The 111,453-nt window shown below is 42.2% G+C and overlaps 1 protein-coding gene across 2 annotated transcripts; it reads left to right on the top strand.

The window, feature by feature from the left end:
* Positions 1 to 48,957: 48,957 nt before the first annotated feature.
* On the top strand, positions 48,958 to 104,344 carry LOC140730357 (dnaJ homolog subfamily C member 5-like). 2 transcript variants are annotated; one of them, XM_073050695.1, is made up of 5 exons: positions 48,958 to 49,099; positions 87,285 to 87,419; positions 94,621 to 94,834; positions 97,442 to 97,616; positions 103,327 to 104,344. In XM_073050695.1, the coding sequence occupies exons 2-5, from the start codon at positions 87,313 to 87,315 to the stop codon at positions 103,419 to 103,421; spliced, it is 591 nt and encodes a 196-aa protein (XP_072906796.1). In that variant the 5' UTR covers positions 48,958 to 49,099; positions 87,285 to 87,312; the 3' UTR covers positions 103,422 to 104,344. The 2 variants fall into 2 exon arrangements, with proteins under 2 accessions (XP_072906796.1, XP_072906876.1); XM_073050775.1 differs by lacking the exon at positions 48,958 to 49,099 and adding an exon at positions 83,806 to 83,871.
* The last annotated feature ends 7,109 nt before the right edge of the window (positions 104,345 to 111,453 follow it).

The raw sequence follows: 111,453 nt of genomic DNA, 5'->3' as shown, positions 1-111,453 counted from the left end.
CTGTTTATTCCAATGAACATTTGGGATCATTTTGTTTATCCCGTCAGAAGCAATTTGTGTTTTTTAGCTATCACCAGGGATGCCTCAACATGGATTAAGGGTGAAAGATGAAAAGTTTAAGGGGAACATGAGGGGAAACGTCTTCACTCAGAGGGTCATGAGAGTGTGAAACGAGCTTCCAGCACAAGTGGTGCATACGAGCTGAGTTTCAAAGCTTAAGAGAAGTTTAGATAGGTACATGGATGGTAGGGGTATGGAGGGCTCTGGTCCTGGAGCAGGTTGTTGGGAGTGGGCAGTTTAAATGGTTCTGCACTGGCTAGATGGGTCAAATAGCCTGTTTCTGTGCTGTACATTCCTATGACTTGTAACACTTGTTAAACTTGAGAAATTACTTCACTACCATCAATGGCTTTCAATCAGCATGTTCCCATAGCATTACAGCCAAAGCCACTAGAGTTTGCTTAATCGCAGTTGATGGTGTCTGATCCTGTAACTATAGCCCTTGCTTTGAATTTACAAACAATGTGATCTGAGGGCAGCCTCACTGGGAATAAGTTTAACTCATTTAAAAGGATTAGTAAAAGACCCAGAGGGCGACGGGGGAAAGCCATTCTACTTAGTATGTTTTGGTCAGTGCAGATTCAGTTATGCTTTCGAAAGGTAACTGGATAAATATTTAAAGATGGAGAATTTACAAGGCAATTTGCAGAAGAAAGGAACAGGTCTTATTGAATCATTCTTCAAAGAGGCAGCTTGGTCTTGCCAGGCAGAATCATCACTACTGTTATATTTCTATACTTCAGTTAAATTCAGATAGGTTTCAGAATCAGAATCAGAACCAGAAACAGGTTTAGTATCACCGGCATATACCGTGAAGTTGTTAACTTTGCGGCAGCAGTACAATGCAATATATGATCAATATAGAAAAAGAAATAAAGAAATGAATGACATGTAACTGTAGATATGTATATTAAATAGATAAACATAGTGCAAAAACAGAAATAATAAAAAAGTAAGGTTGTGTTTATGGGTTCAATGTCCATTTAGGAATTGGATGGCAGAGGGGAAGAAGCTGTTCATGAATCATTGAATGTGTGCCTTCAGGCTTCTGTATCTTCTACCTGATGGTAACAATGAGAAGAGAGCACGTCTCAGCTGATGGGGGTCCTTAATAATGAATATTGCCTTTCTGAGGCACTACTCCTTGAACATGTCTTGGATACCATGGAGTAAAAAGTAGAAGTGAAATGACATAATGAAATTTATTCCACAAGGTCCAGATGTTATGAATTCTAAATGACCAATTGCGGCACAAATAATTAAGAGGAGTACTGATGCATGCAGGACTGAAAGAGCATTTCTTAAAGGACCTTAAGCTTAACCTGTACCATGATTTCGCTTTTAATGAAGAAAGAAAATTCACACGAAGAAGGCAATGATGTACTGCTGAGGCTTTATAAGCCATTCATCAAACCGCATTTGGAATATTGTGAGCTACTTTGAGTCCCGTGTCTACAAAAGCGTGTGCTGGCCCTGGAGAAGATCCAGAGAAGTTTCTCAAGAATGATCCTGAGAACCATTGGGTTCTGTAAGGCCCGATAGAGAAAATTTTTCCATTAGTAGGGGAATCTAGGATCCAAGGTGACAGCCGTAGAATAAAAGAATATCCTAAACTAAGAGGAGGAAAAATTTCCATATTTCCATCAGGAAAATGCCATATTTAATTTTGCTGACAACACCATTGTTGTTGACCGAATCACAGCTGGTGACAAATCAGCATATAGGAGAAAAACTTAAAATCTGGTTGAATGGTGCCTCAACAAAAACCTCTCACTTATGTTAGTAAAACCAAAGAGCTGATTATTGATTACAGGAGGAAATACCAGGGATCAATAAGCCAGTCCGTGTTAGGGAATTGGAGGTGGAAAGTGTTAGTAACTTTAAATTCTTTGGCAATATTAAATCGGAGGATCTGTCCTGGGACCAGTACCTAACATTACAAAAAAGACACAGCAGTGCCTGTAAATTCTTGGAAGTCTGCACAAATTCAGCTTGTCACTGAAAACTTTGACAATAGCTGGGCACTGGAGAATATCCTGACCGGTTGTATCACAGCCTGGTATGGAAACGCCAACGTCCAAGAACAGAAAAGCCAAAAAAAAAAGTGGTGGATACAGCCAAGTCCTTCAGAGGAAAATCCCTCTCCACCATTGAGCACACTTACAAGGAGCACTGCAACATCGAAGCAGCATCCATCTTCAAGGACCCCCACCATCCAAGCCATGCTCTCTTCTCGTTGCTGCAATTGGGAAGGAAGCACAGGAGCCATTCCCAAAGTTCAGGAACAAGTATTGCCCTTAAACCATCAGGCTCTTGAACCAGTATGAATAATCTCACTCACCTCAAAACTGAACTGATTCCACAACCGATGGACTCATTTATAAGGACTCTATAACTCCCATTCTCAGTTTTATTGATTTATTTAATGGTTTATTTATTTAGTACATGCACAGTTTGTCTTCTTTTGCACACTGGTTTTCAGTCTTTGTGTGTAGTTTTTCATTGATTCCATTGTATTTCTCTGTTCTACTCTGAATACCTACAGGATAATGAATCTTGGTAGTATATGGTGACATATTCATACTTTATAAATTCACTTTGCACTATGAAGTTTGACATTTCTTTAGCAAGAGGGTGGAAAATCTGTGGAATATGGTGGCACAGAAGGCCACATTATATGTTGTATTTAAGACAGAGAATGATAGGATCTTGATTAAGTAGGGTAAGAGTTACAGGGAGAAGATGAGAGAAAAGGATTGAAAACAATCAGCCATCGTTCACTGGTGGAGGAAACTTGATGGACTGAATGGCTTAAATGTTTCTTTTATAGTCTGATTGTTCAGCTCATTGGCATTGTGTGAAAGGAGTGAATGGCAAGTACTGGTTCTTTCTTGTACTGTCAAATGCTCTTTCTGCTCACCAGTGAGTATCTTCGCTATCCATTCTAGTCAATTAAAGTCCTAAAGCTGCATTTGGATACATCTATCCCTGAATTTCATTGATCCGCAATTCAATATTCCAGATCATGTGCACTCACCTCAGCTGTTACAGAAGATTCTCCAAAGCCTGTACGAAGATGGACAAAGGGCATCAGGTGTGAGGGACGCATACCAGCTGCAGGTTCCTCTCCATATCACCCAAGATCCGACTTAGAATTACATTGCCATTTTATCATTGCTAGATCCAAATTCAGGAACTCACTCCACAACAGCACCATGGGAGAATTCACCTGTAGACTGTAGCAGTTCAAACTAGAATTTCCTCATCATTTTCCAAAGGGCACTGAGGGATTACCCAATGTCATAGATATTGTTGGTGTTGCCTTGATCCCAAGAAATGAATGACTCTGTCGTAGAGATAGCTAGAGCAGAAGTATTTACAATATGTTGTTGTGGCTGCACAGCTAAATGATCATCAGGGTAACCAACAAAACTTACCCATCCATCTTATAACATAGTCCATCCTGGTTTAAATCTTCCTCCTAACCTCTTACAAGCCACTTTTGGAAAAGAAATTTTACAAATACTGCAGGAATATCAGGATGCTGTTCTGATAGCAATGCACACTGAATTGCAGATTTCAAAATTCTAGCACAGGCACAGTATCAATTACACGAGCATGATGTGAAATTAAAGAGAAGCACATGCTCATTTTCCATGCAATGTGGATTGTCACAGTTTATGAATGCATGCACCTCATTTACAGTCTATGAAAGGTGCATACTGTTATAAAGGCTCTGAAAACTGGGAAAGCACATGAATGGAGGTCATTCTCAGCAATGAAATTACATTATGCACATCTTCTACTGGATTCATCATCAGAGCTCATAATTGTTCAGTAGTTATTGATGAAAGATATGTGGACTTGAAGCAAAGAGCAGCAGCTTGCTTGCCGTATGCATCGGGTATACAATCAGTGGCTGCTTTATTTGATACACCTGTACACTTGCCATTAATGCAAATATCAAATCAGCCAATTACGTGGCAGCACCCCAATGCATAAAAGCATGCAGATGTGGTCAAGAGGTTCAGTTGTTGTTCAGACCAAACATCAAAATGAGGAAGAAATGTGATCAAGGTGGTTCAAGTATATTAGAAACTGCAGATCACCTGGGATTTTCACACACAAGAGCATCTAGTTTAAAGAGAATAGTAAAAAAATAGAATAACAACAAAGACCTAGTAGTAGCAGTTCTATGGGCAAAAATGCCCCATCAAGAGTAATAGGACATGTTAATTATAAACAAGTCCTATTATTTGTTTACAAACTATATATAAAATTGTAACATCGTGCATCTCTCAACTAATCACCACTCACTTAGATAACCACAATATACTTACAGAAGAGTAGGAAGGATGCTGTAAGGGTATGAAAGGATGTAAAGAACAATTGATAATAGATTCTGTAATTCTAAATCAAGCCCGGTGGAAAAGTAGAAATCTTTTATGTTTTATATATTAACTACCAAAAAGCATTTGATTGAGTCCCACACTCATGGTTAATAGAAGCTCTGAATATAGATAAAGTACACCCAATACTTGTGAAATTCCTACAGCATCTGATGAAGCATTGGCGTATTATAATCACCCTATCTATTAACAACCAATAAGGAATAACCACCGTTATTAAAATAAACGGAGCCATTTTCCAAGGTGACTCTCTGAGCCCGCTATGGTTTTGTCTACCATTAAACCCACTCTCTAACTTACTAAATCGAACAAAAATAGGGTATCAATCAGAAACAACCAAGTGAATTATACTTGACACACCTTATATACATGGATGATTTGAGATTACACAGTCCTTCATCAGTAAAGCTAAAGCAGTAGAACTATTTTCTAAAGATATAAACATGAACTTTGGACTAGATAAGTGCAGAGCATTAATAAATGAGCAAAAGAGCTAGAAAAATATTAAACAGAACAACAGGTTATAATACAACTGGTGGATGAATATGAAACATAAATACCTAGGATATCAACAAGCAAAGAAAATAAATCATAATGCAATAAAGGGAAAGCTTTTGACAGAATTTACCTCAAAGCTTAAGAAAATCTCCCAACAGAGCTCAATAATAAAAATATAACAAAGGCAATAAACACTTTTGCTATACTTATATTAAAGTATTCTTTTGGCATAATATCTTGGTCAGAAACCAATTTGGAAAACTTTCAAAGAAAAATAGGAACTGAAATGGCAAATTTTAGAAAACACTATGGACACTCGAACACACTTAGGTTAACACTACCTAGGACAGAAGGAGGAAGAGGAATAACAGACATTAAAATGTTACACAACAATCAAATAAAACTTATAAGGATATATTTTCATCAATGAAAACAGGATTCAGCACTCCACATCAGCAAATGCAATTTCAATAACAAGTACACACCATTAAACTTAAATGAAAGCACAGCCCAGTAAATTATCAGTGCAGATAAAAAAGTGAAAAAGTGACCCTCCATGGAAGACATCCTCATGATCTGAGAAGACTAGATGTTGACAAGGAAGTGTTGAATTGGAGTTGGAGACCTCTTCCCAGAAACAGAGGGGTTCCTTGTGGCAATACAGTTAACACAAAAAAATTATCAGAATTACATAATAAGAGAGCAAGAAATTCAAGATGAGAAATGCTGAAGAAATCAAGAGAACCAGAAACAATCCAACACACTACAGGATCCTGCAGCACTTTAACTCAATCTGATTACTTACACAGGCACAATCAAGTGGCAAACATCATTCACCAAAAATCTTGCTTTAAAGTACAAACTCATAAAATACACCAGACAATTACAAGCCTGATTAAGATTTAGTGTCAGAATCCCACAAAGTATATTACGACTGATTCATCATTACAGATAGGACAATCCACAATAACCATCTGGGTATAATAATACGGGATAAACAAACAAGAACTTATATAATAGATAGAGTCATTCCAAACACACAAAACTTACAGAAATCAATAAGTGTAAAACACCAGAAGTATGCTGAATTAATAGAGGAAATTGAAAGACTATGGAAAATTCTGCTAAGGGACATTCAAGTCTGGTGACCAAGAAAGTTACAAGAGGTTCAGGTATGATCTCCGGAAAGCAAGCTCACAGGCAAATTATCATGTAGTCATAGAGTCACAGAAAAGAACAGCATGGAAACAGGCCATTTACCCCTTCTATTTCATGCTGAAACCATTTAAACTGCCTTCTCCCATCAACCTGCACCGGGATCATAGGCCTCCATATCCCTACTATAAATGTACCTATCCAAACTTCACATAAACATTGAAATCGAGATTGCATGCGCCTGTCGCTAAGGATGATTTGAGTAACTCTGCTAATTGTGTCAATTCCAGACTAAACTTAAATCAACAAGGGATGCTTGAAATTCGTGGCTGGGCTCGAATACTATGACCTCTTATAAAGTAAAATCAAGCAACATAGGCAACAACAGGGCTTCACTTCTAGATGTGCTCAATGCCTTTTATGCTCACTTTGACATTCGAACATGAAAGACGGGGTACCTGGTCAAGTATTAAAGACTTGTACTGATCAACTGGCTGGAATGTTCACTGAGGTCTTTAACCTCGCACCCTGGGAGTTGGAGTTACCCAGCTGCTTTAAACAGACTTCAATTATACCAGTGCCCAAGAAGAACATGGTAACCTGCCTCAATGACTATCACCCAGTAGCACTTAAGTACACAGTGATGAAGTGTTTTGGGAGGTCGGTAATCAAACATATCAATTCTTGCCTGAGAAGTGACTTGGATCTGCTCCAATTTGCCTACCGGAGATATAAATCTAGAGTAGATGCCATCTCATTGGCTCTTCTCTCAACCCTGGAATATCTGGACAACAAAGGTGCATACATAGGATGCTCTTTTTCAACCACAGTTCAACATTCAATACCATTATCCCCTCAAAACTGATCAATAAACTTCAAGACCTTGGACTCAATCCCTCCATGTGCAATTGGATCCCCAATGCCTCACTTGCAGACCTCAGTCAGTTTGGATTGGCAACAACATCTCCTCCATGATCTCCATCTGCACAGGTGAAGCAAAAGGCTGTTTGACTAGCCCCCTGCTCTACTCACTTTATATCTATGGCTGGTGGCTAAGCATAGCTCCAATGCCATATTCAAATTTGCTGATGACACCACTGTTCCAGGCCAAAATAAAGCTAGTGATGGATTAGCATGTAGGAGGGAGATTGAAAATCTGGCTGAGTGGTGTCATAACATAACCTCTTACTCAATGTCAGCAAGACCGAGAGCTGATGATAGGCTTCAGGAGGATGAAACCAGTGGTCCATGAGCCAGTCTTAATCGGAGGATCAGAGGTACAGAGGGTCAGCAACTCGAAATTCCTCAGTGGTATCATTACGGAAGATCTGTTCTGGGCCCAGCATGTAAGTGCAATTATGAAGGAAGCTCGAAGGAAGCTCTGCTTTCTTAGTATTTTGCGCAGATTTGGCATGATATCTAAAACTGTGACAAATTTCTATAGATGTATCATAGAGGATATATCCCCTGGTATGGAAACACTAAAGCTGTTAAGCAGAAAGTCCTACAGGCTATCACAGGTAAAGCCCTCCCCACCACTGAGTGCATCTACATGAAACACTGTCACAGGAAAGCAACATCTGTCATCAGGGACCCCCACACCCAGAACATGCTCTCTTCTCACTGCTGCCATCAGGAAGGAGGTACAGGAGCCTCGGGAGTCACACCTCCAGGCTCAGTGACAGTTATTACCTCTCAACCAGATAACTTCACTCAGATGCCCCATCATTGAGAATTTCCCTCAACCTATGGACTCACTTTCAGAGATTCTTCATCTTGTGTTCTTGATATTTATTGTTTATATATTTTTAATTATCATTTCCTTTTGCATTTGCACAGTTTGTTGTCTTTTGTACACTGGTTGAACACCCAAGTTGGTGTGGTCTTTCATTGATTCTATTATGGCTATTATTCTATCATGGATTTATTGAGTAGGTCCACAAGAAATTGAATCTCAGGGTTGTATATATGTGAATATATGTACTTTAATAATAAATTTACTTTGAACGTTGAACTAACTAATATCATCCTAAATTCACTACACAAAAGTAATAAACAATTACTGTATCTGACATCTGATATTTATGTAAATCTCCAGAAGGGCACTATATTAACCACTAGAATAGTCCAATAGTTCCTAGCATTTGAGAAATGAATGCAATACACACGAAATGCTGGAGGAACTCAGCAGGCCAGGCAGCATCTATGGAAAAGAGTAGAACAGTCAACAATTTGGGCCAAGATCCTCATGAGTCCTGAAGAAGGGTCTCAGCCTGAAACCTCGACTCTACTCTTTCACAGAGACGATGCCTGGCCTGCTGAGTTCCTCCAGTGTTTTGCATGTGTTACTTTGATTTCCAGCATCAGCAGATTTTCTCTTCTTTTCATACAGATGATGTAGTTCAAAGTACTTTACAATGGCATAAAGTATTTACACATGGAACATACCATGAAGGCATTTGGTCACATTTTTTATATTGCTCAGTCTTAAACTGAGGGGTAAAGGTCAGCTGTATAGTCCTAAATAACACCCATAAAATCAAGTTTATAGTTTAGAAGTCAAGTGTTCATCTGAATTGTGTTAACAAACCATTATTTGTCTTTGATAGATAATGTAATATGTTAGCACTGTTATAAATGTACCACAGCTCTGAGGGGCCGAAGGGTGCGGGGGTAGCCCCCTCCTTTGTGAGAATCGCAAGATCACTATTGAGTCAGTTCAGGAGACACAGGAAATGAGAGAAAGACATGCAGAATCCACAAAAGGGTTAGAATGTGTCCTGGCCTCCGAAAGGCAGACCCATTGATACCGGCTATTGTCTCTTGGAGACGGACTTGTGGATTGCATCCTGGACGATGCAATCAAAGCCCCAGGCAATGAACCAAGGAGGAGGTTGGTGGAGGGATTGTATCATCCCAACCTGATTGACACCTGAGACCCTGTGAGTCAGGATAAAAAGAGGGTCTGTGGAAACAGCCCCTCAGACGCACCAGAAGAAACGCTAGCGATCCCGTAATAGCGAAAGCCGGTGGAAGGCCACGTGCATCCACTTCCATTTGCCCGGAATTGGTGACCTTTGCCACGGAAAAACGGTTTTTAGCTAACAACGGGGAACTCAACTCTCAACGACTCTCGAAGGATTGACATCATAAACAGAATGGGCAAGTTTTAACCCGGCTCTCTCTCTCTCCAACAATTGCCACACAGGGTCCCCAACGGCTGCAGCCTGTATGAACTGAACGAACTATATATTTCCATCGGACAATTCATTATCCCCTAGACAACGATACAGCTTATTTCTTATTGATTATTATTATACCCGCGCTTTTAGATTTAGTATTGACGACGTATATTATCTGTGTGTTTGCATTGATATTATTTTTGTGTATTTCTATCAATAAATACTGTTAAAAATAGTACCATCAGACTTCAACGGACCTCTCTATCTTTGCTGGTAAGTGACCCAGTTACGGGGTACGTAACAGCACCATTAAGAAAAGACTTTACATTACAAGAACATAAACTCCAACAGTCAAAAATGCAATGAACTGGACCCTGTCGCCAAACATTTCAGCAACAGCCGTAACCAGAGCTAACGAAGGGCAAAATACAAGGTTAACAATTGTCACCTTAACTCATGGAAATCTCGCTTCCTGCTTAGGGGTATTGACTCTGATTAGTGCAATAATTTGTCCTCTAAAGCAAAAATAAACATTTGTGGTGTGCATGACGTTCTTAAGTTAACAAGCAATCCTCTTGGCTTTGGTCCAGAACCAAAACAAACAAAGCATAATCTCCCTCATATAAAATGCGCTTTGACTGGGTATTTGATTATGCCACACTTTCAAACCATGCTTTGTTTTAAACATTTTAACTGACTCTTCTGACACATTTTTTTTCGTCAATGTTCTGTTGGCCCAATGTTTGGATGTTCTGGGGCTAGTTCTGTGCAGTAGACTCATTTATTGTGGACTCCTGAAAACAATGGTAGCTCTCCAATCCACTGGTGCAAACTGTTACACAAAGTTGTACTCAATCATTTCCTTATTTGACTTGAACGATAATCTTCTAACTCAAATCTAATGAGAAGGGATTTGGTCCCATTTAACATGTCCTTTAAAGGACAAAAACAAATCAGAAGATTATTTGTTACAAAGTAACTAAGTTAACCCTTCATAGAATGGAGCTTACTTGAACCCGGTTAAAGTCACAAAATAAATATAGATGGCGTTATGTGCAATGCCTAAAAGTGGAAATCCAAAGACTCGTGTAGGTTATGTACTGAATTTGTATCCAAATTAGATATCTGGATTCATAATCCAGAGAAGTAAATTCAAATCTCTCACTAAACAGAAATGAATTTGGAATTAAGTAACTAAATACATCCGGTGTTTGTGTTCATTTTGGAATTGGAATTCATAGACACAGGAGATTCTGCAGATGCTGGAAATCTCAGGCAACACACAGAAAATGCTCGAGGAACTCAGCAATTCAGGCAGCATCTATGGAGGGGAATAAACAGCCAATGTTTCGAACCCTGATGCAGTGTCTCAGCCCAAAGAGTTGACTGTGTATTGGCCTCTATGGATGGTCCCTGATTTGCTGAATTCCTCCAGAATTTTGTGTGTGTTGCTTGGGATTTATGTACCAAGATACAGTGAAAAGTTCGTCTAACAGAATGTTCATATGGATCAAATTATTACGCAGTGCATTGCGGTAGAAGGTAAAACGATAACAGAATGCAAATAAAGTTTAACAGCTGCAGAAAAAGTGCAATGCCACCTTTCTGAGGCATTACTCCACGAAGATGTCCTGGATATGATGGAGGCTGGTGCCCATGATGGACTGATAAGGTTTACAACTCTCTGCAGCTTATTTTGATCCTATGCAGTAGCCCCACCCCCCTCGGCTCACTGTACCTGACAGTGATGCAGCCAGTTCAAATGCTCTCCGCTGTACATCTGTAGAGATTTGCGAGTGTCTTTGGTGATTTAACAAATCTCCTCAAGTTCCTAATGGAGTACCACAGCTGTCATGCTTTTTTGTATGTTGGGCCCAGGATAGATCCTCGGATATTGACATTTAGGAACTTGAAATTGCTCATTCTTTCCACTTTTGATCCCACTGTGAGGACTGGTGTGTGTTCCCTCATCTTATCCTTTCTAAAGTCCACAATCAGTTCTGTGGTCTTACTGACTGATGCACCATCAATAACTCACTCTGAGACGTAAGGCGAGATATCGGCTTTTATTGACTGGAAGAAGGAACAAGCAGTGGTTGACCACCATACTACATCCTGGAGACTGAGATGCCGGGCCCAGGCCTCAATTGCCTTTATACCGGGGTCTGTGGGAGGAGCCACAGGAGCAGTCAGCAGGGGGCATGTCCAGACAGGTATATGTAGTTCACCACACTGACACTGAGTACAAGGTTGTTGCTGTAACACCACTCAACTAGCTGATCTATCTTGCTCCTGTATGCCGTATTCACATGAAAACACCATTCAATAGTCTCATAACAGTGGGGTAACAGCTGTCCTCGAGCCTGGTGGCTTTTTTACCATCTGCCTGATGGGAGGGGGGACAAGAGAGAATGTTTGGCGAGGGTGGTGTGTTTGATTATGCTGCCTGCTTTACTGGCAGCGAGAAGTGTAGACAATTGCATGGAGTGGACACTGACCCTTAACTTTCTGTAAGGTCTTGCACTCACAGGCAGGGTAGTTGCTATGTTAAGCCATGATGCTTTCTATGGTGCATTGATAAAAATTGGTAAGGGTTTGAGAACATGCCAAATTTCTTTAGCCTCCTAAGAAAGTAGAGGTGTTGGTGAGCTGTCTTGGCCATGGTTGAACCAGTTGAGGTAATTGGTAAAATTCACTCCTCAGAACTTGAAATTCTCAACCCTCTTAACCTCAACACTGTTGATGTACCCTGCACCCCCCGTCCTGCTCCCCACCCCCCACCATACCAGAAGCTGGTACTACTGGAAATTCAAGGCCAGCAGGAATACCAGCTCCCTCCAAATGAGTATTTTCCTGACATGGAATATGTCACCATTGGCCAGCATCATTATTTTAAACATCTGACAATGGCTACCTGGTTAAAGTACCATATGTTCACTTACAAAATGCATTTCTTCAAGGTTGTAGCCCTTTGGAATTAAAAAGCAGTTTAAAAAAAAGGGCCCCTTGGTAATAATTTCTGTTATGTTTTGTATCTCTAAAACATAAAATTAATTTGAAGAAAATGACAGGAGCCCAAGAAAACTTTTACTTTAGCAATATGTGCACGGATTATGTGGTAATGTCGTGACATTGGCAATTAATGTATTCTTTCATATAACCTGAAATGAATCATTTAAATGAACAAGAATGCTTAATCAAACAATGTTTTTATAATATTACTCAAATAATACTGAAATATTAAACACACACCAACTTCTATAACCCGAATAACCTAGGAAAACTGCTTTAGGCATCCTGTTTACAGTCGGGCAGTGGCTTGGCAGCCTGCCTTCCTAAAGATTTATATTGATCCTTTTAACTTCAAAGTTCAGATACTCTATCACGTCTTCTCTGGTCTCATTCCCCATTTGCTTCAGCTTCTTTGTTCTCTTGAAGTTTTGGGTACACCTTGAGAAATGAATTGTTAATTGATTGGGAAGAAGGAGAGATATATTAATGACTTTGATGAAAGAATAAAGAGTAATAGATCTGTATTTATGTGGTCACGCGGCTACAAGATTGGATAAGAGGCTGAATATTCTGCAGCAAATAGACCACTCCCTTAAGCCTAAGGGAGGCTCCACCATTTATAAGACACAATCAGGAAAGTGATGGAATACACTCCAATTGTCTAAATGAGTGCAATGCCCACAACAGTCATGGAGCTTGATACCAGGGTAAAGCAGGTCACTGACTGGCACCACCCTTAACTTTCACTCCCTCCACTACTGGTACTCAGTGTGCACCAATAACAAAATTGACCTGCTGAGGCTGCACTGAAGGCACCTCCCAAACCCTCAATCTACCATCAAGGAGGAAAGGGATAGCAGGTACTGGCAAACACAGTAGCTGCAGCTTCCCCTCCAAGATGCACATCATCCTAAATTGGAAATATATTGCCACTTTTCCACTGTTATCAGGTCCCGGTCCTGCAACTTCCTGCCATACAGAACTGTGGGAGTACCTTCAGCAAAAGGACTGTAGTGGATTAAGAAGGGGTCTTCTCAAGAGCCATTAGAATGGCCAAAACTGCTTGCCTTGCCAGCAACACCCAAATCCCAGAATTTTAAAAAAACACAAAAAGACCCTGTATGTAACACCATCTTCAAGACAGGATTGAAGTGAATTTGATCTGCAGTCGTGATGCCTGAAGTCCTCACAGCAAACAACTATTCTGATCTACGCTGGTTTTCTTCAGTGATATAAAATGAGCTGCTTATTTACTACAAGTTATTCTCGCACAGATCAATTTAACCTGAAGAAATTTGGTTTGACGGGAGCAGTGAGAGCTAAAAGAACAGAGGCTTTGAAAGTGAATGTGGATACAGATTAGAGACCATGATCCCATGGACAATACCTCTCCCAGCATGGTAGCCTAGTGGTTTGCGCATTGTTTAACAGTGCCAGCAGCTATAGTCCAATTCCTGCCGCTGTCTGTAATGAGTTGTACGTTCTCCCTGTGACCATGGGGGTTTCCTCATGGTGCTCTGGTTTCCTCCCACAATCCTAAGCCATGTGGGTTAGTAGGTTAATTGTTCACATGGGTGTAGTTAGGTGGAGAGGGCTCGTTGATCCATAAGGGCCTGTTACTGTGCTACATCTCTAAGTAAAAAAATATATTCCTCTTTTGCGCTGTTAATTTATTGTATTTTTTATTGTAACTTTTTTTATGTCCTGCACTGTTCTACTGCCACAAACAACAACTTCCACAACCTGATTCTGAAAGACTAACAAGCATAACTAGTTTGTTAAGTAATTTGAAGTGGTACTACTGCATTAGCCAGTAAGTAGTAATAAATGTGTATAACTGGGAATCGAGAAGAGGAGAGAGGCTGCTCTTCCACAGAAGACAGAGAAATGGGTAAGTTGACTGGGGTGCCCAGTGAATCAGATCTCAGGGGTCAAAAACTCAAATGATATTGATTTAGGAACATTGACTATATGTTTTCCAAGTATGTGATTGAAGAGGTTGATTGGAAATCTATTACATACACTCAAAATTCTTGACGAACCTTTCTCACAAAGACCAGTAGAAGCAACTTACACTTGATATTCAGTGGTGGGATGGAAGGCATTTAGTGAATGAAAGGCCTTCTTATTTTGTGAACCTTGATAAGTCACTGTCTACATGTTGGGAGAGAAATCTTCAGCAACATTTGATTCTAAGATCCTCCAAACTAGCTTCATCCTCTCCCTTTACATATCAAAATAAATCATACTTTGAATACAAAGCAGAACTTCCAAAGGAGGGGAATAAAAATAGAAAGTGAAATTTCTAATTCAAGCTTTTAAAGATCGCCACTCGGACGGAAAACACACCATTCTTCAACAGCAGTACACTAAGCAGTCCCTGATGTGGTAACTAGCTCAGACTGATATGACTTGAACTTGAGATTGGGCAGAATGAATGGGGTAGAGTTTAGACAATGCCTGTTTATCGTTTTTACCTGTAGTGAAATGAGCTCAAAGAGGGAAATAATGGTACCAATGATTCAAACTGTAAAATTTAAGAACATATATTCCTTTGTTTATCACCCACAAGTAGACAGTGACTCAGAGCCCTTTTTGTTCTGTTATGAGGTGATTTGGCTTTATTTAAGATGAAAATGAAAGGAAGATTAAGAATAGATTTTTTTTCTACTGGATTCCAAAACTTTTATGTAATGTGGTGCTGATTTGCAGTGTCTGCCTCGACATTGCTGAATGAGAGAATGTGGATAACATGGGATTGTATAAACAAGAGAAAACCTGCAGAGGCTGGAATTCAAAGTAATACTCTCAAGATGCTGGAGGAGATCAGCAGGCCAGGCAGCATCTCTAGCAAAGAGTAAACCGTCGACGTTTCAGGCCAAAACCCTTCATCAGGACTCATGAAGGATCTTGGTCCGAAACGTCGACTGTTTACTCTTTTCTGTAGATGCTCCCTAGGCTTCTGAGTTCCTCCAGTGTTTTGTATGTGTTACATGAGAATGTATGATGATAGATAGATAGATAGATAGATAGATACTTTATTCATCCCCATGGGGAAATTCAACATTTTTTTCCAATGTCCCATACACTTGTTGTAGCAAAAACTCATTACATACAATACTTAACTCAGTAATAATATGATATGCATCTAAATCACTAACTCAAAAAGCATTAATAATAGCTTTAAAAAAAGTTCTTAAGTCCTGGCAGTTGAATTGTAAAGCCTAATGGCATTGGGGAGTATTGACCTCTTCATCCTGTCTGAGGAGCATTGCATCGACAGTAACCTGTCGCTGAAACTGCTTCTCTGTCTCTGGATGGTGCTATGTAGAGGATGTTCAGGGTTTTCCATAATTGACCGTAGCCTACTCAGCGCCCTTCGCTCAGCTACCGATGTTAAACTCTCCAGTACTTTGCCCACGACAGAGCCCGCCTTCCTTACCAGCTTATTAAGACGTGAGGCGTCCTTCTTCTTAATTCTTAATGTTCAGTGCAGCATGCCTCCAGCCTATATCCTACCTCAGGCGTAAAATGACAGGATGATCATATGAACTTGAGATTACTGACGATCGATTTTCCTCTACAATGCACACAAGTTACACAGGTATTGCAGACAGTTCTTGTCTCCCTGTTTTACAAAAGAAACCTCATTAAAACAGAGGTTTAATGTCATTCTAAATCCATGTTTAGAAAAATATGGAATGAATGCAAAGAAGACCTACGAGAATGTTGCCAGGACTCAGGTGACTAGATTGTAGGGAGAGGTTGGGTAGACTAATACTTTAATCCTTGAGGCACAGGAGGCTAAGGGATGACATTGTAGATGTGTGTTAAATCTTGAGGGCATTGATAGGGTGAATGCACACACTTTCTTCCCCAGCACCAGGGAATCAAAAACTAGAGGGCATAGGTTAAAAGTGAGAGGGGAAAGGTTTAAAAGGGACCTGAAGAGCATCTCCTTCATGCAGAGGTTCCAATATTCAAGTTTATTTATCACATCTACGTTAAACATACAGTGAAATGCATCATTTGCGTGAACAACCGACACACCCGAGGCTGTGCTGGGGGGTCACCACACATTGAGAGAGGTGGTGCATATATGGAAAGAGCATCCAGAGGAAGTTGCTGAAGCATAACAAGATTTACAAGACATTTAGACAGATACATGGATAAGAAAGGTTCAGAGGGATATGGGCAAAACGGGACTAGCTTAGCTCAGCATCTTGGCTGGCATGGATAAGTGGGCAGAAGGACTTGTTTGTCACTATGGCAACATACTTATGTCCATAACAGCCCCACTCTTGTACAAATTCCTGACAGGGTATCCAGTATCTCATTTTCAGTACTAATGTTGGCTCTCAATACACTGATTTGTATGACACCATGATGACTGTGTCCAGTAATGGAAAATATATGATACCCACGAGAAGTGTGTCCTTCCTGTGCGTAACTCCTCACTGTCTGCATCATGCAAGAAATGACCCAGCAATAAAAGTTGGATGTTCTCACTGTAGCTGTCCTCCTGATACTGCAGATCTTCTTCTTATTTGTTCTATTTTCCACCAAGCGTAGGAAGATCTGGAGCAAAACCAGAAAATGCTGCAAACACTCAGATGTTCGGACAGCATCTGCGTAAAGAGAAAAACAGTTAGCATTTCAAGTTAAAGGCCCTATTTATGTAGATACTTATTTACATCTTTCCAGAATCCACAGCTTGGTTATAGCTTCAGTTTTGAAGGGCCTCCTACTCGAACATCAGTCCCTTTCAATCTGCCCTGATGCAACAAGCCTTCCATTTTGTGAAAGGTATTTTTTCTCCTTCATTTCCCTTTATGCTACCAGTATTAACTCTGCCCTGCCCAACTTTCTAGCTTTTCTAGTCATGCTGCCAGACAGTTTCTTGTCTATATTTTTCATTCATGAAAAGTGACTAAAATTTAAAAGGAAGCTACTTTGACAAAATCATAAACACCAGAAAGTCTGCAGATGCTGGAAATCCAAAGCAACACACAAAAAATGCTGGAGGGCCGAGACCCTTTTTCAGGACTGGAAAGGAAGAGGGAAGATGCCAGAATGAAAAGGGGAGAAGGGAAGGAGACTAGTTAGAAGGTGATAGTTGAGGCCAGGTATATGGGGAAGATCAAGGGCTGGAGAAGAAGGAATCTGATAGGAGAGGAAAGTGGTCCATAAGAGAATGGGAAGGAGGAGGGGACCCAGGGGGGTGTGATTGGCAGGTGAGAAGAGGTAAAAGGTCATAGTGGGGAAGAGGGGAAGGGTGGGGAGAATTTTTTGACTGGAAGGAGAAATATATATTCATGTCATTAGGTTGGAGACTACCCAGATGAAATATAAGGTGTTGCTCCTCCAACCTGAGTTTGGCTTCATTTTGACAATAGAGGAGGCCATGGATAGACATATCAGAATGGGAATGGGACGTGGAATTATATATTCACGTCATTAGGTTGGAGACTACCCAGACGAAATATAAGGTGGTGGTACTCCACCTTAAGGCCATAGACCGACATGTCAGAACTGGAATGGGAATGGGAATTAAAATATTTGGCCACTTGGAATTTATGCTTGTGGCGGTTGGAGATGCTCATCGATGTAAGCTCCCAATTTACGATGGGTCTCATCAATGCAGAGGATGTTGCACTAGGAGCACTGGGCACAACCCCAGCAGATTCACAGGAGAATTGCTGCCTCACCTGGAAGGACAGTTTGGTGCTCTGATTGGTGGTGAAGGAGGAAATGCGGGCAGGTCTAACACCTCTGTCTCTCGCAGGGATAGGTGCCAGGAGGGAGATTAGTGAGGAGGGACAAACAGACAAGGAAATCACCCAGGGAGTGATCCCTGTGGAAAATAGAGGTAAGGAAGTCAATGATTTGTTTAGTGGTGGGATCCCTTTGGTGATGGCAGAAGTTGCAGAGAACAATATGTTGGATGTGGAGGCTGACGGGGTGCTATACAAAATTAATTGTGGACGGCCCTCCAATTCTGCCCACTCTGTAGGGCTTGACAATCAAATTTCTGCCTTCCTTGCAAATATATAACTTTTATAGATCCTTACGATCATACAAACGTAAATAATAAGCATTTCCTTGACAAAATGCTCAAGATACTTTTCTTTACAAAACTATATGTTAATTTTTATCTTATTTTACAACAAACTCAGCCACAAAATTTAAAGTATTTTAAATTGTAACTTCATATCTTCTGCACATTTCATCACAACAATGATGAATGCCTTTTCTCCCACTCTAAACAAGAACGAATTTTCTCAGCACATTAAATTACTATTAAATGGAGAGGGTTTGGAGTTCCCTGAGGCTTATTCACCCTTGAGTGTTGCAGACCTGTACTATTAATCTGTCATGGTTTTCAGGATTCAAAACAGGATGAATCATTTACATGTCTTTGACCTTCACCTAACATTGTATTAACTTATCTTTGGAGCGTTATTAGAACAAGGAGGATGGGAAGTGTCGGACTGCAGTGACGCTTCCAACAAAGCTAATGACTTTCCAGCTGATGAGACATCTTTCTTTCTTTCTTTCTTTCTCTCTCAATCTTTTTATTATTGTTATTAATATCAACAAAATAAAATTAATACAAAGATAATGGGATTACAAACATACTCATTTTGACTAAACATGAAAGAATACATAAGCAATGATTACAGTATAAATGAGTATTCCCAAATCGTGAACGATACAATACACAAATAAACAAGGCAAACCTAGGTATATCATAGTATATATTTAAAAAAACAGGAAAAAGAAAAAGAAAAAAAATATGCAAAAGAAAACTAATCTAATAATCTAATAACTAATAAAGAAAAAAACAAAAAAAGAAAAAGAAAAAATGGGAAAAAAGGGCTGTTTATAATATCTCAAAAAAATACAAAATCATCAGTGTCATCAACTCCGATCCTCTCAACATATATAAAATCGAAACTGGAAAAACAAATAGGCTTGGAATAGGGTCCTATTACATCATATGAAAGTATTGAATAAATGGTCTCCATATCTTTTCAAATTTAATAGAAGTATCAAATACAACACTTCTAATTTTTTCTAAATTTAGACATAACATAGTTTGAGAAAACCAATGAAATATGGTAGGAGGATTAGTTTCTTTCCAATTCAACAAAATAGATCTTCTAGCCATTAATGTAAGAAATGCAATCATTCAACAAGTGGAAGAGGATAAATGGAGTGAGTCCATCATTGGTAAACCAAAAATTGCAGTAATAGGATGTGGTTGTAAATCAATGTTCAATACCACAGAAATAATATCAAAAATATCTTTCCAATATTTTTTCAAACGCGGACACGACCAGAACCTATGAGTTAAAGACGCTATCTCAGAATGACATCTGTCACAAATAGGATTATTATAGGAATAAAAACTAGCCAATTTATCCTTGGACATATGAGCCCTGTGCACAACTTTAAACTGTATTAATGAATGTTTAGCACATATAGATGATGTATTAACTAATTGAAGAATTTTATCCCAATTCTCAATAGGGATAGTAAGGTTAAGTTCTCTTTCCCAATCATTTTTAGTCTTATAAAAGGGCTCTGAACATATCTTCATAATTATATTGTAAAGTTTTGATATTAGCCCTTTCTGAAAAGGATTTCGTTCAAACAAATTCTCCAAAATACCTGAAGACACAAAATTTGGAAAAGTAGGAAGTACAGTATTTAAGAAATTCCTAATCTGTAAATATCAAAAAAAATGAAATCTAGGCAAATTATATTTATTAGATAATTGCTCAAAAGACATAAAACAATTATCCAAAAATAAATCAGAAAATCGTAGCAATCCTTTAGTCTTCCAAGCTGAATAAGCTTGGTCTATAATAGAAGGATAAAAAAAGCAATTGGATACAATAGGAATATTTAAAACAAACTGAGTCAAGCCAAAAAATTTCCGAAATTGAAACCATATACGTAAAGTATGTTTAACTATCGGGTTACAAATTCGTTTCGGCAATTTAGAAAGAGCAAAGGGAAGAGAAGTCCCTAAAATAGAACCCAGTGCAAATCCTTGTACAGATTTAATTTCCAGGTTCACCCAATGAGGGCTAAAAGATATATCCCAATCCTTTAACCAACATATCAAATATCGGATATTAACTGCCCAATAATAAAATCTAAAATTAGGCAATGCCAATCCACCCTCCTTCCTTGCCTTCTGTAAATAAATTTTACCTAACCTAGGATTTTTATTCTGCCTTATATATGAGGAAATTTTTGAATCAACATTAGCAAAGAAAGATTTCGAATAAAAATAGGTACCGCTTGAACTATATATAAAAACTTGGGTAAAATAACCATCTTAATAGCATTAATCTGACCTATCAGAGATAAAGATAGTGGTGACCACTTAGTAAACAAACATTTAATCTGATCGATTAAGGGTAAAAAATTAACCTTAAATAAGTCTTTATAGTTTTTTTGTGATTTTAATCCCTAAATAAATAAGAGTCATTAACTAATTTAAAAGGTAAATTTCCATAAATTGGAACCTGTCTATTTAAAGGAAACAATTCACTCTTATTAAGATTTAATTTATACCTGGAAAAATCACTAAATTGAGCCAACAATGATAAAACTGCAGGAATGGATTTCTCAGGATCAGAAATAAATAATAATAAATCATCTGCATATAATGATAACTTATGTATATCTGTCCCACGATTAATGCCAAAAATGTTCTGTGATTCTCTGATAGCAATTGCCAAGGGTTCTAAAGCAATATCAAATAATAATGGACTAAGAGGACAGCCTTGTCTAGTACCCCGAAATAAATGAAAAAAGGGAGATCTTTGATTGTTAGTAAGCACCGAGGCTACTGGAGTATGATATATCAGTTTAATCCAGGAAATGAATGTCGGACTAAAATTAAACTTCTCAAGCACATTAAATAAGTATGGCCATTCAACTCTATCAAATGCTTTCTCCGCATCTAATGAAATGACACATTCTGAGGTGCTATGTGAAAGAGTATAAACAATATTCAATAATCTCCTAACATTGAAAGAATAGCGATTTTTAATAAAACCGGTTTGATCTTCCAAAATAATTTGGGGTAATACCTTCTCCAGCCTGGATGCCAGTAACTTGGAAAAGATCTTGGAATCTACATTCAATAAAGCTATTGGTCTATAGGATGCACAGTCAGTAGGGTCTTTATCTTTCTTCAATATTAAAGAAATGGAAGCTCTATAAAAAGATTGTGGCAAATTGCCCAATCTAATTGCTTCTTCAAAAACCCTGCATAACCAAGGAGAAAGAGTAGCGGAAAAACATTTAAAAAAATTCTACTGTATACCCATCTGGACCTGGTGCTTTCCCAGAATTCATAGAGGAAATAACCCCTTTAATTTCTACATCCGTAATAGGAGTTTTTAATATTGAAAGATCATCTGATGATAATTTTGGAAAATTCAATTTCCCAAGAAAATCACACATGGTATTACGATCATGAGGGAATTCAGAATGATACAGGGAGGTATAAAAATCTTGAAATGATTTATTTATCTCATCATGGTTAACTGTCAAATCCCCATTCTGCTGACGGATCTTAGTAATTTGACATTTAACCAAAGCATTCTTCAATTGACTAGCTAACAATTTACCCGATTTATCACTATGTATATAAAAATCAGATCTGGTTTTCATTAATTGATTTTCAATCGAAGATGTAAGTAATAAATTATGTTCCATTTGAAGTTCAACCCTTTGTTTGTAAAGCTCCTTACTAGGAGTAATCGAATATTTCTTGTCAATCTCTTTAATTTTATCAACCAACAAAAGAGTTTCCTTCTTGATGCGTTTTCTCAGACCAACAGAGTAGGAGATAATCTGTCCACGTATATACTGTAGATTTCGCACTACAGAGCGCACCTGATTAAAAGCCGCTGGCTCTAATTTTAGAAAGAAAATCAATTTTGTACTTGTACAAGCCGCACCGGATTTTAGGCCGCAGGTGTCCCACGTTGTAATATGAGATATATACACAGAAAGATATTACACGTGAGGATTTTTTAACTTTTAATTAAATCCATATGGTAACATAAACAAATACATATTGCAAATGCTTTTTTTCGAACCGTGCCTGTAACGCGGCTACTTTTAAATATACATACGTATCGGTAACACACAAATTACGTTGCGTATACTTTTTTACTGAACAACATTCCAATATCTCCTAACGACTGGTAAAAAATATATATACTGCAGCCTACCAGGAAAAGTTATTGATCGCCTTTAACTTAAAAGCAGCGTTTCGCGTGGGTCTAATGCCGCTCGCCCCCCACCTTCCCGTTTATCGCAAACCGGTATTTCCCACAAGACGCGGCGAAACCGGATGTGACGTCATAGCATCCCGGGATGTAGTACTGAAAACAAATATACTTAAAACACTTCTAACTTTAACTAGAAAATACTAACAAATGAATTACTAAGCGAAAATATTATAAACTAAATAACTGCCATAAAGGCAGCACAATGCTTTTCTTCGAGTGTTTTCCATGTTGATGAGGGTGAGTACAAATGACTGATTTACAATAATTTAATTGTGAAAGTGCGCTTGATTTATCGTACAATTTCATTGGACCTCTGTGAACTACTCATCAATTTTATTGGTCTACTGTTACGAGGCAAAATGTTTTTGGCGGCATGAAAAAAAACCATGCATTAGCTGCACCGTAGTAAAGGCCGCAGTGTTCAAAGCTGTTCAAAATGTGGGAAAAAAGTAGCGGCTTATAATCCGACATCTACGGTATGCTTTAAAAGTGTCCCAAAGTGTTCCGCAAGAAATATCATCCGTGGAATTGAGGAATCCGTGGAATCATCCGTGGAATCTGAGGAGATGCGCAGGGATTTAGAAAGAGTGGATTGGGCCAAGTTGTTTTATGGGAAGGATCTAATAGAGAAATGGAGGTCATTTAAGGGTGAAATTATGAGGGTACAGAATCTTTATGTTCCTGTTAGGTTGAAAGGAAAAGTTAAAGGTTTGAAAGCGCCATGGTTTTCAAGGGATATTAGAAACTTGGTTCGGAAAAAAAGGGATGTCTACAATAGATATAGGCAGCATGGAGTAAAGGAATTGCTCGAGGAATATAAAGAATGTAAAAGGAATCTTAAGAAAGAGATTAGAAAAGCTAAAAGAAGATACAAGTTTGGTTTGGCAAATAAGGTGGAAGTAAATCCGAAAGGTTTCTACAGTTATATTAAAAGCAAGAGGATAGTGAGGGATAAAATTGGTCCCTTAGAGAATCAGGGTGGTCAGCTATGTGTGGAGCCGAGGGAGATGGGAGAGATTTTGAACGATTTCTTCTCTTCGGTATTCACTAAGGAGAAGGATATTGAATTGGGTAAGGTGTGGGAAACAAGTAAGGAAGTTATGGAACCTATGACAATTAAAGAGGTGGAAGAACTTGCGCTTTTAAGAAATTTAAAAGTGGATAAATCTCCGGGTCCTGACAAATTCCCCAGGACCTTGAGGGAAATTTGTGTAGAGATAGCAGGAGCTCTGACGGAGATCTTTCAGATGTCATTAGAAACGGGGATTGTGCCGGAGGATTGGCGTATTGCTCATGTGGTTCCATTGTTTAAAAAGGGTTCTAGAAGTAAGCCTGGCAATTATAGACCTGTCAGTTTGACATCAGTGGTGGGTAAATTAATGGAAAGTATTCTTAGAGATAGTATTTATAATTATCTGGATAGACAGGATCTGATTAGGAGTAGCCAGCATGGATTTGTGCGTGGAAGGTCATGTTTGACAAACCTTATTGAATTTTTTGAAGAAGTTACGAGGAATGTTGATGAGGGTAAGGCAGTGGATGTAGTCTATATGGACTTCAGCAAGGCCTTTGACAAAGTTCCACATGGAAGGTTAGTTAAGAAAGTTCAGTCGTTAGGTATTAATGCTGGAGTAATAAAATGGATTCAACGGTGGCTAGATGGGAGATGCCAGAGAGTAGTGGTGGATAATTGTTTATCGGGATGGAGGCCAGTGACTAGCGGGGTGCCTCAGGGATCTGTCTTGGGCCCAATGTTGTTTGTAATATACATAAATGATCTGGATGATGGGGTGGTAAATTGGATTAGTAAGTATGCCGATGATACTAAGGTAGGAGGTGTTGTGGATAATGAGGTGGGTTTTCAAAGCTTGCAGGGAGATTTATGCCGGTTAGAAGAATGGGCTGAACGTTGGCAGATGGAGTTTAATGCTGAGAAGTGTGAGGTTCTACATTTTGGCAGGAATAATCCAAATAGAACATACAGGGTAAATGGTAGGGCATTGAGGAATGCAGTGGAACAGAGAGATCTAGGAATAACAGTGCATAGTTCCCTGAAGGTGGAGTCTCATGTAGATAGGGTGGTGAAGAAGGCTTTTGGAATGCTGGCCTTTATAAATCAGAGCATTGAGTACAGAAGTTGGGATGTAATGTTAAAATTGTACAAGGCATTGGTAAGGCCAAATTTGGAATATTGTGTACAGTTCTGGTCACCGAATTATAGGAAAGATATCAATAAATTAGAGAGAGTGCAGAGACGATTTACTAGGATGTTACCTGGGTTTCAGCACTTAAGTTACAGAGAAAGGTTGAACAAGTTAGGTCTCTATTCATTGGAGCGTAGAAGGTTGAGGGGGGATTTGATCGAGGTATTTAAAATTTTGAGAGGGATAGATAGAGTTGACGTGAATAGGCTGTTTCCATTGAGAGTAGGGGAGATTCAAATGAGAGGACATGATTTGAGAGTTAGGGGGCAAAAGTTTAAGGGAAACACGAGGGGGTATTTCTTTACTCAGAGAGTGATAGCTGTGTGTAATGAGCTTCCTGTAAAAGTAGTAGAGGCCAGTTCAGTTGTGTCATTTAAGGTAAAATTGGATAGGTATATGGACAGGAAAGGAGTGGAGGGTTATGGGCTGAGTGCGGGTAGGTGGGACTAGGTGAGATTAAGAGTTCGGCACGGACTAGGAGGGCTGGAATGGCCTGTTTCCGTGCTGTGATTGTTATATGGTTATATGGAATTAGTTAAAAAGAAGAAATCGATCTGTTCCTTCATAAATTTAATAAAATCCGGATCTTGCAGTAAGGTAGAATCAAATCGCCATTGTCTAGCACTAGAAGCTGTAACCGTTTTAATGGAGCATGGTCAGAGATGGCTATAATATCATAATTACAACCAATTACCGATGGAATAAAACAAGAGTCAGTAAAAAAAAAATCAATTCTCGAATAGGAATGATAAACATGTGAGAAAAATGAAAACTCTTTGTCCTTAGAATGCCGAAATCTCCAAATATCAAAAATTCCATTATCAGTCAAAAAAGAGTTAATACAAGTGGCGGACTTATTAGGTAAAGTCTGAATAGATATAGATTTGTCCATCAAAGGATTTAAACAACAATTAAAGTCACCACCCATTATTAACTTATATTCATTTAGATTAGGTAGAAAAGTAAATAAGGACTTAAAATATCGGGACAATCCACATTTGGAGCATAAACATTAACCATAGCAACCTTTTTATTAAAAAGTAAGCCAGTAATTAACAAAAATCTACCATTCGGATCCAAAAAGATATCATGTTGGACAAATGCAATAGAGGAGTCAATAAAAACTGAAACTCCCTTTACTTTGGCATTCGAATGATACTGTTGACCTAAAACCTAAAAAAGCGATAATTATCCTCTATCCTCACATGTGTTTCTTGTGCAAAAATAATATGAGCATTAAGTCTTTGGAATACTTTGAAAATCTTTTTCCATTTAATTGGATGGTTTAAGCCATTAGTATTCCAAGAGATAAAATTAATGGTCTGAGCCATATTTCTGAAATCAACCCTTTGGTATATAAAGGGTTAACCAACTTATGAACTCATGCACCCGGAAGAGGAACAAAAATAAGGGGAGGACCCGGAAGTGACGACATCGCGGACATTTTTGTAGTTTAAAATCAGCCCAAATGAAAAAACTTTAAAAAAGTGATAAAAGAAACGTAAGAATTAGAAAAAGACCTCCCACCCCCCCCACCCAAGAGGAAAAAACAAGACTACCCCAGCAAGGGATAGGCTGGGAAAAAGAAAAGATGAAACTAAATCTACCCCCATATCAGCAGAAGATAACTCCGTATATAAAGGATTTTAAAAAATCCACCCAAACTCTAAAGAAATAATAATCACTATACAAAAACCAAACCACTTAATATAATTGGTAGTAAAAAAAAACAAAAAGAGTATAATCACTAGTAACTTATAAATCGGGTTAAAACCCAAACAAACTAAAAATTTTAAACTATGATAAGAGATGCATTATAGGAAGAAGACAAGAGAAAATAAGATGGTGAAATAAAAAAAAAGCCAAAAATATTTTAGAGAAGAAACCGCCATCTTAGTAAAAAAAAATTCACCTTCGAAAGATTAATAATAATGACCAAAGATAAAGTACAGTGGTTGAAGTAAGTAAAATAAAAAGATTAGCAAGTTGCGAAAAAAAAAACTTTTTAACTAGAGTATAAAATATAGAGTAAACCTACACCAATAGCCAGAAACAAATTCTGGTTTTGGAAATAAAAACCATCTTGCACGATCAAAATCACTTATTTATTTGGAATGAGTGTCCGTAGCAGTAGGGAAGTTCTCATCCAGAAAGCTTCTCGCTTCAGATGTAGAAAGGAAAACTCTCCTTGGTTCATTCGGAGGCGATATTCTGAACTTCGCTGGGTATAAGAGCGCAGGTTTTAGATTTTTCTCATAACATTCAGACATCAGAGGTTTAAAAAGAAGCCTTGCCTTCATTACTTCTGGACTAAAGTCTTCTACTCAAGGAAAATTGTGATCTTGAAATTTGACCATCCCTACACGCTGAGCCACACAAATAAGTTGCTCTTTAACATGCACATAGTGAAAATGGACAATTACAACCGGTGGTTTAGCTGAAGCACTTAGTGATCGACACATAATTCTGTGAGCGCGATCGAGTAACAGAGGACTGTCTGGGAATACAGAAGGGAACGCATCCTTTAAAAGTTGAGCAAAGTACTTCAGGGGTCCCCTTGTTCAATACCTTCCGGGAGACCAAGTATGCGTAGGTTCTGTCTTCTGGACCGATTCTCAAAGTCGACACTCTTGGCTTTAAGTGTTTCCACCTGTTTAATCATCGAAAGTAAGTTCTGCTCCAATTTTTCAATTATCAAATCTCGCTTCCGAGCGCCTTCTTGCACAGTTGCGATTATAACTTGCTGTTGGTTAACTACTGAATCCGTCTTATCCATATAATCTTGAAAAGCCTTTATATCTTGTTTAAAAATTTGTCGTTGTTCTTCAAATTTTTGATTTAAAACCTCCAATAACATTTCATAAGTCAATTCAGTGCCCTTAGGATCAGTCGTCTTCTTCTTCCCGTTGCCGTTAGGATCCTTCCCGAGTTCTCGCTCTCTAGATCTAAGAGCCATTTCTGTATTCCTTTCTTCAAAAATTCACAATAAACTCTTAAAGATAAGTCCAAAAAAGTAACAAGAATCTTTGGTGTAAGTAAAAATAAGTTAAATAAGGGTGATCATAGGTTAAAAAAAGTAAAGGTTATGGAGCGAATCTGAAACAGTGCTCACTCCATGAGCGTCTCCTGCTGACTCGAGACATCTTTATAGAAGGTCAGATCAAGTATTTCCTGGAAGCATTTATGAGTTCTTCCATCTGATGATTCTAATCTGGTGATTTGTGGTGTCCATCTCCATCCATCTATGCTCTATTTTCATGCAATGCCCATTTCCAGATGACTGGAGACAAAACCAAGGTAATTCCAGTGTGGGATTGTCATGTCTCTGGCCTCACCCACTCTAGATTTCATACCTTGGCTGAGGCAGTCATTGAAATGTATAGCAATGAGCTTCCAGAGGATGGATTTATGGAACAATGGGTTTCTTAATTTTCTAGACCTTTCTAGATGTGGAAGCATGTCAAACATGAGAGGTTGACCCAATGGAGCTGAGATGTCAATGTGACAAACTGCATGAAACATCTTTCGAAGGAAAACCAAAAGGTTTAGAAGCAACATTTGAGTAAGTTGGTGAACTGACAAGTCAGAGGCAGAGAAACAACCTTTGATAAAACAAGTGGACAGGAAGATGAAGACACTTGGTGCTGGTAAGTTACAAACTTAATTAATCAAGCTAGTATTAAAACTGACCCATTCAATGACATGCAGACTGAATCTGATCAAACAAAGGCTAAGCTCATAAGTGAAAGCACAGCTGTCCAAGGAGAAGATTGGCTGGCTGGAAATTCCACACTGGAGCAACATCTCTGTAGAGACAAAGCACTGTAAACAGAGGGTCCTCTGCATCTAGAACACCAGAGAACCCAACCATCAAAAGTCAAGAATACAAAGTCATTACATCCATTATGAACAGATCAGACCAGAATAGTTCAACATTTTGTATTTTGCAGGCTATCTTGTAAAATATCTAACTAACTTGTTTTGATAATTGTTTTCACAGCCTTAAGTGTAATTAGTGAGAATACTTGTGCATCAAGAGATGAATAAAGAAATTCTGAGTGTAAAGTTCATATTCTGCCTCATATTCTCTAACTGAAGATTTGCCAAAGAACATGACAAGCACATACTACGTCAAGTTCCACTTACACAGAGTCCATAGTACTTGTTAGGCCAGTCATCCTGACATCAGTAGTGGGGAAGTTACTGGAGGGAATTTGAGGGACACGATCTGCCAGCATTTGAATAGATAAAGTCTGATTAGAAGTCAGCATGGCTTTATGCATGCAGCCATGTTTGATGAAACTTCCAGAGTTTTTTTGAAGAGGTAATCAAAATGGTAGAGATGATGTTAGAGCAGTAGGTGTTGCTGGTTTGGACTTTAGTAAGGTCTTAGACAAAATCTCATATAGTCAGCTGGTCTGGAATGTTAGATCCCATGGAATCCAGGGAGACCTGGTTATGTAGATTCAAAATTAGATCAGAGGTAGGAAGCAAAGCATGAGTGTTGAAGGCTGTTCCTCAGAATGGAGGCTGGTGTCTAAGGGGGGTGCTGCAAGGGTTAGTGTTGGGACCCTTGTTATTCATTACTTATTTAAATAATTTGGATGTGATTGCAGAGGTTTGATCAGTACGTTTGCAGATGACGTGAAATTAGGAGTGCTCTTGATAGTGAAGAATGCTATTGTAGATTATGGGGAGTTTTGGTCAGTTAAGGAAATAGACTAAGGATTGGCAAATTGAGGTTAATAGAGATAAATGTGAGGTGATGCAATATGGAAAGCCAAGCCAGCATAAGACTTAGGTATAAGGTTTTTAAAGACTGCAAATTCCAAGTCTCGAGATCATCAAAATGGGAGGCTAAAGCATTATGGTACTTACTGCCTGAACCATCAGTTGGAAACAATGCAGCCAATTCTAAAATGCAGAGGGTTTAGAGTAAACAGGGACTTCTGTTTGATTTGGCAAGAAGGGAAGTAGCTGTGGTCAGATTCTTGAACGTAGATTGAAATACACACAAGCAAGAATGAGAGCAAGCATGCAAGGGACAGTGTGCAAGAGAGTGCGCGTAAAAAAGTAGCAAAATAGTTAACAAGATTAGCAGATTTCTTAAAATCGCATTGTCGAAAAAGGAGGATGTTGAATGTGGTATGTGCTGAAGAGTTCAGAATTGTGCCTGGCTTCTGACTGTCGTGCTAGGGTGTGTTGGGCACTAGGGAGAGTAACGAACAGAGGGATACAGGAGTGTATGTGCATAGTTCTTTGTAAGTGCCATCACAGGTAGACAGGGTAGTGAGAAGGGCATTTAACACAATGGCTTTCATCAGTCAGGGCACTGAGTATAGGAGTTGGGATGTTATGTTGCATTTGTATTTTAGGCTGCTCTTGGAGTGCTGTGAGCAATTTTGGTCATCTTGTTATAGGAAAGATACTGTATGATCAAAGTGAAAAGTGTGCAATGAAGATTTAGAAGGATTTTGCTAGAACAAGAGGACCTGAATTATAGGGAGAGGTTGGCCAAGCCAAGTCTTTATTCCTTGGAACATAGTAGAACGTGGTGTAATCATGGAGATATGTTCAAAATTATGAGAGATAGGGAGGACGGTAACAGCCTGCTCCCTGGGGTAGAAGAGACCAGAACTGGGGGACCATAGATTTGGATTGAAAGGGGAAACCTTTAAAATGAACCCAAGGGGAAACTTCTTCACAGAGGATATGGAATGAGCTGTCTGAAGAAATGGTTGAAGAATGGTGGGGGGGGGGTTGCTTAGTGGGATATGATTCCTTAATGGGGGGGGGAGACAGTAGGGATAAATTCTCACTACCTATTATATGCTCTAAATGGCACACATCTCAAATAGCCTCTGACAAACAAGTCCAGCTCCTAGCCTTCACATGTGGCTTAGCTACTAAGCCCAGTGAAACCGTTTCTACTGACAGGAGAAGGGGCAAAGGTGGGTTACTGGCACCTTAAAACCAGTTACTTCAGGCAGATGGGGCTCATCAACTGAAGTTGGCAGCTCATTTAGGAGTAAGAAAACTCTGATCTCAAACCACCACTGCCTTTGCGGCTCTACCCACTCATGGGGAAGGCTTCGGGAGTAATCCCCAAGGGAAAATCTGGTGCTGGAGTTCCTAGGGCAGCCCAACGTTGAGTCGTTGAGTTCAGTGCTGACTGGCAACTCCTGAAACACCACTGGTGTCAAACTGTATTGGTCTATGGATTCAACAGCTGTGTGGAAAGGAGGAGCTTGCTAATTACTCACTCTCCATATCGTCCTGCCCTGGCTTGAGTACAAGTTTGTGTATCACACAGATAGCTGGGATGCAACATCTGTGGTCAGTCATGACCAATGGAGGATAGGATATGGGCTGAATGCAGGAAATTGAGATTAACTGGGCGGCACCATAGACTACTTGGGCTGAAGGACCTGTATCCATGCTGTATTACTCAATGACTAAATGCCTTAAGACCACATTGGTCCAGATCCCTGTGTATTTTCACATCCACAGTCTGTTGCCTTTCTGATGTTATTACATGTTTTAACCGGTCAACCTTGTTCCAAAGTCTTACAATTTCAATAACCATTTACTTTGTGATGAAAGAATAGATAAATAGTGAATAGTTTAAGTGAATTGCAGGATCTAGTAATCTAGTGAGCACACATGCTTTGTTATTTGACACCTGACCTTAAATAATGGGCCCTACAATAGCATCTTTCAACCTTCAATGTAGTACATTATGTTTAAGTGCTTACCATGTGTAGTTAAGTCTTACAGACAAACAGCAACTTATTTGATCTGCTTATCAAATTTGGAGATTAAGAGATGTTTACTTAAGAGTGCAAATTTCACAATGCCAATACCATTTTGATATAAAGAAATGCACTGACTGTTCTCTTTCTTCTCACCCCTGGGCTAATGGTGCCTCTTTTAAAGGCTTAGTATATCTTCCTGTTGCAATGTGATTTACCTGTGGAATATACTTAAATAGAAACATTGGTTCCTAATTCAAAACGAAAGTGTTGAAAATGTACTTCCTTCATTCACTTTAAAACACAATTAAATTTACAAAATTTACAAAATTAAGTATAAGTAAAGGGATTTGTCATTCACTCTCCCCACCCTCTTTTTTCATTTCTATCTCTGCTTTAAGATTCTTTCTCACTCGATATTTTACTTACAAATATGTACACTCACTGATAACATCGATGTAATGGTCACATGGAAACAGATTACAAGTTGTGTATTGTATGAGAGAGAAACATTAACTGAAGGGTCAGAAAAACACACAATGAATATTCTTAATTGCTCTTTAACCTTACCTTGCTGGACTGCTGAGCACCCCAGATGTCTATTACAGATGGACATAGAGTCATGTTAATCTGCATAGTCTCAATGACAAGCACCCAGAACATAGCCCTCCTTACCCCTCCCATTCATGTACCTATCCAAATTTCTCTTAAATGTTGAATCAAACCTGCATCCACCACTTCACTGGCAATTTGTTCCACACTCTTACCATCTTCTGAGTGAAGTACTTCCCCTCAAGTTTCTATCAAGTATTTCATGTTTCCCTTTCAACCTTAATCCATGATCTACCTTTCTAGCCTCATCCAACGTAATGGCTTGAATTTACCCTATCTATACCCCTCATAATTTTGTATATGTCAATCAAATCTCCCCTCACTCTCCTACACTCTACGGAATAAAGTCCTAACTTTTCCCAATAACCCAGGTACTCAAGCCCTGCCAACATCCTTGTTAAATTTTCTTTGCACTCTTTCACTCATATTTTTATCTTTCCTGTACATAGGTGGCCAAAACTGCACACAATACTCCAAATTAGGACTCACCAATGTCATACAGAACTTCAGCATAACATCCCAACTCCTGCACTCAAAACTGATTCATGACTGCAACTATGCATAAATAAAGACTGACAAAAAACTATTGTGCAAATTTTTAAAAAAATAAATAAATACATTTTGAGAATGAGAATTGTCAAGTCCCTGAAGTGCATCTGTAGGCTGTGGAATCAGCACAGAGTTGAAGTGAGTGATGTTATCCACTCTGGTTCAAGAGCCCCATGGCTGTAGGGTAACAGCTATCGCCCTACACCATCAGGCTCCTGAGCCCAATCTCTGTCAGTGTGTTGAGCGACATTTGTGGATGGAAATGGACAGTCAATGTTTCATGTTGAGACTCTTCATCTGCACTGAAAATGTAGAAGGGAAACAGGTATGTGTAATTCATACATACTTTGATAATAAATATACTTTGTACTTTGAGCTTTGAATGAGGGAAAGAGATGAGGTAAGAGCTGGCAAGCGATCGTTGGATCCAAGTGAGAAGGGATGATTAGCAAATGAAGTAGATATTTTGAAATTTTTGAGTTTTTTATAATTTAGTTTTTGAAAAGATAACCAAGAAGACTAACAAGAGCAGGGTGGTGGATATCGTCTATGTGGACTTTAGCAAGGCTTTTGCCAAGGTAGACTGGTCCTAAAGATGAGATCACATTGGATCCAAGCCTAAATAACTAATTAAAACTGGTTTAGTGGAATGAGTCAGATGGTGGTAGTGAAGGGTTGTTTTTCAGATTAGAAGCCTGTGCCCAATCAAGTGATGAAAGGGTCAGTACTAGGTTCCCTGTTATTTGTCACACTGGACATTTAAAGATGAGAATGTAGGTGGCTTGTTTAGCAAGTCTGCAGACGCTGGTATGTTGGACAATGAAGAAGGTTGTCTAAAGTTGCAAATGGATCAATATTAAATGGAAAAAAGGTATGACAGCTGGGACTTAACTCAGACAAGTGTAAAATGATATCTTTGGGAAGTTAAACCAGGGCAGGCTTACACAGTAAATGATAGGGGTTTGGGATATGATGGAGAACAAAGAGACCCAGAGTACAAGTGTTTCCTAAAAGTGACAACATAGGTAGATAAGCTGGTGAAGAAGGCATATGGCACTTTTGTCTTCATCAGACAGGGCACTGAGTGACAGAGTTGGGATGTCATGGTACAGCTGTATAAGGCATTCACAAGGATGGCCACCATCCTAGGATAAGAGATTTTACATCTGGAGGCACAGAAAAAAAATCTGAGGGACAGAAAGCTATCTGGAATGAGCTGCCAGAGGAAATGGTAGAGATGGGTACAATTACAATATTCAAATGACAAGGATAAGTTCTTGGGTAGGAAAGATTCAGAGGCACTTGTGCCAAATACGTGCAAATGGGACTAGCTTAGGAAGACATCTTGGTCAACATGGCCGGTTTGGAACGAACGGTTTGTTTCTGTGCTGCCTAACTCTGGCTCCATGACATATGGTGATCGCTATTGATGGCTGTAAATAGTTGCCTCTGTGACTAGTGGTGTACCACATAGATTGGTGCTGGTCAGTTGTTGCCTGTCATCTATGATAACGTGGGAAAGTGGGGCAGCAAATTTGTGGATGACACCGAGACTGGGGGCTGTAGTGGATGGCAAGGAAGACTATCAAATCTTGCAGCAGGATCTGGACCTGCTGGTGAAACCGGCTGAAAAATGGCAGATGGAATTTAATACAGACAAGTGTGAGGTGTTGCACGTTGGGAGGACCAGCACATTTAACACGATGAGTGGTAGGGCAGTTAGGAATGTGGCAGAACAGAGGGATCTGAGAGTACAGATCCATAATTCCTTGAAAATGGTGTCATGGGTCAATAGGGTCATAAAGAAAGATTTTGGCTATTAAGTACAGGAGCTGGGATGTTATGTAGAAATTGTATAAGTCATTGGTGAGTTTTGTGTTCAGTTTTGGTCACCTATCTACAGGAAAGATGTAAATAAGTTGAAAGAGTGCAGAGAAAATTTACAAGCATGTTGCCAGATCTTGAAGACCTCATCTATAAGGAAAGGTCAAATAGGACTTTGTTCCTTAGACTGTAGGGGAGATTGGATAGAGATATACTAAATTATGAAGGGCATAGTTAGAGTAAAAACAAGCAGGCTTTTTCCACTGATGTTGAGTGAGATTAGAACTGGAGATCATGGGTTAAGGGTGAAGGGAAACATGAGAGAAACTACTTCACTCACAGAGTGGTGTGAGTGTGGAACAAGTTGCCTGCGGAAGTGGAGGATGTGGGTTCAATTGAATATTTACGAGAAATTGTGTTAGCTACATAGATGGGAGGATATGGAGGGCTATGGACCAGGCTTCAAAAAAGGAAGGCATCTTAGATATGAGAGATATACGTTCAGAGATTGGTCACAGAACCAGAGAAATATTTGTGATGAAGAACCTCCAGCAAATCCCAGTGAGGCTACAACAGCTGGTTCGGTGTTGACAGGCTCGTGATACACATATTTTCCACCTCCTAGAGTGTATTTCCCAAAAAAAAAACAGATCACAGACCAAACAAAACAGAAGAAAATAAATATGCTGAAGGATCTGTTTAGTAGAGCCACTGCTCTTCATATCGTCCTTACACATCTGGAGAAGAATGTGAGAACGCTGTTCTTGAATACAGCTCATCATTCAACACCATAGTTCCATCCAGGCTCGACAAGAAGCTCAGAAACCTCAGCCTTGACCCTGCCTTGTGCAGCTGGATCCTGGACTTCCTGTCAGATTGCCAGCAGGTTGTAAGAGAGGGCTCCCTCACCTCCACTCCTCTGACTCTCAATACAGGAGCCCCTCAGGGCTGCGTACTGAGTCCCCTCCTTTACTCCCTGTATACCCATGACTGTATCACCACCCACAGCTTTAATCTGCTAATTAAGTTTGCCAATGATACTACATTGATTGACTTTATCTCAAACAATAATGAGGTGCCCTACAGGGAAGAATTCATCTCTCTGACACAGTGGTTTCAATAAAACAACCTCTCCCTCAATGTCGCAAAAAAAAGGATCTGGTTGTGGATTACAGGAGGAATGGAGACAGGCTAACCCCTATTGACATCAATGAATCTGGGGTTGAGAGGGTGAACAGCTTCAAGTTCCTCGGCATCCACATCACAAAGGATCTCACGTGATCTGTACACACCAGCTGTGTGGTGAAAAAGGCACAACAGCACCTCTTTCACCTCAGATGGTTGAGGAAGTTTGGTATGACCCCCCCAAATCCTAAGAATTTTCTACAGGAGCACAATTGAGAGCATCCTGACTGGCTGCATCTCTGCCTGGTATGGGAACTGTACTTCCCTTAATTGCAGGATTCTGCAGAGAGTGGTGTGGACAGCCCAGTGTATCTATAGTTGTGAACTTCCCATGATTCAGGACATTTACAAGGACAGGTGTGTAAAAAGGGCCCGTTGGATCACTGGGGACCCAAGCCATCCCAACCACAATCAATTCCAGCTGCTACCATCCGGGAAACAGTACCACAGCATAAAAGCCAGGACCGACAGGCTCTGGTACAGCTTATTCCACCAGGCCATCAGACTGATGAACTCACGCTGACCTGAGTGTACTCAATATTGCATTGACTGTTGTGTAGTATAAATTATTATAGATTACTATGATTGCACATTTAGATGGAGTCATAACATAAAGATTTTTACTCCTCATGTATGTGAAGGATGTAAGAAATAAAGTAAATTGAATTCAATTCAATAGTACAACTAGGATGAAGAAGCTCCATTGAGCCACATCACTCAATACGTTGCTGCATGGCCTGCAAGCACTTATTGTCAGAGGATGTTACAAAAATGAGTGGGTGCTCTTTCCCCATACTAACATAATTAATATGAGCTCTGTAACTCTGGAGGACTGCTTCACAGTGGTGAACAGGTGATGGGACCAAAGGCTTCTGATCACCATTACAAACATGGATATTGTGCTGGAGTTACCAGGCTTATTCATTCTTCTATTAGAAAATTATCTTGAAAGTTTATGCTGGAAGCACAACAGTTTGTTAATGAAGTGATTTAAATTGCACAGACATCAATGCATACAAACAACACACACAAAATGCTGGTGGAACGCAGCAGGCCAGGCAGCATCTATAGGGAGAAGCGCTGTCGACATTTTGGGCTGAGACCCTTCATCAGGACTAACTGCAGTGCTTCTCCCTATAGGTGCTGCCTGGCCTGCTGTGTTCCACCAGCATTTTGTGTGTGTTGTTTGAATTTCCAGCATCTGCAGATTTCCTCGTGTTTGATCTATGCATACAAGCCTAATTTGGTTATTTGATTCCTATAAGTATGGACTCTGTTGTATTGAATATTGAAACAAGAACACACATAAATGTATATACTGTGAAAGGATATCGGAGGCCTCTGTTGGTTGTGGTCAACCATGGATGCTGCATCCTATCTGTCTACGTGATACACAAGCCAGGGCAGTACGATATAAACGACAGAGACCGATACAGTTTGGCACCAGCAGTGTAGCAGGAGTTGCCAATCAGCGTTGATCTCAGTGCTGGGCTGTCTTAGGAGCTTCAGTTCTGGATTATTCCTCGCGGTTTATTCCCGAAGTCTTCCCCATGAGTGGGTATTGCTGCAAGGCAGCGGAGGTTTGAGCTGCCAACCATGGCAGATGAACTCCAACTGCCCAAAGTGACTGGTTTTAAGGTGCCGGTAACCCACCTCTGCTCCTTTTCCTGTCAGTTGAAATGGTTCCACCAGGCTTAGCCACACATGAAGGCCAAGAGCTGGACTTGGTTGTCGGAGGCTATTTGAGATGCATCCCTCTGGGAGCATTTAATAGGTAGCGGGAGCTTATCCCCATTACCCCCTAGCTATGACAATCTTAAACAACCATATTCTTAAGAAAAGGATATAGGAACTGTAGTATTATTAGGCACCATCTAAAGCCAGTACAACAAATATAAGCAGCAAACATTTACAGCTTCAAGACCAAGATGTAGGACAACACGTTTACATGTTGTATCCTGACTCACCAAGAATCAAGGGGAACAAAATGGATACAAAGCAACTGGTGATGCCAGGTCCAACAATCAAGTTAATTCTGGTCCAAATATTTCATTTCACTTCTTCTTTCATGACGTTGAAAACAAAGACAGTGCAAAATAATCTCCTTTAGTGATGTTGGTTAAGGAGCACAGTTGATGGAATTCGACTGCTGTACATCAGAATAATGCAAATTAATCTTTTGTGTCACGGAAGCAGAGAATCAGGAATTAGATTACCATCTCATCCAAATAAAACACCACTGACAGTTCTGCACTGAGAGGACCTTGTGCTCACATCTCAGGAGTGAAAGATGATCTTGCAGCCCTCAAATATTTGATAGTATTGTTAAAAATTACTATAGAAGAATAGGAAAATCTGAAAGAGCCTCTACAATTTGTTTTTAAGCTGACAATGCAGTGAAGCCAATAAGTGATGCTCTGTGAAACAAAACAAAAAAAAAGTCTACATTTGTAATGTGGTGCTTAAGATCTCAAATATCCAAAGCAATTTTCACTGGATGAGTAATTTCAAGGTATGAAGTGTTTTATAATACAGGACAATTGCTAGCCAATTTGAGCATGCAGACTTCTTTAATATGATAAACAGGCATGCTGGATGAGGAATAAATACTTTCTGGACATGTGCTCCTCTTTAAAATCATGCCATGCGATCTTTATATAGGGTCATTGACCTGCACTGGGACCATAGCCCTCCATATCCCTACTATCTATATACGATTAGACCATAGACCATAAGACATAGGAGCAGATTTAGACCTATCAAGTCCGCTCAGTCACTCAATCATAGCTGATTCTTTTGTCCACCCCTCAACCCCACTCCTGCCTTCTCACTGTAACCTTTGGTGCTGTGTCCAGTCAATAACTTACCAATCTCTGCCTTAAATGCACCCGGCGACCTGGCCTGTGGTAACAAATGCCACAAATTCACCACCATCTGGCTAAAGTAATTTTTCTGCATCTGTGTTTTAACTGGACACCCCTCTATCCTGAGGCTGTGCCCCCTTGTCCTGGACTCCACCACCAGGGGAAACATCCTTTCCACGTCTACTCTGTCAGGCCTTTCAACATTCAGAAGGTTCCAATGAGATTCTCCCCTCATCCTTCTAAATTCCTGTGAGTACAGACCTAGAGCCATCAAAAGTTCCTCATATGATAACCCTTTCATTCCCGGAATCATCCTTGTGAACCTCCTCTGGACCCTCTCCAAACTATCTATTCAAATTTCTCTTAAACCTTGAAATCATGTACCACATGTGCTGCCAGCTCATTCTACAATCTCAGGACTCTCTGACAGAAGAGGTATTCCCTCATGTTCCCCTTAAACTTCTACCCATGATGTCTGGTTGTAGTCCCACCCAACTTCAGTGGAAAAAGCCTGCTTGCTTGTACCCTATCTATACCCCTCATAATTTCTCTCTATCAAACCTCCTCTCAATCTTCTATGTTCTATAGAATACAGTCCTATCCTATTCAATCTTTCCTTATAACTCAGGTCCTCCAGACTCGGCAACATCCTTGTAAATTTCTGCATTCTTGCTACCTTATTTACATCTTTCCTGTAGGAACTGTAGGTGACCAAAACTACACACAGTACTCCAAATTAGGTTTCACCAACATCTTGTAGAACTTCAACATTCCATCTCATGTACACAATACATTGATTTATGAAGGCCACTGTGCTAAAAGTCCGCTGCAAGCTCTGATGGTCTTCCTCGCTGTCCACTACACCCCTAATCTTGGTGTCATCATTTGGAAGCAAATTACAAGGAATCATTAAAATTAGATATCTCTAAAATTAAATTATCTTCTGCAATCAAATCAGTAATCAAAACTAAGTCTATTTGGTATTGCAACACACACAAAATGCTGGAGGAACTCAGCAGGCCAGGCAACATCTATGGAAAAAAGTACAGTTGGCGTTTCAGGCTAAGACTCTCCGGCAGGACTGGCTCAAAATGTCAGCTGTTCTTTTTTTCCCATAGAGGCTTCCTGTCCTCCTGAGTTCCTCCAGTATTTTGTGTCTGTTGCTTGGATTTCCAGCATCTGCGCATTTTCTCTTGTTTCTATTTGGCATTGAATTTGCTCGGCCTATGTCTACCGGTACATATAAAAATCAATGTTTGTGTTAAACAACTATCTGTAGATCAACCGAATGGTTGAATTAAATGGTGCTTTTCTTGTATTCAAAATAGCTTTAACTAAAATATTGCATAATTATATTTAGTTCTAGAAGCATATTATCTTCCAAAATAGTCATGGAAATTAAAGTTACATAAATATTTATGTAATGCTGGACATAAATATTTCTGTTCTCCACATGGTCTGTGGATGGAGAAGGCTAAATGAAATACAGGTGACCCGTACAAAATATGGTCACATGAAGTAAAGAGATTGACCCTTGCAGAATTTGCAGATCATTCCCCAAAAAGTGAGACACAGAATAGAACTTATTCTCACAGAACTTATTGAAAATAAACAGATAACAACATAACTCTACAGAAAGGGTAAGAGGAGGGAACACAAACCAGTCCTCATAGAAGGATCTGAAGTGGAGTGAGTGAGCAATTTTAAGTTCCTGGGTGACACTATTTCTGAGGACCTGGATGCAAAATATTGACGCAGCTATAAAAAAAAGGCAAGACAGCAGCTATATTTCAACTGGAGATTGAGATTTGGTTTTCAACTAAAACACTAAAAAACTTTTGACAAATGTACTGAGAAGAGCATTTTGACTGGCTACATCACCATCTAGTTGGGAGTGGGGTGGTGTGGCTCTACTGCACAGAATCAAAGTAAGTTGCAAAAATTTGTAATATTAGTCAGCTCCATCATGAGTACCAACCTCCATAGTATCCGCAGCATCCATCATTAAGGATCCCCCACCACCCCGGACCTGCCCTCTTCTCACTATTACCTTCAGGTAGGAGGTAGAGGCCTGAAGAGACACACTCTGCGATTCAGGAACAGCTTCTTCATCTCTGCCATCCAATTTCCGAATGGATGTTGAATCCATGAACGCCTCACTAATTTTTTATTTCTGCTTTTTTTTGCTGTACTTAATTTTAACTTAATTATTTAATAGGCATATATATGCTTAACGTAACAGTTTTTTCCTCCATATTTATTTATCATGTATTTCATTGTACTGCTGCCATAAAGTTAAGAAAGTTCATGACATATGCCACTGATATTAAACCTGATTCTGATTGTGACTCCGATTCTAATTCTAACAATCTTTTTCAGCTCACATTTCCTGATTCATGCACATTTGATGTGGCTCAGCATATCAGAAATTGACAATACAGGCCATTTTCTCGGAATGTGATCCACCCCGTAACATAGTGGTCGCTTGGCATCAATACAGTAGGAGTTCACTTGGAAGACAATATTTTGACAGTTGCTAATAATGTTTTATAAAATGCAATGTAAAATTAGATTAGCTTTATTTCTCACCCCATACATCGAAACATACAGTGATATGTGCCTTTTGTGTCAACAACTAATATAGACTGACAATATACTGGGGGAAATCACAAGTGGATCCAAGATGGCGGTGCGACGCAGCTTGCAGCGGCCACTCCGGAGCTGATTATCTGTTATTTGTGAAGCGGGGTGCCGTGCGCAATCATAATCGATTGAAAACGGATGTGGGAACACAGAGGAACATCGGGAAATCTCCAGGAAGACCTTCTTCGTTGCTGCTGCTGCTGTGAGGTCCGGGACTCTGCTGGGAAGAACAGGCCCTCAGTCCTCTGGGTCACGTTGCCGATGGCCATTGGCGGGGGTGTCTTAATACGCTCAGCAGAGGATGGTGCTCGGAGAAGCTGTGCCGGAGGGGATGGTCGGAGGCTCAGAGGTTCGACGGACTCGGAGTCCGCTGCGGTCAGGTCGCTTTCATTGTGTGCTGTATCTGCAAGGCTGGGTTTGACGGAGCTTTCATTGTGTGCTGTGTCTGCGAGGCTGAGTCGGGCGGCGCCGTGGAAGTCCATAGCGGGGGTATTCCCTTCTGCTGCCAGAGTGGGATGGCGAGTCTGTCGGGACCCTGGGGACTTGTGGAAACTGTGTGGTGATTTCTTTTGAACTTATAGTCCTTTAACATCTTTGGACTATTTTTTACTGTGCCCATAGTCTGTTTTTTATCAATTATGCTATCGTTTGCACTGTTGTAACTATATGTTGTAACTATGTGATTTTGTGCAGGTCTTGTAGCTTTAGTTTTTGGTCTTGTTTGTCTGGTGGATTTGGAGCTCCTTTCCGGGGAACGCGCTAAGACGGTAGCGCGATATTAATACGCAGCAGCCTCTCTGGACTCTGGATTGGGGATTGCCAAACATTATGTGGATTTTCTAGTGTAGTCTGTTTTGTCATATGCTTTTGTGATATCATTCTGGAGGAACATTGTCTCATTTTTTAACTGCGTTGCATTTGTGGTTTCTAAATGACAATAAACTGAATCTGAATCTGAAGTGTCCCTTGTTTCCGGTGCCAATATAACATGCCCACAACTCACTAACCCTAACCCATGCATCTTTAGAATGAGGAAATTCATGTGGTCACAGGGAGGACATACAAACTCCTTACAGGCTGCATTGGAAATTGAACCCAGTTTGCTTCCCGACACTGAGCTACTGTGTAGCTCATGACCCTGCAAATGGCAAGACTCGATGAGTAAACAGCCACTAATGGAGCTTCAGCATTGGCTATTTTGCTGATCTATTGCAAGAATGCACAGTTAGTGACAGCTTCACATTGGTGACCAGTCTTTAAAAGGACAGATACTGTATATAATGCAAATACACTCTTCCAGCCACTGAAGTGTATTGCTTCCTCATGAACTGCTGCTTTCATGATGGGAAAGTGAACGAAGAGTGCTCCCAACATTCCACAGAGGGATGGGGTTAATTTTCTCACCAGTAACTACAACACAATTTTGCTCCAACTTTCCTTTTTACACTGTAGTGGGAGAGAATTTCTAAACTTGTATGTTCCCACTACTACCTTGACCAGCTCAACAGATGTGGTGTTATTTTTCCTAGTGAAAGTCATTAATGGTTTATATCATGTTAATTTTACACCAATTCAATTTCAGTATAGAACATAGAATTAAACAGCACAGTACAGGCCCTTTGGCCCACAATGTTATGCCAACCCTTAAACCCTGCCTCCCATATAACCCCCCACCTTAAATTTACCTGTCTAGTAGTCTCTTAAACTTCACTAGTGTACCTGCCTCTACCACTGACTCAGGCAGTGCATTCCACGCATCAACCACTCTCTGAGTAAAAAACCTTCCTCTAATATCCCCCTTGAACTTCCCTCCCCTTACCTTAAAGCCATGTCCTCTTGTATTGAGCAGTGGTGCCCTGGGGAAGAGGCGCTGGCTGTCCACTCTGTCTATTCCTCTTAATATCTTGTATATATCTATTAAGTCTCCTCTCATCCTCCTTCTCTTCAAGGAGTAAAGCCCTAGCTCCCTTAATCTCTGATCATAATCCATACTCTCTAAACCAGGCAGCATCCTGGTAAATCTCCTCTGTACCCTTTCCAATGCTTCCACATCCTTCCTATAGTGAGGCGACCAGAACTGGACACAGTACTCCAAGTGTGGCCTAACCAGAGTTTTATAGAGCTGCATCATGTATTATTGCTGTATCATTGCTTTGGTCACATTGGTCACAACTCAATCAATCCAAGGATACGGGCCTTATTATCCATAAGACCATAAGATATAGGAGCAGAATTAGGCCATTCAGCCCATCGAGTCGGCACCACCATTCAATCATGGCTGATTTATTCTCAACCCCATTCTCCTGGCTTCTCCCCATAACCTTTGATGTACTGATTAATCAAGAGTCTATCAACCTTAAACATACCCAATAATTTGGCCTGCACAGCCACTGGCTAAAGAAATTTTTCCTCACTTCTCTTCTATATGGACATCACTCAATTCTGAGACTGTGCCCTCCGGTCCTAGACTCTGCCAGTATTGAAACATCCTCTCCAAATCAACTCTCTCTCGGCCTTTCAATATTCGATAGGTTTCAATGAGATGCCCCTCATTCTTCTAAGCTCCAGTGAGCACAGGCCCAGAACCATCAAATGCCTCTCATATGTTAACCTTTTCATTCCTGGAATCATTCTCATGAAATTCCTCTGGGCCCTCTCTAATACCAGTAATCTTTTCTTGGATAAAGAGTCCAAAACTGTTCACAATACTTCAATGCCTTATAAAGTTTCAACTTGGTTCTGTATTCTAACTCTCTCAAAATTATTCTTAAAACTGCATTTGCCTTCCTTACCGCTGACTCAATTTACAAGTTCACCTTTAGGGAATCCCGTATGAGGACTTCCAAGACCCTTCGCACTGCTGATTTTTGAATTTTCTCCCCACATAGAAAATAGTCCACGCCTTTATTCCTTCTGTCAAAGTGCATGACCATACACTTCCCAACACTATGTTCCATCTGATACTTCTTTGCCCATTCCCCCATCTCTCTAACTCTTTCTGAAGAGAGCCTCTTTCGGCAACAGTACCTGCCCCTTCACCTATTTTTGCATTGTCTGCAAACTTGGCCACAGGATATTTACTTCATCCAAATCATTGAATATAATGCGAAAAGAATAGTCCCATCACTGGCCCCTGCAGCACATCACTAGTTTCCAGCAGTGAACCAGAAAAGGTCCCTTTTATTCCCACTCTATGCCTCCTGCCAGTCAGCCATATCCAGTTTGGAGCTCTGTAAGCAAGTCCCATCAAGGTCTTTTAACCCTTGCTGTTTCTTAACTCTACCCACAAGGATTTTACATCTTCTGATCCTATGTCACCCCTTCCTAAGGATTTGATTTCATTTTTTTACCAACAGTGTCACCCTGTCCCCTCTGCCTACCACCTGTCTTTCTGATACAATGTGTATCCTTGGATGCTAAGCTCCCAACTATCTTCTTGCACCTACGACTCAGAGATGCCCATGATATCATACCTGGCAATCTCTAACTGCACTACAAGATCATCTGACTCCTTCTGTATACTGCGTGCATTCAAATAAATTTGGCCCAGGCATAGGTGACACAATAGATTGCTCTACATAAGTTATATCTGAAAATAAATTTTGACAGCTATCTCAGATCCTCAGTGGACATGGACCTGGACCATAAAAGCTTAACTAAATTGACATTGTTGGCTGAAAGCCTGTATTAAAAGTGTGGAAGGTAAAACACCACAGCAACATGAGCAACAATTGAGGTTACAGAAAGAATAGTAACCAGAAATCAGCTCACTTCTTATCAACAGTCAAGAGACTTCATGCTGTTGCTGCGATCATTAAAATCCTGAAATGCAACTACTTGTGTAACTGCACATCTGACCCTATAGCAATTTTCTTACTTTTTAAAATACCAGAAACTTGTAATCAAAGATCTACCTTTTCTCGTCCTTGACATTCAGTGAACTCTGCACACCCACATCAGAAGGGTACCATAACATATGGCTTGAAATGAGGACGCACAACTTGCACAACCTAAAATTTGTTTTATCTTTTCAGGAGAGTAATGCAGTTGCAACCTTTTCTGGGTCAAATTTCACCCTTCCAAAAATTTCTACTGGCATTTTCTGTCATGAATCACCCTTCTGTGTCTGACATGATTTTCATGTCCAATGTGTCAAATAGAACATAGAGACATAGAAAACCTACAGCACAATACAGGCCCTTCGACCCACAAAGCTGTGCCGAACATGTCCTTACCTTAGAAATCACCTAGGGTTATCCATAACTCTCTATTTTTCTAAGCACCATGTACCTATCCAGGAGTCTCTTAAAAGACCCTATCGTATCTGCCTCCACCACCGTCGCCAGCTGCCCATTCCACGCACTCACCGCTCTCTGCGTAAAAAACTTACACCTGACATCTCCTCTGTACCTACTTCCAAGCACCTTAAAACTGTGCCCTCTCGTGTTAGCTATTTCAGTCCTGGGATAAAGCCTCTGACTATCCACACGATCAATACCTCAATGTAATACTTACTGCAATTCTCCCTTTGTCGTGTTGCTCAGGAAATCAATGTACATTAACCTGGAGAATGTGGAGTGACACTCAGTTTAAGCAGATTTTAATGATGCAAATCCAAGCAGTCCAGCCCCTCCTTCCAACTCTCATTCTGCCCCAGGCACAGCTAAATCCTATTGAATCACATCTTTTCTTCAGCCCTCTACAACTTAACCAATAACACAAGAATTTTATCCCACTGATCGGCCCAGGCCCTGAACCCCGATTCTTCATTCCCCCCCCCCCCCACTATATTTTCCTTCACCTGTTCCACATTGACCCTTTTAGAGTACATATTCTTTGTACCGTTGTGAAAATATCATTTCCACCAGATCGTTGTAATACTAATAATTTTCATTTAGAACATCGAACAGCATACGAACAGGCCCTTCAGCCCACAATGCTGTGCTGAGCAAAATTAATCTAGCAATTAATTGCCTATTTAAATTAATCTTATCTGCCTACATAATCAAAGGTTTCAATGTCAGAGAAATGTATACAATATCCATTCTGAAATGCTTTTTCTTTGCAACCATCCATGATAACAGACGAGTGCCCCCATGAATGACAGTTAAATGTTAGAACCCCAAAGTTTCCCCCAGCTCCCCTCCCTCCCACGCACAAGTAGCAGCAAAGCAATGATCCCCTCTCCCCCCACCGGCAAAAAAAAACATCGGCATCCCCCACCGAGCACTCCAGCGTGCAGCAAAGCAACAGCAAAGACACAGACTTGCAGTACCCCAAAGACTACTCGTTCACCCGGTATTTGACGTACCACAGACTCTCTCTCTCCCTAATACGGGAAAAAGAGATGTCTCAGTTTCACAGCAAGAGGGTTCATAACAAACAACTCGCTGATTAACGATGTTAAAAGTCCGTTGCGTCACTTTTTCTGAGCTTTATGCCCAACGGCCTCGGGTCTCTGGGCACACAGCCAGAGATCTTCCGTCTCCCGTGACACACCGATTTCCTGCCCCGACACCGACCTGTCTCCAGAGCCACGAGATCCCGGAACTCCGATGACGAGCTAATCTCCTAGGCCGCATCCTTGGCATATCGAATAATGGCCAATCGTGAAACCCCGAGAGCGGGTCCCATTCCTGCAAACAACCGAAGTCAGCATGTAACTCCAGGTCAGGGTCTTCAAAGAATCCTGAAAGGGAAAAATAGAGATATTAAGGAAGGGAATAAAGCTGTTTCTGAAAATGCAAGCAAAGGAGTCACCGTTAGGCGCCATTGTCTCGCCCTAATGTCCATATACTTCCATTCTCTTCACAATTCACTTGCTTATCCAAAAGCCTCAAGCACCTCTGTTCTTTTTTTTTGCCTGCACACTACACTGCACTGCATTCCAGGCACCCACCACTCTGTTTAAAAAAACTTGCCCCACACATAATCTTCTGAATTTACTCTCTCTCCATCTTACATGCAAGCACTCTAGTATTAGAGCTAAAGGAACTGAAACATTTCAAGTTGACATGTACACCTTGAGGAACCAATCACTGTATAAATGCAATGATGAGTTCCAGACTAGTTGTGTCAAGGGGCTCTCTTTATGTTCACTGCTCCAAAGGACAGCACTCTTTGTTTCCACAACTGCACTTAGTGATTTCAGAGCCTGTCACTGTTTCTAATTTTCAGTGGAAGTAGTTTGACATTATCATTTCATTTTAGCTATTTAAAGGTTTTATCGTCTTAACATATTTGTTAACATAGAACGTTATTTTAGAACATTATTCAGCATATTTTTGTTAAATTGGGGTGAGATATATTTGGGACTAACAAGAAAGCTATGAATAGTAGTGAACCCAAGTGTAGATCAAGGTCTAGAATTAACTCAAATTTGAAATAAATAAGAGAACACAAACAAAATCCAAAGACGAAATCACAAAGACTCACACTGGGAATGGAACTTCAGCAATTGAGCACCAAGGGCTCAGTATGAGGGCTGTAAATACAGAGCTTCAACAAAGGAATGCGGCAGGGAAGAATTTACGGTCTGAGTCTTAAAGGGACAGTGGCAGCTCAACACGGTCCGGGGAACTGGAGTGCTGGAACTTGGATACCAGCCACTGTTCAGTCAGGACCATGACAGGTACAAGTGAAAGGGGTTTATTATGTTTTCTATCTGTGGAATTACTATGCCCTGTCTCTTGCAGATAAAAAGGATAAAGCATAATTCATGCTTTAATTCATGCTTTAAGCTCTTCTTTAAAACCAAATGTTGGCATCTGAACCTTCAAAGACATTTCCCTTTCAAAACTAGAACAACAAGATAAACATTTTAACTCATCAACCTAACTTTGCAGGAGAGGGGTACTGATGTTAACATGTTAGGCAGCAAATCCAAAACTTAGAAATGCAATTTTCATATTTTTATAATTTGTTATAGCAGATGTTTGTCAGCATGAGGACCTTTTGAATAATAGTACCATCAAGTTAATGCCTTTGTTTGATTCTGGGGATACGCTACATGTTATGGTAGTTAGGATAACCGAAACGTTCTCTCACAGAATTCACAAATCAGTTCCAAAAAGTCTGAGACATGGAACAAAAATTTACCCTAACAAAATTTATGTGAAGAAGTAATAATCACTATTTTTTCAACTGGTATTTCCTGACACATGCAGATGTTGTGGCTGGGCATAATGGAAAATCACTAATTAAGTATTTGCTAAGAACACAGCCTCCCCCCACCAAACCATCCAATCCCCTAAGGTGGGTGTCACCTATATTGCATTAATAAATAAAATGATCACAGATCTATAAAAATCACCAAGCCCTAGACATTAGATCAAGTCCAGTTAGAAAACTAAATCTTTAAAAATGACATTCTTTGTTCCTGGCTGAGCCAAATAGTCCAGGCCTTTAAATGAACATTTAAGGGTGGTTCAAACACTGTATAATTCTCTCATATATCAAGAATGACAAATAATACCAAAGAAATTGTTAGTAACTTCATATTTTCTTTTGCATAGACATTATTATTTAAATTAGTTGAAAGAAAAATATTCCTTCTACAAGCACCTTTTCCCTGGATTTCATGAATCAGCCTGATTGGCTGGAAGTGAGCAACGCCTATCAGCCAGCAGTGGGTGAAACACAATATCACTTTTCAGTCCCATTGGTTTCCAGGTAGACTATGATGATAAATATTTTATTCATTCTGTCCTAGGTTTTGTGATTGGAGGGCCAATCAAACACCTGCTTGAACAAAATAGGCAATACAATCCGAGTGACCTGTTTACCTCTTTACTGAGATCTGAGAGCAGCCGCTGTATCTTCAAAGCAGGTAGACAATATATAGCACATCTTGTTTGGTCTTATATTTTGTAGGACGTTCTATAAAAGTATTTAAAACGTATTTTTACAGCTGTACTATAAATATTACATCTGTTCATGTAATGTCACCGGAAGGTAGCGGAGAAAGCAAATATGTGACCATTTGTTAGTTGCAGCTGGCTCTGCAGGAGATTGGTTACATCAACTGATGGTTTGTAAGCACAAGGTTCATTTTGACAATTGTTTGTGGAGATATTGCTTGTAATCATAATGAATTTTTACCTGAGGTACGACTTGACAGCATAAAATTGTCTCTTTTGTGAATGATAAGCAGGTGTTGCTCTGAAATAGCTTTGTGTTAGGACTAATATCATGATTTCCTTGTACCGTTATATCAGCAGTGAATCATCTTTGACATGCTGGCCATGACGAAATGGATGTGCATTTTATAGGAATTGGCTCTTGGTGTAAATGTTCCTTGTTTTTTAGGATCAAATTGATTTAAGTAGTCTGAGATACTATATTTGATTCTACCCGAGTCCCCGCTGGAATATTTTGTTTCCACCTGCTAGTGGAGTAAGAATTGGAAATCCTAACACGTAAGGTAATACTGTAGATCTGCGAAGAAGGGAACTACGATCTCAACTGCCGAAGTCAAAGGTCGCTTACCTCAGCTTATTTTGAATAGACCCTCACTTCTGAGAATGGCCACAATGTCATTGCTTTCTACCTTGTTCCTCCACCCCACACCCTCGGTTTTACCACAGTAATCTATTAATTGATTTCACTGATTTCTTTCCCTAAATTTGTAGACCTTGTGTTCTTTATAATCACATTTACTTTGAGTTTATTTTAGAGCAGTCAATACTTTTCACAATTTCACAGCTGTTTAACTAATTTTCATATTGCCTACAGTCACCAGATCTGCAGTTTAATCTCTTGTAAACACCAGAAAATCTGCAGATGCTGGTAATCCAAAGCAACACGCACAAAATGCTGGAGGAACTCAGCAGGCCAGGCAGCATCTATGCAAAAGAGTAAACAGTTAATGTTTTGGGCTGAGACCCTTCATTAGGACTAATGAAGTGTCTCTACCCGAAACCTCGACTGTACTCTTTTCCATAGATACTGCCTGGCCTGCTGAGTTCATCCAGCATTTTGTGTGTGCTGTTTAATTTCTCACGTTGGCTTACACAATCTAGGCACTTGACTCATTTCTGCTCCATTTATCTATATTGGACAAAACTATCTTGTGAATATTTTTTGTGTGAGATGTGTATTCAGAACCTATCATTACAGCAAGGATATTGCTGTAAATGGCCCCAATCACATAGGCTTCAGAGTACATTCTGTACAGAATTATATTCTGTAGGATATCCGTGTCTGTTTTGTGTCGGGATTACTTTGCTTCCTAACTGTGTCGATAACAAGTGAAGGAAGTTTTTTGGCAATCATAAATGACACCCACTGCAGCACTGTAATGGTTTTGTTAATTATTCTAAATATTTTATAAATTCTAATATAGGTTCTTCTGATCCAAATGCAGATTCACTGAACATGAAATGTGGCCTTTGTCCGTCTTCTCTGAAGCTGACACTCACATTTTGTTTTCCGACCCGTTCTTGGTTTCACAGAATAAACTTGATGAATTGGTCGGGCCTGGTGTCAGGAAAGCATTCCGAATTGGTGTTACTAGGCAACAACTTTGTGTGTGCACTGTGAGAAAATGAGGGGTATATTGGGGAGATAGAGGGAAAATAAGGGGGGGATCATAAGAAAAATTAAGAAAGACAGTCTGGAGGTCAGTCGGGTGAGAAGGTTATTAACGGGATAAACAAAGCAGCCAAAAATTTTCACCAAAATTGTTTTGCTCCGAGTTAAGCCAATATTCAATGGCACAACACCCTTTCTTTCCAAAATGTGTAAAAGAATTTTGAGGACAGTGTATCCATAGTGATTGTAGCTGATCTTGTATATTTTCCCCCACTAAAGGATCTTGTGGAGACACAGACCACAGAACTGCTTTGTAACGGATGAAGGGGAATGATGTTCCCATTTCTTCACCATCCTTTTGTCACTCCAGTCAAACCATTCCATTCTACTTCCTCTCATTGCCTGTGATTCACAGATACCCATTCTTTAAATTCTTCCAAAAAGGACAGGGGTGGGAAAAGGTGGAATAGGTAATCAGAAATTGGAGCTTGGGCATAGTGCCCCTTGTCACTTTGCTATTCGTTTTGGAAGTTTCACCCTGTTATCCCTCATCTTGGAAGAAAGAGGTGAAGGAAAATTGACAGAAAATGCACTGGAATTTAGCACAGAGTAACCATAGGGAAAAAATAAAGCACAACAGAAACATCACCCAGAGGAGATTTACAAGCAGATGAAGAACTGACATAAAATTAGCACAGAATGACAACAGGTAGACATTTGCTCAATTTTTTTCAGAACTACACCATAGAAAGTCAGATACTTCCATTGATTGGTACAGCACAAGAACAGGCCCCTCAGCCCATGATGTTGTGCCAACCAAATAACTTAGTAGTCAAATGGCCAACTAAACTAATCCCTTCTGCCTACATAATGTTGATATCCTTTCATTTCTCTCACATTCATGTGTCTCTCTAAACATCTCGTGAAAGTCCCTGATGTATCTGCCACTAGCACCAACCCAGGCAGCACATCTGAGGCACTCAAGACTCTGTCTAAAAAAAAAACCTGCCTCTCAGAGCTCCTTTGAACTTACCACCTCTCACTTTAAATGCAAAATTCCCAGTACTAAACATGTCAACCCTGGGAAAAAGATTCTGTCTGTCTACTCTATCTGTGCCTCTCAATCTTATAAGCTTCTATCAGATCTCCACTCAGTCGACGTTTCAGTCCAAAGGGTTTCAGCCAAGACATCGACTGTACTCTTTTCCTTAGATACTGCCTGGCCTGCTGAGTTCCTCCAGCATCCTGTGTGTGTTGCTCAGATTTCCAGCACCTACAGATTTCCTGTTGTTTGTGATTAGAAACCTCTTCTGTACCCTCCCCAAAGCCTAGACACCCTTCCTATAATGGGGCAACCAGAACTGTATGCAGTACTCCAGATAGTGCAGTTTTATAAGGCTGCAACATAACTGCCTGAATCTTGAACTCACTCCTTGACTAATAAAGGCAAGCATGCTATTTGCTTCCTTAACCATCCTATCAACCCATGTAGCCACTTCCAACAGCTATGAACTTGGACCCCAAGGTCCCTCTGCTCATCAATACTGTTAAGGGTCTTGCCCTTAATAGTGTACTGTCTCATTACATTTGACCTACCAAGGTGCAACACTTTACATTTAGACCACAAGACCATAAGATATAGGAGCAGAATTAGGCCATTTGGCCAAATCTGCTCCAACATTTCATTATGGTTGATCCAATTTTCCTCTCAGCCCCAATACCTGCACTGTCCTCATTTCCCTTCATACCCTGACCAATCAAGAATCTATCAACCTCTACCTTAAATATACATGAAGAATTGGCCTCCACAAGTGTCTGTGGCAAAGAATTCCACAGATTTGCTACTCTCTGGTTTAAGAAATTCATCCTTATCTCCATAATAAAAGGACACCCCTCTATACTGAGGCTGTGTCCTCTGATCTTAGACTCTTCCACCATAGGAAACATCCTGACAACACCCACTCTATCAAGGCCTTTCACCATTTGATAGATTTCAATTAGGTCACTGCTCTTTCTTCCAAATTCTAGTGAATACAGGCCCAAGAGCCATCAAATGCTCTTCATATAACAATCTGTTCAAACCTGGAATCATTATCATGAACCTCGTTTAAATGTCTCCAGTTTTAGCACATTCTTTCAGCCCAAACCTGCTTACAATACTCCTTACAGACCTCTGGAAAATCCAAGTACACAACATCAACCAATTTTCTCGTTACTTCTTCAAAGAATTGTCAGGCAAGATTTTCCCTTGAGGAAACCATGCTGACTACGACCTATTTTATCATGTGCCTCCAATTACCCCGAGATTAAATCCTAAACAGTTGATTCCAACATCATCCCAACAGTTGAGGTCAGACTAACTGGCCCATAGTTTCCTTTCTTTTGCCTCTCTCCCTTCAGAGTGACATTTGTAATTTTCTGTTCCAGAAATTCCAGCCATTGCTGCTCTGCCATCATCCGTGCCAGTGTTCTTTTCCAATCAATTCTGGCCAATTCCTCTCTCATGCCTCTGTAATTCCCTTTACTCCATTGTAATACAGATACATCTGACATTAGCTGCTTCTTCTCAAATTTCAAGGTGAATTTGATCATATTATGATCATTTTCCCCTCAGGGTTATTTTACCTTAAGCTGTTTAAGGTAATTCTGGTCATTCACAACTCCTAATCCAGAATAGCTGATCCTTTGGTGGCTCAACCATGAGCTGCTCTAAAAAGCCATCTCATGGACACTCTAGAAATTACCCCTCCTGGAATCTAGCACCAACCTGATTTTCCCCAATCTACCTGCATATTGAATTCCCCTATGACTATTGTAATTTTGGCCTTTCGACATGCATTTTCTGTCTCCCGTAGCAATTTGTAGGCCACATCCTTTCTATTGTTTGGGGCCTGTATACAACTCCCATCGGGGTCTTTTTACCCTTGCAGTTCCTCAGCTCTATCCACAACAACTCAACACCTTCCGACCGTATGTCACCCCTTTCTCATGACTTGATTTCATTTTTCACCAACAGAGCAACACTGCCCCCTCTGCCTTCCTGCCCGTCCTTTCAATACAATGTGTATCCTTGGACATTGAACTCCCAGCTATAATATTTCAGCCATAATTCAGTGATGCCTTGAAACTGTGCTGCAAGTTCATCTACCTTATTCTGTATACTGCACAAATTCAGATACAATACCTTCAGTCCTGTATTCACCCTTTTAGATTTTCTCCACTTTTTTACATTACAACTCATCCTGTTGACTGCAATTTTGCCCTATCAACAGCCTCTCCTCACTACACATTGCCTCTATAAACCAGCTACCTCATCTTCAGCACTATTATCCGCCTTTCCTACTATACTTCTTGCATTGAAACATAGGCAGCTCAGGACACTAGTCACACCATGCTCAACCTTTTGATTCCTGACTTTGTCTGAGGTCTTAACAACATTTGTGCCCACAACCTCTCCACTAACTGTCTCCACTTGATGCACCATCAATAACTCTTGGAGACAGGAAGTGAACAATAGGCTTTTATCAGCAGCAAAAAGAGAGCACGACATCTCGGAGACTGAGGGAGGAGCAGTGCCCCAATCACCTTTATACAGGGGTCTGTGGGAGGAGCCACAGGAGCAGTCAGCAGAGAGGCGTGTCCAGACAGGTATACATAGTTTACCACATTCACCCCCCCCTTTGTTTTAAAAGAGAGTCCCCATGGGGCAAAGTTTCTTACAAGTATATTTACAGGTCAAGTCTATCAGGCGGTTGAGTATGTCGCTGCGATCTACGTAGCACCGGTGGTGATTGCACCGGTGACGGTGGTTGTGGTGTCAGCCCATTAGGCATCAGTAATCCCTCATGCGTGTGCGAGGCGCCCGGTATGGGAGTGTCGTGAGGAGTCTGTGTAGGGCTTGGCGTGCGCGGTGTCTCATGGGTATACACCCCGGTGGGTACGGGATTCATAGTCACCGTGGAGTGTTCAGGGTAAGGGTCTGGTGCTCCTGTGGGTGCCAGGTCGCGGACGGAGACCGTGTCCTCCCGCCCATCAGGTAAGACCACGTAGGCATACTTAGGGTTCGCATGTAGTAGGTGAACCCTCTCGACCATCGGGGAGTATTTATTGTTCCTCGCATGTTTCCGGAGCAGCACTGGCCCTGTGGACATCAGCCAAGCCGGTAGGGTGGTCCCAGTGGCAGACTTCCTGGGAAAAGAAAAGAGTCGCTCATGAGGGGTGGCATTGGTGGACGTGCATAACAGGGAGCGGATGGAGTGGCGTGCCTCGGGGAGGACTTCCTGCCAGCGAGAGACCGGCAATCCCTTTGACCTAAGGGCTAAGAGTGTGGCCTTCCACACCGTGGCATTCTCCCTCTCCACCTGTCCATTCCCCTTAGCTTGTGGTCCTACTAGTAGCAATGCCCCTAGCCGGCAGGTATTGGCGCAGCTCATCACTCATAAACGAGGACCCTCTATCACTGTGGATATAGCAGGGATATCCGAACAGAGTGAAGAGCTGGCGCAGGGCTTTTATGACGGACGTGGCAGTGGTATCGGGGCAGGGGATGGCAAAGGGGAACCGCGAGTACTCGTCAATTATGTTAAGAAAGTACACATTGCGGTCGGTGGAGGGAAGGGGGCCCTTAAAGTCGACACTCAGTCGCTCAAAGGGGTGGGTGGCCTTGATAAGTTGTGCCTTTTCAGGACGGTAGAAGTGCGGTTTGCACTCAGCGCAGACTTGGCAGTCCCTGGTCATCGTCCTAATTTCCTCAAGGGAGTAAGGCAGGTTCCGGGCTTTTACAAAATGGTAAAGCCGGGTGACCCCCGGGTGGCAAAGATCTGCATGGAGGGCGTATAGCCGGTCGAACTGTGTGCTGGCACATGCTCCCCGGGATAGGGCATCAGGGGGCTCATTGAGCCTTCCAGGCCGGTACAGGATATCATAGTTGTAGATGGAGAGTTCTATTCTCCACCGCAAAATTTTATCATTTTTGATTTTGCCCCGCTGTTGGTTGCTGAACATGAACGCAACTGAGTGCTGGTCGGTCAACAAGGTGAACCTTTTGCCGGCGAGATAGTGCCTCCAGTGCCTAATAGCTTCCACTATGGCCTGGGCTTCTTTCTCCACCGCGGAGTGCCAAATTTCAGGGCCTTGAAGGGTACAAGAGAAGAATGCTACCGGCCTTCCTGCCCGATTGAGGGTACCAGCCAACGTGAAGTCGAAGGCGTCACTCTCTACTTGGAAGGGAATGGTCTCGTCCACCGCATGCATCGTTGCTTTGGCAATGTCCCCTTTAATGCGGCTGAAGGCCTCGCGGGCCTCGGCTGAAGGGAAAATGCGGTGGACTTGACCGGGGGCAGGCCTTGTCTGCGTAATGAGGGACCCATTGGGCGTAATAGGAAAAGAAGCCCAGGCACCGTTTGAGGGCTTTGAGGGTGGTGGGAAGAGGGAGTTCCAACAGGGGGCGGATACAGTTGGGGTCAGAGACAATGACTCCGTTCTCCACGACATACCCAAGGATAGCGAGTCGGGTGGTTCTGAACACACACTTGTCCCTATTATAAGGAAGGTTCAGGGCTTTGGCCACTTGGAAAAATCGTTGGAGGTTGGTGTTGTGATCCGGCCAGTCGTGACCGCAGATGGTGATGTTATCCAGATAGGGAAATGTGGCCTTCAGTTGACACTGGTCCACCATCTGGTCCATTTCCCTCTGGAAGACAGAGACACCATTTGTGACACCGAAGGGGACGCGCAGGAAGTGATAGAGCCTGCCGCCCACCTCGAAGGCGGTGTAGGGGTGGTCCTCAGGGCGGATGGGGAGCTGATGGGAAGCGGATTTCAGATCTATGGTCGAGTACACCTTGTACTGAGCTATCTGATTGACCATATCCGCGATGCGGGGTAGGGGGTACGCGTCCAGCTGCGTGAACCTATTGATGGTCTGGCTATAGTCCACGACCATCCTATTTTTCTGCCCGGTCCGAACAACGACCACCTGGGCCCTCCAAGGACTTGTGCTTGGCTCAATGATCCCCTCCCTGAGCAGCCGCTGCATCTCCGACTGAATGAAGGCCCTGTCCCCCGCGCTGTACCTCCTGCTTTTAGTTGCCACAGGTTTACAGTCGGGGGTCAGGTTGGCGAACAGCAGTGGGGGAGGGATCTTGAGGGTGGAGAGGCTGCAAGTGGTGTCTTTAGCGTGGCTGTAGGCATGGCATTGGGTGGGATGTGCGGGTCGGTGTGTGTGTGTGGTCAGTAGTGGGGTATATGACGAAGTCCCACAGAACTGAGGATTTCTGACAGTGATTGCTGGGAGGGGCCCGTCATACTCCATTGTCACACTTTTCAGGTGGCTCTGGAAGTCGAGCCCTAATAGCTCAGGTGCACACAGTCGAGGCATGACCAGTAATGCAAAGTCCCGATATTCTGTGCCCTGCACCACCAATGTCGCTAGACAACCCCCCCCCCCCCCGGATGTCTGTGGAATGCGATCCAGAAGCCAAGGTGACCTTCTGGCTTACCGGCCGTGTCACGAGTCCGCAGCGTGGCACCGTGTCCAGGTCAATAAAACTCTCAGTGCTGCCCGTGTCAAACAGGCAGCTAGTCCTGTGCCCCTCCACCAGGATGTCCATCATTGACCTTGCGAGCTGGTGTGGAGTGCTTTGGTCGAAGGTCACAGAGGCCAGAGTTGCATTGCTGTCTTGGTGTCCGGTAAGCACCCGTGGGTCAGAGGCAGGGTGAGGTGGCGCCGACAAAGATGGCCGCCCCCATGCCATGCACGCAGCAGGCAGGCAAGATGGCGGCAACCAAGACGGTGACCCCAATGCCTCGCACGTGGTGCTGCTCGACCCCGCTCGTGGTTTGGACTTACAGGCCTTGGCGAAGTGGCACGTCGTTCTGCAGCTGGAGCAGGTCGCTTCTCGGGCCGGGCAGCATTTTCGGGGGTGCTTTTCAAGTCCGCAGAAGTAACACTTAGCGGACTTGTGACTGGCAGCAGCTGTGGTCGACTCGTAGCGGACTTGTGACTGGCAGCAGCTGTGGTCGACTCGCCGGCGGTTTGCGGGGACTTCACGGACTCGCGACTGGCAGCAGTCGAGGTCAATTCGCTGGCGGGTTGCGGGGTCTGCAGCGTCCATGAGGCCGGCAGGAGATCGCGCACCTGGACAGCGTCAGTGTTGTGCAGAGTGGCCTCCAGCGTGTCGGCCAGCTTAATCGTCGAATATAAGGTAAGATCAGCATGTTCCAGCAGCTGCTGGCTCATGTACACTGACCTGATCCCCATAATGAAGGCGTCTCTTACTAGCAGCTCCGCATGCTGCTCCATCATCAGTCCCCTGCAGTCGCAGGCCCACACAAGTGTCTGTAGGGCCCGGACAAACTCAGCGCTCGACTCTCCGGCCCGCTGCTGCCGCGTCGCTAAGCGATGTCTTGCGTAGACAGTGTTCACCAGCCACAGGTACTGTCTTTTGAGGGCATCCATTGCACCCCGGTAGTCTGTTTGGTCCCTGATCATGGAGTAGACCTGTGGACTGACCCTGGAGAGGAGAACTCTGTGCATCGTGGCAGGGTCGGTCACTCAAATCTCCTCCAGGTACGATTCGAAGCATGCTAGCCAGTGTTCGAAAGCGTCGCCGGCTTCCTGGGATTGAGGGTCGAGATCCAATCTGTTGGGTCGTAAAATGCTCTCCATGTTTTAAAATTACTGCTAATAAAATTGATGCACCATCAATAACTCTCGGAGACTGGAAGTGAACGATAGGCTTTTATCAGCAGCAAAAAGAGAGCACGACATCTCAGAGACTGAGGGAGGAGCAGTGCCCCAATCACCTTTATACAGGGGTCTGTGGGAGGAGCCACAGGAGCAGTCAGCAGAGGGGCGTGTCCAGACAGGTATACATAGTTTACCACACCACTGTACTCTGGTTCCCATCCCCCTGCAACTCTAGTTTAAACCCCACCGTGCAACATTAACAAACCTTCCTGCTAGGATATTGGTCCTCCTCAAGTTCAGGTGCAAATCATCCCCTCTGTACAGGTCTCACCTTCCCTGGAAGAGAGACCAATGATCCAAAAATCTTATGCCCTCCCACCTACACCAACTCATTTGCCACATATTAAACTGTATTATCTTCCTAGTTCTAGCCTCACTAACATGTGGCACGGGTAACAATCCTGAGATCAGAACCCTGGAGGTCCAGCCTTTAACTTAGCACCTAACTCCCTGAACTCCCTATGCAGAACTTGGTCACTTGTCCTACCCATGTCATTGGTACCTACACGGACCACAACTTCTGGCTGTTCACTCAAGAATGCTGAGAACTTGATCTGAGATATCCCAGACCCTTGCACCCGGAAGACAACATACCATCCAGGAATCTTGTTCTTGTCAATAGAATCTCCTGTCCATTCCCCCAACTATGCGTGTGGCCTCCATCAGTCGTGATCGACCATGGATACCACGCCCCTGGTAGTGAAGCTGGAGTGGCCTCTCCAGGGCAGAGTTGATGGAGATCCGTCTGTTGCCCAGGCAGTGGGACCCCCCTCTCCATGCTGACGACAGGTCCAGAGGAACGACGAAAGTCGATACAGTTTGGTGCCAGCAGCATCGCAGGAGTTGCCGTGCCGGTTACGGGGCTCTGACTCTGGATTTTTCCTCGGGGTTTACTCCCAAAGCCTTTCCCATGAATGGGTATAGCTGCAAGGCAGCGGAGGTTTGAAATCGGAGTTTTCCCTCTCCTGGGTGAGCTACCATCCATGGTTAATGAGCCCCATCTGCCTGGTCCCTTAACTAACGTATCTCCTATTACCACAATGTGCCTCTTCTTACCCCCACTTCCCTTCTGAGTTACAGAGGCAAACTCAATCCCAGAGACCTGACCACTGTGACCTTCCTCTGTTAGGTCAGCCCTTCCCAACAGTATCCAAAGTGATATCAAGTCACTTTTATTGTCATTTCCACCATAACTGCTGGTACAGTACATAGTAAAAATGAGAATGTTTTTTCAGGACGATGGTGTTACATGACACAGTACAAAAACTAGACTGAACTACATAAAAAACACAGAAAAAAAACCACACGAGACTAAAGACCTATCGAGGACTGCATAAAGTGCACAAAACAGTGCAGACATTACAATAAATAATAAACAGGACAATAGGGCAGTAAGGTGTCAGTCCAGGCTCCGGGTATTGAGGAGTCTGATAGCTTGGGGGAAGAAACTGTTACATAGTCTGGTCGTGAGAGCCCGAATGCTTCGGTGCCTTTTCCCAGATGGCAGGAGGGAGAAGAGTTTGTATGAGGGGTGCATGGGGTCCTTCATAATGCTGCTTCCTTTGCAGATGCAGTGTGTAGTGTAAATGCCCATAATGGCGGGAAGAGAGACCCCGATGATCTTCTCAGCTGACCTCACTATCCACTGCAGGGTCTTGTGATCTGAGATGGTGCAATTTCCGAACCAGGCAGTGATGCAGCTGGTCAGGATGCTCTCAATACAACCCCTGTAGAATGTGATGAGGATGGGGGGTGGGAGATGGACTTTCCTCAGCCTTCGCAGAAAGTAGAGACGCTGCTGGGCTTTCTTTGCTATGGAGCTGGTGTTGAGGGACCAGGTGAGATTCTCTGCCAGGTGAACACCAAGAAATTTGGTGCTCTTAACGATATACCTGTTATTGAGGAGGATGGCCACAGGGGTACTCTGTACTGACTCCTTAACCCACTTTCCCCTTCCTAAATGTCACCCAGTTTCCTGTGTCCTGCACCTTGGGTGTAACTACCTCTCTATATGTCCTATCTATTACTCCTTCAGCCTCCCAAGTGATCTGGAGTTCGTCCAGTTCCAGTTCCAACACCTTAATGCAGTTTGTTCAAAGCTGCAGCTGGATGCATTTCTCGCAGTTGTAGTCGTCAGGGACACAGGAGGTCCCTCTGCCTTCCCACATCCCACAAGAGGAGCATTTCACTATCCTGCCTGTCATGCCTACTGTCCTAGCTGAGCAGATATAAAGAGAAGGAAAAACTTGCTTCCTTTGCTTTCTCTGAGTGAAGCCTCAAAGAGCTAAAGCCTCAAGATCAGCACTCTAGCTATGTCTACTCAGACGGCGGCCGCTGCGCTTGCCCCTCCCTGCCTTCTTTTAGTTTGATCTTACTCATCAATCCCAAACGCCGATTGGTCACTGTTACGTTGCTGCAACCCACTCCTGTCGCTTACCCTCGGGCAGTGGACCTGGGTTGTCGTCCCTTCCTCTCCAAACTTCTGATATCTGGATTGGCCGCTGGACAAAGCTCTATATTTGCTCAGGTGAAACTCCATCTGCCATTTCTGCAACTGATCTACATCCTGTTGTATTCTTTGCAGATCTTCTGCACTATCCACAACCCCACCAACATCCGTATCATCTGGAAACCCATCATCTACATTTTCATCCAGGTTATTTACGTATATACATCACAAACAGCAGAGGTTCCAGTACAGATCCCTGCGGAACACCATTAATCACAAACCTCCAACCAAAATAATTCCTTTCAACCACTACACTCAGTCTTCAATGGGAAAGTCAGATCTGACTCCAAATGGATCTCATGAATCTTAATCTTCTGGATGAGCCTCCATTAGTGATCTTGTCAACGCCTTACTGAAATCCAAACATCCTTCATCAATCACACCTGTCATCTCCACTAACTCAGTCAGGTTAATAAGACACAACTTGCCATGCACAAGTCACATCGGCTCTCCCAAATTAGGCCATGGTTTTCCAAATGCTCATAAATCTTAGCCTAAGAATTCTCTACAGTAACTTCCCTACCAGTAATGCAAGACTCACCAGTCTATGGTTTCTGCAATTATCCCTGGTTTCCTTCTTGAATAATGGAACAACATTAGCTACTTGCTAGTCCTCCGGGATCTCTCAATAACCTGGGGTGTGTCCCATCAGGCCCTGGGGACTTATCCACCTTATGCTCTTTAAGAGATCCAATAGTACCTCCTCCTTTACCTTGAAACGCCCCTGCATATTAATAAGCTCAGCACAGATCTCCCTATCTTCTGCACCCATCGCCCTGGTAAATACTGATGAAAGGTACTCAATAAGAACCTCGCTCACATCCAAGCAAATGTTCCCCCCTTTGTCCTTCAGTGGTCCTACCCTCTCCCTAATTATCCTCTTGCTCATGGTGTATGTATAAAATGCCTTGGGATTCTCTTAACCCCACTTGTCAAGGACTTTTCATGGCCCCTTCTGGCTTTCCTAATTCCATTCTTGAATTCTTTTGGGGCTTTTTTTTATAATCCCCAGGGGCTCTGTTTGATTCTAGCTTCCTAAGCTTTACACACTTTTCCTTTTTTCTTGACTAAATTCATCACCTCTGTCAACATCCAAGGTTCTCTTACCTTACCATCCCTGTCTTTCCTTCTGACTGGAACATACCTGTCTCATACTCTCTGCAACTGGTGTTTAAACACCCTCCACATGTCAGATGTGGGCTTGCCCATAAACAGCTCTTCTCAATTAACTCTCTCTGGTTCCTGCCCAGTGTTCTCATAATTTGTCCTGCTCCAATTTAATACTCTCCCACAAGGTCCATACTTATCCTTATCTGTAGTTATCTTAAAACTTAACGAGCTGTGGTCACTGTTCCCTAACTGGTCACCCACTGAAGTGCCAATCATCTTGCCAGGCTCACTAACCAACACCAGATCCAATACAGTCTTGTTGGACCATCTACATTTTGATTTAAGAAACCCTCCTGGATGTGCCTAACAAACTGTGCAGAACCAAAGGAAATTAGTTAACACTAGGCTAACAGGACCATTAACTAAAATTCTCAAACTAAAACCTAATACCAACACTGAGGCTCCGAAGCAGTAACTTAATACAAATTAATTTCACTCATTTTCAGCGTCAATCAAAACTGTGGAATGAGGACTAAGGTAAGCAGTGAGGGTTACCATCACTGTGCTTTGGTCAAGACTCGACAAGACTAAAATGAAACAAAGTAAGTTGAACACAACCCTAAAGAAACCTTAACTGGGGTGTGCAAACTCACAAGTGTGATTTCTGAGCCCTTTTTGCTGCCCGCCTGCGAGGGCACCCAGATTCCATAGCAGAGTCTCACTAGGTGCAGCTCCCAAGGTGCCAGATACCTGTGCCCGCTGGATGCCCCAGATGAAAATCTTGTCCGGGATCTTATGAGGCGGAACCCGAGATAGTTCATCTGGGCCATACCCCTCCCAATCCACAAGGTACTGGATGCCAGGAGGTGCTGCACAGAACAGACCAGGGACCTTTCCACCAAGCAGGAAAGAAGGGGAGGTGGGTGACTGGAGCAAGGGGGGAAAAGTTTGAGCTGGGAAACATGGAACACCGGGTGAATCTTCATCAGTGATGGGAGCCGCAGTACAAGGGAAGCTCTGTTAGTAGCCTTCCACACTACGAAAGGTCCCACATAGTATGGAGCCAACTTGCTGTTCTGAACTTTCAAAGAAAGATCTCTAGACGCCAGCCAGACTTTCTCCCCTGGCTTGAGAGGCCTCACCTTTCAGCAGAGCCGATGAGCCTGCTGAGCTTATTATTTTGAGTGTGCAGCAGAGATGCCCTGGCCCGTCTCCGTGTGTGCTTGTAGCACTAGACCAGCAGCAGGAACTCCCACATCAATCTCTTGGTCATGGAAGAATGGTGGCAGGAATCCCTTTAGGCATTCAAAGGGGGACAGGCCAGCAGAGGACAACTGGAGGTTATTATGGGCAATCTCTACCCAAACCAGGCTGTGGGGTTGAAAAAGACCACGCAGTGTAGGGTTGACTCCAGCTCTTGATTCACTCTCTCAGTCTGGCTGTTAGATTGGGGGTGGAAATCTCGTGAGGCTAGCCATGACACACTAAAGAAAACAAAAAGCCTTCCAGAAACGGGACCTGAACCGTGGTCCTTGATCAGACACCATGACCTGAGGGAAGCCATGCAGCCTGAACAGGCGCTGAACCATGAGGCTGGCAGTTTCATGAGCCAATGGGAATGAAGTAGGCAACTTTGGAGACCTGGAGACCAAGATGGTAGTGTTTCCATCTGATGAAGACAAGGTGGGATCAGGGGTGGTAAGGCACAGCGAGTGGGCAGAGCAGACTAGCAGGGTGCTGACGTGACATCTTGTTCTGGGCACAAGTAGGACAGGCAGAGAAGAAATTGTGGACATCCTGGGACAGAGACGGCCACAAAATCATCTCGTTATAAATTCCAGGGTCCAGTGAATGTCCGGATGGCAACCAGGTGGGAGGAGTGGCCCCATTCCAACACTCTGGGCTGCACATTGGCAGGGACAAACAGCTGGTTGGTAGGTCCCCCACCTGAACCCGGATCTAACTGTTGGGCAGCCCTTACTTCTCTTTCTATTCCCCAAACCATCAGAGCAACAATGCACGAGTGAGGAAGGATTGGCTCTGGTTTTGCATTGTCCTCAGAGATGTCAAACTGGTGGGAAAGAGCCTTGACCTCGGCAATTTTGCTGCCAGGATGGAAGGTGAGGGTGAAATTAAATCAGGTGAAGAGGAGGCCCAACAGGCTTGACAGGAGTTGAGTCTCCTGGCATCCGGATGTAGAAGAGGTTCTTGTGATCGGTCTGTAGCAGAAAGGGGTGCTCAGCCCCACCAACCAGTGTCTCCACGCCCCAGGGCCTCCTTGACAGCCAGTTGTTCTCAGTTCCTGACATCAAAGTTACATTTTGCAGGAGTCAAGTGACAGGAAAGAAAAGCACAGGGGTGCAGCCGATTAGCTACAGAAGAGCGTTGGGAGGGTACAGCTCCGATGGCGACATCTAATCCCTATCAGTTTTTGGCCGAGTGCAGGCATGTAATACCAGGAAAAGTCACTAGGTGCCAGCACGTGCCTATCTGAGTCAAACCCCTAGCACTATAGATCAAAACCAGAGGGATGAATAAACTCAGCAGGTCAAGGCAGAAGACTAGTTCTTTGTGGAACTAAAAGGCATTGAATGAAAAAGAAGTGCAAACTAGCATTAAATTTTTGAAACTAAAATTATTCATCACTTTTGATTAATGAGTTGGTAATGGAGAAGAGATGTGATCAATTGGAAGCAGCAAAGTGTTGAGAGAAGTGTTGGTGGTGGTGGTGAGGTAAATCTGGGTGGGAACTGTACACATGTGCAAGTGATTTAGGATGACTTTGACAAGAGTCAGATGAGAAACAGGGCAGGCTAAGGAGGCAGTGGAGCTGGAGGAGATGTCATTGTGTCCTTCTGACTGGAAAGATTGGAGTGGAGGCAGGTGAGCATAGTCTCACCCGGCTGGGCAGCCGAGAAAGGGAGGTAGAAAGGACGATGAAGTCAACGATACACGTTCAGGGGATGACAAGGTTACCACAGACAGAAGTAGAAATCTTATTCAAGAAGCTCAGAGAGGGAAGGATGTTTGGAGATAGGGCAGGTGTTGGTTTTGAAAGAGGGGAACAGTATTTGAGAATGGACTTAATCAGCTAACATGAAGACCAGGAATGAAACTGGGCCATCAGTAGTTTGTCAGAGAGCAGGAGCTGAGTACCCTGGACAGAGGGTATGAGTTGACAAGAGAGATAAAGCATGAAAGGATTTGAGTTCAGAGCTAGGGAAGGAGGGAACCTTAAAGTGTCCTCTGTCACTTTCCTCCCTTCCCTTGTCCTGCTGGGGTAAGCAGATGGTTTAAATGCTTCAGTTTGTCAGAGAATGTATGCAGTAAACAACCTGAAATTCTTACTCTTCACAGACATCTGCGAAACAAGAAACTGCACAGAATGACAGAAACATCAGAACCCCAAAGCCCCCCTACACACAAGCATCGACCCTCCTCCTCCCTTTCCCCACACTTGCACCAATCCCCCACCACCATGCAAGCAATAGCAAAAGCCCCCCAAAGAGAGCTTGATCTAGAGTCTACCAAAAACGACAGTCCATCAGTACTTCGATATCTCAGACAGGCTCTCTCCATCGAGGAGAATCAGACTACAGAAAGGCTCTTACAGTATTCCTCCTGCAACAACGACGGCAGAGACCAGCAACTCGCTGTGTCGCCTCTCCAAGCCCCCCTACCTCGACTCAATATCCACAGGCGCTCACTCTCCATCAAAAGAGAGAGGGAAATTGTTCAGATTCAGGGGCCTTCTTCTAACAGCAGCACACACTGCCTGCTGCCTCAATGTTTCGATTTCCCTCTTATCATATTGTACACCTCCTCTCACCCTCCTTTTCTCCAAAGAGAAAAGCCCTAGTTCATGCAACCTACCCTCATAAGAGATGCTCTCTAATCCAGGCCCTCTGCACCCTCTCCACATCCCTCCCACGGTCAGGCCACCCTCTGCACCCTCTCCACATCCCTCCCACGGTCAGGCCACCCTCTGCACCCTCTCCACATCCCTCCCACGGTCAGGCCACCCTCTGCACCCTCTCCACATCCCTCCCACGGTCAGGCCACCCTCTGCACCCTCTCCACATCCCTCCCACGGTCAGGCCACCCTCTGCACCCTCTCCACATCCCTCCCACGGTCAGGCCACCCTCTGCACCCTCTCCACATCCCTCCCACGGTCAGGCCACCCTCTGCACCCTCTCCACATCCTTCCCACAGTCAGGCGACCCTCTGCACCCTCTCCACATCCCTCCCACGGTCAGGCCACCCTCTGCACCCTCTCCACATCCTTCCCACAGTGAGGCGACCAGAACTGAACATCGTTCGGTTCAGTGCTTCAGAGTTTTAGAGCGAGTCACACCGTACTGTTCTGAGGAGCAGCCACTGCTGGAACAATTAGATTTTAATTCCACTGCTTGGGACAAAAGCAGTGGACACTAAAGCATGTCCGGTCGTGGTGGTGGTCCGTCATGTCAAACGATGACAGGAAACCAGTGCGGGCGAGTTTTCAAAATGGAAGAGCTGCTGCACTGGGGCAGTTCCACTCTTTTGACCTCAGATGTCCAGGACCAGTGGTACGAACAAGGGTAACAAACCGGGGTCGTCCTTGGCTGCAGTGGAAGACCGTGACTTCTTCTGTGCCTTGTCATGCCCTTCGCCCTCCACAGAGGATTGCAATGTTACCTTCCTGGCCATTGGATCTCGCTGTAGATCTCATCACAGAATATAACCTCACATGCTAGGACAGCATGTCCCTATCTCACCGGGGTACGAGGCCTAACGCCTACCCTCATCTGTCGAAGCTGTGTACTGGGGTGTCACTGTTGTCACATGCAAACGGCTACTTGGAGCCAGAGGTGAGAGCGGAGTGTCCAATGGGGACCAAAGATGAGTGAGCTGCCCCAGAAAGGGCATGAAGCACGCCCAGTACTTGCTTCATTTTCTGGAGTCCCCGCTTCAACTCTTGATGAAATGTACTTATTCAACAGTCGCTCCAACCATCCAATGGCTCATTGAACCCTTCCAGTAGGCCCCAATCTATCATTGTCTAGCCTAGTCCCCCAAGCCTTAATCAGACCTGGTGTCAATTTCATTTCCAAACAGCAAGTACATTTCAAGGAGGCCTTGCTAGCAGCAAAGTATCTCTGGTTCTTATATTCCTACATGCAAGCGGACATGCTAAAGAACACACTGAAACCAGGAGTTACAAATTGAAAGGTTTTATGGGGAAGGAACACATTATTGGATCGTCGTTGTGCAACTGCCTCTGATTACTGGCTCTCTCCCCCCAGTCCTACTGTCCAGGACCCCTGTTCCAGACAGTACATTTCCTCAGCTTGTTCTTGTCACTGAAGTGGAAGTTCAGCCTCCTTTTGAGTAATGGTAGGATTTTGAGTTAACCAGAGAACATCAGAAGCAGTATGCAAATGCAAGGTCTTACTTTTGCCTTACTACCATTTAAAATCTGTTTACTATACCGATATCCAGGACCAACACATCCTGTTGGGCATTTGTTCCTGTGGTCTGCTGCAATTAGGAGAGGAGGTGTGTGAGCAATATTCCAGCTTTGAAAGTCACTAGCCACTAGGTGGCGATCTAAATACACTGATCACACAACACTCCTCCAGCAGGTTTATAACAGCTTCATTGAAATGAGGAATACTGCAAGAGCCTTTCTGTAGTCTGATTCAATGCTCATCGCAAGAACACTCCTTTCTCTTAAAAATCAGGAAATTATACAAAAGCCAATCATAGACTACAGGAAGGGAGACTGCAAATGCTCCTGTGTATATCACTGAGATATAGAGGGTGGAGAGCTCTGGTCCCTTGGAGTGAATATCAATTGCATGTCAGTCTAACCATATAGGCACAGTGGGCAAGACAAAGCATCAGTGTCTCTACTTCAGTATGTCCCCATTGACTACAGACAGCATCATATCCAGATGTAATTCAGCTTGGTATGGCAACAGTTCTGCCTGAGACTGCAAGAAACTACTGAGAGATGTGGACACAGCTCAGCACATCCCAGAAACGAGCCTCTCCTCCATGGACTCTGTCTACATTTCTCATTGCTTAAATAAAGCAGCCTACACAATCAAAGACCCCACCTACCCTGGATATTTTCCCTTCTCTCCTCTTCCATTGTGCAAAAGATACAAATGCCGAACAACACTTCCACCAGGCTCAAGAATAGCTTCTGCCCCACTGCTATGAGATGATTGAATGGTATAATAAGATGGACTCTTCACCTCACAACATAATTCATCATGCACCTTAATGTCTGACTGCACTGCATTGTTACTGCTTTCCCCTTGTACTACCTTCAAAGTACTGGTGTGCTGAAATATTCTGTATGGATGCAAAACAATTTTTTTTTTAACCTCTGTCTCAGTATATATGACAACATACCAATTTACCAAATCTACAACCAGGACAGATAATATTTGACACATTTGCACATGTTCTATCATATGCTCTAATTCCCCATCTGTTCCCACTTTGCCTAGCTCCCTCTTCAAAAGGATTTTGAAACAAAACACACAGGAATATATTGAGCAGTGGTTGTGTTTTGACGCAGTATCTGGTGTAAAACAAAACAAAAATTTGGCTCATAAAGAGTCCAAAGGCATTCTAATCCGATTCCGCCCTGGGTTACTTGGTCAACATGAAACCTAACCAGTGGATGAAAAGTTTGGGAGAAAAAGAACAAGTTAGATAATTTTAAAATATAACCATTACCTCTTGAAAAATGTGAATGTTCATTTATTTCACATGCAATGAACTGTGAAGCATTTTTTCTTGGATTTGACCTTCAAACCAGAATTGGGACAGAGTAAATCTAGCCTCAGTGAGCTTTTACAAGTATGTCCAAAGAGTGTTGTAAGTTTAGATGAACATCTAGGTGTGAAAGCAGCGAAAAATAATGAGTGCTGGAAAGAGCACCAATAGAACTATTTTATTTTATTGAGATACTGCACAGAATAGATCCTTCCAGCTCTTCGAGCAGTCCCCCAATTTAACCCTAGCCTAATCACAAGACAATTTACAATAACCAATTAACCTACCTAGGAGGAAACAGAAGCACCGGGGGAAACCCACGTGGTCACGGAGAGAACATACAAACTCTTCACAGGCAGTAGGCAGGAATTGAACCCAGATTGCCTGTTCTGTAATGCACTGTGCTAATCACTACACTACCGTTTTAGCTGTGCCTCAGCTTAACTGCATTTTGATTGATCCCACCACATTTACATCCATTTATAGATGTAACAGTCAACTAGAAACAGTCTCCAAACTTCTGTAAAGACTCAATGTTTTACCCCTTTGATAGGGACAAAGATAATAGGGGGCAATTGAGTGTAACAAGTGGTACATCTACTTATTCCAGCATGTAATGACTGCTGATTAATGCTCAGATTATTGAAGGCCACCCTGACTAATAAATACCTTCTTTACTTCCCTGTCCACTCGCACGGATGCTTTCAGGAAACTGCTTGTACTCCCAGGTCCCACTGTTCCGCAACACTCATCAGTCCCCTGCCATTCACTGTACAAGACCTGGTTGCATCACCTCTCATATATCCACTTGCCATTTCTCAGTCTGTCCGCCAAACTGACCAAGCTCTCTTTGCAATTCATTGTAACCCGCTTTACTGTCAACAACACATCGTAATCTAGTATCCTCAGTAAACTCACTAATCATGCCAATAATTTCTTATTCAAGTCATTTACATAAATGATGAATAACAGTGGTTCCAACATTGGCCCCTGGGGCACCTCACTAGTCACAGGCCTCCAGTCTGAGAAGTGACCTTTAACTATCACCCCGTTTCCTGACATTGCACGAGTTCTGAATCCACTTCGCTAGATCCCCCTGAACCCCATGCGGCCCAACCATCCAGATCAGCTTGCTATTTGGGCCCTTGGTAAGGGCCTTACTTATATTCATTAGTCAACACCCACTGCCATACCTTCATCTACCCCCTTATTTACCTCTTCAAAAAACTCCAAAGGATTTGTTAGATGTAATGGCCCATGCACAAAACTGTGCCAACCATTCCTGACCAGGCCATGAAATTTCCCTACCACTGAGGTCAGGCTCACCAGCTTGGAGTTCCCTTCTTTGTCCTTGACAACTTTCTTGAACGTGTAACGACAATCGCCACCCCCCAGTCTCCTGGAGCTTTACGACTGAGCTGCAATGAAGTAAGTATCTCTACAAGAGACTCCATGATTTCTTCCCCAGGTTCCCATAAGGTCTGGGGTTGCACTCTGACAGGTCCTAGGAATATACCCACCTTAATGTTTTTCAAGGTTGCATATTCCTCCTTCCTCACGATATTGCTATGAAACAAGACCTCGCTACTTGTTACCCTAATTTCTTTGGCACCTTTGCTCCCTCATAACCACTGAGAAATAGATGTTAAAAATGTGCCCATCTCCACTGGTTCCACACATAGGCAGCCATGATGATCTTTAAGATGACCTAGTTTTCCCCTAGTTACCCTTTTAGTGTTAGTATAAGTAAAGAACATCTTGAGACAGGACAGGTAGAGGAGACAGATGGTTTTTCATGATTAACTCATTGTGGTGCACAGACATGGCGGTTCTGTCTCAGTCCTGCTCACCCAATTTGGAACATCTAGTGGTCAAGGGTTGTCCATTTTATCTGCTGAGGGAGTCCACCCTAGCCAATGTCAGGCAGGCACTGAACACTGTAATCAGCTGTCACGAAATGGGGCACCCCGATCATTGCAAGGGATTTCAACCATGCCAGACTGAAATCTCTGACCAACTACCACCTACGGAGCCAGAGGAGCCAACACACATGACCACTGTGGCACTGCTTTCATGCTTACCATGCCAACCCATGCCCGGACTTTGGAAAAGTCTAAGGAAGGACCAGGTCCCATTGCAATTTGCCTACCACCACAATAGGTCTACAGTGAATGCAGTTTCACTGGCTCTCCATTAGGCCTTATACCACCTGGACAATAGTAACACTTATCTCAGGCTGCTATTTATTGACTATAGCTCAACGTTCAACACAATCATAGTTCTAATCAAAAAGCTCCAGAACCTGAGCTTCTGTACACCCCTCTGCATCTGGATAATTGCCTTCCTAACCTGGAGACCACAGTCTGTGCAGATCAGAAATAACATCTCCTCCTTGCTGACAATCAACACTGGTGTACCTCAAGGATGTGTGCTTAGCCCACTGCTTTACTCTCTCTCGACCCACAACTATGTGGCTAGGCACAGCTAAAACGGCATTTATAAATTTGCAAATGACGCAACTGATGTTGGCAGGATTTCAGATGGTGGTGAAGAGGGGTACAAGAATGAGACAGATCACCTGGCTGAGTGCTGTCGCAGCAACAATCTTTTACTCAACGTCAGTAAGACCAAGGAATTGATTGTGGACTTCAGGAAGGGGACGTTGAAGGGACACACACCAGTCCTCATTGAGGGATCAGAAGTGGAAAGGGTGAGCAGTTTTAAGTTTCTGGGTGTCAGCATCTCTGAAGCTCTATCCTGAGCCCAACATGTTGATGCAATTCCAAAGAAGACAGTGGAGGGACAAGGAAAGATGGCACCAGTGGATCTTGTAGAGCGAGGCAACTTCTGCCAGTTCATCCACAAAACAGGTTATTTTTCTTCTGTTATGTCTTTCTTTTCTTTTCAAGGTGGTAGTGGTTCTGTTGGAGTCCGTGATCTACAATTCAGACTATGGTTCTTCACAAGCGGACCTTATTTCGGATCATCTGTGCAGCCTAGCACTTTGCTATCTCTAGGGATGGCCTGGAAGCTGTGTGCCCTCAGGGAGAGGGACTGACTGATTATCAGTTCTCGAGACAGGGGCTTGGAGAAACGATGTGGATGATTGTAATATCGGAACAACAAATTGCTGATCTCCACTCTCATTGTTGAAGGAGCGAACTCTCTCTCTCCCTCGCTGAAGAGAGGTAGCCTGTCTGAGACACCGAAGTGCTGGTTTATGAACTGTAGTTTGATGGACTCTGCACTAATGGATTCTTTGGTGCTTCTGCTGCTTCTCACATGGGTGGGGGGGTGGTTCTTTGCTTCTGCTAGCACAGGTGGGGGGGGGGGGTCGATGCTTTTGCTGCTAATTGTGTGAAGGCAGGGGGTCTTCAGGGCTTCGGTGTTTCTATCATTCTATGGGGTTTCTTTGTTTCGTGGGTGTCTGTGAAGAGTTCGAATGTCAGGTTGCATACTGTATGAGATCATGAAAATGCAACTTAACTTCATTGGACATGTGATTAGGAAAGAGGAGTTAGAATGCAGGATGATTATGGGAAAGATTGAAGGGAAGAAAGTAAGAGGAAGACAAAGACAAATGATGGAGACAGCAGCCAGAAAACTGGAAATGAATACCAATGAATTGATCCACTTGACCCGAAACAGGAGTGTGTGGGCCATGGCAGTCAAAGCTCAAACTGGACATGGCTCCTGATGATGATGATGACGACCATGACGACGATGATGATGATACTGTATACATGCTCTGATGTTAAATATACTTTAGAAACATTGAAGGCATGACAGTGGCTACATTTCATTAGGAGCTTGAGGTGAATTGGTACATCACCAGATAAGCTTGCAAGTTTCGACAGATGTACCATGGAGAGTGTTTTAACTGGTTGCATCACTGTCTGGTTATGGAGGGACCACTGCACAGGATCAGAAAAAGCTGCAGAAAGTTGTAAACAGCCAGTTCCATCATGGCCACTGGTCTACCCAGCAATGAAAACACCTCCAAAAGGTGTTTAAAAAGGCCTTTAAAAAATCTGCATGCATCACTAAGGACCCCATTCACCCAATACATGCCCTCTTCTCATTGCCACCATCAAAGAGGAGGTCCAGGAGTCACAGCCTAAACATTTCAGGAATAGCTTCTTTCCCAGTGTCATCAAATTTCTGAATGGACAATGAACCCATGAATTTTTTTCCCTCGACCTACCATTAAGGGCTTACAGTGTATACCAAAAGGTACCAATAAAGGGCCAGTAAAATCAGGAATGTTCCCACACACCCTGCTCATGGACTGTTTGTCCCACTCCCATCAGGAAGGAGGCTACGTAACATCCATGCCAGGACCACAGGACTCAAAAACAGTTACTTTCCCCAAGCAGTAAGAATGATCAACACCTCCATTCAGTAACCCATCCCTCCATACTCCCACCACACAACCACTACTTTATCATTTCATAGAAACATAGAAAATAGGTGCAGAAGTAGGCCATTCGGCCCTTCGAGCCTGCACCGCCACTCAGTATGATCATGGCTGATCATCCAACTCAGAACCCTGTACCTGCTTTCTCTCCATACCCCCTGATCCCTTTAGCCACAAGGGCCATATCTAACTTCCTCTTAAATATAGCCAATGAACTGGCCCCAACTGTTTCCTGTGGCAGAGAATTCCACAGGTTCACCACTCTCTGTGTGAAGAAGTTTTTCCTCATCTCAGTCCTAAAAGGCTTCCCCTTTATCCTTAAACTGTGACCCCTTGTTCTGGACTTCCCCAACATCGGAAACAATCTTCCTGCATCTAGCCTGTCCAATCCCTTTAGAATTTTATACGTTTCAATAAGATCCCCCCTCAATCTTCTAAATTCCAGTCTAATTTCCTGCCAGTCTCCTTATGTACAGACACTGCTGTGCTTAACATCACTTTATAAACATATCATTCAATGTATATAAGCTATCTTATGTATTTACATATATTGTGTTTTCTTTATTGTGTTCTTTATCTTATTGTGAGGATTTTTAGTGGTGCATTGAATCCAGAATTTCAATTATTTTGTTCTCCTTTAAGCTCGTGCACTGGAAAAGACATTAGACAATCTTGAATCTGTATATCCAATCACAAACAAGAGAAAATCTGAAGATGCTGGAAATCCAAACGAACACACTCAAAATGCTGGAGGAACTCAGCAGGCCAGGCAGCATCTATGGAAAAGAGTACAGTTGATGTTGCCTGGCCAGCTGAGTTCCTCTAGCATTTTGCGTGTGTTGCTTGAATCTATATATATTTCTTACTTTAATTTATAGTTTTTTTAAATAATGTATTGCACTATACTGCTGCCGCAGAACAAAAAATTTCATGACAGGTGCTAGTAATATCAAACAGATTCTGATTCTTTAACCCTGCCTTCTAAATCCTGTTTATACCTTCCTGATTTCACTCTTAAACCTGGTTTTAAACTTTTTATATTCCTTGAGGGATTCATTCATACCCAACTGCCTGAACATGATGTACACTTCCATCTTTTTCCTTCCCAGAGCCTCAATATCTCCCGTCTGCCAGGGTTACATCAACTTGGTATGTTTACCTTTCATCTCCCTGGACTCTGATATGACCCTTCTAAAAGCCTCCCATTTGACAACCATTCACTTGCCTTTAAATAATCACTCAGTCAACTCCTGCTAGACCCTGCATAACATCCTCAAATTTGTGCCTGGTCCAGTTCAAAGTTCCAAATTCAAAGCAATTTTATTATCAAAGTATGCATACCATATACAACCTTGAGATTCCTTTTTCTGCAGGTACCTACAGTAAAATAAAGAAGTACGATTGAATCCATGAAAATAAAACATACATAACCAGTCCTGAACCTGGTGGCATGGGACCCAAGATCATAAGATATAGGAGCAGAAGTAGGCCATTTGGCCCCTCAAGTCTGCTCTGCCATTCAATCATGGGCTGATTCAGTTCTTCCAGTCATCCCCACTCCCCTGCCTTCACCCCATACCCTTTGATGCCCTGGCTGATCACGAATCTATCTCTGCCTTAAATGCACCCAATGACTTGTCCTCCAGAGCTGCTCGTGGCAACAAATTCCACAGATTTATCACCCTCTGGCTAAAGTAATTTCTCTGCATCTCAGTTCTAAAAGGATGTCCTTCAAACCTGAAGTTGTGCCCTATTGTCCTAGACTCCCCTACCATGGGAAATAACTTTGCACTGTAATCTTCACTGCACAAACTTCACTTTCCTGACACTCATGAATGTCCGGTATACTGCAGATACCTTTCACTGTGAAGACTGATGCAAAATATGCATTCAGTTCCTCTGCCATCTCTGCATCTCTCATTACAATATCTCCAGCATCATTTTCTATTGGTCCTATATCTACCCTCAACTCTTTTACCCTTTATATTTTTAAGAAAGCTTTTAGTATCTTCTTTGATATTAGTCACAAGCTACCTTTCATAATTCATCTTTTCCTTCCTAATGGCCTTCTTAGTTTCCTTCTGCGAGTTTTTAAAAGCTTCCCAATCCTCTATCTTCCCACTAGCTTTGGCTTCCTTGTATGCCCTCGCTTTTGCTTTTACTTTGGCTCTGACTTCACTTCTCAGCCACGGCAGTGTTCTTGTTCCATTCAAAAATTTCTTCTTATTTGGAATATATCTGTCTTGCACTTCCTTCATTTTTCGCAGAAACTCCAGCCATTGCTGCTCTGCTGTCCTTCCTGCTAGTGTCCCTTTCCAGTCAACCTTGGCCAGATCCCCTCTCATGCCATTGTAATCTCCTTTATTCCACTGTAATACCGACAAATTGGAATTTAGTTTCTCCTTCTCAAATTTCAAAGTGAACTCGATCATATTGTGATCACTATTCCCTAAGGGTTCCTTAACCTTAAGCTCTCTTATCACCTCTGGATCATTGAACTCAATCCAGCACAGCCGATCCCCTAGTGGGCTCAACAACAAACTGTTCTAAAAATTCTGAGGGGGATGGCCAGAGGGGTGCTCTCTACTATCTGAGCTCTCCCCTTCCCTTCCAGTCACTCATTTATCTAACTCCTGCAGCTTCAGGGTGACTAACTCCTTGTAGAGACTCCTGCATCTCCCACCCAATGGTTGTAGTGAGAAGAGAGGGTGACAGGTCAAATTCAGGCAGATGAGAAGAGCACAAATGGGGTATCTTTGCTGGCATGGAGTAGTAGGTCTGAACACCAAGTCATTTTCCACTCTCAGGCCTCAACACTTTAAGCTGACTTGAAGCTTTGATCTGTGGACCTGTTCTATCCTATTCCATAAAGATTTTACAATTAATAGAATTATGGTCACTGAACCCAACTCCATCTTAGTACTCGGCCTGTCTCATTTCTTCAGAGAAGGTACAGCATGGCTTCCTTTCAATTAGGTTTCTCTATATATTGTGTGAGAAATTTGTCTCAGATGCATGGCACAAATTCCACCCCATCCAGGCCCTTTGCACTCTGGCTGCCCAGTCAATAACGGGAAAATTGAAATCTCCTACTGGCACTACCCTACTATTCTCACAACTACATGCAATTTCCAAAAGACCATAAATAGAAGCAGAATTAGGCCATCTGTCCCACCAAGTCTGCTCCACCATTTCATCATAGCTGATACAATTTTCCTCTCAGCCACAATCTCCTGCCAGTAGAAGATGTTCTTCAGAAAGTGGACGTGAAGCTGGTGGATCAGTCAGTTTGTAATGAAGCGTACTCCTACAGCATCACCCCCCAGATGATATGTGCTGGTTACCCAGAGGGGAAGAAAGACTCCTGCCAGGTACAATCTATATCCAGAATCTAACAGCCAATCAAGAATCTATCAATCTCTGCCTTAAATATACATACAGACTTGGCCTCCACAGCTGCCTGTGGCAAAGAGTTCCACAAATTCAACACTCTGCCTAAAGAAATTCCTCCTCATCTCTATTCTAAAAGGATGCCCCTCTATTTTGAGGCTGTGTCCCTTGGTCTTAGACTCTCCCACCATAGGAAGCATCGTCTCCACATCCACTCTAAAAAGGATGGATAGAAAGGATCTTTCATCATTCAATTGGTTTCAGTGAGGTCACCCCTCATTCTTCTGAATTCCAGTCAATACAGGCCCAGAGCCTTCAAACACTCTTCATGTGACAAGCCATTTGTTCCTGGAATAATTTTTGTGAACTGTCTCCAGTTTCAGCACATCTTTTCTAAGATCTTTTCAGGAAAAGAGTACAAATGACGTTTTGGGCCAAAATCCTTCGGCAGTCTCCGTACACCACTACCTGTTCCTCTGTCATGCCTAAAGCATTGCTAACCCAGAACACTGAGCTGCCAATCCTGCCCCTTCTCTCAGCCACAATTCTGTATGGCCAAAATATCCCAGTCCCTAGAGGCAATCCATATCTTTAATTTGTAAACTTTATCCGTTATGCTACATGCATTGAAGTACCAATTTAAAACAGTGTTTCTATCCATCCTTTTACTGTAACCATGGTTATCTATTCTGAAAGACCAAAGGTTTACAGAATGGTTGTATCACATTTCCCTGTTTTCTCACTGACTTTGCTCTCGTGAATCCCTCCCCTCTGTCAATCTAGTTTGAACCTCCCTGGGGACAAAAGTAGATTTTCTGTCTAGTTATTGATTCCCCTCTGGTTAAAGTGCAACCTGTTTTCTTGTCCAAATCACCTCTACCCCAGAAGAGGTCCCAAAGATCGAAGAACCTGAATCCCTGCCCCAGATCCTCAGCCACACATTCATCTGGCCTGTCTTTCTATTCCTGGACTCACTAGCACGTGACATCAGGAATAATCCAGACATCACTATCCTTAAGGTCTTGCATTTTGATTTCTTACTTGAACCATTATACTCATTCTCCAGGACCTCATTCTTTGTACTGTCAATGTCTTTTGTATCAACGTACAATGGCTTCTGACTCCCCCACCCCAGAATTTTTTTTTGCAACTGCTCGAGATATCCTTGAATCTGGCAGCCAGGAGGAAACACACATCCTGGTATCTCTTCTGCAGCCACAGAGCCTCCTGTCTGCCCACCTCACCATTCAGTCTCCAATCAGTATCACCCTGTCTGACTGTACTCTTCCCCTCTGAGTCTCAGAGCTGGCTACAGTGCCAGAGACTTGATTCCTGCTACAAGTCCCTGGACGAACATCCCCCTCAAGAGTATCCATATAGATTTTATTGTTAGTGAGGGAATAGCAGCAGGGAAACCCTTACAGAATGCCTACTCCACAGGGAGACGCTTACAGGCAACCCACTCCACAGGGAGACGCTTACAGGCAACCCACTCCACAGGGAGACCCTGTACTGGCAACCCACTCCACAGGGAGACCCTGTACTGGCAACCCACTCCACAGGGAGATGCTTACAGACCACCCACTCCACAGGGAGACCCTGCACTGGCAACCCACTCCACAGGGAGACCCTGCACTGGCAACCCACTCCACAGGGAGACCCTGCACTGGCAACCCACTCCACAGGGAGACCCTGCACTGGCAACCTTCCCCCTTCCTGTACCTTGGGTGTGACCACCTTAGAAAAAGATCTATGAAGTCTTTAGCTTCTCAGGTGATCCTGAGTACCTTCAGATCCAGCTCCAGTTCCTCAATCAAGCAGCAGGAGCTACAGCCGGGTGCTCCTGCCACAGACATGTTGATCAGAGAGATGAAGAGGTTCCATGGCTTCCTACATTTTGCAAAAGGAGCATTCCACTGCTCTAACTAGCATCCTACCTGCATTGAATCAAGGACTAATTCAACAACAACATTACTTGCTCTTATCAAGGGGTCTACACTCATTGCACGTTCTAGAAATCAGAGACCCTCTGTTGTGTATTCAACATTTTAGTTATTGTGTAATCTTGTATATATATCTATTGTTTGATTAAGCATTCTTGTTCGTTTAAATAATTCATTATGGTTATATGTACAATATAAATACAGTAACTGCATACGTCATCACGCTACCATGAGATACACGCACACCTCGCTTAAAGGAAACCTGTAGTTTGTCTCTCATTTTGGATTCTTGTGTCTTTTTCCTGAATTAGCTTAATATTTTGAAATTACAAAACATGCACTAATTCCTCTGGTGGAGTGGTTGGACCTTTACGTGTGAGGGTGGATAGGAGGACAGGTGCGCCAGAGGCTTGGCTCTGGCTTCCCTCCCTCATCAGCAGTCACATGGACGATACTTCCCTCTTCCCCGACTGTCCTTACTTCTCACCTCCAACTCCATGCTGCTTTGCAGCAGACAGCAAAATAACTCTGAGCAGCCGCGTTAGATGACCCCAGCAACGACACAAAGCCATTGAAATTTTCATCTGTGCCTAGCATTTCTGCATGTTGCTATTCAGTGCCTAGGAACATGTCTAGGTGTCAGGTGGATAGATTATAGAGAGGGATGAGACTATAAAAGGCACATTATCATATACAAGTAGAATTAATATACAAATAAAATTAATGTGCAAAAAGTGCAAGACTTTTCAATTTGTAGATTGGTGTGTTCATTTTGATAACACACCACTTAAACAATGTTTAGTTAAAATGATGAAAGTTCCTTGTTCAGGCTCTGGAACACCACCTCACTATTTTGTTCTTCTATTTGCACTAATTAAATTTAATTTTTCATATATGTATTTGGGCAGATGACACCAAGATTGGGGGTGTAATAATGAGCAAAGGCGGCTATTATGCTTCCAGTGGGATCTGCACCATATAACCATATAACAATTACAGCACGGAAACAGGCCATCTCGGCCCTTCTAGTCCATGCCGAACGCTTACTCTCACCTAGTCCCACCGACCTGCACTCAAGCCCATAACCCTCCATTCCTTTCCTGTCCATATACCTATCCAATTTTACTTTAAATTACAATACCAAACCTGCCTCTACCACTTCTACTGGAAGCTTGTTCCAACACAGCTACCACTCTTGAGTAAAGGAATTCCCCCTCATGTTACCCTTAAACTTTTGCCCCCTAACTCTCAACTCACGTCCTCTTGTTTGAATCTCCCCTACTCTCAATGGAAAAAGCCTATCCACGTCAACTCTATCTATCCTCCTCATAATTTTAAATACCTCTATCAAGTCCCCCCTCAACCTTCTACGCTCCAAAGAATAAAGACCTAACTTGTTCAACCTTTCTCTGTAACTTAGGTGCTGAAACCCAGGTAACATCCTAGTAAATCTTCTCTGTACTCTCTCTATTTTGTTGACATCTTTCCTATAATTTGGTGACCAGAACTGTACACAATACTCCAAATTCGGCCTTACCAATGCCTTGTACAATTTTAACATTACATCCCAACTCCTATACTCAATGCTCTGATTTATAAATGCCAACATACCAAAAGCTTTCTTCACCACCCTATCCACATGAGATTCCACCTTCAGGGAACTATGCACCATTATTCCTAGATCACTCTGTTCTACTGCATTCTTCAATGCCCTACCATTTACCATGTGAGTCCTATTTGAATTATTCCTACCAAAATGTAGCACCTCACACTTATCAGCATTAAACTCCATCTGCCATCATAGAAACATAGAAAATAGGTGCAGGAGTAGGCCATTCGGCCCTTCGAGCCTGCACCACCATTCAGTATGATCATGGTTGATCATCCTGTTGGAAAGGAGAGGAGAGAGAGATACCGCTTTTACCTCTTCCAACGATTCTGAGTGAAGCACAGAGAGATCTGTATTTACTGACAATTACCTTTATTGTTCAAACTAATTAATACGTGAATTTATACACTAAATACCTTGTGCGCGCACCTGCTGAGTACCCCCGACTCTCCTGGATAGTCAAAGAATAGCAAAGTTATTACCCGGGCGGAGGAATTTACGCTGGCCAGGCATTCCTCGTTCCTCGTAGTCCCGACTCACTCTCCACGTGTTCACGCAGGGTTCTTCTCGCTTGTGTCTGCGATGGTTATTCTTCGAAGTTACCACCACCGGCGCACACAAAGCATCCACTTTTATATCTATTGCTCATCAATTCAAATGTCGTATTCCCGTGTCATTGGCCGCAGGTCACGTGTCTGGCCTTTAACACCTGGTCATTGGCTCTGGTCCAAGCAGCCTCCATCTATTGTCCTCTTCCCATCAAGGGACAGTTGCTGAATCACCTCAGGCATTCACAAGTCTGCATGTTACAGCCAACCAAAGAACACCTCACAAACAACTCCTTATTTGGAAATGACCTCCAGTCCAGCAGATTACCTGGTCCTTGTGTCTTCTTTAAAACACTAATCAAGACCAGCATGTCAAGCTCACAAAATGGAGAATCGAGTGTCTTCACAAAATGGCAGCCTCCATCCCCCAAGCACACAACAAGAACAAAAACTGTTTCCACTGTCCTTGATTCATTTGAATTCACTGATTTGAAGATGGTCATTCTTGCTGACCAACATATCCCTCCTCTTGATCCCAAGATAAATCTTTGGATCAAGTGGAGGGATATGTTGGCCAGAAATAATGACAATCCTCCTCTATTCTATTGACCATCCACTGGATTGCCATGGACCCCCAGCAGGTATGCTGCACTTACATTATAACTTTTACTTACTACGTTCATACAATTTTTATACTGGCCATCTTTTTTCAGTAGTGCAAAATCATTTACCTTTTGCATAATTTCAGCCTTCCATCTTCTGAGTTGATACACATTAAATAATACAATCATCTGTGTACAAAAAATTAATATTACTGCAACATGTGAGATTATTCTCACCCATGGATATATTTGAACATTTGATCCCCAATTCCAAAATTTACCCCAAAAGTCTGTTACTCAACATTTCATTTGCCTTCTCAGCATGTGTCTTAATAACTTTTGAATGTTCAGCCCACTGATGAATTATTTCCTTTGCCTCCTCCACCACTCGTGTCCACACACATCGAACCATCTTCCCCAGCATAATACAAATTTGAGTCTTCCATTTCTTCCACATGCGCCCGTATTACCCGTATCCGTTTGAGAAAAGTTTCTTTTTATCACCAAATAGTCTTCATATAACGACGTTGTTGTTGACAAGTTCATCGGCAGTAATGTTTTGGAAGCACAACCAATCTGACCCCAGTCATGGTCAATTCCATCACCATAAAATGCATTATTCTCTTCATATTGAATTAAATCTGTAAATACATAAAGGATAATATCTGCTCTTATTTCCAGTTTCAATCTTGAATTACTTTAAATCCATGTTTTTTATCTGGTTTTCCAACCCATGCAATCTAAGCTCCCAATCATCTTTGGACTCAAGTCGTCCATCTTTTCTCACCCAATTTCATTTCAAGACAGGGGAGGCAGCAACCAATGTATTTCTCCTCCTTATTTTATTTACACATCTCCCGTTTTTCAAACTGAGAAAATGGAAAAACTCCTCCTTGGTCAGATCTGTTGCCATCTTCTTGGAATAACTGTTCCAAATTCAGATCTTCCAAATCAGAACTATTGTGTACATCAATTGTCAAGTCTCCAAAATTGGAACTATCATGTACATCAATTGTTACATGTCGATGATGATAATTTTCCTGTTTCTCCCCCACCAATTTCAACTGGTTGATGTGGTACCATCCACTTTTATCTGGAGAAGTTAGCACCCTGTATACTGATGAACTTGCTTTGTCTATGATTTCATAGGGCCCTGCAAAGCTTGGATTTAAAAATGAAGTGGGTTGGTGTATTCTAATCATCACTTTGTCCTGGGCTTAATTCTATGGGACTGACTTTTGAGTCAAAGTAGGCTTTACTCTGCCGCTTCTTCTTTCCTATTTGATGAGCTGCCACATAATTGGCCTCTTTCACTGTCTCTACCAACTGTTGTACTCGCTTTTCTGACACAATCCCATCTATTTCAGGTTCTGACAAATCTAACCCTAACAACTCCTCTAACCCTCTCATGTTTCTTCCAGTCATGAGTTTATAACGGGTGTAACCTGTTGAAGATGCCACTGTATTCCTTATTACCATCAACACATAAGGCAGAACTGCTTGCCATGTTGTTCAATGTTGTTGTACCATTTTGGCCATCATGTTTTTTAAAGTTCGGTTCATTCCACAATTCCACTAGACTGTGGTCTATAGGGTATATGAAATCTCTGCTTAATTCCTAAAAGTGCCATGGCATCGTGCATTATCTGGGATGTGTGCCTCTATCTGACTCTATACTCAGAGGTAATCCCCAACGAGTAAAAACTGATTTCTGTATCACATTTATAGCTGTTTTTAAAATCACTGCACTGTTTCTTTAATTCTTCGGCTTGGCTCTTGGCTAAATTAGCTTCCTTTTCCAGTTTACTGTTCTTTAACGAGTTTCTCGCATTTCAGCTGAAACTGATTCATATGCACCAAATCCATGCTTCTTTGTCCCTGTAAATCTGTAAAAATTTCCCTTGAGGATTTGTAACTCCTTTCGGAGCATTTTGTTTTCGTTTTCTAACTCCTCTCGGATTATTTTGTTTTCGTCTGCTAACTTATCTCTCTCAGCATCGGCTTCTATTAATTCCTCAATGAGGCAGTCGCTACTGGCTTCAGTAGTCGCTTAAATTCCTTGTCCGACAATTTCCCTCCGGCAATTCTAAACAACACTTCGCTGGTGTGTCCAGCACTCTCCCCGGATTGTGGCCATTTCCACAAGACGTATTTCTGGAGGAATTCCCTCCAATCAAAATTATCCGAGTCCTTGGGACTTGCAGATTTCCCCAAATTCTTCATCCTGGGTCACCACCACCCAGTTACCCAGCCCCGATTTCTCGCCCACGTGGCCCGCCCGGCTCGAGCCTCGTGCCGCCTCCACCGGAGATTGAACCTCGAGCCCACCCGGGGACGCCAATCCTGTTGGAGAGGAGAGGAGAGGAGAGATACCGCTTCCACCTCTTCCGACGGTTCTGAGTGAGGCACAGAGAGATCGGTATTTACTGACAATTACCTTTATTGTTCAAACTAACTAATACGTGAATGTATATACCTTGTGCGCGCACCTGCTGAGTACCCCCGACTCTCCTGGATAGTCAAAGAATAGCAAAGTTATTACCCGGGCGGAGGGATTTACGCTGGCCAGGAGTTCCTTGTTCCTCGTGGTCCCGACTCACTCTCCACGTGCTCACGCAGGGTTCTTCTCGCTTGTGTCTGCGATGGTTATTCTTCAACGTTACCGCCACCGGCGCGCCCAAAGCATCCACTTTTATATCCATTGCTTATCAATTCAAATGTCGCATTCCCGTGTCATTGGCCGCAGGTCATGTGTCCGGCCTTTAACACCTGGTCATTGGCTCTGGTCCAAGCCAGCCTCCATCTATTGTCCTCTTCCCATCAAGGGACAGTTGCTGACTCCTGGCTCTTTGTTCTCAGTCAGCAATGAGCTTGAATCACCTCAGGCATTCACAAGTCTGCATGTTACAGCCAACCCAAGAACACCTCACAAACAACTCCTTATTTGGAAATGACCTCCAGTCCAGCAGATTACCTGGTCCTTGTGTCTTCTTTAAAACACTAATCAAGTCCAGCATGTCAAGCTCACAAAATGGAGAATCGAGTATCTTCACAAAATGGCAGCCTCCATCCCCCAAGCACACAACAAGAACAAAAACTGTTTCCACTGTCCTTGATTCATTTGAATTCACTGATTTGAAGATTGTCATTCTTTCTGGCCAACAGTCCAACTCAGAACCCTGTACCTGCTTTCTCTCCATACCCCCTGATCCCTTTAGCCACAAGGGCCATATCTAACTTCCTCTTAAATATAGCCAATGAACCGGCCTCAACTGTTTCCTGTGGCAGAGAATTCCACAGATTCACCACTCTCTGTGTGAAGAAGTTTTTCCTCATCTCAGTTATTTTCATTATTTTCATAATCTCGACCCTAAAAGGCTTCCCCTTTATCCTTAAACTGTGACCCATCGTTCAGCCCACTCTTCCAACTGGCCTAAATCTCTCTGCAAACTTTGAAAACCTACTTCATTATCCACAACACCACCTACCTTAGTATCATCTGCATACTTACTAATCCAATTTACCAACCTATCATCCAGATCATTAATGTATATGACAAACAACACTGGACCCAGTACAGATCCCTGAGGCACACCACTAGTCACCGGCCTCCAACCTGACAAACAGTTATCCACCACTACTCTCTGGCATCTCCCATCCAGCCACTGTTGAATCCATTTTAATACTTCAATATTAATACCTAACGATTGAACCTTCCTAACCAACCTTCCATGCAGAACGTTGTCAAAGGCCTTACTGAAGTCCATATAGACAACATCCACTGCTTTACCCTCGTCAACTTTCCTCGTAACCTCTTCAAAAAATTCAATAAGATTTGTCAAACCAGCTGGAAAAGTGGGCTGAAAAATGGCAGTTTTTAATTTAATCCAGACAAGTGCAAGTTTTTGCTCTTTGGTAGGACCAACCAGGGTAGATTTTACACAGTGATCTGTAGGGCACTGAGGAGTGTGGTAGAACAAAGGTATCTGGGAATACAGGTCCATAATTCGTTGAATGTGGCATTACAGGTAGATAGAATCATAAAGAAAAGGTTAGCACATTAGCCTTCATAAATCAACGTACTGAGCACAGAAAATGGGATGTTATGTTGAAACTGTATAAGACATTGATGAAGCCTAATTTGAAATACTGTGTGCATTTTTTGGTCACCTACCTACAGGAAAGATGTAAATAAGGTTGAAAAAGTAGAGAGAAAATTTACAAAGATGTTGCCAGGTCTGGAGGAGCTGAGATATAAGGAAAGATTGAATAGGTTAGGACTTTATTCTTGAAACATGGGAGATTGAGAGGAAATCTGATAGAGCTATACAAAATTATGAGGAGTATAGATAGAGTAAATGCATGCAGGCCTTTTCCACTAAGGTTGGGTGGGACTACAACTAGAGGTCATGGGTTAAGGGTGAAAAGTGAAAAGCTCAAGGGGAACATGTGAGAAACTTCTTCACTCAGAAGGTTGAGAGAGCGTGGAACAAGCTGTCAGTGCAAGTGGTGCATGTAAGCTCGATTTCAGTGTTTAAGAGAAGTGTGGATAGGTACGTGGATGGTACGGGTATGGAGGGCTATGGTCCCAGTGCAGGTTGATGGGAGTAGGCAGTTTAAATGGCTTGGCAGGCACAAGGTAGTCCAAAAGGCTTGTTTCTGTGCTGTACTTTTCTATAACTCTATGCCTCTGTGACATACATCAGTTATATTAAACCTGATTCTGATTCTATTCCAGCTGTCACATAATATGTGAAAATCTGGGTTTTTTTGTCTATAAGAATATATTTGCCTGTAAGTTCTATTTTTAGTCAGCATAGAAACTTAGAAAACCTACAGGCCCTTCAGCCCACAATGCTGTGCCGAACATGTACTTACTTTCGAAATTACCTAGGCTTACCCATAGCCCCCTATTTTTCTAAGCTCCGTGTACCTATCCAGCAGTCTCTTAAAAGACCCTATTGCATCCACCTCCACCACCATCGCTGACAGCCCGCTCCATGTACTCACCAATCTCTGCGTTAAAAACTTTGCCCTGACATCTCCTCTATACCTGCTTCCAAGCACCTTAAAACTGTGCCCTCTCGTGATAGCCATTTCAGCCCCGGGGAAAGGCCTCTGACTATCTACACAATCGATGTCTCTAATGCAGCATGCTGTATACTACAGTGAAAGTCTCTGCCAAGTTCAATTTCCATTGATCTAAATAGAAATTTGGAAGTGGAGCACCATGTCCTGCTCTTTCCCTAAGGGTCCCAGAGATGAGGATATCAGCTCAGTAGTTGGCCAAAGGAGATTCCCAAGGGAGATTGTTTAGTTGAAACGCAGCAATTAAATTCTAACATTCACAGCTACTGGAAGACCCTACGGTTGGAGACTAGAGCCATTGCCACAAAACAGCTTTTGCAGTGGTGCTGACGTCACGGGAGAGGAACGCATGCACACTTGGGCACTCCGCAACAGCTGCCCCTGCTCCTGTACAACTGCAGGCCCAGGAACATACTTGAGTGTTTGTAAACAAATGTGATATGTATTCTTGTTGTGTGTTTGTAGATACCAAGGTAATTGAGAATATCTCCTCTCAAGCACATTTCCTGATTTACAAATGAAAAGTATTTCATAACACAAATTAATTCTGTGATTAGTATACTGATTATTGTTCTGATTGGATAAAAAGAAAGACATTTGGTTGTAAAAACCTCCACCTACATACCTTAACAAGACAACCTCGAAACCAATTGGCAGACTCATCTTTTACTTTAGTAAGTTGTAAAGCTTTATCTTATTTGCTTTTTCTGCCTTATAAAGTTTAGTTCCATTTTGTTTTTACAGGCACTTGATAAAAGCACCTTAATTTACAATGGCTGATCAAAGACAGCGTGCACTTTCTACCTCAGGAGAAGCACTATACCAAATTCTAGGTTTAGAGAAAGGAGCTACACACGAGGAAATAAAAAAATCCTACAGGTAAGCAACATAGTGCAAATTATCCAGCAAGGTATTATGCAGGTGTTCTAGCATTGCCTTCATTAGAATAAAAATAATTCTTTCACAAGCCAAAGGTAAATCAAAATAAATGGAGAAGTGAATAATTTGTGTTCAGGTATTACTTCCACAAAGACAACTATTGGAGTAGCACATATGTAGCACAGGCGAACCATCAGTATTTTGTGTTTAAGATACTTTAGAGTCATCAATGGCAGCGGAAGGCAGGCGGAGCACCACCAAACACAGCTGAGTTTTTTCTGCTTGCACGGATTTTTTTTCTTATTTTTTAAACCTTAAAGGAGAGGTAGGGTCTAGTGGAGTGGCCATCATCAGAGACAGGGCTAGAGTCAGAATGGGAACTTGGAGGGCTCAAGAGGCTTCCATGAGAAGAGGTAGGTAAGGAGGGTAGGTTTTTCCTTTCATTATTGCTGATTTGGTCTTGTTTTCCTGTAGTGCAGTGCAGGCAGGATGGCAGATGTGGCAGTGGAATGCTCCTGTAGGAGGTGGGAATTCATGAAATCCGATGGTCTCCCTGAATACTGTACCTGTAGGAAGTGAATCTAATTCCAGCTCAGGGAAACCCGCATTAAGGAGCTGGAGCTGGAGTTGGATGAACTAAGGATCATCCGGGAGGCAGAGCAATTGTTAGATAAGACTTTTGAGCAGGTGGTTACATCCAGAGTGCAGAATTCAGGGAGTAGATGGGTGAACACCAAGAGAGGTAAAGGGAGAAGGAAGTCAGAGCAGGGTCTCCCTGTGGCCATTCCCCTCAGCAACTGGTACACCCTTTTGGATACTGATGAGGGGGGTGACCTCTCCAGGCAAAGCAACAGCAGCCAGACCAATAGCACTGTGGTCGGCTCTGAGCCTCAGAAGGGTAGGGTGAAGTCAGGCGGAGCGAAAGTCATAGGGGACTCGATAGTTAGGGGGACATTTAGGAGATTCTGCAGCAGCAGAAGAGACTCCAGAATGGTGTGTTGCCTCCCGGCTGCTAGGGTCCAGGATGTCTCTGAGTGGTTACAGAATATCCTTGAGGATGAGCAGCCAGAGGTCGTGGTACATATTGGTGCCAATGACATAGGCACAAGAGGGGTAGAGATCCTGCGCAGTAACTTTAGAAAGTTAAGAAGGAGACTGAAGAGCAGGGCCTCCAAGATGGCAACCTCCGGATTACTCCTGGTGCAACAAGCTTGGGAAGGGTAGAGCAGGAAGATACCCGTAGACAAATGAGTGGCTGAGGAGATGGTGCAGAGGGCACAGTTTCAAGTTCTTGGATCATTGGAACCTTTTCTGGGGAAGGGGGTGACCTATACAAGGGGGACGGGTTGCACCTGAACTGGATGGGAACCGATATCCTGGGAGGGAGGTTTGCTAATGCTATTGGGGAGGGTTTAAACTAGATTTGCAGGGGGGTGGTAACTGAAGTGAAGAGGCAGAGGATAAGGTGGTTGGCGCACAAGTAGTGACAGCTTTTAGGGAGTTTATGAGGAAGGATCGGCAGGTGATAGAACAAAGATGCACTCTGCCAGATGGTTTGATATGTTTCTATTTTAGTGCAAGGACTATCATAAACAAGGCCGATGAACTTAGAGCATAGATCAATACATGGAGGTGTTTCAAAAAGGATATGGAGGGGGGCAAAAGAGGTGGGGGGGTGGCATTGCCAATCAGGGATAGTGTCATGGCTGCTGAAAAGGAGGAAGTCATGGAGGGATTGCCTACTGAGTCGGTGTGGGTGGAAGACAGTAACAGAAAGGGGGCAATAACTTTATTAGGTGTTTTTTATAGACCTCCGCAATAGTAACAGAGATAGTGAGGAGCAGCTTGGAGGCAGATTCTGGAACAGTGCAATAAGAATAGGTTTGGTGTGATGGGTGATTTTAACTATCCGAATATTGACTGGCATCTTCTTACAGCAAGGGGTTTGGATGGGATGGAGTTTGTTAGGTGTGTTCAGGAACATTTCCTGACACGATATGTAGATAAGCCAACTAGAGGAGAGACTGTACTAGATCTGGTATTGGGAAATGAACCTGGTCATGTGTCAGGTCTCTCAGTGGGAGAGCATTTTGGAGGTAGTGATCACAACTCTAACTCCTTTACCATAGTGCTAGAAAGGGACAGGAGCAGACAATTTGGGAAAACATTATGATGCTATAAGGCAGGAACTTGGAAGTATAAACTGGGAGCAGGGAAATGCACAACAGAAATGTGGCAAATGTTCAGAGAACATTTGCATGGAGATCTGCATAGGTATGTTCCATTGGGGCAGGGAAAGGATGGTAGGGTAAAAGAACCATGCTGACAGAAATCCAAAATCCATTTTTAAATGCTTTTCTCCAGTGAATGACAGCCCACCATCACTACCCTCTGTTTTCCATAACCAAGCCAATTTTGAATTCTATCTACCAAATCTCCATGGGTCCCTTGTGCTTTAATCCTCTGAATCAGCCTACCATGAGAGACCTTCTCAAAAACTTTACAAAGAGTTTGTTTTCAACATGCACTACCCTACCCTCTGCAATTATCTTTGTCACTTCCTCAAAAAGCTCAGTCAAGTTTGTAAGACAATTCCATACTTTCTCCTATGGGTCTATGCTTCTCCAGATGGAAGTGGCCGGTTCTCTGTGAATTTGCTATTATGACAATAGATGTAATTTTATGTGCTGTAATTTGTTAATGGTTGTCAGACGCAATGGGGGATTAGATATTGTCGTCCATGCTTGGCTGGAGGATATGGGTTTTGTGGCAGGGTCCTGGCATTATTGGGCAACCAGGTGCTTTCTTTGCTCATAACTTACAAAGTTTCTAAGGGTTAGACAGACAACACGAAGATATTAAAATCCCTTGTCGTCATTTGAGAAAGTTAGATCCTTTTAAATGTAGTGCTGCCCTTGCAAGCAAGAAATATAAATTGCAAAACAGAACAAACTAATTATGTAAACATAAGTTGCTGTAAAATGTGAAAGAGAGATAACTAAGTACAGAAAATTCTAAAGAAAGTCAAGTGACTTTTCCAGAAAGTAACTGAGATTGATACTTAATAAATATTGAGAAGACGGGAACATAATGAAGGATGCCAAACATCAGACTCAGCCCAAGAGAAGACAGCAATGATGATCATTACCTAAATGCAGCTACATGCACTTAGTAATGCATGTTTCTAACAATAATGGAGACAAAAATATATATTAAAATTTTAAGCACTTGTTAATCAATGGTGAACGTTGATAGATCCTGGAATCTATGCTTATAGTTTGTCGTGGATATTCATTTATTTTAAAACTTTTGACAGCTTATTTGCTTTTATTGTTTCATCAGTGTAATGATATAAATAAGACTTCATGTCATTAATAGATCTTATTGTCTTTTTAATACTTCCTATTTAACATCATGTATCAAATACCTTAAAACTTTCCTTAATTGAACTATCAATCAGGATGAGTTATGTGTCTGTTATAGGAATATGGAAAACATGACTTGAATTGAAAACTGGAGTTTACTTAACTAATTAATGAGGTGAATTACTAATATAACATGACTTTCATATAACTTAGGGAGTAGCATTGCCAGTGGAATATGTGATTACCCACTCAAGAAAAATTGATCTTACTTGACAACAGAAGAAATAGTTATAAATATTAATTTCCTCTTGTCATCTATAGATTTTTTTTCATCTGCAAGATTACTTCAACTCTTGATGTTAAAACTCCTGATATTGATTCTGCGTAATTAATTATTTTATAATTTAGTGCCTCACATCTTTGGACTATGTTTCATCAAACACACTTGCAGTAATATTCTCTCATCCTCCGCCATTCCTTTTGATCATATGAAAAGCTTTTGATTACAGAATTCTGCATGACCACGAACACTGCCATCGGATCATTAACCAGAAAAAGCATAATTCAAGCAAGGACGTGGGCATTTTGAATCATTCCTACCCTTTTTATTTTTGTACGATGCTCTATTCAAAAGTCCAGGCAACGGGATAAACTTATCTGTTCAGAAAGTATAACTTTAAAGCAATAGAAGGGCCATTATATGGCTTATAGGACATGCCCTCTTCTCATTGTTACAGTCAGGTAGGAGGTAAAGAAGCCTGAAGGCACACACACAGCAATTCATGAACAGCTTCTTCCCCTCTACCATCCGATTTCTAAATAGCCATTGAACCCATGAACACGACCTCACCACTCTTTTAATTCTGTTTTTACACTACTTATTTTAACTTAACTATTTAATATACATAAATACTTACTGTAATTCAGTTTTTTATATTTATCATGTATTGCTTTGTACTGCTGCCATGAAGTTAACGAATTTCACAACAAGTGCCAGTGATATTAAACCTGATTCTGATTCTGACTGTTCTACAGACCATGGGATGGATATTGAACAGCATATTAGTTTGGAAACTGAATAAGGAAATGGGATAAAGGGGAGCTTTAACTCTCTAAGTAGCAAATGCATAATGGGCAAACTGGAGGAAGTGTTTCTGAATTGTGTTCAAGGGATCTTTTTGGTTGGTCTCACAAGAAAGGCAGTGTTACTGATTTTTATTCTGGAAAATAATGCTACACCAAGTCCAGGTATATCTAGGATACAGTGAGCATGATATCATAAGATTTGGAATAGCTCTGATAAAAGATATGGACCACTTCAAGGTAAAATCAGACAACTGGAGAAGGGCCGATTTCACTGGGATGAGGACAGAACTGGTAAATTGAAACCAGAGTTTAACAGACACAAATACAACTGAACAAAGGGAGGAACTTAAGGTGGGGTTTAAGCACAGTACCAGAAGAGAGAAGCCCAGTTTCTATGTATCTATATAAATGGCCATAAGATTAGAGTGTCAAATACAACATAGAAAAAGGACACATGAAAGTTGCCAGGTTACTATCAGAAAGTTCAAAGAGAAAAAGAAATGAAAAGGGAAACTAAGTTGGAAAATGGAAAAAAGACATAGACATACGAACAAGGAAAATTGTTACAGATCAGAAGCTCACAATGAAATTCACTCATGAAAGAGATGGCATGGCTGAGATACTGAATGAACACCACTCACCAGTCTTGACCAGGAAAACACTGCTGGAGTCTCAGGAAAGGAAGATGTAGTTGTGTTTCAGGGTAGGGTGGAAATTGATAGAGAAGGTATTTGAATGGCTTGCTGCTCTTCAAGTGGATAAATCCTGTGGCCCAGAAAAGATTCATTCTAGGTTGCTGAGGGAAGTAAAAGAAGAAGAGACAGACGTCCTGGTCAGAATCTTTTAAACATCCTTTGGGAAATTGCAAATGATACATCCTCATTCAAAAGTGCTTGCAGGGTTCCAAGTCTGTGAATGACATAAAATTTTTAGACATAGTGAACTGTGAGGAGGACAGCACGAACACGAGAAAATATGCAGATGTTGGCAATCCAAGCAACTCACACAACATGCTCAGGAGGCCAGGCAGCATCCATGGAAAAGAGTAAACCGTTGTTTTTTGGGCCAAGACTCTTCATCAAGTCCTGATGAAGGGTCTCAACCTGAAACGTCAACTGTACTCTTTTCCATGGATGCTGCCTGGCCTGCTGAGTTCCTCCAGCATTTTGTTTGTGGTGTTGTCAGGGTAATAGCAATAGAGTCCATAGATTCCTAATGTTAGATAAGGTGGTGAAGAAAGCATACAGATCTTGGCCTTTGGAGCAGCGCAGTTGTCTTAGTCTATTACTAAGAGTGTTCCTCTGTTCAACCAAGGTGGCATGCAGAGGGTGAGAAACATTGTCCAGAATTGCCAGGATTTTCTGTAGGGTCCTTTCTTCTACCACAGTTTCCAGTGTGAAGAGTTTGACTCCTATAGCAGAGCCAGTCTTTCTAACCAGTTTAATTCCTTCTGCACAGTAGCTTCAACATTCAAGAAGCTCAACACCATTCAAAACCTACAGCCCACTATCACCACACTAAATGTCACTCCCTCCACAATGGTAGCTTAGCGGTTAGCATAACGCTACAACAGCGCCAGTGACCCAGGTTCAATTCCACCACTGTCTGTAAGGAATTTATACGTTCGCTCTGTAAACTTGTGGGATTTTGCCACGTGGTCTGGTTTCCTCCACATACCAAAGACACACGGGTTAGTGGGTTAACTGGTCACAGGGGTGTAATTGGGTGGCGCAGGCTCATTGAGTCAGAAGAGCCTGACGCCATGGTGTATCTCTAAATGAACTGCGGTTCTGTGGCAGCAATATGCTAAAATTTACAAAACGCATCAGGCAGTCACTTGGTCTGCTCAAATAACACACCAGAAATCTGTGATCTGCACCACTAATTAAGGTAAGGACAGCAGACCTGTCAGATCACCACTCCCTCCTGTTTCCTTTCAAGGAATGAACCATCTGGATTTGGAAATAAATCACTATCCTACCATCGTCAGTCTTGGAAGGACTGCAGCAGTTCGATAAGGCAGCTCACCAAGCACGATTTCCAAGCCTTGCCAAAGATGCCAGATCCCAAATAAATAAACAGCACTTTTTTAAAAAGAGGAGTGACTTTTGGAGTTTTTGATACCAAAGAACAATGTTGAGTTGACAGCACAGTGTTTAGCGTGATGCTATTACAGCTAATAGGAACTTCAGCATTCAGAGTTCAATCCTAGCATCCTCTGTAAGGAGTTTGCATGTCATCCCTGTGGAATGTTCCAGGTGCTCCATTTTCTCCCACAGTCCAAAGACGCACTGGTTAGTAGGTAATCTGGTCATGGTAAATTGTCCCGTGATTAGATTTAGGTTAAATCAGGGGTGGGGGAGGGTTGCTGGCATGCAGCTCAAAGGGCTGAAAAGACCCATTCTGTGCTGTATCGCTAAACAAGATACCGTAAATAAAAGTAAAATAAAATATTGGGAAGGGCCAAATGGAGATCGCTATTTTCTCCAGAGAATGAAAAGGAAGGGATTTCATATTTGTATATAGTCGAAAAACAGCAAACGACAAAGATCTAGTCATTTATGGTTTCCTTGATTTTAGAGAACATTGAAAAATGTACAAAGTTACAGAGCCAATTGAATGAATTAAACAGATAAAGTAAGTGGTGAGTCCTCTACTCTTAAGCTGTATTCAAAGCTTTAGTCATCGATTGGCGATCCAGCCTAACACAAACTTCTCCTGCTCCTTTTACTTTTGTTGTTAATCCACAGAAAACTTGCCTTGAAACACCACCCAGACAAAAATCTAGACAACCCAGATGCATCCGAGAAGTTCAAAGAGATCAACAACGCTCATTCAATATTGACGGATATTTCAAAACGGAACATTTATGACAAATACGGCTCCCTCGGTCTCTACATTGCTGAACAGTTTGGTGAAGAGAACGTGAACACATATTTCATGCTGTGTAGCCCGTGGGCAAAGGTAATTTTCTTTCCCTCTTTGCTTTGAGGGATAACAATATTTTCTGGCCCTGCAGATTATATAAAAGCGTTAGTCTGAAAATACGCAGTCTATTGACAGTCAGAATCCAGGAAGAGGGAAACTAATTTTTAATGACGATGATTCTGCTCCAACAGCTTATCAGCACTTCTAACATATTAAAATGTCTCAGAGTGCTTCACGGAATCATGATGTTAATCTGATTTTAGAAGCTTGACGAAAACCTAGGTGAGCTAAGTAAGCTTTAAGGTGTTTGCAATCATCTTAGTGGCTAGTGATGACAGCGCCAACCAGTTAGACGGATTCTGCTTTGATATTGGGGTATCAAGAAACTGGAAGCTCGTGCAGAGCTGGGCACAGTGGGTAGCCACCAGCAGGTGGGGGTAACCAACCCCACAATTTCTAAAAAAAAAGAGGTCAAAGCTTAGAGGAAGGAATTGATTGGGCTGTAATTAGGCTGAATCATACCTGGATTTTAAGAGTGGTTCAGAGAACTACCAGTGGGATCCTGTATGGTGGGGGGGGGTCAGTGAGTTACTGTTTGATGTCTGTACCCCTGAGTGAGAACACAGAGGTCAGTAACACAATGGAGGGCCGATGCGCCTGACCCCCCCCCCCCCACACTGCTGCTCACCTCACCTCATATTTTATACCAGCATGAGTGGTAACACTCCATGCATTTGAATTAATTTGCTGCCCTGGATTTAAAGGGTAAGTGCTTTGTTTAGCTTTCTCTGAATTAATATTTGGGTTGCAAATATAGTATATCGGTTTGCATGACACCAGTAAAGCACCAGTGACCCAAGTTCGATTCAGCCGCTGCCTGTAAGGAATTCATATGTTCACTTTGCAACCATGTATGTTTCTTCCAGGTACAGTACTCCGATTTCTCCCACCTTCTAAAGATGTATGGGTTAATAGGTTAATTGTCACAGGGTGTAATTGGGTGACGCCGGCTCATTGGGCCAGAAGGGCTAGAAGTTACCATGATGCATCCCTCGACAAATTTAATTTTTAATATTAAGTTTTAAAAATTAATTATTTAATAATGTTTCAAATAAATCAATGATTCAAATTACTTTCTATTACACATATTTATGTATTTATTTTTATTTTAGTGACTGCAGTGTAGGCCCTTCTGGCCCTTTGAGCCATACTGCCCCAGCGACCCTGACAGCTCCAATTAACCCTAACCTAATCACGGGACAGTTTACAATGACCAATTAACCTAGCCGGTACGTCTTTGGACTGTGGGAGGAAACCAGAGCACCCGGGAAAACCCACACATTCTATGGGAAGACATTCAGAACAGCGCCAGAACTGAACTTTGAACTTCGGACCACCCCAAGCTGAAATAGCACTAACTGCCAGTTCAGCTATCTCTAAATGGCTCGGTTGAACAGATCTTTGACAGAGCTGAGCAGTCAAAAGACCACCAGAACATACCAGTAGGAGGCCTCAGTATCTGCCAGCTGAGACTTGGGGGCCTCTTGTACAACGCTCTGGCTCCAGGGACCGCAGACCCAGCAGGGCTCAGAGCTCGGCTGCATCCATGAAGCTACAAAAGTTTAGTGTTGCTATGGGCATTGTGTTTGGGTGAGAAGGTGAGGAGCAGGCCTGGCTGAGCAAGATTAGCCCTTCTGACAGATTCATATGTACAGCATGTTGAAACATAAATGAAATATATTGTTTTGTGTTAACAACCAACACACCCAAGTGTATGCTGGGGGCAGCCCACACGTGTCACCACTCATACAGATACCAACACAATGTGCCTATAATCTTCAGCACAAACAGCAGCAATAACAACAACAAATCACATCAAAACAAACAGGACAACAGCAGCAAAACAGGGCCCTTTCCTCTCCTCCCTCTCTCTCTCTCTGACACACACACACACACACACACACACACACACACACACACACACACACACACACACACACACACACACACACACACACACACACACACACACACACACACACACACACACACACACACACACACACACACACACACACACACACACACACACACACACACACACACCCCCCCCCCCCAGCCCCAGGTTAGGCCACCTCCAAGCTACCAGTCCTTGGCCCTGGACTCTCAGACTTGAAGACATTGGGCTTCCAACTTTGGACTTTGCCAGCCTGTGGGTATCGACCAGGGCCCACTGATTACGGGTTTGACTTTAGCTCCTAGACCCCAGGGCTCACCGAGTAATGGTTTGACCTTTAGGTCTATACTTCTGGACCTGCAGGGACCTCCGACCCCCATGACCTGGAGGATCACTGACCCTTGTGACTTCTTTCAGCCTCTACCTCTGGGGCTCACTGACTTTGTCCTTCGACCTTCAGTCTTCTACTCCCAATTCAATGAGCCCTCTAGACTTTGCCAAAGTCTGGACTCGTGTGTTTGACCTTCAGGCTTTAACATAATGCATTAACTCTGTTTCCCTCTCAGCAGGTGCTGCCTGATCTGCTGAATATTTACAGCATTTCCTATTTTTTTATTTGCAGCAACTCCAGTATTTCTTGATTTTGATTGTTTACTTTGTCTGGTTTCTGATTTTCATTTCGCCAGGGTCTTTTTGTACTCTGCGGAGTGATCACTTGTTTTTACTGCTGCTGCCTGTGTTGCTGCTGCTGTAACTGTTGCTTTGGGAAATGCAAACCTAAGTCTCCGGGAGGCGAAGAGTATGAAAGTTACGTATCACCAGAAGATCTGGAAGAACAAATCCGCATGGACAAAGAGAACGGTAAGATCTGGAGGCAAGGTGCATTTTTTCCTTTCTTTTGATGGGAGGTTGTCAGGTTGGCTGTATGATCAGAAACCACTGACTCCAATGTTTCTGAGTGCCCTGGGACAAAAGGAAAAATTGAGCTGAACGTCTGATACCCAGTTCCCTGTCTTGACGCGAAATAGAGTCATATCGTCATTGAGCAATACAGCATGGATACAGACCCTGAAGCCCAACGAGCCTATGCTAACCACAATGCCCACAATTTCCTGCATTCGGCACATATCTCTCCGAGCCTTGCCCCTCCATGTACCAAGTATTGCTAATTGATACAGTTGTACCTGCATTTGACAGGAATTCCTCATCCCCGTGGTCAAGCTCCACCATTACTTGTTCAGTCATAACCAGGCTTCTTCTCCTGCACTATCACCTCTGGAGTTGACCAACGACCAAAGCACATCCATTTCCTTACACCCTTGCAGTTCCTTGGGAACATTCATAAGAACATGAGAAATGGGAGCAGGAGTAGGCCATCTGGCCCAGAGAGCCTGTTCTGCCATTTAATATGATCATGGCTGATCTGGCCATGGACACATCTCCACCTACCTGCTTTTTCCTATAGCCCTTAATTCCCATACAATGCAAAAATATATCCAATCTCATCTTAAATATATTTACTGAGATAGTCTCCACTGTGTCATTGGGGAGAAAATTCCACAGATTCACCACTCCCTGGGAAAAGCAGTTCCTTCTCATCTCTGCCCTAAACTTACTTCCCTGTATCTTGAGGCTATGTCCCCTAGTTCTAATCTCACCTACCAAAGGAAGCAACTTTCCTGCCTCTACCTTATCTATCCCTTTCATATTCTCTAAAGACATGGTCAAAATTCGCCATTAAGCTCCCCCTCACCCCTTACTTCCCCACAACTGCCTCTGCAATTCAAAACTGCTTGTCCTACACCAGACATACACATGGCCTTATATTCTGACCCGGTCACCACTACTTATAATTCGGTATATTATCCACTTCTGCCCTTCATTTGCTAATCTCAGCATGTCCGAAAAGTCTAGACTCCAAGGGCTTCCTGGTCATCTTCATCTTTCTGCCTCGGCCTACCACTATTCGTCCAAAATTCTGTATCCTGTTGTGGAAAATCTGCCTCATCCATCTGGCCTAGTCCTTGTTAACTTACACACTGCCACCTCTGTGACTAGGCCTAAGTTATCACTTCTCCAAACAATCAGTCCAACCCCTTCTGTATCTACACTCACCCTACACCCGCATTAGAGACTATGTCCTGGTCCCATGTTCCAAAAATTTTCACCTGAAGCGTCACCATCTCCCTCCCTAATTTTAAGATTAGCCTTAAAATCCATCAGATTGACCAGTAATTTTGTCACCTCTCTGAATATTTCCCTCTTTAATTAAATGCTAGTCTGTAATATTTTCCTTTCTATAAACACAAGCTATTGTTCGGAGAAATGAAACACTGCACTGAGAATGGCACGGTGGGAATGTTGAGCATGTGAAATCTCTTCACCAGTGGTTGTCATTTTTAGAAGCTAGGCTTTGCTACTTTATTTAGCTTCCATTTACATTTGGCATTTGAAAAACTCTGAAAAGCTTTCTGTTCCCCAAGAAAAAGGCCAACAGTGCCAGGGTTGGAAGTGTGAATGGTAACATCTGATCTCTCGGGATGTGTACAGTGTGCTATGATAGCCCTCTGCTTAAATTACTGGACTTGTATCCAGAGACTGGTGCCATTAAGCTGGGGACATATTTAAAGCCCTTTTAAAATCAAGTAATTTAATCAATCTGCAATAAAAGGCTTGGGTAGGACTGTGATGTAGCTACGAGAGCTGCTGTCTGCGGTTCTGGTGAGCAAGGTTTTCTACGAACCACTGATCCTCTCTATGTGAGATTTTAAAGCCAATACTGAGTTTATTGTTATATGCACAGACAGGTGCAATGAAAATCTTAAATGCAGCAGCGTCACAGACACAGAGCATTAGAATCTGCAGATTTCCTCATGTTTTCTCATAGAAATATGTACATTAAGCATAAGTTATAAACAGTGTTCACAAGAAGGACAAAATTAGAACAGAAAAAATGTCAATTCTATTGTAAAATTATCTAGTGGTAATAGTGCTGCTGAACAATAGCAATTAGGGTTGATTCAAGAACTGAATACTCCCCAATGCCATTAGGCTTTACAATTCTACCTCCAGGACTTAAGAACTTTTTAAAGCTATTAATGCTTTTTGAGACGGTGATTTAGATGCATATCATATTTTTTTACTGAGTTAAGTATTGTATGTAATTAGTTTTGCTACAGCAAGTGTATGGGACATTGGAAAAAAAGTTGAATTTCCCCATGGGGATGAATAAAGTATCTATCTATCTATCTATCTGAATAGTTGAAGGGAAGTAGCTATTCTTGAGCCTGGTGGTGTGGGACTTCAGGCTTCTGTACCTCCTGTCCGACGGTAGCTGTACCCATGCGGTGGGGATCTCTGGTGATGATAGCTGCACCCATGCGGTGGGGATCTCTGGTGACGGATACTGCCTACCTGCGGCGGTGTCTTCTGCAGGTTCTACTGATGGCAAGCACGGGCGTGCCTGTGATGATTTGGGGCTGAGTCCACTACTCTAATTTGCATGTTCTCCCCGTGACTGTATGGGTTTCCTCCTGGTATTCGAGTTTCCTTACACATCCCAAAGACGTGGTTTGGCCATAAATTATCTGCTGTAAATTGCCATTAATGAGGATAAGTAGTGGAATTATTGGCAATGGCAGTCGAGAATAGGTGACAGGAATAATTAGAGGGTGAATGGGATTACTCTGTGAGACTTGATAGGCGGAATGACTTCCCTCTCTGCTGTCTGGAAATATGGTCTTCTTTCATAAACACAAAATTCGTAACTTGTCAGTAAAAACATTTCAAGTTTCCTAATGTCAATAGTTGTCCCATTATAAACTAAGTCATTCACAGACAACTTCCACTCATAGAGAAGACTGCCAGGCTCCATACTGAGGGGATGCCTAAGAAATCAGAATAAGGCAGGAAATCTGCCAGCAGGTGAACCCCAACCTACCAATGTGACTGTCCTTTCAATTCAGTGCCAGACAGAGGTGGGCAATAAATGCTGGCCTTTCCAGTGACCTTCAGGTCCTGTGAGTGAATGAATAAGTAATAGGACAAGACTTCATGTGGGGCAAACATTACCTTCTCAGCAACTGGCCACGTTCTAGATCAGATCCAAAGAAATTAACTAGGAATAGAGTGGCTGGTGAGGTCAATCGGTTGTTTCTGTGGCTTTCCAGTAGATATACAAGCAGTAAAACAACTGAAAAGATTCCATTCGTATTCTGTTTGAAAGAATGGTAGTTTCTAAGGCTCATGAGAAAATAAGAGTAGGACACAATTAAGTACTTGGTCCATTTTATGAAAATGTCCTGATGTTGTGAAGCAACATGACACACATGGGGAAGGCAGCAGAAACAACTGACTGGTGAAGAAAATGTTGACAAATTCATCTATGAAACTAACTTTTAATAGTACTTTACCATCATAAAGTGAACTCACTGGGAAGGGGTAATTCTTTAAAACACATTGGAGACTGAATTTTCAAAGTTCCCATTGTGACTTAGTGGAGAAAATTCCCCAGCATAAGTGACCAGTATGGATGTGTTGTCACAATATTTGCAGCAACGTGTTGCTTTATAAAAGCTTTTGAAATATCCCAGCCAGCCTGTCACATTGCTTTTCTATTTTTAAATGTTGGAAACAGATGACTATTCCATGGCCAGTCTGAATTTTATCAGCACTCCGAGGGTCACAGAGCAGAACAGCCTATGCAAGTTTAAGCAAGAGGACAGAGCTCTGCTCTCCCTAATTACATTAACTGGTGTGATTATGACTATATTGCTGACACTTTTTTTATAATTGCCCCTGATCTTGCTGTTCTCATTGTACAGAAATGGCCTATAAGTAGGGTGCAGTTTGCAGAGGTTTGTTTTGTTCATTTTTCATTCAAATACTTCTGTCAACACTTCATGTCCTGTAGTTTGCTGGGAAATGCCAATAGTTCCATGCCGAACTGCTGACATTTAACCCACCCTAAGTGCCAAGAAGGTCTGGACTCCCATTGAATCCCAAACTTGTTGGCCACGCATTCTATTGACACTTTGACATTGCTACTCTACAGGGGGTCCAGCTGAATCCTCCAGCACTTAGACTGCTGAGCCTGAAGAAGATTAATCAGCGTAGAAATGCGGAGTCCATTCATTTGGACAAAGAGGAACCCCTGAAAGGCAGAAGGGGAAGCATTCATTGACATCTTCTGAACTATCTGAGCTTATTAATGTTTTTAACTCTTTGATAGTGATTTTATCTTTAACAGTTTTACAATGTTTCTGGTTGTGCATGCATTCAAATTCCTTAACAACTTTTACAACTGGCAAAGATTGAGTATATGGATAAGCACATTGAACGTTTTCTACAGCCAAATTAGGTACTGGTTTGTTCTGGCTGACCTGAGAGGCATCATGCTTGGCCCAGGGTCAGGATGGGAATTACCAACAGTCAACATTGAAGGGTCTGCAAAAATACTTGGAAGTATTTCTCCACGTTGATGGTGAGCCCCGGCTGTCAGTAAGCCCTGGCCATTATTTTTGAGTTATATATTTTTCCTAGACTGGGAAAAGGGACTTGACTAAAGTAGAATTTCAGTGGATCTGGGAACCTCTGTTTCAGATGTTTATTCTTCTTGTGTGAGACTAAGCAATGTATTTGCAACAGATGTTCCAACCTGGGTACATCACTGCGCAACCCAATAGTGTCCTCACCAAGCATACACTCACAACTTTAGGAGGAAGTTATGGAACAGAGATCTGGGACAGAAATTTATTTTCTGAATAGGTCGGACTTTTAACCAAAGAATTTAATGCTTTACTTCAGATTGCATTGTGAAATTACTTGAATTATGTCAGAAAGCTACATGTTGTAGTTTTAACGAGGCTTCATCTATAGTTAACAACTGTTGTGTAGACCATATCATTTTCAAACCACTGGCAATATAAATCAATATTTGACAAATCACACATCACTCTCCTGAACACCTACTTGTATTTAAAATCTGTTTTCCTAAATCAGCTTGTAAAGTACTGAGTGAATTTGTTCACGTTGACACAGCATTTGAGTTTGTCCACTTTGAAACAGATGAGTATTTCCAAAATAGAAAGCAACATTCCATTCTCCGGCCTGCCATTCACTCAGTGGCAGACGGCAGAGAATGTTTCTTCAGCTGCCTCTGCTGAAATGGATTCCATCAATGGTTTAATAGCACAGCTGCCCTTGAGTGCTTGCAGTGTCATCTGCATAGTGAGAGCATAGTTTATTCTAATTCAGAAACATCCTCAATCTGTTCTATTGACATCAGAATATTCATTATTGATGGATGTGTGACTTTGCATCTAATAGGCAAGAGTAATTATATATGAATAAAAATTATAAGTTGAGGGAAAATAAAGCATTGCTTTCAACACATTTTAATGCCAAACGGATCAATATGCTGATTGATCAGAAGGGCTTGACAGCAAACTCTTCCATTAACTTTTGGATATTGTATTATATTTTTGTTTGGCTTCAGAACGCTATGCTTTAGTATATCCAAACATCCGCTCAATATGCTAACACTGTACTCCTTGTTGCTTTGTGGTTGCAGAAGGAGAGGTTCCCATCGTTCTTCAGCCAACAAATGCAAATGAAAAAACTCAGCTGATTGGTGATAGCCGACGTACCTACAACACAGACGGATAGAACCTGAGGGAATAGGAAGTTGAGCTGAAATTCCGTGCAACCGCTACAATAGGATTTGTCTTGAGAGAGGTTGCAGTTTTCATTTGGAAAATTAAGCCATCAACTACCAATTTTTAATCACTTAAGAACACCATCAATTCTGTCCAGCAAGTTGAAGAAATGATCTATAAACAAAGTTAAATGTTGCTTATTTTTTGCTCTGAACATGATAATATCAATTTCCTTTTGTTTTGCTTACTTTACCTTATAATGTAATCTGGATATAAGCAGTCATTTATTTTAAATTATTCTGGTGAAAAATGTCTTTAATATATTCCAACAACTCTACCTACCACAAATTAATTGTCAGGCTTTGTATAATACGGAAGCAGTTTCAGCTTTCTGGATAAGACAATATAGCTATTAAACAGTTTCCAACCATGCTGGAAGCAAAAGCTGGATCACTTCTTTCCACTTTACTAGCTGTTCATTCCCCAACAGAAATGAATCTACTGCTCCAGGTATTTCAGTAGTTCAAATATTTATGACTGCCTTTTTTTTACAACAACAGACATGCTCATCAGTTCTGCAACAGAAACATACGATGACAAATACAAGAATTAAGTCATATTGGGTGATCCTTGTGAAGTGCTAATTAACTATGCTAAAGATTTTAGCAGCGGGCTTCAGATCAAGAAGGAAGTTCATTAAAATAATTTGAATAAATCAATACAGAAATTAATTACTTCTTTAGAACAGGATTTTTCAATCTATCTGAACTTTGGCTCAGTCATTTGCACTTTAGTTCTGTAAATTTAGGATGATATATTTTAGCTTTCATAATATATTTATTTCTCAAATATCTGCAAACAAAAGAAATACATTTCTATTTTGTATGCAACAGGCTTAGATAAATGTTGAAAACTGTAGAAAATGTTATAATACCTGTACTCTTAGCAGAATTTCTGGAATAAACTGTAATTGTATACTCTTTTATGTATAGCATCTTCTGCTCTCTTAAAATTCAACAATTGTTCCCTATTTCAAAGTTTAGATTTATATTCCATTGAAGTACAATACAACACAAGATATTGTAATGGGAAATTTTAGATTGTGATATAACTTTTATGATCACCATTTTAAGGGAAGGACTGCAGCAGACATGTAACAAGAAGTTTTCTGATCTAATTTTTTTGTTGGGAAGCTTCTAAGAAAAAACATGCTTTTGATTTTGTATCCTAAAATTCAGTGTGTCAACTCCAAGTCCATAGTTCCTGATTATATTACTTTAATTCTATAGTGTTTATCCACCAACAAGTGGAGATTCAAATAAAAAGTAATAATCTGTTATAATATATATGCAAAGTGCATTTCTCAGTGCTAACAGCACTTTGTATAACCAAATATTTTCAGTATATAAACAGAAGTGAGAAAGACTGACAAGACCTAGAAAATAACTTTTGAAATACTCATTCAAAGTCACACAGGATTCCTCTCAATGGTTGTATTTCGTGGTTACCTAAACATTTCTTTCTGTTCTCCTAACGTTCAACTGTGAGAAAAGAAAGGTTTACTTTTTTGAACAAGGAAACTATTTAAGTTATGAATGGTTAGAATGGATGTTCAAGTTCAAGCTTATTGTCATTCAACTTTACACATGTATACAGCTAAATGAAACAACATTCCTCAGGGATCAGGGTGCAAAACACAGTACATATATCAGGTCTTAATGACATTGGGTGCAAGGTTGTTGCTGTGACACCACTCCTGCACACCCTCTCATCTCCATCTGAGATTCTACCAACAATGGTTGTAATATCAGCAAATTTATAGATGGTATTTGAGCTATACCTAGCCATATAGTCATGGTTGTCGAGTGCATCGAACAGTAAGCTAAGCACACACCCCCCTGAGGTGTGCCAGTGTTGATCTACAGCAAGGAGGAGATATTATCACCAATCCGCACAGATTGTGGTCTTCTGGTTAAGATGTTGAGGCATCAATTGCAGAGGGACATACAGAGGTCCAGGTTCTGTAACTTATCGATCAGGACTGTGGGAATGATGCTGCTAACCGCCGAGTTATAGTCAACAAACAGCATTCTGACATAGGTGTTTGTATTGTCCAGGTGAAGAGCAACTCAGATTGCATCTGCTGTAGATCTACTGTGACAATAGGCAAATTGCAGTGGGTCCAGGTCCTTGCTGAGGCAGGAGCTGATTCTGGCCATGACCAACCTCTCAAAGCATTTCATCACTAGATGTGAGCACTGTATATCACATACAGAACATAAAATAATATTAACACGGTAATATAATAGATTAAAAAGTATTCTGTAGGTGCACAAATTGACATAAAGTGCAAATGTAAGTGGCAGCAAAGTGTTCACAGCCTGGGAGAAGAAGCTGTTACCCGGTCTAACAGTCCTTGACAATGCTGAGGGGTCTGTGAACACAATGCTTCTTGGGTATCTGCTGGATGCAGGTGGTTGGGAGATGGACCCTAATAATCCTCTCAGAAGTCCTCACAATCCATTGAAAGGTTTCGAGCTCAGAAGCCTTGCAATTGCCATACCAGTCAGCGATATAGCTGATTGGGACTCTCTCAACTGTGCACCACTAGAATGTGTTTAGAATGGAGGTGAGGAGACCCTCTCACCTCAATCTCCTCAGGAAGAGGAGGCGCTGCTATGCTTTCTTGATTATTGAGGGGCCAGGTGAGATGATCCGTGATGTGTGCTCCAACAAAATTGGTGTTCCTGGCTCTCTACATGGAGGAGTCTATGATGTGCATTAGGGAATGATCAGCCTGCACCTTCCTGAATTCATAATCAGAAATTAAAATGATTCAGTAGTTATGTTTTGTGCACACATCATCTATGCTTTTTTTTGGGTTATTTTTCATGATGTTAACCTGGACATTAAAAGGTAAATAGAAAAACATAGCAGGCAAATAATCAATTGTTCAATCAAGTCTAACCCACGGACGTATTAACTGAAGTATCATCAGCAACATCTACTTTTGATATACAAGGACCCTGCTATCAGCAAGATCTTGAATACTATTATTATAAGTCATATTTGGTTAGTTTACTAGACACTAGAATACTACAGCACAGTCCAGGCCCTTCGGCCCTCGATGTTGTGCTGACCCATATATTCCTTTAAAAAAGTACTAAACCCACACTACCCCGTAACCCTCTATTTTTCTTTCATCCATGTGCCTGTCCAAGCATCTTGCATTATTTATCTAAATTTTAATCATTATAGAATTAAATCAATTAAAAGTTTAGAAAATGTGAATTTCTTCAGGGGGATGTACATTTTTTTTAGAAGAGGGAAATTAAGGATTAGTATGGATGGCACGGTAGCTAAGCAGTCAATACATTACTTTACAGTGCTAGCCAGCACTTGGTAGTTCAAGTTCAAGTTTTATTATCATTCAACATATATGAATGCAACCAAACAAAACAGCATTCTTCCAGTGCCAATCTGCAAAAAGCACTACCAACAGCACACTGCACATAGCACATATTTCACAAAAATGTAGAGTCACAAAGAAAAGAAATATAGCCCAAGTTCCTGAGTATCCAGCTTGTTCTCCCACCAAGCAAGCACTGGAGAGCAGCATTGAGTGAACACTGGATGGCACACTGGAGAGCAGCACTGAATGAACACTGGATGGCAACACTGAATGAACACTGGAGAGCAGCACTGAATGAACACTGGATGGCAGCACTGAGTGAACACTGGAGAGCAGCACTGAATGAACACTGGAGAGCAGCACTGAATGAACACTGGAGAGCAGCACTGAATGAACACTGGATGGCAACACTGAATGAACACTGGAGAGCAGCACTGAATGAACACTGGATGGCAGCACTGAGTGAACACTGGATAGCAGCACTGAATGAACACTGGAGAGCAGCACTGAGTGAACACTGGATGGCAACACTGAATGAACACTGGAGAGCAGCACTGAGTGAACACTGGATGGCAGCACTGAGTGAACACTGGAGAGCAGCACTGAGTGAACACTGGATGGCAGCACTGAGTGAACACTGGATGGCAGCACTGAATGAACACTGGAGAGCAGCACTGAATGAACACTGGATGGCAGCACTGAGTGAACACTGGATGGCAGCACTGAATGAACACTGGAGAGCAGCACTGAATGAACACTGGAGAGCAGCACTGAATGAACACTGGAGAGCAGCACTGAATGAACACTGGAGAGCAGCACTGAATGAACACTGGATGGCAGCACTGAGTGAACACTGGATGGCAGCACTGAGTGAACACTGGAGAGCAGCACTGAATGAACACTGGATGGCAGCACTGAGTGAACACTGGATGGCAGCACTGAGTGAACACTGGAGAGCAGCACTGAATGAACACTGGAGAGCAGCACTGAATGAACACTGGATGGCAACACTGAATGAACACTGGAGAGCAGCACTGAATGAACACTGGATGGCAGCACTGAGTGAACACTGGATGGCAGCACTGAATGAACACTGGAGAGCAGCACTGAATGAACACTGGAGAGCAGCACTGAATGAACACTGGAGAGCAGCACTGAGTGAACACTGGATGGCAGCACTGAGTGAACACTGGGTGGCAGCACTGAATGAACACTGGATGGCAGCACTGAGTGAACACTGGATGGCAGCACTGAGTGAACACTGGAGAGCAGCACTGAATGAACACTGGAGAGCAGCACTGAGTGAACACTGGAGAGCAGCACTGAGTGAACACTGGATGGCAGCACTGAATGAACACTGGAGAGCAGCACTGAATGAACACTGGATGGCAGCACTGAGTGAACACTGGATAGCAGCACTGAGTGAACACTGGAGAGCAGCACTGAGTGAAGACTGGATGGCAGCACTGAATGAACACTGGAGAGCAGCACTGAGTGAACACTGGAGAGCAGCACTGAGTGAACACTGGAGAGCAGCACTGAATGAACACTGGAGAGCAGCACTGAATGAACACTGGAGAGCAGCACTGAGTGAACACTGGAGAGCAGCACTGAATGAACACTGGAGAGCAGCACTGAATGAACACTGGAGAGCAGCACTGAGTGAACACTGGAGAGCAGCACTGAGTGAACACTGGATGGCAGCACTGAATGAACACTGGATGGCAGCACCGAGTGAACACTGGAGAACAGCACTGAATGAACACTGGATAGCAGCACTGAATGAACACTGGAGAGCAGCACTGAGTGAACACTGGAGAGCAGCACTGAGTGAACACTGGATGGCAGCACTGAATGAACACTGGAGAGCAGCACTGAGTGAACACTGGAGAGCAGCACTGAGTGAACACTGGATGGCAGCACTGAATGAACACTGGAGAGCAGCACTGAGTGAACACTGGAGAGCAGCACTGAGTGAACACTGGATGGCAGCACTGAATGAACACTGGAGAGCAGCACTGAGTGAACACTGGATGGCAGCACTGAGTGAACACTGGAGAACAGCACTGAATGAACACTGGATAGCAGCACTGAGTGAACACTGGAGAGCAGCACTGAGTGAAGACTGGATGGCAGCACTGAGTGAACACTGGATAGCAGCACTGAGTGAACACTGGATGGCAGCACTGAGTGAACACTGGAGAACAGCACTGAATGAACACTGGATAGCAGCACTGAGTGAACACTGGATAGCAGCACTGAGTGAACACTGGAGAGCAGCACTGAGTGAAGACTGGATGGCAGCACTGAGTGAACACTGGATAGCAGCACTGAGTGAACACTGGAGAGCAGCACTGAGTGAACACTGGATAGCAGCACTGAGTGAACACTGGATAGCAGCACTGAGTGAACACTGGATGGCAGCACTGAGTGAACACTGGATGGCAGCACTGAGTGAACACTGGATAGCAGCACTGAGTGAAGACTGGATGGCAGCACCCTTCAGGAGGGGCAGACCCCAACCTAGAAGGTATTCCAGCTTGCCCACAAAGGCCTCACCTACAATGCTTCGGCATCTCCTCCTCTGAGTGACTGCAATAGGCAACCCTATGGCCTTGGCCTAGTCCTCTTCACAACTGAGGCAGTGCAACTCCCACACCATCGATCTTTTCAATGAGCCAGTTAACTGGACGTTACCAATGTCCAACAGGGTCTTGCAATCATAATAAAATTGGAGTATATTGGAGTAAAATTCCTGCTGCTATCTGCAAGAAATGTGGACATTCTCCCTTTGACAGTGTAGGTTTTCTTTGGGTGCTCCCAAATTCCAAAGATGTATGGCTTAGAGTTAGTAAGAACTGGGCCTGCTATGTTGGTGCCAGAAGTGTGGTGACACTTTTGGGCTGTTCGGTGTGATTCTTGCTGATTTGATTATATGCAAACGATGCATTTTTCTGGATGTTTTCATGTGTTGATGTACATGTGACAAATAAACTTGATCTTTAATTAAAAAGGTCTGGAAAAAAGCAATAATGAGGATCTGACCTCCTATACTTCAATCGGATGAAGAGACCTAGGCAGCATTAACTAGAATTGACAAGCAGGTTGGCTCCACTGGTTCTACTTTGCCTCTGAAGTAGTTGCAGAGGTCTAGCATCTGTCAGAATGGAAAAGTAACCAGCAGAAGTGGCATCTCAATGCCTTCCTGCACATGGATGATATTACCATCCTCTGCTTGGATCCAAGGTTAGTCCCTAGATTGACCAGCATCTGTGAATAGTTTCAGCTGGCCTTGGGGGAGAATCAACTACAAGAAGATTGAGAACATGCTTTCATGTGAGAAATACTCAGCTGGTCCAACACAGTGTAAATTCTAATTACCCGGGGATCTAGCTCAGAGGGGCTGAGGCATGCTACAAACTGCCTGGAGCCGATAGCTAAAACCAAACTAAACTTGAGACAATGCTTCCTTTGATGGTGGACAAGAACCTGGCTATTGAGCATGAGATGCTCTAAGAGTTGCCCTCTTCAGTGCAAATGCAGCCCATATCCCACTCATATCCCAGAAGGTCTCATCACCAAAACTCCCCAATAAGCACCAGAGCTGGCAAAGAGTGGGGATGTCCCCTTCCGATCCTTCTTTCACAGTTGACATCTCATCCACAAAATATGTCATCCCCAAGACAACAATGAACACCTACCTCATTGTGGAATGCGGACTTGCAGGCAAGTTCTTTTTAACAGTACATTAACTCAAGTGTAAGGGAAAATCTCAGAAGAAAGCAAAATAACAAAACTATCTGAGTGATTTAAATAATTAACCCTGGTACTGACTGTTTACTTTAAGTTTTAGTTAAGGTTTTAGACAGTTTTGATGGCTAATTACTTCATCTATATTCAAATGGATATTTGATTTTGAGAGATCAATGATCTAAAACAAAGTTTTGATCTCTTTTCATTGATGTTGTCTGATCTGCTGATCCATTCCAGCATTTCTTTTTTTTTCAATTAATACAGAAATTGCACCAATGATGCAACAAATCTGTAACGAACTGAATTTAAAAAGAAGCACTTGAACTCACCCAGATTTGAGCCATTTACAAAATAGTCCAGACAAGAAAAATACTAGTTCAATGACATCTAAGTGAGTTTTTAATTATTTCATCCTGTCAAAGCTCTTTTATAAGTGTTGTGTAAACTTGAATGAAAATTGCAAACTATAAGGGGCATTTTTTATTTTAGTAAGTTTATTAATGAAGTTTATATTTCAACTTCTCATCTAATCATATTCTAGTCATTTATTATTCTGTTTAATGTTTATAACATTAATCTAAATTTAAATCTAAATTACTGTACTTTCTAGTTCCCTGTCTGTGAAAATTCTTTAACATGATTGGCTTTTCAAGCAGCTCGATGCCATCACAGTCACTGGACATCAAGAGGCTTATTGAACATAAGCTCTTCTGCCATAGGTGTTGAAGTTGTCTTGTCACTGCAGTTGTCAAATCTTGTAGGGAGCTTTTTCTCCAAGGTCAATGGGAATGTTGGCACATTTACTACTGACAAATACTTGAAGCAATGTATCCTTTCCCCTGCATGTGTAATGTGTTTAGGACTGTTAAACTAAGCT

Source organism: Hemitrygon akajei, chromosome 1 (assembly GCF_048418815.1).
Source record: "Hemitrygon akajei chromosome 1, sHemAka1.3, whole genome shotgun sequence".
NCBI lineage: Eukaryota > Metazoa > Chordata > Chondrichthyes > Myliobatiformes > Dasyatidae > Hemitrygon > Hemitrygon akajei.
This window is presented reverse-complemented; position numbering and strand designations above follow the sequence as displayed.

Coding starts and splice junctions, on each gene's coding strand:
- LOC140730357 (XM_073050695.1), top strand. CDS start 87,313: ATGGCTGATCAAAGACAGCGTGCACTTTCTACCTCAGGAGAAGCACTA. Junction 87,420..94,620: donor GAAATAAAAAAATCCTACAG/GTAAGCAACATA, acceptor GTTAATCCACAG/AAAACTTGCCTTGAAACACC. Junction 97,617..103,326: donor CCGCATGGACAAAGAGAACG/GTAAGATCTGGA, acceptor TTGTGGTTGCAG/AAGGAGAGGTTCCCATCGTT.